Below are 144,179 nucleotides of genomic sequence, written 5' to 3' on the forward strand. Positions count from 1 at the left end.
AGGCCTAGCAGCTCTATTCCCTTTCAATGGTGCTTTGGAAATTTTCCTAATATATAATCAGACCAGCTCCACATACATCAATGCTATGCATGACTTTGGTCAAATTAACTTTCCTTTTCAGTTTATATGACATGGCCTAGAAGTTCTCTGCGATACCCTCTTCTGACCTCTTCCAGCACTGGGCACATGTGGTGCACACACACATGTACATGCAGGCAAAACAAGATAGGGTTTCTCTCTGTAACAGCTCTGACTGTCCTGTAATTCATTCTGTAGACCAGGCTGGCCTTGAACTCACAGCCACCTGCCTCTGCCTCTGAGTGCTGGGATTAAAGGTGAGTGCCACCACCACCCAGCTGAATAAATCTTTTTTAAAAAAATTAAAGAAGTCTGGATCTGGTAGTACACACCATTAATCCAAGCACTTGAGAGGCAGAAACAGGCAAATACCTGAGTTCCAGGTCAGCCTGGTATACAGAACGAGTTCCAGGACAGCCAGGGCTATACAAAGAAACTCTTGTCTTTAAAAAACACGACAAAAGCCGGGCGTTGTAGCGCACGCCTTTAATCCCAGCACTCGGGAGGCAGAGGCAGGCAGATCTCTGTGAGTTCCAGGCCAGCCTGGTGTCCAGAGTGATTGCCAGGATAGGCTCCAAAGCTACACAGAGAAACCCTGTCTCGAAAAACAAAAACAACAACAACAAAAAAAAACACAACAAAAAAACTATATGAAGAAATCCTGTCTCAGCCAGGCAGTGGTGGCTCACGCATTTAATCCCAGTACTCAGGAGACAGAGGCAGGTGTATCTCTGTGAGTTCAAGGCTATCCTAGTCTACAAAGTGAGTTCTAGTGCAGCCAGGGCTGTTACACAGAGAAACCTTGTTTTAAAAAATGCTGTCTCAAAAAATAAATAAATAAAATAAATAAATAAATAAATAAATAAATAAATAAATAAATAAAAGAAACCTGGCAGTGATGGCGCACACCTTTAATCCCAGCACTTGGGAGGCAGAGGCAGGCAAATCTATGTGCGTTTGGGGCCAGCCTGGTCTACAGAGTGAGTTCTAGGACAGCCAGAACTGTTACACAGAGAAACCCTGTTATGAAAAACCAAAAAAGAAAGAAAGAAGGAAGAGAAAGAGAGAGAGAAAGAAAGAAAAGAAAAGACCATGATGTGTAATATACTAGTGGTATGCTCTCGTTAACTAAGTTCTCAACTGACTGCTGGTGTGTTCCATGGGCCTGCATAGGCTTGACTTTGCATGAACGCCATATTACTTTTACTCACTAGGTGGCGGCAACACTCAGCTTTACCGACAGAGCAGCACCAGGATTTGCAGGATTTGCAGTTGCCATTTGCCATTTGCCATTTGCCGTTTGCATGAAGACCCCTATTGCACACCTTCATACTTTAATTCCCTATCTTTCTTTTCCAAACATGTTTAATTACAATGTAAAGTAGTTACAAATAAGTGTACAGATTTCATAAAGGGGCATCGAGTATAAATCTGGGAAATAATGTAATTGTTGGGTGTGATCCTTTCGTGAATTTACAGAGGTGGAAGAGAGCTGGAATGACTCGCCTGATGTTGCACAGGTCATTAGTTAATGGTGCAAGTCTCTTTATTCTCAACACCAATCTCTTGCCCTTTTCTTCTTTGGAATGTGAGAGCACCTACTTGTTTTGTTTGGTAGATGCATCCAGGTACAAATGAGTTAATCCCTCTGGGCCTTCAATTCATCAGTAATATCAGGATAATAATAGTATCTGTTTGGAGGGTCCCATCAGAATGAAATGAAATAGTGTGGCACATCTTATTGAAGAACTTACACAGCAGGCATCTCACACACGAGGAAGGACAGTACACACAGGGAACATGCCAGGATGCTTGGTGACATTTCAGACCTTCATTTCCTGTGATACTCCATATATCCTTCTCCCCAGTATTGGACATGGTATGCAGTTTCAACAACAAAAAAAAAACCAGATGATTTAAGAAATGAGAAATGGATTCTATTCAGTGTCTGATGCATATATGTGAAATAAACCCTGTTGAATGGGAAAAAAGAAAGTATCTTGATCACTGAAAAAATAAAAGAAATGAGAAATGGAGAGGGAGGGTGTCCAAGGAAAGGTTACCTAACTTCTCCCAGTGGGAAGGGTATCTGATTGAGTATGAAGATTCCATGTGTCTGACTCTGGCTTTCTCCCTTAGGAGAGGAATTGACAGCGGATAGGGTCCTACTTCCTCAAGTGCTGTCCAATTTCACCAATCACTCACAAGACCTGAGGCACAAGAGACTCCCCCTGGTATTCTCTGGGAGCAACATCTACAACATCTAATCCCTTTGAAGATATGGAGAAGATTTCCGTGATTCCAAATGAGAACACCAATACTGGTAAGTTCTATCCAGATGAGTATCACAGCGGAAAATCACATCTTCTAGCAGTCACCAGGGTCACACTCCTCAAAATACATATTTTTAGGACAGAAACTACCAAGCCCCTCCAGCCAAGTGACTATTAGACCAGGTTATGTGTCTAATAGCAGCCTATAGAATCACTATAGCTGGGCTGGAGAGATGGCTCAGAGGTCAAGAGCACTGACTGCTCTTCCAGAGGTCTTGAGTTCAATTCCCAGCAACCACATGGTGGCTCACAACCATCCGTTATGACATCTGGTGCCCTCTTCTGGTGTGCAGATATACATGGAAGTAGAATACTGTATACATAATACATAAATAAAATCTAAAAACTAAACCATTACTAAAATAAAATATATAAAAAAAAGAATCACTATAGCTAAACTAGGGGCTAGAGAGAAGGCTCAGAAGTTGAGAACACTGGCTACTCTTTGAAAAGAACAAGGATTTGGGTCCCAGCACTGGGTATGTGTGTGGCACGCATATATACAAGCACTCACACATACACATAAAATAAAATTCTTTTTTAAAGTTTGGGCCAGGTGTCATGGCACATGCCTTTAATCCCAGAAGTTGGGAGAGAGACACAGGTAGATCTCTGTAAGTCTAAGCTAGCGTGGCTCCAGGCCAGCCAAGGTGACATAGTAAGACCCACTCTGAAAAAGAATACCTAATCATTTTAGCTAAATTAAAACCAAGTGATGGCAGTACCTTACCTTTACAAAATGCTTACACATTTATATGCAAGGTTTTCTTGATACTTTACAAGGGACTTTGGTGTTTGTTTTTTTTTTTTTTCTCATTTGATAGTTAACACTACGTAGTCAGTATGATGAGTCATCAATCATAAGGGAGGGCAGTATGCAGGGCAGGACAAGATCAAGGACAAAATGGAGCTGGGTACAATGGCACCATGTCTGTAATCCCAGCTGTCAGGGGCCTGAGACAGGAAGATCATGTGATCCCAAGAGTTTGGAGTCAAACTGAGCGACACAGGGCTACTGTGTCTCAAAAACAAAAGATCAAAAACGGGCAGGAGGACAAAGGCCCTAAAATCAAAAAACTGATTTATATTATAGATCTGACACAGCTGAGCTATATGACTCTGGCCAAGTTAATTTCCTCCCCCCCCTTTCTCTCTCTCTTTGATTTTTTGAGACAGGGTTTCTCTGTGGCTTTGGAGGCTGTCCTGGAACTTGCTCTTGTAGACCAGGCTGGCCTCGAACTCACAGAGATCCACATGCCTCTGCCTCCTGAGTGCTGGGATTAAAGGTGTATGCCACCAACGTCCGGCCCCCTTCCTTTCTCTTTTAATTCTTATTTTATTTAGTAGTGTCACTGGTGTGTGTGTGTGTGTGTGTGTGTGTGTGTGTGTGTGTGTGTGCACGCACGTGCTTGCACACAGGTGGGTGAATGGCATGGCTTCAGCTTGGAGGTCAGAAAACAATGGTCAGGAGTCCATTCTCTCCTTTCACTGCCGATTCTGCAGACAGTGTTATGTTTCAGGCTAGCATTCTAAGCACTTTTTCCAGTTAAGATGGTTGAAGTGAAATATCTTTCTAAGCCTCAGTTTCTTCTTCCATAAAATAGATAAAAAACATTCATCCCCAAAATTGTGATGAGGACCAAGAAGTCATGGACTAGACACCCAAACATTACTAAAACATCTTACTTGTTACTAGATGACTAATTTGTAAGTGATCAAAGAATATACCCAAGTCCAAGTGTACATATATCCAGTCAATCATTTTAAAGAGGATGGGGGAGTATGCAGTGCATGGGCATGGGCATGATTTCATATCTGCAATCCCAGAACTGAGGATTACCTTACACACATAAACATTACATTTATGTACAGCTAAAATATATGGGCATTAATATGAAGAGAAAACTTTGTAGTAGCTAGAACATTTTTCACACTGATTTTGGTTTAGCTACAGTGCATGTCAGCTAGTCTCCTTTATACCTCAGGATAGCATGCCGTTTGATAGTTTCTACACCTCCAAATCTTGCTTGAACTATAATTTGTGTTGTATATTGTAACTGTGGCATTTTGAAAAGATAATTTCAAATGAATGGCTCTGTCATTTACTAACTGTTATATCTTGGACAAATCTCTACATCTCACTTGCTTCTTTTGTAAAATGAGGGAGAAGTTGGTTGGATGATAAATCTTAGTATCTTTGAGTTATCAGGAGAATCATGCTTAGTTATCCCATCTTTAGTACTCCTGGGAATTGCGCTCAGTCTACTGACCACAAAAGTGTCCATTACTGCACTTTGAAAAGTACAGTGAAGCCACTCTTAGTGGCGCACACCTTTAATCCCAGCACTCAGGAGGCAGAGGCATTCGGATCTCTGTGAGATCGAGGCCAGCCTGGTCTCCAGAGCGAGTGCCAGGATAGGCTCCAAAGCTACAAAGAGAAACCCTGTCTTGGAAAACAAACAAAAAAGAAGAAGAAGAAGAAGAAGAAGAAGAAGAAGAAGAAGAAGAAGAAGAAGAAGAAGAAGAAGAAGAAGAAGAGGCAGTTGGATCTCTGAGAGTTCAAGGCCAGTCTGGCCTATAGGTGAGTCCTAGGACATCCAGTGCTATAGAGAGAGACTGTGTCTCAAAATGAGAGAGAGAGAGAGAGAGAGAGAGAGAGAGAGAGAGAGAGAGAGAGAGAGAGAAAGACAAAAAAGGGAGGGAGGGAGGAGGAGAAAAAGGGAGGGAGAGAGAGAGAGAGAAAGAAAGAAAGAAAGAAAGAAAGAAAGAAAGAAAGAAAGAAAGAAAGAAAGAAAGGAGAAAGGAAGGAAGGAATGAAGAGAGAGAGAGAGAGAAAGAAAGAAAGAAAGAAAGAAAGAAAGAAAGAAAGAAAGAGAGAGAGAGAGAAGAGAGAAGGAAGGAAGGAAAGAAAGAAAGAAAGAACATTGAAAAATGCCACTGGAGAACAGTGTAACTGACCTTTCTACTATGAAGCAACAACAACATGAAATCTTCTATGACAATTATTCATATTTTTCCATGAATTTTGGAGACCATACCCATAGGGCTCTCTTTCTACCACATTCACAGAATTGGCAGTGACTGGTGTGGAGGGTGAGGAATGTAACCCAGAAAGAATTTGTTTCTAGATAGCTGAAGTGAACTTTTGACACTATACTGTGGTTATCTCCAAGGCTGAACGAAAATTTGAGCCCACATTGTTTTCAGATAGCATTCGAGTAACATTGCCACAAACAAGCAACCCTGAGGGGGGGTGGAGGAATGTGTTTGGTTGCATGATTGGCTTTAACCCGTCTCACTGATCTGACCTTCAGCCAAGCCTGTATGTGTCCCTGTCTGCCAGAAACTGCCAAGGCTGTGGACCTCTGGCTCACATTCTGAACTGCATGCTCTCTCTTGAGAGAGCCTTTCTCTCTTCCTGTAAGATCTAGTTTCCAGTAAGGCTGCCTCAGTGTGTAAGGCCGCCTCAGTAAGTAAGGAAGGTCACCTCAGTGTGTAAGGAAGTCTGTCTCAGTGTGTAAGGCTGCCTCAGTGTGTAAAGGCTTCTGTCTCAGTGTGTAAGGAAGGCCACCTCAGTATGTAAGGAAGGCCACCTCAGTGTGTAAGGAAGGCTGCCTCAGTGTGTAAGGCCGCCTCAGTGTGTAAGGAAGGCCACCTCAGTGTGTAAGGAAGGCTGCCTCAGTGTGTAAGGCTGCCTCAGTGTGTAAAGGCTTCTGTCTCAGTGTGTAAGGAAGGCCACCTCAGTATGTAAGGAAGGCCACCTCAGTGTGTAAGGAAGGCTGCCTCAGTGTGTAAGGCCGCCTCAGTATGTAAGGAAGGCCACCTCAGTGTGTAAGGAAGGCTGCCTCAGTGTGTAAGGCTGCCTCAGTGTGTAAAGGCTTCTGTCTCAGTGTGTAAGGAAGGCCACCTCAGTATGTAAGGAAGGCCACCTCAGTGTGTAAGGAAGGCTGCCTCAGTGTGTAAGGCCGCCTCAGTGTGTAAGGAAGGCCACCTCAGTGTGTAAGGAAGGCTGCCTCAGTGTGTAAGGCTGCCTCAGTGTGTAAAGGCTTCTGTCTCAGTGTGTAAAGGCTTCTGTCTCAGTGTGTAAGGAAGGCCTCCTCAGTCAGTGTGTAAGAGTGAGGGAAGGCTCACATGCCTCGTTGGCGGTGGTGCTGGCGGAGATCCATCTGTTTAGAGTCTGTTTGCTCTGATTTCTGGCTTCTACACAAGAAGACAAGCCTGGGGCAGGAGCCGGCTGTGAGAAGGCCCACAGTGCTTTGCCACCGCCCCTTGTGAACAGACTCTACCTTGTCTTGTTTCTGAAGGAGGCTTTCTCTTCCCCAGGAGCTGAGGGAGGTGCTGGCTCTCTGGGAAGTTCCAGCATTTTTTTCTTTAAGAAAGATTATAGCATGTGAATGACTCTTATTTGCAATCTCCCTAAAAACAAGCCTGTTTGTTAGAGAGTTCCCAACAATTATTATTCTTAGCCTGAAAAACTTGACCTCCTGTCTCCCACTGCAAAAGCTCTGAGCCACCATTTGCATTATAAATGCTTGCTCTCTAGGCCTCCCGTCTTTCCTAGCAGATGTCCAGGTGAAACATCCCCAGCACTCAAGCCCCACAGTAAGATTTTTAAGGCAGTGGGGGTGAGGGAACCATAGGAGATGTTTTCTAGAAACTCCTATGGGGTAGGATTAGGAGGTAGAATTACATAGTTCAAGCTGAGCGATGTGTTATATCAGTATTAATAATAATATTTGTTTGGGGCATAGTGCCCCATGCCTCTGTGAGTTCAAGACCAACCTGGCCTGCATAGAGGTTAGTCAGGGAGCCATAATGAGACCCTGACTCAAATAATAGTGATAGGGGATGTTTCTCCTGACTTCGTATTATTATTGTCAAAAAGAAGCAAAGCTATGTAAATGAAGTGTGGAATTTGGTGCCTAGCACACACTGTCTTCTAATATGTAGTCTTATTATCACTACTGGCCACTTTACATGGATCCTGATCTTTTACATCAATTGCTTAGAATTCCTGTGAAACACTTACAAGCAACCGTCATTGCTCTCACATTACAGATGAAGAAACCTAGACTGAGGGCCACATTGTCCTTGGGTGGTTCCACTGGTCCTGGACCCAGAACTGTTAGGTTCTAAAGCCTACACTCTTTTCATCACCCTGCAATGGATGAAAGACACCTTTGGGACTTTCACAAGTCAGCCAATGTTACTCCCTTTGCTAGTCTGTTGCTAAAATTTGAATGCTTATATAATGACAGCATTTCTCCCTGAACCAATTTCCTCCAAATGTCATTTCCTCCTTCTATAAACAGAACACATCCCTGACTCACATTTGAACAAAGCCATTTCACATTTCAGAGTTTCTTTCCCCTGTTGTCAGCCCTATGGCAATTCCACAGGTTCAGGGCCAAATTCCAGCTCACAGTGGAGGATGTGTGAATACTGCAGGCTAAGAAAATAGCAGGAGAGCAACTGAGAGGTTCCCCAAGTACTGCCTTATCCAACTATTTCCCAGCAGGCCATGGATTGAGACAGAAATGAAACATATGGACATGGGCAAGAGCATATGTCAGGCATGCTGGGGCCCATGTTCCTATTAACTAGCACCCTGGGTCACTTTAAATCATGAAAACACCACAAAGCCAGCTACCCAAGTATATCTACAGAACCAAGATGGAAGTCAGTGCTTTCATTTCTCACGCCTTTCTTCTTGAAGGGACCCCATCAACAGGATGCTAGCACACACTTATCCAGAAGAAATCAAAACTGGGTCTGCCCATCCCCACCTCCACAGCAGGCAAAGAAAAGAGAAATGACTGTTAGTTCCAAAAGACTGAATGGTTTCCACTGACTTAATTATAATAGCAAATTTCATCATCATCCACAAAGCTTTACTGAACATAAACCACACAGAAAGCACTGTGCTAGCCACTAAGGAAAATTCATACAAGAACTTGCCCTCCAGGCCTGAAAAACTCAGTCAGGAGCACTGTTTCTTTATGAAGTCTCACTCAGGTACACCAGTGTTGGCCATATCCCCCTTCCACCATGGGTTTATAGGTTTAGTCGTTCAGGTAGCCTTTGGTTTAGGCTGCCAGCACTGTTTTTAATGCCTCCCTTCCTCAGGTTCCTCAATCTGCTGGAAAAATCCCGAGTTTAGGAATTGAATTATCCTGACTTTGAATACTGACTGAGAGGTGGGGGAAGGGAAAGGTTGGAGATGCAAAAGCTTTCAGGGCAGGGTGAGTGCCTAGGAGAAAGCAGAGAGAAATGAGTTAGAGTAGCAAGTAAGGGCCATCCCTCGGGAACCTTTACAGAAAGGCCTGATGGGCAGCCAGAAGCAGGTCTTTGATACCATTGCAGCATCTCCTGGCATTTATTTCCCTCTTAACTATTTCTCAGTTTCATCAGGTGAGTATTAGTCAAATTCCAGCTGGGTTGCCTGGTTGTTCCTCGCCAGTATTACTGCAAGCGGTAATGCTCATTTTATATTTCTTTCAAAAGATGATTTCAACAGCCCTTCACATGTAGATAGAAGACAGCATTAGAAAGGGTATCAGGAGAGCTGGGTTTCAACAATAGGAACTTGAGGCAAGTCGTGTCCCTAAGCCTCAAATGAAAATGTGAGGACTAAAATGGTAGCCCTAGCTGTGGCATTCTGGGATCAGTCTTTACCAGTAACAGCAACAAGTGAAAGTAAAGCAACCAGTTTCCGGAGAGCAGAGAAATACGTTTAGTTTACCCACTAATTCAAAGAAAACCTTCGCCTTCCCCCTTTTCCTTCCTCCTCTGCCCTGGTATTCTACAAACTCTTCTTGCAGTCTTGGAAGGGTTGGCTGTGGGGCCAACTTGAGCCTTAGAAATGTTTCTCCATTTTGTTGTTGAGTCCTTTACCCCAGCGGCACATGGAGACCAAGGGAAGCTATCAATGAAACAGTCTTAGCTGCTCAGGAGTGCGTGGCAACAGACCCCCCAAGCCCTGGAGAGTGTGGACACAGTTGGGTTATAGTCCTGAGCCTGTTTGTCTACCCAATTACATGTTCTCAAAATAGATCCTCAAACTGACCCTGTAAAAACAACTCATTTTCCAGTGAAGCCGTTCAGCTGCAGAATTGTATCAGACCTTTGGCAATTCAGTTCTGCAAATGGAAATTATCAAAAGCTACATGTGTAACACAGAAACCAGTTTCAGCTTGAATCTCAAAGTTTCTTTAATGATGACTTTCTAGAACAACAGGACTCAATTTATGAAGTAGAATATATAAATATGGATGGGATTCCTTTCATCCACATAGCTTCTAAACATGCATTCCCTTTGCTGTGAAGGCATCACAGGGCTGAGCTGAGTTCTGAGGGTGATGAGGTGTAATCGACCTTCAACTTGACCCAAGGCTTCTCCAGGGAGTCCTATCCCTGGAATCGCAGGAACGAGTTTTTCTGATTTTTAACTTCCTTATGTTCATTTAGATATCTCACTTGAAAATGTACATAGCACCGGACAGCGGTAGCTCACGCCTTTAATCCCAGCACTTGGGAGGCAGAGGCAGGCGGATCTCTGTGAGTTCGAGACCAGCCTGGTCTACAAGAGCTAGTTCCAGGACAGCCTCCAAAGCCACAGAGAAACCCTGTCTCGAAACAACAACAACAAAATGTACATAGCATGGAATAGCACATGCGATGGGCAAAAATAAGGAAGCCTGTGTGTTGTGTGTGTTGTATCATCAGACTCTTCCACAGTGATACTGGAGCACAAGATGCCACCTCAGACATCTTGTATATGAGGCACCTCTCATCTGTCTACTTTGTGATGTGCTTCCTTGCTTTGTGGTGCTCACGGTAGTGATGTTACAGTGACAACTTGAATTTTGATGCACTCCAGGGTGAAGCTTCTGCCAGCTATTAGGAAAACACAAATTATTCAGGACATATAAAGCATTAGATATGTATTCACTTCACGTTTTTAGTATTTTGCCATGCCAAAGTGTAATGGGACTATGATGTAACTGACACAACACTAAACATTATTCAGTACCCTTCTTTAGGAATCTATGTTATATAAACGATAACATTTACAACACCAGCACCTATAAGCATGGAGCCCAGCAATGTGTATCTTAACAAAGTATCCCGATTCTTCCTTTTCTTCCAACTGTAGTTTACCAAGTTTTAAATCTATTAAAAATTCCAACATGCCTTTTAAGGACATTCCTTGATACTTTATTCTTGTTGGCATCCTATGAACCTTCCTTTATATTTCAGAATTGCTTTTAGAATAAGGTTGTTTATTCTACTTTATTTGAAGTCAAGGGAAAAATGGGAGAAAAAAACATCTTGCCCCTTAATAATTTTAAGTCTAGACCTTTTCAACACCCCAAGAGGCCATCACAAATATTTTCATTTCTGCCACTTTGGTATCCAAGGAGGTTTTTAGTACTCTCTTTCATTTATTCAGCAAATATTCCTTGAAGGATAAACAGTGTGATAAATGTGCTAATTTTCCTTCATGCACATATTTTGAAATGAGGCCCAATATTAGAGCTAAGCCTTTCCAGAAGAGAGCTCCTTAAGAAGAGTCAAATCCATTGGCATTGCCTATGTATGCTAAACTCTCACTTTTAATCATTTCTTATTCAGTAGTTTGAGTTAATTCCATCAGTTGTGATTATAACCAGTGTTTGGAGAGGCAGTTATACTAAGACCTCTGCATTAGAAATGGCAACTTTCAATAAGCTCAGGACCCAGTGTGAGGACTGAATCAAGACAAAAGTGGAAGGCATGGGTTAGGAAGCAAATGTACCCTAGGACTTACCAACTGAGAAATTAGGAGGCTTGATACAAGGAATGCTAGCCCTAGACACAGATAAATAGATTTGAATCTTGACCCTGCCACTGCAGTGCTAATTTGGGCAAGTTAGTTATCCTCCTGTGCCTGCTGCCTTGTGTGTAAGATAGGGATGGTGATGGAAGCTAGCTCCTAAAGGAGTTGTAAGGATTATGAGAAATAATGCGTAGCAGACGTGTACCACTGTGCCTGCCATTAAGTACTCCACAAATGGCAGCGTTTGCCAGCTCCTGGCAAGACTTACCTATAGCTCAAGCAGATCTTCCCTGCTGCCACATCCTTCCTCTCTGAGCTTTTCATTTCCATTTGTCCTTGATGGTACTAATGACCAATTCTTCCCCTTCTCCTGACTTCCCTTTTCTCGCCTTGATGAGCTCAGGTGATGAACAGCAGCCCCTCATTTCACGAAAGATCGGGCACTTTCTAAAATGCATTAGCACAGGAGGAGAGGCGGCTGCAAATGGAAGGCAAAGCCCCTCTGGCAATCCATGTAAGGAGGACAGGGATCTGAACAGTCCGTGGAGATAGGGGTTACAGTTAGTGTTAGAATTCCGGAGCTGAGAAGACTGCCATCAACCAAGTGGAAAATTCCCACATCCAGAAGTAGGTATGTAACACAAATATCAAGGTAGTATAGATAGATTTGGGCAGAGGCAAGAGCCTGGGAACAGGTGGGGCAAACAAGGCCAGAATGAAGTATCACTTCCTATGCATCTGATTTAGGGCGAGAGTCAGAGATGAAAGACGAAAGAACAACAAAGCTGAGCCTGGTCCCAACTGTAGATGTGATAGATGAAGCTAACAGGTAATCAGGATGGCTAGAAGATGCCACCACATCTCTGGTAAAGCTTACCAGTCATGGGACAAGGCTGAGCTTGTGGCAGCTTCAACACAAATGTGTCATATTCAGTAAGTTCTGGATATTTATTCAATGTGAAGTCAATTTTTTAAAACTTCACCTTTAATTGAGGGAAAAACCTAACAATTCTGAGGCGTATCATGGCTGTGGTTTTCTGAATGTATTTCCTGCTAATGCAAGATTACAGAGGAAGAAATAGCCAAGTAAGAGACAAAAAATTAGAAGGATTCCAGTTCTCTTCTGCTCACAAGGGAATATACACTTTCCAAATTCAGGAAAGAAAGGAGAGGCCCTGCCAGGGTTCTTTGCCAGTTCTGAGTCTGTTTTGGCTCCTAAATAAACTTTGCTCTCCTCAAGCTGGCAGCCTTCAGTTCCAATCTTTTTCTGAGAAATGTACAGCATAGTTGGGGCTCCGTTGGGAACCGTTCTAGCCTCAAGGAATGAATCATTAGCTGGAGTCAGTTTGAGATTTGTAGACCCTAGAGGGAAGGGCTTCCTTCCTTGTCTCTAGATCTCCTTTATAGGCAGAGTAGGTGGTCAGTAAAAGTATAATTGAATGACTTACCTCACTGCATGGAAGTTCAGTTTCACAGCAGTCTATCAAAGATGTTACAGCAAAAGGTTAGCTAGACATTTAAAGAAAATGCATATCAGTGGCATGAATGGTGGCACACAAATATAATCCCAATACTAAAGAGATGGAAGCAGGACGATCACAAATTCAGTTGCCGCCTGGGCTGCAAAGTGAGATCCTGTCTCAAGAAATAAAAAAAAAAGGTAAGGGCATATCAATTCAGGAAACATAAAGACCTTGTTTGAATTTCTAGTCAAACATTCAATAATGAGATAATTGGAAATTGTGAACACCAGTTACAACATTGGATAACTTTATGTACCCTGTCATGTTTTGAAAAACGGTAAATGTCATCATTTGAAAATAAGAGATTCAGGGCCTGGAGAGCTCTGGCTGCTCTTCCAGAGGACCGAGTTCAATTCCCAGCACCCATGTGACAACTCACCGAGTGTCTGTAACTCCAGTCCCAGGACCAAATACCCTTTTTCTGGCCTTTGCAAGCACTGCATATATGTGGGAAACAGACATACATGCAGGTAAGATCCTTATACACATAAAATAAACACATACTTAAAAAAATAAGAGTTCTTACATTAAAATCAAGATTCCAGGCAGAACAGTGGTGGCACACACCTTGAATTCCAACACTTGGGAGGCAGAGGCAGGTGGATCTCTGTGAGTTCAAGGCCAGCCTTGTCTACAAAGTGAGTTCCAACACAGGCTCCAAAACTACAGAGAAACCTTGTCTCAAAAACAAACAAACAAACAAACAAAAAGCAAACCTATAGAGGAGTTGAAAGAATAGGCATAGATCTATCTAGACATTCTTTGTCATTTTCTAGTATTTGTCTTGGGGATTTTCCCCTAATACTTGCCAGTATGTTTCTGACTTTGCATCATCACCCCTAAATTCTTTAGCATTTCTTTTTGTAAGAAAAGGGGGCTTTTCTATAAGGCTACAACATTATTTTCACAACCAAGAAATTTGATCTTGTTAGTGTTATTTATTACTCAGTTCATAGTCAAGGACTCCCAATTGTCTCAATTATGAATGCCTTTTTGTGTTCAGTACTGAGGAGTGAACATTCATGCATGTCAGACGACAAGAACTACCACAAAGCTGTATCTCCAGCTCCAGGATGAGTATACCTGGAAAGGTATTCTTGAATCCAGGTCTTCAGCAATGTTCAGACCTTGTATTTGTTCTCTTTAGTCTCGTGTTCCAGAATAACTCCCTATTTTTGCAGTCCTTCATCATATCTTATGTTAGCCTAGATTTGTATGAATGGTCCTTCATTGCTAGATTTGAGGTTGACCTTTTAACCATAAGAAATGACAAGAATACTTTCATGTTTTGCCAGATTGTCTGTCTGTGTATTTGTGTGTGCGTGTGCTTTACTGATGTTCTCAACATAGATGTGCCATACTAATAACCATGGCTAGCATCATGGATCTAGTGCAAAATACTGTACTTGTTGAGAGGCAGGTCTTTGATGCTAGAATTGATTTCATTCCCCTCAATACTTAGTATCTATCATGTGTGTGTATTTGTGTTATTTGTGTGTGTGTGTGTGTGTGTGTGTGTGTGTGTGTGTGTGCCATGTTCATAGGGGCAGCATGTTGTTTTGTGGTAACTGTCATTTGTGTTGAGTGTTGGAGAGGTTGAACTGTTGTTTTAAATGCTTAGCCATTTGTGTTTTCTGTCCTTTGAAGAGGCCTATTTATGCCTTTTGTTGTTGTTGTTGTTTGCTTTGTTTTTCCAAATAGGGTTTCTCTGTGTAACAGCCCTGGCTGTCCTGGAACTCACTTTGTAGACCAGGCTGGCCTTGAACTCACAGAGACCCACCTGCCTCTGCCTCCCGAGTACTGGGATTAAAGTGTGCCACCACTGCCCTGCTCTATTTCTCTTTCTTCACTCTCATGAAACTATCTCATGTAAGAATAAAAGCACATGGCTACTCTAGTGACATATTTAGGGCCCAAATTCCAATACTGTCACTTCCTGTGTAACATTAGGCAAATGATTTTAATTTCCTCTTTAGTTTCCTCATCTGTATGATGGGGACAGCAGTGGCACATACTTCATAGGATAGTAGGGGGACTAATAAATTTATGTATTGCTACAACTGATAAGTGTCATGTTACACAGTATAATATGGGTAGCCACTATTAGATTCTTCAGTTTCTAGCTCGCATACCATTTGAAGACTCAGTGAGCTCATCAAACTGCTTATCCTATAGAGGCTCTTGCACCCTACCTGTTACCTCAACCATAGACTACAACCATGTGTCAGGTGGCTCACATCCTCTCTTCCCAAAACTGGGCTTTTCATGCAGTGTTCAAAGGTAGTAAACTCATAGTACAGGAAGATGCTTGGCAAATGACCCAAATGGACTTAAGAATGGGGAAATACAGCCGGGCAGTGGTGGCACACGCCTTTAATCCCAGCATTTAGCAGGCAGAGGCTTTGAGTTCAACACCAGCCTGGTCTACAAGAGCTAGTTCCAGGACAGCCTCCAAAGCCACAGAGAAACCCTGTCTCGAACAACAGAAACAAAAGGGGGTGGGGAGATATGTCCCCAGGTAGAGGTGATAAGAGGAAAAGAACGTTCAATGGCCAAGTAGGCAGCTGATTGGCTGGGGTCCAGAACACATCACGATAGAGTCTCGAATATAAGAAACCGTTTCTTCAGACAAAGTTAGTCGCTGTCCAGCTGGTGTAGCGACATAGCATGTGAGAGCTAATGCTACCTAAATTGAGGGTCTCGGGGCAGAGCGGGATGTCCCCGAGCCCCTCCCCGCCCCGCCCCCCGGGGTCCCAGCCAGGGCCCCAGCGGAGGCAGAGGCGGCGCCTGCGCCCTGCCGCCCAAGAACCACCAGTGGTTCTCAACTCTGCTCCGAAGATGGCCGACCATGCTTTTGCGGGTACCAGTGGCAATACATCTTTGCGGGGTCTACGAGAACGCTTGGGTGAGTGGGCTTGGAATCCCCCAGGGGGATAGGGACCCTCGGGGGCAGTGAGCTTACTGTACTCCCAAGGATCAGCAGAATGGCATGGCTGGGCAACTTTTCTGTGGGGAGTCCCCCTCGTTCTATCTGGTTTGTGATCCCCTCATTTCTCTGAACACCCTGGGATGGGACAATAAAAATCGGATGACCCGGACGTGGAGGAAAAATGGTTGGTCTGTGCTGTCAACGGCTCAACGGCCATTGCGGGCGGGTGCCATCGAACCCTGGCTCCAGCCCCGCCTGTCGTCAGGGACCAGTGACACCCGTGAACTGCAAGAAAACGCAGGCATGAGTGGGTGCTGGCGCGTGCTGGGAATAGCTGCAGTCCGGGTGGTCCCGCCAGGATCAGGAATTTTGGGGTTTCCCTGCATCCCAAGATGTTTGTACTTTTCAGGTCAAAGTCAAGAGACGAGGGAACTGGGGCTTAGGGCTTAGAAAGTTGGGAAGAGACTTGATTCTCCGCAAAGTTGTCCTGCAGTAGCACGTGACTTTGTCCCTAGGCTGGACTGAATGAGCATCTGCACCTAGCAATGCTTTGTCTTCAACAGGTCCTATAACCAAAACTTTTTCCGTCGGGGAGGGGGAAAGCTGGCGGGGTGTGTTAATCTTAACAATTTTGGCAACACCTGCTTGATTCAGGAAACTGTGTGAGGAGGTAATATTTCTTGCTGGTTGCTTTCGGCTTGCTAACAGTCTGGTTTCCCCAGATACGCCTGTGAATAAAATGAGTTTGATTGCTATTGAAATCCTTAGGGAATTTCAAATTGTAATTAAAAGGTTAATTTAGATTGGCTGAGATTCAAAGACCATATGTTACTGAAGAATATTTTGGATCAACTCTCCAAAAAGTGTCAGAAGCAAGTAAATTTTTTACCATTCCATAGGGGCAAAATAATACTCCTTGAGCCTCTAGCTTATTGTAGACTCTAGAAAGTTTGCAACCAATTATTATACTGTTTATTGACATTTATAGCTCCCTGGTATGAGTTTAAAGTAATTGAAATTAGCTAGCATGTCTTCCAATATATTGAAGGATACCCACTAACATTACTTGCTTATTGAATGTTGGAAAATAGTTAAAATTATGAGGCAGTTGTTTGTATTTACAGCAATTCAAATAAACAAAAAAAACCCCACGTTTAAGCCATGCAAAAAAGGGGGGATTTAATCCTGATCCGTTGTTTACATCCTAGCTGCCTCTGGTACTTTAGGTTGAAAACACCACATTGAATTTGCACAAAGCACCAGTTTAGCTGCCCTCCTGTTCCCAGCATTTTCTGTAGAAGTAAAGGAAATACAGTGAAATGCTTTTGCTAAAAGGTCAATTTTATCTCCTGCTGGAATCCTAACTGCATGAGTTTAAAAAAAAAAAAAAGGTGTCCTGAACAAATAACCTCTTGTGGGTGAACAGTACAATTTACATGCATGTATTTTATAAAAGTATACATGTATGAACAAACAGCAGATATACATACATGCGCTTAGTGGGTTTTCTACACATTGCAGTACGCTAATACTACAGAACTGTACTTATTGAAACAGAACGTGTGTCATATACAACTCTACACAATTGTTTTGAATTAAAACTGTTAAGTCAGCTGAACATGAAAACCTTTGGAACTAACTTGACACTTTTTGTTTGTTTAAATTCACACATGGTTTCTCAGTTGAGTACAGCATACTAAGACTGGGTCCTAGAAATGCAGGCAAAGCTACTGAGGCTGAGAGCCAGATTATCAGCGTCTTGGAGCTGGAGAAACCTTCAAGTTAGTCTAGCAGCCAGAATCCCAAACTCAGAAATCTTGGACAGCTTCTACAGCTTGAATGCGTGCTGTATTGGACAGCCTGGTATTTGTGTTAATATTTAAGATTGTACAGTCTGCTTGGAAATGTGCTCTTAACCATTGTGCTACCGGGCACAAAGATTGCAGCCGTTTCTTACCAGCCTTTATCTGTAAGCTTTCAGTTGCCATTTGTTCTCCTGGAACCAATCGTTGCAAACCAAAGAAAGTTTTTAAAACATTTCCTTTTTTACAGAACAGATTTAAAAGAATGTGTGGTAGTATGCTATTTAGAAATAATGTGTTCACAAAAATACCAGTAGTTGAATTCTGAGTAAGGCGGAGAAAAATCTAATCTTTAAGTTTAACTAGGTCATAGTTTATCTGAGCTGGGCCTTACAACCAAATACTTTTTCTTTTCCGAACTGATGACCCCTGTGGTTGCAGTCGCAGGGTCACTTTCAAGGTTACGCTTTAAAATGAATCCCAGATAACTTTTCTCCAATGCAGCCAATATCACAGAACACATTCACCCTGTGACCACTAGGGAAATCTCTCTAGCATCTTAGTTATTTTAGGTGTCTGTTTTGAAATGTTCTAACTCTCTTAATAGTTATTAACCAGACCTGTGAGGTATGACCTGGATCATATTTGCAGGGCTTTTCCTACCTAACCGGGCAATGGTTGTGCACACCTTGAATCGCATAACTTGGGAGGCAGAGACAGGTGGATCTCTGTGAGTTCAAGGCCATCCTGGTCTACAGAGCAAGTTCCAGGACAGCATAAGAGAAACCCTGCCTTGAAAGTCTAAATTAAATAAATAAAATAAAATAAAATAAAAATAAACCACCCAGTTTTCAGTCTTCTCCAGGCCATTTATCAGGATTGTGGGGAATTTTAGATGCAGCTATCTATGGAATTCGAGGTTCAGGAATCCTCAAGAATCCATCTTACTGTATATTATCGTATAGTTTTTCTCTTTTCCACAGTTTACTAAATATCACCTTATTAATGCTTACTTGCACGCTTTTCTGCATGTTGAAAGAAAGCACATATATTTGGTACAATTTGTATGTATTTGCCTTACATGTTTTCATGACTGTCCTTGTATCTTCATAATGCATTTGAATAGAGCCTTAGGGGTGCTGAGGGCATGGGGGTGTGGCTCTTTGGGGGAAGGGTACATTGTTTAGCATATTAGAGGCCCTGTGTTCAATCCTAATCACCACAGAGGAAAGAAAAGAAAGGAAGGAAGGAAGGAAGGAAGGAAGGAAGGAAGGAAGGAAGGAAGGAAGGAAGAAAATGAGCTACTTTGTAAACAGTTTCAAGTGCTTGAGTCTCACTCCCATAGGGGAGGTTCAGGTTTGTTAAATACTTAGAGAATACCTGATGTGAGTAATTTATAAATGTCTTATAATATTTGACTCAATCTCCAAGTATCTGTACTTGGAGTACATCACTTCTAGATTTGGGTCTATAAATTCTTAATTTTTAAAAGATTTTGATTTTATATGTGTGCATGATTTGCCCCATTAGCATGCAGTGCCTGTAAAGGCCAGACGAGGGCATCAGGGCTTCTGGAACTGTAAGTTTAAGACATGTCTTGATGCCAAGTTAAGGGCTAAAAACTGAACTGAGTCCTCTGCAAAAGCAGCGAATGCTCACAACCAGAGTCACCTCTCCAGCTCAGTCTTTTTTTTTTTTTGCTTTTTTTTCCAGATTTATTTTAATTTAAATTAGAAGCAAGCTTGTTTTACATGTCAATCCCGCTCTCTCCCCTCCTCCTCTGCCCCCCAACCCTCTATCCCATCCCCTCTCTGCTCCCCAGGGAGGGTGAGGCCTTCCATGGGGGATCTTCAGAGTCTGTCATATCCTTTGGAGCAGGGTCTAGACCCTCCTCCGTGTGTCTAGGCTGAGAGAGTATCCCTCTATGAGGAGTGGGCTCCGAAAATCCATTCGTGTACTAGACATAAATACTGATCCACTTCCAGAGGTCCCATAGATTGTCCAGAACTCCTAACTGACATCCACATTCAGGAGGTCTGGACCGGTCCTATGCTGGTTTCCTAGCTATCAGCCTGGGGTCCATGAGCAACCCCTTGTTCAGGTCAGCTGTTTCTGTGGGTTTCTCCAGCCTGGTCTTTAGCCCAAAATCTTAATTTCTTATTTTGACAAAAAAAAATTCCCTCTCAATTTCTTGCAAACTCTTTAAAAAAAAAGTATTATTTAGTCTGGCACATTTTTAAGTCATTCATCACTGACTTGTTACTTCCCTGCAAGCTCTTGTGCTGCCACTGCCATCCACCTCTGGAATTGTCTTTATGTCCACAAATACCTTGCACATTAATATCTAAGGCCTTTTCCTTACCTTCCTATGTTTTAGTTGCTGTGGCTCAAGAACTAGCCGAAGAACGGCGACGTAAACGTGGTATTGATTCTTCTGCAGTTACTCCTAAGAGAGCGTCATGTACACCTGGTATACTTTCAATGATGTGTTGATATAGCAGTGCTGTAGCTTTAAAATTTGAAGCCATAAGCCGGGTGGTGGTGCATTGTTTTAATCCCAGCACTTGGGAGGCAGAGAGGCAGGCAGATCTCTGTGAGTTTCAGGCCAGCCTGGTCTACAGAGTGAGTTCCAGGACAGCCAAGGCTCCACAAAGAAACCCTGTCTCAGAAAACCTAAATAAAGAATGAAAGAAATTATATGCTAATGGGTAAATTTTTTTTGTAGTTTTAGATGGCTCTGTCCTTAAAAATGACATCAAGCAGAAATTAGCCAAAGAACGAAGAGAAGAGCGGAAACGTCAGCAAGAAGGTCTGCATGTTAGACATTTCCCTTTATATATAGGTTATATGTTTCTGACTGGGGTTTAATCACTTTGTTTAATCTGTCTATATGATAAATTGTCATTTGTATTATGTAAAATATATTAAATTAGGTTCATTTACTAACCCATACCAAGAAGGCCCATGAAGAACCTGTGACCAAATTATTTAATTTTTGAAGAAGTAGCTTCAATTATCTGATAACTGAGGCCTGGAACTTTCTTCAATAATTGTGGAAACAAGCAGGATGAGATTTCAGTGAAAATGGGAGTTGGTATAAATTAAGACTTTTTAAAACTTGGGAGCATGTTTTCTACTCTATGTATTTCTTCTTTGATCTAAATCAACTGACAAAATAAATGCTCACATTTATGCAAGTGGAATGCTCTAAGTGATCTCCACTGTAACAGCAGAGATAGACAGTGATGTTAGGGGGAGTATTTTATAACTGCAGAGATACAAATTCTCCAGTCGCAGTCAGAGAAAACCCAAACACAGTAAAGCATGCCCATCCATAGTGGGCAGACGTCTAAGTCTATTCATGTAGCACCTGCTTGTTTAATAGTGTCTGGAGACATGAGGACTTTGAAGGAAGTTTTAGAGTAAAATGAGGCAAAACATAGATCTTAGCCATATGTGCTTTAACTTCTATTTAAAAACACAGCATGTTTTTCTGATAGTTTGATTTTAGCTCAAACTAGCAAAAATACGGCATGAAAGAAAACATTTCTTCCTACTTTGGAATTTTAATTTGGATAGGCCAAGAGTCATCTGGCTTAGAAATGCCAGTTCTTCACAGTTCAGTGAACACCTTGTGAAAAGTGGTTCTTTAGTGGCCACATATATTTACATACATGAGCCGTACGTGTTACTTACTTACTGGACCAGGTTATGTTGTATTAAGAATGATAATGACATAGATTAACATTCTTTTCCTTTGTGTTTAATTTGGAAAACTTGACTTGGCTTTAATACTCTGAAAATGTACTTGGGATATTTCAGCCAACAAGGAAAAACAACTGCTTGAGAAAGAACAAAAGGCTAAGCTGCAATACGAAAAACAGTTGGAAGAAAAACACCGAAAACTCAAGGAACAAAAGGAAAAGGACGAGCGACGCCGAGTATCTGCAGAAGAAAAAAGAAAACAGAAACTGGCGGAAGACAAAGTATGAACTTCAGAATCCATTCATTTAGTGTTGGCATTGTGTGTATCTGAAATATTGTTTAGCCCTTTTCTGTATTTACTGGCCCTGTAGAAAGGAAGGGAATAACCTCATGTTTTCCTATGTTTTTTTCTATTTTCCTTACCCTCAGTCCAAGTGCTTAAACATTTAATTTCACGGAGAAAAGAGGAGGCATGAAACTGAACTCTGTTGGCTTTTAGAATGCAATTCACATTGTACCTTAGTTTGGGGTTAGCTCAAAGTTATTCTCTACGACCTGCATGAAAGACCCCAAACCTACCACCCCTCTTCTATGACAGGTCCCATCTGGAAGGCTAGATCCCTGACAGAGAAACCATTAAAGATGTTTTGAGAATCAACAAACAAAATGGGAAACAACACAGAGTGAGGGAGGGTCCCTAGTGGTCAGAAATAGCTCAAGACAGTGCCATCTTAGGCCAAAGAGAAGCTGAGAGGAAACAAAATGGAACAGAAGCAAGTGTTAGTATGGACAGATAGGGAATCAGAAACATGGCAGGAGAAAAGAAGGCAAAAGGACACCGACTCCGAAGAGCTAGTGGAGGTGAGGCCCAGCCACAGCCTAGTGGACATTGTAAATAGGCTAACACATTTCTCTTTGGCCTAAGATGCTATTGCTAGGAAATAACAGAAAACCTCTGGCCCTGAAGTTGCTCTGCTTGCTGCAGCATAGTCCATGGTATATTATAGTTCAGGAATGCAAAAGCCCGGAGCAAAAAACTCATTTCTAAACTTGTACTTATTCTTCCACAATATGGCATGCGATTGCGTGGCTGTTATCCTGACCAGTGCAGATTGCAGCTGCAGTCAAGATAAACACACTGCTTGCCTTAACAAAAGTTCTTACTTAGCATCAGGATTTAGCTATAGAGACATGAGCATAAGAGATAAATAACTTTGGCATAGATTTGACATGGCCGTGTCACTCACTTTTTCCTGTTTCTTCACACACACACCCACGCACACCCCCCCCACACACACACACACGAAGGTGATTACAAAATAGACTATACCATGTAGTAAAATAAATGACTAAGGGATGAAGCAGAAGTGAAAATTGAAGTAGGCAAATATAGTGAAGTACAGGTATGATCAGCATGCTTAAAAGTCCACCACTCAGTCTGTACGTTTGCTGCAGAACTTTGACTCTTGAGTTTCCTAATGATGAAAGTGAAAAGGGAAGCATAGTATATGTCTTCATGTAGTATCCACAAAATAAGAAATGAGTAATTCAGGGACAGCACTGGTATTCTTTGATGAAAATCAAACATGTCTCCAATTCTTTTCAATTTTCACCTACTTGAAAAAAGAAATGCAGTGGTGAGATTAGTTTTAGAAACAATATTTTAAAATTGTGGCAATATAATAACCATATAAAATGGTCTGGCAATTTCTTTTAAATAGGAAAAATTTAAGGCTGTTGTGTCTCGTACAATGGAACGCTGCAACCGCGTTGATCAACGCCAGAAGAGGTGGTCGTGGGAGGTCGGTGCGATCAACACTGACAAATCTGGTAATAAAGGTGTTAATGGGGGTGGGTTTTAAGACAGGGCTTCTCTGTGTATCCCTGGCTGTCCCATAGACTAGACTGTCCTCACACTCAGATCCGCCTGCCTCTGTCTCCTGAGTGCTAGGATTAAAGGCGTGCGCCACCACCACCCAGCAACAGTTGTTACATTTAAGTTCATTAATGTCCATTTTTAACTGGCAGTTATTGGTAGAAGTCTGTATCTGCAACACAATCTAGTCTTTACATCCTAAATGGAAACATACGGAGTAAATTCCTACCACCTGCCAAAGCTGAATGATGAGATTTTATAATAGATTATAACTCAGAATACACTAAACTTTATTTAAATTTATAACCAGCACCAAAATGACAAATACAAAGTCAGCTAAGCCGATGCTTGTTTTTGTTTTTGTTATTGTTGTTACGCTGGAGAATTAGGTCAGTCGGGATAGCACTTGCCCTGCAAGCTATAAGCCCCTAATTTGCTCCTCAGAACACACTTAAAAACACTCCAGCTGTGGTAGTATATACTTAATTCTAGCACTGGCAAGGGAGAGGCTGATTCATAATAGCTATTGACACTACTTTTATTATTTCTTGAAGTATGTCAATGAAAAAGCACATGACTTAGTCACATGACTGACTAACTTACTCATCACATTATCAATTCAAGGAATTTTCACGTGGCACAAAAGTGTTAATGTGTACTTGATTTTACATATCTTTTTTTTTTTTTTGGTTTTTTGAGACAGGGTTTCTCTGTGTAACAGCCCTGGCTGTTCTGGAATTCACTCTGTAGACAAGGCTGGCCTTGAACTCACAGAGCTCTGCCTGCCTCTGCCTCCCGAGTGCTGGGATTAACACCTTGAGCCACCACTACCCAGCTTTGATTTTACAAGTCTTAAAGAGAAGGAATTCTTGTTTAACTGAGCTAGAATATTTCAGATAAAATGGGAAGTATTTACACAAAGCCAATTGTTTTCTCTTATAGTTTTAAGAACCTTGTGACAACTATACCAATTATAAATGGGTTTGGGTTTAAAATCGTTATTAAATTATCCATTATACTTAGACACCATCATGGATTGTGTCTACAATTAAATCTGCCTGCCTCTGCCTCCAGAGTGCTGGGATTAAAGTTGTGTGCCACCTCACCTGGCTAATGATTTTCATCATTTTCTAAGTAACTTGATTTTCACCTCAAATAAGATAATGAGTACATTTTTAGCTTTGGGGTTGTAAACTATACATAATATCTGCATTTAAAAAAATCTTACAAGCAAGAGTTGGAAGGTATTTGAAAGTGATTAATAAAATGAGTGAGTCCCTCCTGAAATCTTAAACAGTTCCTAGGATAATAATAGTGCTTTGTACTTGCTGTTTAGGAAAAACAGAAAGTAAACGAAGTTCCTCTCTGAATAGAAAAGATAACCAATTACATCCCAGTGCTGAGGTGGAACACGTAGACAACACGCCTGGTGAGTAGTTGTTTCTAAGTATAGATCTTCAGTGCTGGTTTAAAGAAATGTGTTTAGCTCAGTTTTATGTTGCTTCAAAAGTTGCTTAAGAAAACACACATGCGAGTATTATTATACGAACTGAACAGATTATGTTTAGGAACATTGTATATGTGCATGTTCCAACAATTAATGAAAAGAGAGGTCCTGGATCTGAACGAGCAAGAAGGGGAGGGGTAGATGGCAAGGTTTGGAGGGAGGAAAGGGAAGGAGAAAATGATGCAATTATCCTATAGTCTCAAAATAAAAGAAACCTTTAAAAAGACATTAAAGAAACTACAAGCCACAAACTGTCTGAAAATCCCGTTTTAGAGGGTCCTACTTCCTCTTCTGGCCTCTGAGGGCACCAGCCATGCAGGCAAACACTCATGCACATACAATAAAAAGAAATCTTTTAAAAATGTGGTTGAGATTTTGAAATACAATGTGATTCAAATAGAAATGTTTCACTACGAGTATCCACTTTCTAGGGCCAGCTTATTTTCATTTGTAGCAAACCACTATGATTACAGGAACTCTGTTCTGGGTATTACTTCTGTAATACTAAATTTGTGATGGTTCTACTCTGTCAAGGATACTGAACACTGAAGTGTATTGTGTAAAATTCCTATAATTTCCTATTAAACAGCACTTCTTTATCCTCATACTGTGTACACGGAGTGTTTTTATCTAGTCAAATTGCTACCTTTATATGGATATTTTCTCTGTCCTCATTCACTTACAGGCATGACCAAATATGTTTTCCGCTATGTGACTGTACCAATGTTTACTAGTGATGAGCTAAAATCTTCTGCAATGTTCGGTAAGTCATCAGTAAAAGTGCCAGTTCCAAGAAAATCAGAAGTAACACCAACAAAGAAAATAGGAACACCCCTCCAGGAATATGTGGAAAGAGCAATAGACATTCCTGCAGAAACACCACCCCAGATGAGCATGGAAACATTCTCTCAGGAAACACCTTCTCAGGCAAATGTGGATGAGCGATCTCATGTAGAAACAGCTAACCTGGAAATGGCATTCCAGAACGTGGAGGACATCTCTGAAGATAACGTGGTCACTTACCCCAAGATGAATATCGAAGTCTTCAACTCAACAAAGCACCCTGAGTCAAATGCTGAAGAATTCCCCACAGTGAGTATGGATGCCTCTTCAAGTGTTGGACCATCCCCCATTGTAAGCAAGGATTCATCACCTGCTCTGAGCACAGGATCATCCTCCTTTGCGAGTGTGGAAATATCTCCTGTTGTTAGCATGGATGCCTCACCTGAAGAGAGTATAGATACCTCACCAGAATTAAGTATGGACTCAGCAAGTGCTGTGGCCTCAGAAGCAAATATAGAAACATATCTTCAGATCAGTGGGGAATTAAACCTTGAGGCAAGTGTGGAAGCACAACCTGACAAAAATGTTGAAGCATCACCTGAAGCATCACCCAAGGTGAGTGTGGGAGCTCAGTCTAGACAAGGTGAGTGTGGGAAGGTGAGTGTGGGAGCTCAGTCTAGGCAAGGTGAGTGTGGAAGCTTAGTCTAGGCAAGGTGAGTGTGGGAGCTCAGTCTAGACAAGGTGAGTGTGGGAGCTCAGTCTAGACAAGGTGAGTGTGGGAGCTCAGTCTAGACAAGGTGAGTGTGGGAGCTCAGTCTAGACAAGGTGAGTATGGGAAGGTGAGTGTGGGAGCTCAGTCTAGACAAGGTGAGTGTGGACGCTTAGTCTAGACAAGGTGAGTATGGGAAGGTGAGTGTGGGAGCTCAGTGTAGACAGATGTTGAAGCATCTCCCAAGATAAGGGTGTAAGCACAGTGAGCATTAGCACAGACTAGGCAAGACGAGTAAGCACAGTCTAGACGAATGTTGAAACATCACCCAAGTTGAGTGTGTCAGCACTTCTTGAGGTGATGGTGAAAGTTTCACCTCAGGCAAGTGGAGAAATGCCACTCATGGAATGAAAACACCTCCCAAGGCTGAAGGGAGAGATGCCAGAGATTTGGTAAGCAGTTAATGTGAAATACTTTGAGGAAAACAGTTTGTGAGGAATGTTCTGAACCATTCAGTGAGGTTTATAAATGGAATTAGATTTTGAAGTAGAAGATTTTAAAAATGTATTTCTCTGATATACTTGCATTGTGTAACTTCTTAGCCTAGAAAAGTGTATTCAATATTCATGAATTAAAAGAAAATTGGAGGTTTCAGGGACTATGACTATCTTATTCAGAATATTTTCTTATGAAAAGATAGGTATAGTATAATAGTTGCTAGTAATTTTTTTATCTTATTGAATTGGTATGTTCAGAACCCAGAAGTGGACAGAAGAAACGTAAATCTTACCACCAAGAAACAACTACCATCCCAGATACCATGTTACAAATGGCCATCATCTCCTGCACTTGGGTGGCGCCCACCTTCTCCCATGAAGGCTGTGTAAGTAACCTATTTGCGGTTATTTCTGATAGACATTTTACTGGAACAAATGCCATATCAGTGTTCCCTACATGAAATAATATAGCATGCAAGGTAAACAACTGCAAATGGGAAAAGTGAAGTAGCTTTACTTTCTCCGTTATAAAACTTTCAGTTTGTAATTACAGTATCAATGCATTGCATTGCTTCTAATTATATACTGAAAAGTTATTGTCACATGTTTATTGCATTTTCTCAGCAGGCAGAATCAAAAGATCCGAACTCCATCCCCTCTACCAGTCTCACCAAGACTATCAACGAAGACTTCTCTATCATATAAAGTAACCCCAGTTCAGAATATCCTATATGTGCCAAATGCATTAGGTGTGATAGCAAAGAAAAAAGAAACCATCCCAAAGCGTATGATCAACACAGGTAAATTCTTTTCCTAAGAAATTTATTTTAACAACACAGAAAATCTTGAAGTACTTGAGAATCATAATTTTATCCCCTAATTAAAGGAACTTCAGGGAGTGAACCTTCTTTTAGATAAAGAGAATTAACCAAGCACTGGTCCATTGGAATGCTTCTCGGCTTGCATATCCACCCCTCTGTCTGGAAATTTCATTTTTGGAACCATTGTTTGAAGCATTAGTTGGATGAGAGGGTTGGTCTATGATTCTTGTGGACCCTTCCAGCTCAGATATTGGCTTGTTCTTATAGTTTATCCAGCTACATATGGTTGAATAAGTTTTCATCAGCTGTAGGCCAGTTTCCGTGCACATACATGACATGTGGTATGTCCTAATTTGTACTGTAGCCATGTACACACTGTTATTTTGCCTGCAACATGCATTTTTACATGTCAATGCTACTTGGTCTCAAATGTACTGGGAATTTTGTTTTTATAAGAAATTCCAATGAATTTTCTGAATCAAATGTTCTTTTTTTACAAATTATTTTTCTTGGTGTCTAGAGATTTTCATTTCTACATAGTTTATCAAAAACAACAAAATTATCTATATAAACTTATTATTATAATATGCCTCCATGTTGAACCAGGCATGATAGCACAAGTCTTTAATCCCAGCACTCAGGAGGCAGAAGCAGGTGAGGTCATGGCCAGCATGGTCTACATAGTGAGTTCCAGGACAGCAAATAATGAGAATATATATACATATATGTATATGTATGTGTGTGTGCATTATTGTGTTGTGTAACTTCTTAGACCAAGTAGCTCTCTTGGTCTAAGAGAGAGAAACAAAGAGAGAAAGAAATCCATGTAAAATATACCTTATTTTAATGACAGTCATGGCTTCTTTTGTTACCTACATCTACCACTATATGATAACCACATGTATATAGAGATATCAAAGTTTAGGTAAACAGCAATAAAAATGATGCACAAATTCCACATATATACCAGATATCATTTGATTGGTTGAGTGTTCAAGACTTCTACTCTTCATTTGAATCAGGCATAAACTTGGCTTCAGCATATTTTAATCTTTCCTCATGGAGTCCTTGATTTACCTGTTTCTAAATAGTTAAGCCAAAGTAGAAATACATCATTGTATTTTGAATATTTGACTATTCATTTGTTTGAAAGAGAGAATATGCTAATTAGGGAGGAGTTGGCATTTTGAACAATTTCCCTAAGTAGCATGTGATTAATTTTGGTTTGTGATCATGTTTTAATGTTGAGAGTGACTCATTTATTTCTTTGTGGGGTTTAAAGGAAATAGTTTCCCTAATCAATTATTTTACATGCTTCTTTAAACTAGAATCTGGTAATAAAAGTGTGCCAAGCAGTGAAGCAGCCATGAAAGTTTCATTAGAGATACACCATACTGCTTATGAACAAAAAGGCAAACAAGAGAAAGAAAGAATCCAGAAAGAGATAAAACAAAGGTGAGCACAAAATAATCTTTTCTATCCCTACACTTTGAGGGGAGTCCAAACTTTGAAATTTTGTACTCAAATTCTAAGTTTCATAATAGTAATTATTTTTTTCTCTGGTGAGAAGTCAATCATTGCTTTCTAGTCAAGTAAAGGAAGGAAGAAAGAAAAATCCAGTTGTGGTGGTACACACCTTGAATCCCAGCACTCGGGAGGCAGAGGCAGGCGCATCTCTGAGTTCGAGACCATCCTGGTTTACAAGAGCTAGTTCCAGGACAGCCTCCAAAACCACAGAGAAACCCTGTCTCAATGCCCCCCTAAAAAAGAGAAGAAAATAGAAAACACTTAGAAAGGTATTATAACTGGCTGAGCAGAGTGGTAACATCTCTACACATCCTTTTCGGGATCCATACATCCAGCACCATTAAAGTATGCAAAGACAATGTAGAAAGAAACCAAGGATTCCATCGCAGCAGCAGCAGCACCTAGACAATCACATGATATATCTGTTTGAACATCACTGGAAAGACAGAGGGACAGGGTTGGGGGGGAGCAGACAAACAAACACAGATACTGAGATTCATCTCTATGTCACCAGGATCTCATTTAGACAATGAATTAGTCTTAGAAGGTGTCCCTGACAACAAATTTCAGGTCCAGCATGTTGACTTGAAGTTGAAATATTCTTGCTCTTTCATCTTGAAACCTATTTTGTGTTGTACCTTATAATGTAAACCCTTGTCCACTGTAGTCAAGGAATACTGTAGTACTGACTTTATTTCCAAGTATCAAGTGTTTAAAATACAGTTGCCTGGTAAAAAGGAAAGGAGATACTTTAAAAAGCAAGAGATTTATAACTTGGAAATTTTTGTTCCTTGTCTTCTGCAAACCAAGTTAGTTTAGCATTTGAAAGCACTGAATACTGGCACACCAGTAGACCCTGTCATCCCTAGGTAAAATTGGGTTTGTTCACATTTCAAAAAGACCTTATAGGGTCTGTCTCTAACATAAGGGCTGACTATTTCTCTCATGCATATGTGCACATATGTAAAGTAGTCGGGTACTTGTGAGACATCCTTTTGTATACCCAAAGGCCTCATTTAGAAACGGTGACATGTGCCAGGCAGTGGTTGCTCCTGCCTTTAATCCCAGCACTTGGGAGGCAGAGAAAGGTGGATTTATGTGAGTTCGAGGCCAGCCTTGTCTGTAGAGTGAGTTCTAGGACAGGCTCCAAAGCTACAGAGAAACCCTGTTTGGAAAAACCAAGTAAGGGGTGGAGGGTACCATATAACTCTTGAATAGTAGGAACCCCAGAAAATACAGTAAATCTTCCATAAATGCAGTTGTATTAATATACCCAAGCAATTTCACCATAAATGCTCCCATACGCCTAAAAACTATGTGCGCTAGCAGCTAAGAAAAATACTAAATTTATTTAAATATCCTCAGTGTTGCTAGAAAATCTGAATGTATGGCAGAGAGAATGGTTGAAGTCCCAGCAGAAGTGTTCTCACCACACAAAGATGAGCAGCAAGAAGATCTGACAAAGAGACGTTTTGAGCCACCAGAAGATCAGAAAGAACAACTACAGGTTTGTAGCCTTGCCACTTCTGCTGTGCAAGAGAATCTGCTTAGAAAGTGCAGTTGCAACGCAAGGTAGCCAGCCATCTGGGCCACTGAATAGACACAGCATTCTCCAGCCGCACTTTGACATTACAGTTTCCAGAGCCCACATCGCCTCAACCCAATTGATACTCCCAGCCTTAGAATATCATTCATCAGAACTGGTTACATGTAATCTCCGTAAATGATTGTGTATTCCTTGGAAGGGAACCTTTACAAATTTTTCCCATAGCTCTTAAGGAAGGTAAGAAAGTTGACTCCTTTCGGTGTTAATAACTCAAAAGCGCATGCTTTTAAAGCAGTGGCTCTCAACCTGTGGGTCACAACCCATTTGGGAGTGGAAGGACGCTTTCACGGGGTTCACCTAAGATCATCAGAAAACACAGATGTTTGCGTTATGATTCATAATGGTTGCAAAATTACAGTTATGAAGTAGCAATGAAATAATTTTATGGTGGGGGGGTCACCACAACATGAGAAACTGTATTAAAGGGTCACAGCATTAGGAAGGGTGGGAACCACTGTCTAGACCATCCACATGAGGAACTGTATTAAAGGGTCACAGCATTGGGAAGGGTGAGAACCACTGTCTAGACCATCCACATGAGGAACTGTATGAAAGGGTCACAGCATTGGGAAGGGTGAGAACCACTGTGTAGACCATCAACATGAGGAACTGTATTAAAGGGTCACAGCATTAGGAAGGGTGAGAAGACTACTGATTTAAATTAAGGTAGGCACTGTTCAGAAGGGAACCCTTGGTGTCTGAAACATTTCAAATAGCATTAGCCTCAATCTGCTTTTATTTTCCAGATTTTTTTCATTTGAATTAGAAACAAGATTATTTTACATGTCAATCCCAGTTCTCTCTCCCTCCCCTCCTTCCCTACCATCCCCCCAACTAAAATCCTTTCCTTTCTGCTCTCCACGGGGGGTGGGAGAATTCCTCTATGTGGAATGGGATCCCAAAGTCCACACCTATGCTAGGGATAAGTACTGATCTACTACAGGAGGTCCCATAGGTTTCCGAGGTCTCCTCACTGAAACCCATGTTCCTGGGGTCTGGATCAGTCCCATGCTGGTATCCCAGCTATCAGTCTGGGGACCAAGAGCTCTCCCTTGTTCAGGTCAGCTGTTTCTGTGGGTGAATAGGATGGCATACAAGTCAGTCATCAATCTCATTATTGGGGCAGGGTATTTAAGGTCGCCTCTCCTCTGTTGCTTAGATTGTTAGATGGTGTCATCTTTGTAATTCTCCAGACATTTCCCTAGTGCCTGATTTCTCTGTAAACCTAAAATGTCTCCCTCTATTATGGTATCTCCATTTTTGTTATCTTCTATTCTTCCCCTGACTCAACCTTTCTGCTCCCTCATGTTCTCTGCACCCCTCCTCTTCTCCCCTTCAATCTGCTTTTTAACAAGGCTTTGAAAATGGCCACCAAGTTGCAACTGTTTATTTTTTGAGCTAAAATTTCTTGTCATCCAGATATTTTGAAAATAATGACATTTTTTGCACCAATTTTCTAGAAAGGGAACAATGACATGATGAAATCTCAGGACAGTGCTGAAAAGAGAAAGAAGGAACAGGAAAGAATTATGCTACAAAATTTGCAAGAAAGATTAGAAAGGAAAAAGGTAATTCTCTGTTTCATGTGCTTTGTGTTAACGTTGGATGAAAGTTATCAACATATTCTTCTGAAAATCCTCAATCAGGTATGTGTTAGACCCCAGCTGTCTGCCCATTGTGGTTGCTTATCCAAAGTGCTGACTGCTATTACAGCACTATCCTCTTTTTGGTGGTATTTGTACCTCATGGTAGACATTATAGCCATGCTCAGTATCTGAAACCTTTAGGATCAGCGTTCCTTTTAGCAGGGTGAGTCCAGGATAACAAAGGTTAGTGGAAGTTAGAGTTTCATCTAAACTGGGCTGGAGTTGGCACTACATGTGGTGGGAAAAAGTGGAGGCCTCTTGAGAAGGCCAGTGTTTGGATTGTTTGTAAGGTAGGACCTCATTTTATGCAACTCCATATGCTTCATCTAGGAATCCCTGTCTGGCCAGGTCTCTGTCACTCTGAGGCAGCCAGCTGTTCTCCTCACCTTATGCAGTGGAGAGAATTCTCATGCCTCCCTAGAGTGCATCGTTCCACAGCCTTCTGTTGGTGTAGGAACAAGATCTCTTAGAACCATAGCATCATTGAAGTGCATTGTTTTCATTTATGTTTGCCTCGGACATAGTCTAAGAGTTCTAATTAGTTAGCAATGCCATGTGTTTAGTCTAACTGATAAAAATAGTCTAACTGTGAAAGTTGGAACATGGGATTGCCGTTTGGGTGTGTGTGTTGTGATAGGAAGAACCATTGCTGCCATTCACAGAGCTTTATAACTGAAACCAGGGACAGAAGAGACACCCAACTGCTGCCCTGACACTTTTGTTAACTCTGGGGACAGTCCCAGGCATTGCCTGATGTCAAATGGAGTAATCATCTGCTTCAGGGACACTATTTTTGAAATCTCTTTTCCATTTTCCTTTTTATTTCCCTTTGACTAGAGGGTTGAGGAAATAATGAAGCGGACAAGGAAGACAGATGTGAAAACCTCAAAGGTAGCCCTACTCCTCTCCGACTGCATATAACTTCCTCTTGCTTCCTGCTCCTGGCATCTCTTCACTTTTCGCTTTTACCAGATTGCTGCTAATGCAGTATGCTGTCACATTTGTGTTTTCCTGGTCCTTAAAAGCCCGGAGCTTGTTTCCCTATCTCTAGTTTGCCTTCATGTTCTCCTGTGTGAACTGCTTGCTTAGGTCTTCTTGCCTAAAACATTGGGGTTGACTTAACTTTTTCCTAATTTTTTAGATAGCTTCTTGGATATTCTCGACCCTGCTTTCTCGTTGTTTTTGTTGTTGTTGTTATATTTGTAGCTCTCTCCTCTTCCAGTCTGTGCCTAGTTTTATTGTCATTTTCTGCTGGAGAAAAGATCCTGATGTTATTGTTGAATTTATCAACATCTTCCAATAACCTTAGCACTTTTTATGCACTTACTGAACACTTGGACATCCACTTTTCTCATCACGTGCCTATCTGCCTGTTTCACCACCTGCCTTTTCTTGCTGATTTACAGGAGTTTTACCTACAAGTAAGAGTCTTTTAGAGGTATGCCTTCCTATCTTTTAATATCTTTTGGTGAACCAGAGTTCTTCAGTTCAGCAAATGAATTTAGACCTTCCCCCTGCAGTGACTGCTTTTTGCATCTGTTTCTATTTGCTTCTCCTGGCATGTCTTCTGAATACAGCACATGCATGCAAGGCTTGTTTTTCTCTATACATTCTGAGCCATTTACATTCGGTTAGAAACTGCTCTTTTTACTGGTCATAGTTATCCCCAGCCACCATCAACGAGCAGGACAATATCTTGATAGAAATTTCATTTCCAAAAAGTCACTTGAGTCACCGCTTCAAAGCTCGTTCAGCTCATTGGCTCAAGGCCTTTTACATCAGCAGCTGCGCCAAGGTCCTGTAGCTCTTTGCTGACTTTTCCCACACTGGTTTCACTAGCATTCTGAGCAGGGCGTGAATGTGACTTGAGGGCTTTAGGCTCTGCACTCTTGTTCAAGGAAACAGTTCATTCTCTGAACGACAGAATTAAGGCCACCTGCCCATCATGAGGTCAGTTAAAGAGATTGCTTTTTCCTACCTTTTACTCAATGCCAAAAATTTGTTGTCACTTTAGTCTTTTCTTACTTCTTTGGATTCTAAAATAGGACGATTAAATACATATAGCCGTGACTTTCTCTCCTAACTATAGGGTTCAGAAATGGTTGATAAATCTGAAGAGGATGAAGCTGATGATGAAGGTGAAACAGAAAGTGATGAGGGCTCCCTTGAGACACTTTCATCAGGTTTGTGTATTCCATTCCTCATGGTTAGACACAGAAGCAAACAATGCTACTACCAAAATGATTATTGGATTTAAGTGGTCTTGTGAAAATGTAGTCAGAACAAGTGACTAGAGCCCCTGGGTATGCTTTTGAGTCAGAGGAGGGCAATAAGGACATTTGAAGTAAACCAGCCTCCAAAGAAGAACAAGCACAAGGGCAGGAAGCAAGGGATAATCCTGACCTTTGACCCATCAGCCTGTATTAGCAAAGAAGTTCCTTTAAGATGTGTTCCCCATCACATCACCACCAAATTAATGTACATGTTGGACAGCCACTCAGCTGGCCTGTCACATGGAGGCTGCTTAGATTTGACTGGGCCCCAGAGCATTGCCTGCTTGGCTTTTCTTGCCTTAGGCAGGGACACCCCCCCCCACACACACACACACACCCATCCTATCACACCAGGATCAGAGGTTTTGATTTCTCTTGTCTTTGTTGTTGAAGATCCAGCTTTAATTATCTTCTCCTCCCTCCAGGAATGAAAACGCCATTTAGCAAACTCAAAAAGTTTTACAAAAATTCCAAGAGAAGGCCTCAAAAGCTAGTGTTTCTGCAAGCAGAATCTGGTGAGGTTGATACACAGAAGAAAATATTTTTTAACGGGAACATGAAAGCTGCCAAACAAAACGAGCCAAAAGAATCTACAACTCAAGTGAAGGCCTCCAAGTTAGTCCACTTAGCACCTTACTTATCCAAATAAATGTGGGAGACATATGAACCCTCAGCAATATGTTACTGCTTGACCACTTAGTTTGTATACCAAACATTATGTCAAGCGCCCTGCTTAATGGAAACAAACCAGTGCCCACAGCAGTCTCACTGGTTCAGGATCATCTCCTCATCTTTTTTTTTGTTGTTGTTCTGATTTGTTTTGAGACAGGGTTTCTCTATGTAGCCTTGGCTGTCCTTGAACTCACTATGTAGACCAGGCTGCCTCAGCCTTCTGAGTATTGGGATTAAAGGCATGTGTCACCACCGCCCAGCAACCCCATCTCCTACAGATTAACAAACTGAGACACACAGAGGCTTTAGGGTTTATTTGCCGAATCCAAATGCAGATTCAGCTGACATCAAATTGCTTGTGTTTGCATGGTGAATGAATGTGGTTCCATGTCTTGAGTGAATACTCAATATTCAAAAAAGGGAAAATACTACCTCTTTTCATTTTCACTGTTACTCAGAGATTGATAGTCAAATTCTCATTTCACATATGGGTAAACAGGCTTAGGGGTTAAGTCTGGAGAGTAGAATTATTTGTTGAAAAGGAACACTAAGCCTAAATAATTCTAAAGCTCTGAGGTCCACTGGAGTAGTTGTCTACTAAGAGACTAGGTTCTGATTCAGGCTGAAAAGAGCACCACACTCAACTCTTGCACCAGTTCTCTAGTTGCTCCTTACCATCTGTATCCTTAACTGACTTTAAGAAAGGCAACAGGGATTTGCAGAGATGGATCAGTGGATAAGAGCACTTGTTGTGCAAGCATGAGGACTAGAGTTCAAATCCCAGCATCACACAAGAAAACCAGGTTTGGCCATGTGCCCGCCTGTAACCTCAGTGATGATGGGATTGGGGGCTAGAGACAGGACAAACTCTAAGACTTGCAGGCTGCCAGTTTAGCTCTGGGTTCAGGTAGAAAGTGGTAGAACAGATTATCAACTATCCTCCTTTGGCATCTTCAGCTCTCACACACATACGAGCATGCATGCGCGCGCACACACACACACACACACACACACACACACACACACACACACACACACACACACACTCCTGTAGTTCCTGGGTTTAGGTATGCGCAGATGCTCTTGTGCCCTGGTATTTCCAAGGTACCTTAGCACTGTCTAGGATATAATTTAAATGCCAGCGTGTTCCGTGATCTATATGGTCCCTTCCAGCCTTCTCATTCAAGGACGTGGAAAGTTGTATTATTATATCCAAGACACTCCTCAGAAGTTAGATGATAAAGCTCCTTTCATGGGTTTTTGAATAGCCAAGGTTCTCACTACAATATTTCATTCCAGGATACCTACCAAGAAACCACCTACCCGGACAGTGAGAAGCAGAAAAACAAAGGAAGCCAACTCTACCATCCGATCTTCTCTAAGTGTCGCCACCAATCAGGAGTGGATTTGTGACAAAATTATAGACCTTAGTCACACCACTGAATCACCTGTTATAAAGACCGCTGCTGGTAGCAACAAACAAAATTTAAAGGATTATGTGACAACTTGCCAAGGTCCTCAGGCACCTTTGGACCACAAAAACCGAGGCAAACCTGTTTCTGCTCCTTTGACGAAGGTTTTGTCTCACCTTCACATAGCTGGAAAAGCAACCGATCTTGCAAATCCCTTTGCCTCTGGCTGTCCCAGGATGGCGTTTGGAGGACAGGAAGAAGATAGTGGTGAGTCCGTAGGAATGATCTAGAAGAATTTTCCATTAAGTTATATTTGAGAGAATACTTAACTTGATAATGGTTTCTCCGCCCTGCATCTCCTGCCACATATAAAATATAAGTTCTTTTAAAAAATCTGGCTTCCTCTGAGCACCCGCTCCTCTGGCTGCCAGACAAGTACAGAGGAGAGCAGAGAGCAGGTCTTTACAATCTGTCTTTCATCCTGTGTTTCCCAAACCAAAGGGCTATTGTTTGTCTCTTTAAGAAGTTAATCAAGGTTGGGAAAATGGTTTTGGGGCCACCTTTAGGATTTTTTGAGCCCCCACCCATGTCAAAAGGCAGGTGTAATCTCAGCACTGGGGAGGCAGAGACAGAAGGACCCGTGAGGTTTGATGGACAGCCAGTGTAAGCTGAGTCAGTTCCTGATTCAGTGAGGTCCTGTATTTTAAAAAAATAAGCCAAGGAACCAATAGAAGACACTGGACAGCTAACCCTGGCTTCCACACTCACCAGGACAAAAGCATGCACACAGGCACACATGCAGTACACACACACACACACACACACACACACACACACACACACACACACACACACACCAAATCCAGCTCCCCTGGCCAAAAACAGTATGAGGTCTTCAGGTGTTGATGTGGGGAGCATTTAGAGAAGAGCACCAAGGTGTCAGAATGTTTCCAGGGCTTGCTCAGGGAGTCACCCCAGAAGAAAGCTGGGGTGAGTTATCATGACACTATAAGCATCCACTCTGCTAATCTTTTCTTTTCTCCCTGCCTAGATGTATAAAGCCTATGGAGCCTGGGGGATTGATCATCTTCTTCCACTCTGTATTAAAACTCCCAAGGGCAAGACTCAAAATTGTCTCCTTGATACTTGAAACTGGCAAAGAAATTTACCATCAAGAAAGGAAGAAAAGGAAAACGAAAACCCCGATCCAATAGTCACCTCATCACCTACTTAAGAAAATGTTACTATCAACTTGGTCTCTAGTGAGAGTTTTAAGTAAAGAGGTTTCTGTTTTCCTCGGGAAAAAAATCTCTATTGTCTCTTTCTTGGCTTTCCATCAATTGGTGTACGTCAAGGAATTCCTCAAGGATCTTTTCATTAAATAATCATCTTCAGTCCCTCACAAAAATCCTATTAAAGGAGTGTCACTATTCCAGGATCTATTTGAGCTAAAATAGTTGATTCTGGCTCAAAGTGACACTGCTTCAACAACTAGAAACAATCTGATCTTGTAGAGAGCATAACATTGTGTGTGGAACTCGAGTGCTCATTACAGTTGTGTCTGATTGTTCCTAATAGACACCAAAGGTTTCGGAAACAGGACAGCTTTATTGCCTATATGTATGGACATTTTGAAAATTCAGCTCTCATCCCTGTCCAGTGCTGATACCTCCAAAGGCCAGAACCAGAAAGGCCCATCAATATCTTTCATGCTCTCCTCATTGTTTTGTATTGAAGTACCTAGAGCAGTTTATACACAAAATGTCCAGTATTCTGTTGTCTCACAGAGTATGATGAATTCCTTTAAATATTGTGTGGTTAGAGCTTTTTTTGCCTTGCCTTCCAGGCCTGCCCTTCAGTATAAACTCAGGCTTGGAACATATATGCAAAATGTGCTTGCTTTTTTTCTCGGCGCTTGCAACAAATGAACATGGACATAAACACGTGTGCATTCACACATGTATCTACACACAGAGGTAATGTGATTCCATAAAACTAGAACACACATTCCTTGCCCTAACACCAACAAGCCTCATTGTTGAATCACAAATGGTTTAAGATAGGTCAATGTTTCTTTAGCCACCAATCTTGGATTCCCAAAAAGAATAATTACATTTCCTGATGCTTGGTCCCTTCGCTACCTTTGTTATGTATTCGAGCAGGATGCCTCAGGTTTAAAATCTATTTTTAGATACTGGTTCTTAAATGTAGACAGCAAAAGGCAATCATTCTAAAAGATGAGCTTCTGGTATTTTTCTATACAAATGTCATGTGCTGAAATACTTTGTTAAGTATGTGCCATATGAAATAAATGTCGCAGATAAAACAAGATTTGTTTTTGTTATAATAGAAACTGAAGTTCCAAGTATGAGTCTAGTACATCCCAAGGTTTTAGGTGGGAGCTGGGGACCAAATTCAGGTCTTAAGCTTAAGAGGGTAACACTTTGCCAACTGAGATATCTCCCCAACATTTAACTTGTCCCCCCCTTTACTTTCTTTATAAATCTGAAGCAGTTTGCATGCTCTTACGTATACATTTCTTCATTGCATTGCTTTGACTACCTATGTCCTGATATGCCTGAATAATTTTTGGCTTCCATCATCATCATTATTTGAGCATGGGAACACTGTGTTTATGGAGTCAGTTCTCTCCTTCTAACTTTACATTGTGTTTCAAGGACAAATGTCATATTATCAGGTTTGCTTAGCAAGCACTTTACCCAAGGAACCATCTCACTGGCCCAAGGTTCTAATTTTTCTTTTCCTTTGGTTTTTTTGAGACAGGGTTTCTCTGTAGCCCTGGCTGTCCTGGAACTCACTCTGCAGACCAGGCTGGCCTCAAACTCAAAGAGATTCACCTGCCTCCACTCCACCTCCCAAGTGCTGGGATTAAAGATGCATACCACCACCACCTGGCTCCAAGGTTCTAACCTTAAAATATGGTTTGTGCAAGCATTGTAGCACAATGCCTATAATGCTAGCACTCTGGGAGACTCAAGTTAGAAGACAGAAATGTCCACTGACCAAATCTATCAATTTATTAATCTATTAGTCATGCTTTTACCTCACTATTTTTGCTTTTAATAGGCCTAGGGCTTTATTTATCCCTAGTCTTTGTGATCTGGTACTTATAAGGCTGTGACAGTCATTCCCTGCTTAATATTCTAGAGCTTTGATTTTTTTGCATTTATTTATAGTGTGGTTGGGGGTAGGTGTCTCATAGCACACATGTGGAGGCGGATCGAGGACAAATTATAGGAGTGAGTTCTTCCACTATGTGGGGTCTGGGAATGAAAACCAGGCCATCTGGCTTGGTGGCAAATGTCTTTATCCACCTGAGCTATCTCTTGCTAACATTATGGCATTTTATGTATATTTAAATCAACATAATCTAGACATATTTCATTCCTGTTGGCACCAGGTCATATCAATGCATCTGTTGGAACCACTGTGTTCTGTTCACAGCTTCGAGGAGATAGACTTTGTAAGATCACTTTCCATGTGTTAGTCTCTTCCTATTATTATGTCTTGTCCCCTAAGGGACACAGATTCGTCAGTGCAGCACACTTCATATGCCCTTGTTACCATGTCCACATCATGTAGAATGATGCTTTTAACAGTCTCACTGCCCAGAATCCGCCAAAGTAAAGCATGGGTACTGCAAAGACTGGAACCCCAGCTGAGGAGGCTGCCAGTTTGCTGTGTTGCCTCCCCTCTGGCCTTCTTCCTTATCAATTGGCTGAAGGGACTGTTAGTGCAATCCCTGGGCATTTTTATCCCCAAATGCCACTTACTCTGGATTCTGGGGCCAGAGCTAGGGTGTTGAGACATAAGATTAGCTAGTGACAAAGGTCACTGCTGTGTCACTTTCAGTGACCTTCCCAATTAGTCACAGCAGTCGCTAGGTCCCCTTTCCCGGCACTCCCCTCTTTCCACTTCCCCAGCTGCATAGCAGCCAGTGAAGTCTGGCATCCAGGTACAAAGTGCCAGCTTCTAGGGAGGCAGCACTTGCAGTCTCACGGCATCTCTGTGAGGTGTATGTGGGTGGAAAGTGATGGCGCTAATCTCCAACCCCAAGTCTGTGTGGCTTGGATCAACCCTCCACATGCTTCATACATTTATAGTGTGACTTGTAGAGTAGGTCCAAGACACCAAAGCAGTATCTGGTACTAACACTGACTTCATATTTGTGTGGTACCAATCACCCCACTAAGTTCTCCTGTGATCATCATATGCATGCAATTTTGAAATGGGCCATTCTATCTACTTTTAAGTAAGAAACCAGCTTAGTTGTCACTTGCCCAGAATTTAAACCCAGGCAACCTGGCTTTAGGTGTCACCCTGTTAGCAATAGGTTGCTATGTTCTTATTCTGACAATGCCTCTCAGATGACAGAATAGTAACCAGATATATAACCCCTGAACTCTGTCATGCAATAAGCAGGTGCCATTCTAAAGTAGTGGACAGCCTGATGCATTTCCTTATTGATATGTCCATTTCTGTGATAGTGCAGTGTTGTCATTGACATAGTAGTATTATGCCCAGAATGGCCTCTCTCCAATGAGCTGTGTAGCTTTAGGCAAGCCTAATCTCTCTGAACTTGCATTTTTTTTCTCACCTGGAAAACATGCCCAGCATTGGTTGAGGGGGTTAGACCTGGTGTGGCAGATGTGTTTGCTTCTGAAGATCAGTGTTAAGGGTAAACAGTTCCAGGGACACATGCCTGGTGGGCCTGTTTCTTGGATAAGGTAGGCAGTTTTTTTTTTTTTTTTTTGTGGAGAGTGGCCATGGTTGCAGACTGTGGAGCAAGTGGCAGACATGGTTCTACCTACGGCTTTTCTTTAGCACAGCTCTGGAGACCAGCTAAGGGTTTTCAGGTCAAGTGCAGCAGAAGCACAGAAGGGGTAATAGAGCTGGAGCCAGGAAAGAACGGCTGAAGCGCGTTCAACGAAGATTCAAGGAATGTAAAGTTAGGATGGGACAGGGCTGGAAAAATGGCTTAGCGGTTAAGAGCACTGACTGTTCTTTCAGAAGACCCAGGTTCAATTCCCAGCACCCACATGGCCCCTCACACCTGTCTATAAGCCTAAGATCTGACACCCTCACACATACATGCCGGAAAAATGCCAATGCCAATGCAAATGAAATAATTATTTTAAAATAAAAAAAGTTAGGGACTGAGAAAGTGCGAGTGGCCACTGGACTGCAAGCCACATAACTCATGGTGGGGAAGGGGTTTGGGATTCTATGGCTGAGAGCAGAACAAGCACAGCTTGCAGACGTAGAGGATGCTGGCATGGTGCAGAGGCAGGGCCTCAGAAACCTAGAGAGGTTCTCTTCAGTGGTTTAAAGGTGTTTCTACAGGCAATCTCTGTAAAAAGAGACGCGCCCAGAGGGGACATTCCCCATTCTTAAGTCATATGAGGCCTGAGTTCAGTCCGCAGCACAATGGGAAAAAAAAGGCTTGCAGTGGATTCTTACAGGTGTCAAGCCCTTCTCAGATGGCAAATGCTTCCACTGGAGAAGAGGGACCACTATGACCCCAGGATTTCTCAAGATTCTGACAGCCAGCCAAAAGGACAATTGTTTGCTAGGGCGGGGCTCGTGAAAGTCTAACACTGCCACCCCTCCCAACCTACTGTTAGCTGAAATGTAGCTTATCAAAGTTCCCCAAAACCTTTAGAGCATCCTCTGTGAGGAAGGACTGGGCACAGAAGCAATCACAGTGGCACCCATTGCCACTGCTATTGCCGTTGGCCCCTCGGGCCCTCTTAGAATAAGCTCTAGGGAATGGGAAGGGTGGATAGGTAAGGTTATGAGCTTCAGGTGTTCCAACTACACAGAGGCACGGTATACCAGGCCAGTCTCTGAACAGGAGACATAGGCCCAAAGCACAAGGAGGATGCGGGTAGGAAGGGCAGGTGGTGGAGCTACAACGGCACGTGGGCTCCAGGCATTAGAGGGCCAAAGGGAAAGGAATGAAGTGAGGCAAAAGCATGATTCCTTCGCAAGTGGCCTCCTCATCTGGGATTCCCTCAATGCCTGTGCTATTCTTCCCAAGGAAGAATCACCAGTTATTGTCTTTTGGGGAATGTGGAAATCCGGGGAACATTTCCAGGCTGTTTTCTGTTTAAACTGGACCAGAGTGGTGCTACAGGTTTGTACATTGCATTGAACTGAGTATATTCTCGAGTTTCTGGGGTAGCAGCATATTACAGTCGAGTGCTTCTTTTGGGCAGAAGAAAGACAGGAGACGTGCTCTTTCTATGCAGCTTTATTTTTGTAAGGATACACTGAAACGTTAGATGGAAACAGCTAATGACAAAATGTGGAAATGAGGTGTTGGCATCTACAACCACTGCTACAGTAATATATGAGTATGTATTTTCATTACATGTTTACTTTGATATTGTCTCGTTATATATGTAATATCATAATGGAGAATACAGTTACACAGGTATCCTGCATTTCAGAGGAGCAGGAGGTGGAAAACCAGCCCTGCCTGTGAAGGATGCTGGCCACCCCCAAAAGCCCCGAGACCCAGCTAAACTCTTGAGGGAAATTCTAAGAATCACAAGGAAAGAGACATTGCAGTCTTCTTGAACACAGACAAAGAGCAGACAACTATGTTACAAGGGATTCCACTTGTCACAGATTTGAAATGTCACATTCTTGTTGATGACAGCCCTGTGCCTGCTCAGTTGCCTCTCTAGAGTTTTTGTCTCTTCTATAGGATGAATCTCAAAACTGCAGGAACGTCTGAGGAGGCTCAAATATTGTCATGCAAGTTTCCAAACCCATAAACTATTTTTACTATTAATTAAAACAAAATTTTTTTAAAAATTAAAAAGGACAGGAGGGTTAGTTTTGTTAAGCTTCCAGAAGTAATCACTGTGACGATGCTGCTCTGAAACAGGCTCGTTTTCTCAGATGTGCTTGCACTTTCCAAATCACCTGTGTGTTCCATGCTTTAAAGTAGGAACGCTCAGAGAACATGCCATGTGGGGGAGTCAAACGTTAGTATGGGGGTAAAGTCAGTGGATAGTTACAGCTAAGTTCACAACGTTAATTCTTGGGAAATTTGTGTTAGTCGTGTGAAAGCACAAAAGAACAGAAGGAAGATTAGAGCTCTGATGAAGTTAAACCATGCATTCTGGCAAGTTCTTTTACTGCTCACAGAAGATGGTGAGCAGTGAGTTGGAGCAGCCGCTACAACTCTTGCACATCAGTCACTTGACTGCACAATGGGTCTCAGATGAGCCCTGAATGGCATCTCAGTGGGAGCCTTATCGCCTATGCTTCTTGTTTACATCATGAAGTGGCTACATGGTTAGCACTTTTCTGCTCTATGAGAAACATGCAGAAGAGTCAATCTAAGTTTTTGTTTATTTCCATTGCAGCAAGAGAGAAATTATTTTTGCTGCAAGGTTGTTCTTTGCTAAATCTTAATATGATCACTGCGTGCCCTTGGTTGATTAATACTGTAAAATGGGAGAAAAGAGAGAAAGAGCAACTTTAGAGGTGAAAACCCACTCTTCCCCTATGGATGGTACAGAGGGAGTGAGCAAAGGACACAAAAGCATGGTTCAAACACCATTTTACAGGACAGGAGCCCCTGTCACGTTACAGCTTTTTGGCACAGTCGGGGCAGTACACCTGCTCATTATGAAACACAAAGCGCTTGTTGGCCAGATTCACGGAGCATTTTTTGCAGTGGAAGCAGTAGTCGTGCCAGGATTGTCCTTCATAGGCCACCACACTGGAGCCTTTACCAAACCCTGTGGAAAAACACAAGAAAACAGAGAGACAGCTGAATGAAGACCGATGAGGAATCCAGGAGTCAGAGATAAAATGACAACTTGCCCGATCATAGAGCCGACAGGCACACAGTCAGTGTCTGCCCGGCTCTCTGCTCCCCTCTACTCGACCGCGCATTGTCTCCCACCGCGCATTGTCCCCCGCGCCGCCACTGTCCCCCGCGCCGCCGCAACCCTTCTATGGCTGTCAAGAACCTGAAAAGATGCCAGAGCTCAGCCAATGGCTTCCCTCATTTAAAGATCCCCTGTTCCCATGCCACCACCACTATAGCTCTGTGACATAACCAGTGTCTTTTAAAGTCAGGGCCATGGCATCAAAGTGGCCACCAGGAGGCAAACTTGGGCTGTTTGTGGGGTGTACACTTACCGGGCCTCGAGGAGCTGCTAAGCTTCGATTTTTTCTATAAAGAACCACCACCCACGAGGGACAAGTCCTCTCTCCACCCGGATGCCTGCCCCGGAGGTTGGCGCTGGGAAACAGGGTGAGAGGCAAGCGTTTCCCGTGGCACACTGGGGGCTTCCTAGCTTTAGAGACTGGGTGGCTCACTCTTGACACAGTCCTTTTCCCTGAGGATGGCAAAAGTCTTCTCAAATGTACATTTCAAGGCTCCCCGGGGAGATGGGAAAATTGGAGGCAAGGGAAAGGGCTCAGGGCACGTGGATCGCGGCCGCAAGATGAGGAATGAAGTGATTAGCTTTGCTTCTGATCACAAAAAGATTAAAAATAAATAAAAATGACCCTGCTAGCAGGCCCCTGTGTACTAGCCTTCCACTATGGGGTGGTATAATGCCAGGTTTTAGCTTTTCAGCCTCCCTAACCCTCCCCATTCCCTCTTTTCGCCCCTTCCCTCTCCCCACTCTCCCACCATTAGCCCCTCCCACCCCTCGCCCCCTCCCAATTTCCCCCCTGTGCAGCGCCTTGCTCTTAGGCTTGTGAACTGGCATGGTTAGTTAGTCAACAGTAGTCAGGAAGTGTTCTGCATGGCAAGGGTTAACCTGGCCTGGGAGATGATACACACTATTTTGGGGGGCCTTTGGGGCCACAATGGTAGGGGCAGAAGGGCACTGTCTGGGGGCCTTTGTGGATGAAACCGACGCCAGGAAATGAGAGATGGTCACCATGCGAAAAACCTAGCCTGGCAGACTTAGCAAGGACTCTTCAGCCTACCAGTGATGGGGTTCTTGCATCCAGCACACTTCTTGGCCACAAAGTTCTTGTAGCAATCCACGCAGTAATACTGGTCCTCCACAGCGGTGAAACGCTGCCCAGCCAGCTTCTTAGAGCAGGTAACACACACAAAGCACTCGGCATGCCAGGGCTGATCCTGGTAAGTGATTCCTCCAGATGTGATGGCCTAGACCAGGGAGTGTAGCACCGGGATTCAGATTCAACAACCAGGCACTGTGCTGGGTGCTTTGGTATACAGTATCTCATTTCATCAACATTACAGCCATGGGAGGCAGGTGCTATTATTATCCCCAATTTACAGATGAAGACACCAAGGCCTAGAGAAGGTGAGCCTCTTCAGAAACCAGTGAAGCAGAGGAGGCAGGCCTCCAGAGCCAGGGCTGCCAGGCTCAGAATGGAGGGGCACACGCACTGACGACCAGAATCAGCTGTGGCACTGCTTTCTAACCCCAGGCTCCTCGACTGTAAAATGGGCACAATAATTCCTACGTCACAGGGCTATGATGAGGATGGAATGAGATAGTGTGTGTGCAAGCGCTCTGCAAACTGTCAGACACCAGGGAACAACACTCAATGCAGAATCGCCACAACATACCTTGTTGCATTTCACGCAATGCTTGGCAAACTTGGTCTCATGGCAAGTCACACAGTAGAAGTCCTCCCCTTTAGGGAAGAAGCTTCCGGTCCCAATGACTTGCTTGCAGTTGCTGCAGGTGAAGCAATCTTTATGCCAGATGGTGCCCTTGTACTCCACGTTCTGGTCTCCTGCAGAGGGAAGCAATCGGATAGCCCCACTGACAGGCTCTGCAGGGGGCTGCATCCACTCAGCTCCCCAGCCCCTCCCCCCACCAGAGGTAAGGGGATGCAGGCCCTGCAGTCAGTGGCCTCCCTCAACTTATCCCTGTGTGCTACTTGCAGTCATGCCAACCCAGGGTTCTATCACAGGTAAGGGATCCTGGCAGTATCACTTAGGATGAGGTACCTGAATCCCCACTCCCCCACCTCCACCCTTGCAATGACTTAGCATTTCACTAGGGGGACTACCTAACCCAAAGATGCCTGAGGAAGAAGCATGCATCAGTCACTTACTACACCCAAAGGAGAAAGCGCTACATACTTTTCACTTCATTCTCTTGCCACAGGCTGTTCTCGCCAGTGTTCTTTAGTCTCCGAGTGTGTGCGTGTGTGTGTGAGCATATATATGTACGCATATATACATGTACGCACATGTGTACATATATATGCTAAAAATCTCAAAGCAGCTCACAGCAATGTTAGCCCCACCATGACAAGCAAGCACACATCATGTCTGCCCTCAGGGTAGGAAGGGGCCAGTACCTGCCACAATGGCCTTGAAGCACCCTTTGCACCTGGGGGAGTCCTCCCGAGTGGCACACTTGTTGCAGAGGATCTTGCCATCCTTGGACACAAAGGTCTCGCTGGCCAAGGGGTGAAGGCACTTGGCACAACGGAAGCAGGTGTCATGCCAGTAGCGATTCTTATAGTGCACCTCCTGGACATCAAGCAGAGCAGGGAGGCCACTGTGAGGGTACTGGGCGCAGTGCCAGTAGCCTTACCATCACATACCAGGTTCTCCAGGGTCGGGTAACTACTCACTCAGATGTCAGCCCCTTCCATGTGGGGGTGCCCTGTGGTAAGTGCTTTTAGGAGTAACAGGAAGAATACTGTAGTGTAGATGCAAGCCTCACAGTTCCCAAAGGGCATAAGAGTAGAAGTAGGAGAGCCCTTATCACAAATCTGAAATCCAAAACGCTCCAAAATCTGAAGCTTTTGAGGGTTAACAGATCTCACAAGAAAAGTACATCTGGTCTCATGTGCTGGCTCACAGTCACAATGCTGAAGCACAACACACAGTTTATCCTGCGTCCCTAGGAAAGCAAGACCCTTCCGGACCTTCAGCTACAGCACATCAATGTCATTCCATACACAATTACTTAAGAAAGGAACAACAATAAAAGAAAAGGAGACCAAAGGCCATGAATTTGAGAGAAAGCGTGCAGGGGCTGGGGGAATGACCAAAGGGGGCTGGAAGGAGGAAAGGGCAAGGGGGAAATGAAAAAAATTATATTGAACTAAAAATAAAAACATTGTATGAAATCACTTTCAGGCTATGTACCTTTCATTAAATATGTGGAAGAATTATAAAATAAGAAAATCCAAACTCAAATACTTCTGTTACTGGGCACTTGAGGTAAAAGCCATTCAACCTGTATAAGGCAAGATCTGGCAAAGGCCTTAGTGGGCCATCTAGTCCAAAGCCCCATATTACTATTATCATTCTTTTAAGGTAAAGACTTCAGAAGTGGCCTGGGAAGCTGAGAGCCTGCCTCAAGTACTTAAAGCTGCTGTGATGAAAACACAAACACGGCGGCATTGCTGGTAAGGCTGCAAGAGAACACACGAGGCCCAGCCTGTCCTGTTCCCCCTCAGGGACAGCAGTTACCTTGGCATCAGCACTGATGGGCTTGCGGCATTCCACGCAGGTGTTGGCACAGAACTTGTCAAAGCACTTCAGGCAGCAGTGGTGGCCATCCTTCTGCACGTACTTCTTCCCCTGCAAGGGGTCCCTGCAGTAGTGACAGTCGAACTTCTCGGACATGGTGCCCACCTTGTAGCTGGAGGGACCTGTAGGGGCAAACGAGCACAACAAATGCACAAGGGAAAATACAAGGGTGCTCGGCCACAAAAGGCCCTGGAGGTCCCATGCATTGCTGCCACGCAGCTAAGAAAACCTTCTCAGTCCTCGGGGCCCAGCTTCCACTTAAGCCTGGCTAGTTACCAAGTGCCAAGGCAACCGATACTTCACTATGGCTCCCAGGAAGAAAATGTTTCTGAGTTGAACACTAAGTGCCACATGTCAAGGGCCAGTGACTCCCTGAGGACATGTCGGAAATCACTATGCTGACTCACAGAGGACACTGAAGAGGACAAGTGGACCTGAGCCTATGCTAAGGTCACCACACAGAGGGATTCTGGGAGATACAACCATTGTTGAACAGTGACCAGGAACAGAAAGGGGAATGGAAAGGTGAGGCGACACAGGAAAAGACAAAGATGACTACATAAGGCAGGTGTGCCCTGTGCAGCCCAGCACTGGAACACAAGCTGCCTACTGACTAGCACAGACACTTCAGGATGAGGAAGCTCAGCAGGGGCCGGGCTGCCACTGCTCCTGGCTGCCTACCACCTGCCAAGTCAGTAGCTTCCCTGCTAGCTTTTACCTCATACCATGGCACCTGTTGTGGGGGTGGGTATTTTCTGGTGGCCCCCACTTCCCTCCCATCTGCACAATTCTATTAATCAGAACAGAAGTTTAACACCTAAGTCGCTAACCACCAGACACACCTGCAACCCTCATGCACTTGTTTCAAATGTTTAACTGGACTTGAAACCCAGCAAAAGCAATTTCAGTCCTTGAAGAGACCCCCCCCCAAAAAAAGTTTTGTCCCAGATACTTTACTGATAGCCGGGGCCTGGGCAACAGGGCTACAGAAGTGGTATTCTAGCCTGGCAGGGGCACATTTTACAATTATGAATTATTTGTCACAGTAAGGTGCAGTTTTGTGAGGCATCAAAGTCAAATCTTTCTCAGGTCAAGCTAGTGAGGACTGACCTATTCATTCAAGTATTCCTTTTGGCATATTTGCTGTTCTAAACAGCCAAAATCTCCAGTATAATCTGGGAGACTGACTTTGCAAAGGGTTAAACTAATCATTTCAATCACTCCATCCCTTTCACAAGAACAAAGTCCCTCTGCTCCCCACCTGCCCCCACCCCAGCTCTGGCCCCAGATAACCATATAGAACAGTCCCGCCAAGTCCCAGAACCCTGGGAAGGCCTTCCGTAGCCCTACCCCTTTGCCAAGTCATTTTCTAGAGAATCCTGCCACTAGGAAGGCAGCAAATTTAAGTTTCTATTAGTTCCCAATTTCTTTACACATGTACTAATGTCTCCTCTCCCACTTAAAAAGGGAATTCACATGAGTAAATAGAAAGCAATTATTGAATTTGAGTTAGAAGTACAAGAACTAAAACTATCTGAACCCAAACTATTCATCCACTGTGTAATTTACAGAAAGAATGGGGGAAAAGAAACGAGCAGTTGCCTGCTACTCACCACGGCTCTTCCACCAACTGAATGGCCCCAAACTCCTGCTTTGGGTTCCATTCCCAGGTTTTTTTTTTAAATACAACCACATGTCCAAGTTGTTTGGATCCTGTTGCCATAGGCAACCAAATAGCAGAGAGTGAGCTAAGGAAACCACACCCTTTGTCTGGGAACCCGTTTGGGCAGCTTGCGCACAGACTGATGAACTCTCACTCAGACCCCTGTCAGTCAGTCTCTGTAGCCTGCCACTCAACAAGGCAAAGCAGGCCATGGAACACACACAGTGCCCACTGCTTTACACTTCCACCACCCAGGCCCCTCATCTCAGAGAGCTGACACAGGAAGGAAATGAGTGACATTTGTAGTTCTCTCTATCTCTGTCAATAGGGAAGAATACCAGGGAGGTTCCCTTATTTACCTAGGTTAGATACAAAGTGCACACACACAAGGAAGCCAGCCAGGCCTATTTTCTTGAGTTCCACAGTTACTGTCAGGTATCTGGTCAACTTCCTGTAGCCTATAGACAGGAGTATCTGTGGCCACTACGGCCCGTGGAGAATCACTCTCCATTTGTTCTAGCTGGTCTCTTCCATCTCACATGAGACTATTGTTTTCTTTTGCCATGTGGAAACTGCAACAAAGCTTTCTTGCTAAAGGATGATTTGAGAAACCAAGTAATTCTTTAGTAAGGGAATACGCCAGGTCAGCCTTATAGTACAGACCTGCAACTCCTGCTACACAGGAGACTGATACAGAAGGACATCAGGTTCAAGGCCTGTTTGTGCTCCAGAGTGAGTTCAAAGTTAGCCTATGCAATTTAATGAAACTGTCATCTCATTTTTTTTAAGTTTTAAAAGGCCAAGTATACAGCTTAGGGGCAAGATCCTTGTCTAACACACATGAGTCCCTGGTTTTAATCCTTGGTATCACAAAATAAATAAAATGAAAGAGTAACTACAAGAAACTCAAATGATTGGTAGCTCCTAGGTACCAATGGCAAGGAAATAGAATTTGTACAGCACAACAACCACGATGGAATTAGCCTTTCAGACCCTATCATCTTAGGCCACATCTGAAAAGCAATCATTCTCCCTTACTAGGTTGTTTCCTTCTTTTTACTATCACTCTTTTAATGTCTAGAAAAGCAGTAGTGGACTCTAAATACTTCTCTATTCAAGAACTGTTCTCAATCGTACCTAAAAGGAGCCCTACCTTTGGTATTGCTAACTTTATGGTTAAAACAGAGGTGCTGGTGTCATACAAAAGAAAAAAATGCTAGAAAACACAGCAAAGTCCCTTTCTAGGTATCCATGGGGTTTTGTATCGGCTTTTTTTTTTTTTTTTTTAAGACAAAGGCTAATTTGTAGCTCAGGGATGGTCTTGAACTTGTGGTGAACCTTCTTCTACTTTGACCTCCTAAATGTTGCCATTTTTATAGGCATGAGCCCCCATGGCTAGCTGGTATCTAGGGGTTTTCAAGAGAAGGATAGCTACCGTATGGTTTATAGGAGAGGAGAAGATGCAATGCCAAGCGCCCCTCACTTTAAAGCATGTGTTTTCAGAGCCAACCTCACGGTCTTCACTGCTTAGTCCCATAGCTATAGGACACGAACTGCTCAGCTTCTAGGCATGCAAATGATAAAAAATCTACAGTTCACAGATGAACACATAAGCATCCAGGAGTGGGGTTCCAACCCTTTGACACTGTGACATGATGCTGTAATCTCAAAATGTGTTAGGCCACATTTGTAGCTATTCTGGGATGCATATAATCTATGGGTTGCAGGCTGGACGTGCCTGTACCAAAGTGTATTGAAAATCCCCATCAATGAAAGCACATACCTCCATATCATTCCTTTAACACAGGGTCCTAAAGCATACCAAGGAGACATTAGATGATGTCTAAGTTAATGGTACCAACAAGAAAGGCCTTGGGTCTCAGTGCTTTTAAGTTTTCACTTTTGGCAGTATAATTATTGTATTTTAAAAGCAGAAGAAATCAGTACCACCTCAGATTCCCCACAACAGTATACTTAAACCCAGACTCTGTCCACATCTGGAGAAAACAGGTTTCAATGGACTATTTTAGGACTGATTTTTAGCAGTTGACTTAAGTCATTTCTCTGTGTGGAAACACCTATTAATCAAGATAAAATAGCACATCTAGGAATGTTGGCTTTATTGCCTAATGCACAAACAAGCTGGAATACTTAAAGTATGTTAGTAATGTCAAATTCATGAACTTTAATAATTTTTGCAAGAAATTGAAGAGAAACTTTGGGCAGCCTGAATTATCCAACCTCATCTGTCCAAAGCCTTACAGCATGTGCCTCACTACAAAGCTGGACTAATACTCCTACTAGTGAGACAGTCACATATAAAATATCGACAGTATGCTAAAGACTAGAACATTCACTGGAATTAACAATGCCAAGAACACATCTGACAAACGGCAATGCCCCCACAGAGGTCCTTAAAGGAGAATAAATGGCCTAAGTGGGGCACACCATGAAAGTTGGAGCTACACTTCAGAATTCATGGGAGGAGAAAGGCTTGCAGCCCCTTGCCCCGCCTTCATTAGAAATCACCAGATGAGAAAGAAAAATGAACCTCTCTGGTGGAGCTCTCTCTCTCCTCTTGCTGATCTCATACTCTTCAGCATTTATCACTTAAGACATAATTTTATCTGTTTAGCAATTAGTAAGTACACGAAATGATCAACCTTTTATACCCTTCAAACCTCCAGACACTTCTGCCTTGACCTCCGGTGGTTTTAACTTGGGAAGGTCACACATCATTAAATGAAAATTCTGCTCTGTGATTACAATGCCGCCCCCCCCCAGTGCTTCTTTTGTGGAGGACACTGTGTCCTAGGGTCGCTTCTCTGATGAATTTTAATCTCAGTGTGACCTTCATTTGTACATGGTAGAGAGGTTTCTGTCACAGAAAATTCTGCCGCTATAACAGAAGCTCAAGGACCTAGTCTAGGACCTTACGTATCAAAATCTTTCAGTGTGTCCTGCTGGCAGACAGGTGGAGAAAGCTCACCACTGTTAACCTTTTAAACCTTCAGTGTGTGGACAGGCATTCACAATGGATTCTGATCCAATGATCTCAGCATTTATTTCTAGGCAATATTGATTTTCCTTCTAACAAAAAATTTCTTTCATGAATCAAATTCTCTTTTGTTTTCACAGATGAAGGAACCTTGTACAATGCAAAGTACTATGTTCCGATTTTAAATCTCACCTCCCATCATCGTAAGATCCTGAAATCTAAATTATACCCCCTAGTCATGTGAATTTGTCATGCTTTTTCTATATTTGGTATAAATGCATTTAAGGAAAGCAACTCTGGATGGTTAGCTTAATACAGGGAGAAATGTGGCTGAATGATCAAATGTTACCTATCTAGCCTAAGGTTGGGCAGCCTGACTTGCTTTCTATGCCTGCTTCAAAAGCTATAGCATTCTTCACTTCATAAGGAAGCTTCCTCTTTCAGAAAAAAAAATCTTGATTTATACCCAACATGCTAAGAGGTGCCTACAGAAACTTCAATGTCTCAATAAAAGGTCTGCAGAGCCTAGGGGTGGCTCAATCGGTAAAATGCTCATTGTGAGATCACGAGGACCGGCTTTGGATCCCTAGCACCCACATAAAAAGACAGCTGCAGTGGTGAGTGCCTGAGGAAGGAGTGACAGGACAATCCTGGAAGTTTGTACTGACCAGCCAGTCTAGCTCAATTGGGTAGCTCCGGGTTCAGTGAGAGACACTGTCTCCAAAACTGAGGTGGAGAGTGACTGAAAAACCCAACAATGACCACTGACCTCTACAAGCAAGTGCGCGCACGCGCGCACACACACACACACACACACACACACACACACACACGTTTAAGCACTCTCACACAGATGTATACTCACACAAAAGAAAAATGACCTAGCTTCAAATGTAATCATACACCTATCCAACTAACACCGAGAAACAAAGTAGGAACTTGCTAATGGCCATTTGTCCTTCAAAGCAAGTGATTCAAATGAACATTTGAGGAGAAAGTGGGTGCTCTCTCTATCTAGGCAGCTTTCTTCTGTGTGCTTTGTCTGCCTGTTCTAACAACGAGACACTGAGCACCACCCAGATGGAAAACAAAAGGCAGCTTCTCCCTAGTCTGCTCATTGCTCAGTGCAGTGCATTGGTGCCATAGCAATAAATGTTGACTTGCAAATAAAAGGACATATTGCACTCCTGAGGACAGTCAGCAAATGAAAGGAAGCCTCAGCTGATGGATAGGACACCTGTGTCACAGACATGCTAATACACCTGGATGTGTCATCAGACATTTGGGAATAAACACCTAAATAGCCTCAGGGAGATGGAGCGTATGAGTCATAGCTGAAAAGCAGTCTATCAAATATCACAGAAAATTTAGCAAGTGGTTTTTCTTGGCTTAAAAATAGAACATGAGCACAATGATTCAATGTTACTAGCAACTTCCCTAGAATGCCACATTTGGTAAAAAATTAAAAGCTCTTTTGGGTCACTGATATGCAGATAAGAGCATTTTAGTTTGTCTGGTGTCAGAAGGGCTGGATACAGTACTGTTAAATAAAAACAAAGTTACATCCTACTACTACTCTGTCCACCTGTGGAATTTTATCTTAATGTCAGGCACGCTGCATGCAGCATGTTCTGTCTCTCATATAGGAAGAAAGTTCATGACCAGTGGCCATGGAACATGTCTTTTTAATTTCTCCAGCTGTGGAAAAGTGGTAGGCAGCCGTTTAGTAGTCATTAAGAATACAAAATGTTCCCGTGGCTTCGCCTAGTGTTTGGCTGTGGGTCACTGCATCTGCTCCCATCAGTTGCTGGATGAAGCCTCTCTGATGACAGTTGGGCTGGGCACCAATCTATGAGTATAGCAGAATATCATTAGGAATCATTTAGTTGACTTTTTGCCAGTCATATTTGGTTCTATGAAGCCAGGGGAACCACATAGAACATGGGGAGGAAGGATTCTAGGAGCCAGAGAGGCTGGGAACATCACAAGAACATGAACCACAGAATCAACCAAGCAGAGATCATACTGGCTCACAGAGACTGAAGGGACGGACGATCATGGAGCCTGTATGGGTCTGAGCTGGGTCCTCAGCATCCATGTTATGGTTGTGTACACTTTAGTGTTCTTGTAGGACTCCTAATAGTGCCAGTGGGGGTTACCTGATTCTCTTACAAGTTTTTGGGACCCTTTTCCTCCTACTGGGTTGCCTCCTCCAGCCTTGATATGAGGGTTTGTGCCTAGCCTTACTGTCACTTGTTATGGCAGCATATTGGGTGGATATCCCTGGGAGGAGGGCCTATGAGCAGTGGAGAGAGGGGAAACTGTGCTTGGAATTTAACCTATATAAAGAATAAAAATTGGAACATAAAAGTATGGAACATCTGGTCTTACCCTCAGCCTAATCTTTTTGACTCCCATTCGGTGACTTAAGAAGGCAATCCATTTTGACTCCTCTCCTCTTCCTCTAACTCTCTTATATTTTTGGTTGTGAGCCTAGCCTTTAACGGCTAAGCCATCTCTCCGGCCCATTCCCCATCTCTCAATTCCCATTTCTGGCATTTAAAAAGGCCTGGCATGGAGGAGGGCTACTGAGCAGTTGACTGGTGAAAAGAACCAGTAATTGTAGGATATAAAAATGATCTTAACTCCTGTACATCCTCATCCTGGGCCGTGACTTGAAAAGCAAAAGAGTAGAAGGAACTGAACTGATACTTTTGCAGACATAAATGTTCAATGCTGGATGTATACACTTTTGTCCTTAAAATGTTCTCTGATTGTGTGGATGGCCATTAAAACTGAATCCAAATCCAAAGATCTGAACCTTTTTTGCTCAACCAAAGTCCATATCAAAGCAACATTGATTTTCCTTCTATGAGGGCTTCTTTCTCCTCTATGGAACTGGTTATTCTCTGCTTCTATAGACCACTGAACTTTACACAATGTAACTGTTATTTCTTGATTGAAAAATCATGTAACAAGTGTAATCCATTGTTCTAACAATTTAGGAATTATTTATTTTTATTATTATTTTATTACATTATTGTTATTTATTATTCTATTATTACCTAACAGCTTAAGTAACATTTTTAGGTATACCATAAACACCAACTATTAAACCATTTGTTTTGACCCTTAATTAGTAAATCATTCTACCAGTGGATTTGTAGTCAAGGTCCATTAGGACAACTGGTACAGCTGACCATTTGGCAGATAATCACAATCTCAGGCATGTGGCAACCATGTTTTTAAAACTGTTACTGTGGGTGACAGAAAGAAAGGTTACAGAAAAAATCATCAAACAGCCTTTGAACATTTAGAAACAAAGCAAGAATTACATACCAATGAATTAAAGTGGGGACTCCACTGCAACATATGGACTTTAAAATATCAAAAAGGAAATTTCTTCAAAAAAATTCCCATTGTCAAAATATAAACAGGCAATCCCAAGTTTCAAAAAAAATAAAACTTCCAAATATAACCATTAGTAGGAACTTTGTCCCCTAACCTGCAAGTTGGGAGACAGGACCAAGTGTTTGGTTCCAGCCCGTCTATCTTACTTCGTCAGCTCCAAGAAAAGGAACTGTTACTTGGGCAGAGGGCAACAGAGCAACAGCCACATTCTCAGCTTTGGGGAGTGACACAGACAGCAGGCTAACTTCACAGAACTGGGTGTTCGTCCTTCAGCCCCTAGTTTACAGGCATCTTTGTTTTAGGGCCAAAAGGCTCTCCTAATGGGCCGGAGAGATGGCTTAGAGGCAGGCTCTAAGACATGTGGAAACCCCTCACTCCTGGTCTTTATCTGGGGGATAGGAAGCTTTTTCAGTTGAGAACATAACAAATACCGTATTTCCTATAATAGAGACCTATGACTGTTTGTTCAGAAGAAATACAGATGTGCTAAGTCCTTCATGGATGTTTTAGTTACAGATCATGCTTTTTCCCTCTCCTTACTCACTTCACCTTTCCCAAACACCTTCCGTTAGGTTTCAAGCACTGGACAGCTGAGGAGCAACCTTAGAAATGACCAAAAATCCCCAATAACCCTCCCCCAAAAAACCCAACAAAATCAAACTTCTTTTCTGGCATCATCTCTTAAAGTTTCATACAACAACCTGAAAATGTAAAACAAAACAATGTTCAAAAAAATCAAATGTCTAAGCTAGAGTCCTTGAGGAAGAACACTTTCATCTTTGAAACAGCATGAGAACAAACAGACACCAGCTAGGATTTACTTACCATTTACCAACACTAAAATCATTCAATCCAAAATTATCTTTAGACAAATGACAGATTCATTGGCTTGAAACAATTGTCCTTATGATAAGAGAAAGAACAGGGAGTTTTTACCTGAGTGTCTTTGAGAAGCCATGGCTCAGAGGCCAAGTTCAGGAGCAGCACCTAGACCCGTCTTCTCTCAACCCCAGATGATAACACTGTGGCTCATTTGTGAACATACATTTAAGGGGAAGCAGCTCACACAAAAATAACCAAGAGCAGATGTCCCACCCCTCCCCTGAGATCACAACCTTAATCCCACTAGAAAATTCTTAACCATTTTAGGTGATCCAAGGGAGAAGAATAGGACCCAGTAAAAATACCAAACGCTACATATAAATACCTGTGGGGCTACTCAGCATCCAAATTAGCTTCAGAGCCAGAGAGGCCACATAGAAAGTCATCCCTGTACCGGAATAAAATTTGGACTCAGCTCTGACATAGCTTAATGCTGAGCCAACCTTATTAATTTACTTTATATGCCACAGGAGCTTGCCTCTGGTCCTATAAATAATGCATTTTGTCCTGCTAATGCTAAAAGTAACTATAGGAGATGGACTTTCACTACCAGTGTAATTAAAGGAGGTTAGATACTACAATGAGAAAGCTTAAGTACATTAAAGACATTTAATGTCTTCCTGGCTATGTACCAGCAAACAGCAGATCACTGAAATGTGGAGCAATTCTAGCCACTCTAACCCCAGCATCAGACAGAATGGAATGGTATAGGTCCCACACATGCACAACCCTGATACATCTACAGTAGAGATGGTCTGTCTTACGCTTTTTGCTGCCAGGAACAATGATAAAACATGAATACAGATATCAACCGTCATACATTATAGTAGTTCCACGGGCCAGCATTGGTTGGCGACTGTGAGCAGGTTCTAAGAAAAGCCTCAAAGTCTATATAGAACCTTTCCTTTTCCCTGGCTCCCACCTCACAGGCTTCCCTGCTGTCCCCTGTACCCCTTTAGCACCAAGCCTCTCTCTCAGTTGTTTCTCTCCCCACCTCACGTCTTCACCCAAGCCATTCCAAGAGTGAAGTCTCTGACCACCCACACAGTTCCAACTGGACCCATCTTGTTCCCATCCTTTCCCTGCTACTCTTCCCCAATCTGATGTCCCTTCAGTTCTAAAACCCTTGTAACAATAGGCATCAACATAACTACTCTTTTTTTTCCCTCATTCTTCCCTTTGCTCTATGTTGGTGGCCTGATCTAGAATATAACCCAGCCCCTGGGAAGTGTTCAAAACCTATGTGTTAGAGTAATATATTAAGACAAGCCAAAAGTGTAATTAATCCTAAAAACCACAGGCCCATCTGGATTCTAAAAGGTGGCTTTGGTGCTGGGCAGTGGTAGACTATGCTTTTAATCCCAGCACTCAGAAGGCAGAGGCAGCTGGTTCTCCCAAGTTTGAGGCCAGCCTCGTCTACACAGCAAGTTCCAGAACAGACAAAGCTACACAGAGAAAACATGATTGAAAAAAGGAAGAAACAAGAGTGGCTTTGGCTTTAGTTATTACCTCCAAGAGAGGGAGAAAACTTGTACTCTGGGACAGGCCTTGGGCTACCTACTTAACAACCACTAGTTTGTCCAATCATGTATGCTCCAGGCTGGGTGCTAGGGCAGTGCTTTGCTTGTCCTCATGTTCCTGCAGCATAGATTATGCGAATGTGATGTGGATAGATGGGTAAATGAGTTTCCAGTTCTTTTGACCTTTAAGTTTTCAAGGAAAAGTTACTCAAAAAGATAACTGAAATTTTGCCTAATCTTGGTCATCTGGAGACTGGCATAAGAATAAGATTCAGGATGTTTAGATAAAAAAATAAGTCTAGGAAAATTGGCATTGTGCTCTCCACACCCTCCTAGACATTTCCTTGTTCAGGATGATTAAATTATAACAGACTGACTAGTTACAACAATACCATACCCCTAAAATCAACATACACTTTTCACTTAGTAAGAATGTTCTTACTTTATTAGGTGATTAACCTTTACAAATCCTAAACTTTATAATTTAGTGAGGCATTCCTTTCAGTAGGGTCAGTTTATTTTAAAATGCCCCTCTTAACAGTGCTGTTAACAAGCTTTGTGTACCTAATGCAGTCTTATAGAACATCAATTCTAGTTCCAAACTTGACACTGTGATGAAGATTTTATAGCAACTCGGCAGTTCATTTAGGTGTTGGTTCATTTTGAAAAGCAAATAGAGACTATGGACATATGGCTTCATGAAGGTGGCAAATATACTTGGGTCTATTTGCTTCAAATATAAGAGAATATACAAAGACAAGAGAACTACTTTGTAATCACTAGTTAGTCAATAATGACAAACCAGTATGATCTGGGTGTTCAACCTACTACTGTATTATTCTACTTGCAACATACACCAACTATATAACTCAGCTTTCCTAAAAGACTTTGTAAGACATGATTACTATCTGTTTGGACACTGGCCCCCAATGTTAATGTCAACACTCACAAAATTAGACCTTTCAACAAACTAAAAGCATTATGATCTATTTATTATCAATGTTCCTGGGTACCTTACAGAGCTTGATGGTAAGACCCTATTGTAGAAGATACCTCATACCTGAGTCATAGAAAGAATGTTGAGAAACCAAACTAGTACTCATCTGAAAGCTTTATCCCTAATGGCTAGCTTTAATAGTGCTGGGAAGTACTAGGGCACACTACCAGAGAACAGTAGCCATCGGTCCTATCCAGCTATGAACCCTGCAAGCTACAGTAACAACTGGCCTGGTAAGATATGCCCACTGGGGCAATAGCGGCATGAATGTTATGGGAGTCCCAACCATTTTATGATCACATTTAAGTCCCACTCCACAAGATCAAATCCACATTTGGTACCATTATGAGGGCTAAGAATCTGTGACTAGACAGGTCATAAACCACAGGAGAGAACGTAATACTATTACTCTGCTATATGGAATAGTATTAAACTGACTTCTGATGAATTATAATTACAACCATGAATTAGTACATTTTTCAACCCTCATTGGAGAATCTTTTTTGCAGGAGATGACGATTAACATAGAAACCCCACAAATGATCAAAGTACAGAGACTAAGACTAAAGAATGCTCAGCCCTAAATGAGACATCTCACACCACATCCTTGTAGTGGGTATTCGCTCTGCCCATGACCTTGAGCTGTCTGGCCTGATAGAGGTGGTGCTTCTCGACTTCTGACATGACCTCTTAAAAAAAGGAGGGAGGGGTCACACTCTCTTGGGTGGTGAATACCAGGTCAGACAACATGAAGCAGTGTGTGATGGGTCCACAGCTTTCCAAGGACTCTGCAACTGGATTTACCATATCCTGTATTCATGAGTGTATGTCCCCCTTTCATATCTTAATAAATCCTTGTTACCCCTTAAACAGATGCATGTGGATTTCTCACTACATATCCCCTTTTCCCAAGGTACATAGATGATTGTGGAAGAGGGGGGTAGAAATATTATAAGAGCCAGGGGCCATGGATGACCACAAGAAAAATGGTGTTTTGACACAAACAGCAGGGAAGTTGCACATACAAATTCACATTAGTCTAGACAGCATGCACAAAACCTTCACAGGATCTAGCCAGATAAAATCCCAGCACAGAGAGGGAAGGGTGAATAGCAAATCCAACCACCAGCTTAATACCTATTAGCAACTGATGGCTGCTGGGAGAGGAAAAGTCATTTTCCTTAATGATGTGGCCCCGGAAGGCTGACTACGCTTCAGTAGAAGACCACACATCTAGGAGTATATAAGCAACACAAACTACTTGATGGGTTTAAAAGACAACACAGAATGAAGGGGGCTGGATTTGGAAGGGGTTCAGAGAGGGAGGTAAATATAATCAAGACACATTGTATGAAATTCTCAAAGAACTAAAAATGAGGATAAAAAGAAATAAAATGAAATTTAAAACATGTCCTTTTCCCATGAGAAACAAACTTCTCAGTAAGAACAGGTAAATAAATCGTCCCATCTTGGCTCAATTGTTCAGACACTTCGGTGGTTACTTAGCAGATACCGAAACAATCACTAACTTCATTGGCATTTGAGCTAATCTTGTTATATATTAACTGCATGGTATTTAACAATCTCTTCAATAATCACTCTACTGTTTACAAAGTTGGGGGAGCTGGCTGGCAGATAGTGAACAATTCTCTTTGGCACCTATCCTGTGCTAGCCAGACCAGGATGAATTTGTATTGAGTGCTAGGCATCAAATTCCTCCAGTCCCCTCTACCATGTGATCCCCTCAAGACCATTTACATGAGAATTTATCATCTACTCATCCTGGTCTTCCAACAATCCATGGATGCATTCTATTTTCTCACTGGGATCCATCCTTGATTATGCTACCCCATCCATTCATTTCTCTTATATGACCAACACCTGGACAGATGTCCTACTACAATGTACTACAAAGTGATTTGCTAGACAGGACAAATAAAATATGGTCCTTTCTGTAAAGTGTTACCTGGATAGATATACTAGTTGTTTCTATGCAAGGCAGAGCATGATGTTACAGGAAAGATATACAATGTTAGCACTATTTATGATTGACAGAAATCCTATCAAGATGGGGATCAGAAGACACTCGATAGACATCATAGCATCTAAGTCGTGACTGATTCCTGAATAGTGAAGACTGTACTGTCCAGAGAATGGGGAGGGGTCGTTCAAGAAAAATGTAGAATGTGGGTCAAGTTACGAGAGGAATATGAAGCATGCTCAAGAAACAGGATGAAGTCTGCTTGGGAAAAGGCTGTTGTTAGAAGCAGAGTGATAAGGAAGTGATGAAACCAAAGCGAGAGGCAGGAAAGCCAGAAAACACGGGCCTTTTTTTTTTTCAATTGGTGTAAAGGAAGTGTAAGATCTGAGTGACATAAGCAGTGATAAGGGTAGATATCAAAGGAAGAGTCTAAAGGCTGGGAAGTGCATCTGACCACATAATATACATGGCAGGGCTAAATGAATATGAGGTACTAGCAATGGGGACAGAAAGAAAAAAACTGGGTATAAGAGATATTATAGGACAGAATAGAGGGAGTCACTAGTTGCAAAGGAAGGGATAGAGTAAAGAACTGCCTGAAGTTGAAATTCTGGGTGTCCAGTAAAATAGGGGAGAATGTGTGAGGTGGAGCCAGGGTGAAAGAATGGTACTTCATCCAGCCCTTTACAGTGAGGTTCTTCTGAGATGTCAATAGAAAACATACTTTAATGGTATCTAGCATTTTAAGGCAAGAAAGACCAAATGAAAGATCATAATGGAATCCCATTTGTGAGAAATCTCATGCTTTCAATATAATCCTAGACTCTACATCTGAACTGCCACTGGGAGGATCACACTTCAAAGTTCAAATGGGTGAAACCCAAGAGTCAAACTTCAAATGTGGTGAGCCACTTGGCCCATATATATCTCAAGAGCTCCTCCTCCTTCACATTGGAACTCGTGGTCCGCCTTCTGTCTTACTCTATTTTCTTTTTACTTAAGACATTTTCCAAATTACTGAAAACTTAGTAAAACAATTAAAGGCACTAGTCATGGTCAAAAGCTAGAGCCTGACTACAACCTGGAATAGAGTCTTGGTGGTTTCATCTTAAAACTTTTATACATTATTTTCTTCTTTCCTACTACCAACAAATTAATGCACTAAGTTTCTCCAAGTATACTTTTGTCAGGCTACAATTCCCTCCACCGTTTCTCCTGAGTTAGTCTAAACACAAGATTAAAGCATCTCGTCATGTACTATGATATGATGTGATTCAATGGTGAACTGTCCAGAGTATTTTTTGCCCTGTGTACTCTTGCCAGAAATAAGTCCAGAGCAGCTTCAGCCATCTCGGGTTCCTGGCAATCTTTAAGGTTAAAAGAGCCCTTTGCCAACTGACATGTCCAATTTTGCAATGTCACTTCTTAAATGTCACAATTCCCAGCATACCCATGAAAGAGCAAAATGAAGGAACACTCTGGGACCACACAAGTGCCACTTCATAACTTTAAGAGCCAAATGAAAACCCAGAATTCTGCTCGCCCAAAGGGTCTCTGAGTCTCAGTGAAAAGACAAGAGCAGCTATTGAAAGGGAAGACCCATTACAAATGTTATAAGATATACAAAAAGAAGACTATAAATAGCAAGACAACTAGAAAATGCCAAGTAAGTGTATTGAAGGTAATTTATTTTGCAATTCACCATGGCCTAGGATTTCTTTATAATACTCACTCAGAGATTATGAATAGAAGTATATGCCATGGTCTGTTATTTGATTTTTGGAAATGTCATTTTATGACTACTACTACTTTTACAGTTTCTTGTCCCTAAAGTCTGTCCTTTTCCATGTTTTTAAAGACCCTCCTCACAAAGCTACAGAAACTATCAAAACCACATCCCATCGATATTTTTGGTGAGTCTCTCACCAGAAGTTACCATTAGAATAACACTGAACATACGGCTATCAAAGAAAGTCTATATCAGACTTTTGAACAAACCATCAGAGCTTGCATTTAGAGTGGAACAAGGAAATAAGAATCCAGAAAATTTTTAGAAGAAAATATATAATATAAATATAGACTCTCAGATCAAGGGAAAATAAATGTCTTATGAATCTGAGATACTGCTGGTAGGGATAAATCTTTGTCATATTTTAGGTGTTAAAATTCTCTCCTAGTCTATTTCTAACAGCCACTTGGGATATATCTGTTTTATTTCCATGTTACCATGTGCCATAATTCAAAGCACCCTTTCAATCATCCCAAGCCCTGGCATTCACCAAGTCCACCTGTTATAGACCTTTCAAGCTTCTGAGAGACATCAGAGGGCTAAGCATCCTGTACCCTGTCTACCATTTGCCCAGCTGATTAATACACTAAAGAAAGAATAACAAGCCAAATAAAGTACCCATGCCTTTATTCTTTCTTTGGTAGTGGGGCTGGAATCCAGGGCCTTGAACATGCTGGGCAAGCACTCTACCACTGAACTACAACCCTATTCCCTCATACCTTTATTCTTAGTGCTGACAACTGTGCTTGACTACCTTGATTAGAAAGAGCCCATAGTGCTTCATGAGCCTTCTTTCTTGGTATGGAATATTCAGACTAGTGACATATAATCTACCTTCTTTTTATTAAAAGGCTATGGTGAATATTTTACAATATTATACGATCCTCTATTCACACTGCAAACAGAGCATAGCTATTGAACTGAATGTTGAAATTGAAGAAACTCATGCATGGTTAAGTAGGGCTTCCTCAAAAGAGAATCTGAACTTAATGTCGTAGAGTGTGAGGATGATAGGAAGAAAGACCAAGAAGACATCTGGATGTCACTCAGGAAGTCCCTATTTTGTTAGGTGCTGGAGTTAACTATTTTGATAATGGAGCCACTCTGGGTTTGTGGCAAACTGAAAAATCAGAGAGCTAAAGCTCACTTGGCTTCTATTTGCTTTGCTTGCCCTACAAGTGTCTCAATCTAGACTCCACCCAAGAGTACTTACAGGCACATCCAAGAGAGTGGCAGCCCACAGTGACTCATGTTGAGAGCAAACAAGAATAGCTTTCTGTGAGAAGAGCTATTCTGCCATGCCAGGCACTACTTTGTGAAAACTAACCTAGTGATCTTGCTGTGTGGTCTACCAACAGATTACTGCCCCAATGGGTAGCTTGTCTTCGAAGACAGCCAGTCTATATATGATGAGATCAGAGATTTTTGAAGGATTGGAATATATCATGGGCCAAGTCTGGGGGTGTTTTCATCTGCATAGACTGTTTCATGATCATGTTGGAAATTATTTCCAATGCAAGGCACTGTTCCTCATACCCTATCAACAGAATTCCAACAAGGGATCTTGCTCATTTTAGCATAAAACCTAGGGATAAAGTTTATAGTAAATGATGATCCTGGTCCCTTATCTTTCCATTATCAATGGAGATGAATGGATCTGGAAACATGGTGGGTTCTCTAATGTGACAGCAAGAGTCTAGTTGACAAGACCATAAACTCTGGCTAACTTCAAAGTGGTAGTTGACACAAGATAAAAAGACTATGTTGAAGGGAGAAACAGGGGGTCAACCAAAATTGCTGATACTTAAGAACAAGATTAAGTAGTTTCAAATCTTCCAGATTCAAGCAATGTGTTCTCTATGGCAGTTTGCAAGTACACTGAAGAGAATGATGTGAGCACAGGGGTCAGCAAACAGGCCTCACAGAAATGTGGGCAGTAGAGCTGGAGATGGAACTCAGTAGTAGAGCACAGGCCTACACATAGTCAAGGCCCTGGGTACAGTCCATTAGAACACCCCAAAAGGTTCTGAACTAGGTCTAATGTAGCAGAAGCTAGTGAAGGACATATGTCCTTAATTTTCAGCCCATCTTGTTTTCTGAACTTTTATTATATGTATATGAATGCTTTTCTTGCATGTATGTTATGTCTACCATGTCCTTGCTTGGTGTCTATGGAGATCAGAACATGCCATCAGAATGTCTAAAACTGGAGTTGCAGACAGTTGAGAACCACCATGTGGGTGTTAGGAATGAAACCAAGGTCTTCTGTAAAAGCAGCAAATACTCTCAAATCATGAATCACCTCTCCAGACCCACTTCATGTTTATTTTCAAGCAGTGCAAGAATCAAAAAGAATAAATATGTGAAATGTGTACCTAACGTACATAAATCCAGGTTGCTTAAGGTATGAAAAATGAGACAAAGAGTAGTTAATAGTAATTATTCTATGCATTCATGAATTCAAATAGTGATATGAAGTACACATAATTTTTCAAATCCCTCCATAAAGGAAATTCAAGACTTAATTTTACATGAGATTGGCTCAACAATTAACATCATCTTGAAGATAAATAATTGTGATTTTCTCCAAATTTAATATGGGCATATTGATTTTATAAAGTTGAGGTGAACATAGTGCAGTGGCTAATAGAATGGACTCGAGCCACAATTTCTAGAGGCAAACTCTACTTTTATCACTTTCTAGTTTTATGACATGGGAAAGATTTTATCTACCTTCTCCGTAATTCAACTTATTCATCTGCAAAATGGAAATAATAATAGTGCCCATGTGACATAATTCTGATGAAGACCTATGTGATATCATTCTTATGAAAAATAACGCATATTTGTAACTCAGGAGAGTGACTGACACACAGCAATCACTATAAATTACTTATTTAATGGCATTGCAAAAATGTAGCTGTCCCAAACATCAGCTTCCTGCAAGTAGAATTTATTAAGTTCACTAGTTCACAGGAGGTATGTGGAAAGGAGATAAGAGCTCAGGATCTTGGCCAAGAGCCCAGTTTGAAAGACCATGGGCCTGCAAATAACCAGAGAACCTGGAGCAAAGTTGAAAGTCCTCAGGTCTCAGAGGAATGGGGGCTGGAACCAAAACAGCCCAAAGGAGAGGGCTGCATATCCAAACATGAGTAAGAATGGTTTCTGAACAAATAAGAAAGACCACATGAGAACAAAGCTTTTTGGGTTCTCAAGGGAATGGCTAGGTAGATCAAGGGCACCTACCTAGTCTAGGAGTGAGTAAGGGTCTTTCCTATATCCTTCCTACAAAAAAGAACCCAGTTAACAAAGTGGATGAGGAGGCCTTTCCTGACTAGAGTTAACAGATTTCCCAACACAACTTCTGAGTATGAATGAATAAGGCAAGCTAAATTTGCATCACACACATCTCAGAATTTAAGTTGATTTCTCAGAAGTAACATCAAAAAGAGACTACTCCATAGCCAGGAACCATCTCCAGGATGCAAACAACAACTGCATTCTGTAAGATAATTTTCAATGAATGCTCGGGATGTCGATATGAAAGACCTATTTTATTAAACCATGTATAGCACAGGTTCAGAAGGTCAGATGAAATAGTTGCCTTGGATCACAGCTTGGGTAAATACAGCAAGGCCTAAGGCCTCAAGTGTTAGAAATATGCACCATTTACCCTAAACATGATCAAATATGCACTGAAGTCAATCTCGTATGTCTATGCCAAGATGAATTCTGGGCTAAAAGGCAAGAAGATTTTTTTTATTTGAATTAGAAACAAGATTGTTTTACATGTCAATCCCAGTTCCCTCTCCCTCCCCTCCTCCCCTACAACCCCCCAACTAAAATCCTACCTATCATATATCCTTGGCAAGAAGAATTTTCTAACCAACCTGTGGACAGAACAGATGAAATGGTAGCAACTGGCCTTCCAGCCAGCAAATCACAATGATCTAGTACCTAGAAAAGAAGGTTGATTATAAGAAGAAAAGCTATATTGTCAGACCTATAGAGATCACCCAAAAGACTCCTAAAGCTAACCCTTCCCTTCCATAAACCCTATGACTCAGCTCAACCCAAGAGAACACAAGGAAAGGGATAGGAACAATGTACAGCCCCTGAGAAGTAGTAAGACAGAGGCAGAGGACAGCTGTGGGATCAGCTTGGAGGAAAGGGCAGACTGCTCTCAATGTCGTCCCTAGACTACTCAGCAAATGCCCATGACCTCTCTAGTAGCAGAGTTTAGGGAAGGTCCACAGTTATAATAACTCAACCCTGTGTCATTAAGAATGCCTTATTTATTTTACCTATACTTCCACCAACTGGGGATCTGTTGGGTTAACAATATTCTTCTACAAAATGAAGAGGTCATCATCAACGGTAGTAAAGGTAGCTAAAAGACATCAAGTCTTGTGGAGTTCAGTAATAATATACAGAAATATTTCAGAATACTGTTTCTTGGGTGGAAACTCAAGCACGCTGTACATGGTTTTACATGTTCACAGTATTTGTTAAAGCTTCCAAGTTCTAGACTTTGCCACGTTGGTCTTTATCTACTCAAATAAAATACACCACAAAAATAACACAGCACAAGAACCCACCCTTTTAATGTACATACTTCAACGTGTCTAGCATACTCACACAGTTACACAGCCATCCACACTATCTAACTCCAGAGCATGTTCACCACTCCCAAAGAAGTCTGGCCTTCTAAACAGTCACTCTTCTTTCTCCCCACCACCAACACCCTCCCCACACCCAGGCCAGCCCCTCACAAGTACAAGCCTACTTCCTGTCTCTGTGCAGTTGCTCGTTCAGGACATTTTATATAAATAGGTGATCGGAGATGTCCTTCTGTATATATGTTTCCCTTATTGGTTAATTAATAAAACACTGTTTGGCCAATAGAGGCAGGAAGATAGGCAGGACTAGGAAACGAGGAGAATTCTGGTAAAGGTAGGCTGAGAGGTGCCTCGAGAGATACCATGTAGGAAAGGAAGGAGTATCAGGTCCAGACCCTTCTCCGGTAAGATAAGACCATGTGGAAATACTTAGATTTATAGAAATGGGTTAATAATTAAGACAGGGCTAGCCAATAAGAAGCCCTAGCCATCGGCCAACAATTCAATAATTAATATAGTCTCTGTGTGCTTATTTGGGACTAAAGTGGCAGAGAGACCTGGTGGGAAAGAAATACCAGCAACAAATAGGATCATATAATATGTGGTGTCCTGGCTAGTTTTATGACAACTTGACACAAGCTAAAGTCATCTGACAGGAGGGAATCTCAATTGAGAAAATGCCTCCATAAGATCTAATTAAAGCATTTTCTTAATTAGTGACTGATGTGGGAGGGTCTAGCCCATTGTGGATGGTGTCATCCCTGGACTGGAAGTCCTGTGTTCACTAACAAAGCAGGCTGAGCAAGTCACAGGGAACAAGTCAGTAAGCAGCACTCCTCCACAGCCTCTGCGTTAGCTCATGCTTCCAGGTTCCTGCCCTGCTTGAGTTCCTGTTCTCAATGCCTTTGATGATGAGCTGCTATATGGAACCATGAGCAAAATAAATGCTTTTCTACACAAGTTGCTTTTGTTCAGGGTGTTTCATCACAGCAGTTGTAACTCTAAGACTGGTATCTTTCACTATTTTTATTCTATTAGATATTTTCAAGGATGTTATAACATCAATTAATAGTGTTTCATGGCTGAATGAAGTCATCTCTACTTTTTGGCAACTATTAGTAATGCTACTTGAGTATCTTCTTGTATGAGAATTCTTTACATATGTGCCTTTAAAATTTCTTCCTTTTATTTCTTTTGTTACTACTATGTTCACATGTAGAGATCATAGGACAACTTGAGGAAGTTGGTTCTCTCCATGTGTGTGCTAGGAATTGAACTCAGGTGGTCAGGCTTGGCATCAAGCACCTTTACCTGCTAAGCCATTCCACTAGCCTATAGACAAGAGTCAAGCATGGTGGCACACATCTTTAATCCTAGCACTCAGGAAGCAGAGGCAGGCAGATCTGTGAGTTTAAGACCAGCCTGGCCTGCATAGCAAGTTCCAGAACAACCAGAGATACATAGTGAGAGCTTGTCTCAAAAAAGCAAACAAAGTACGAGAATATATAATCAAATGTCTCCCTACCATTGCCCGTCACCAGATAGCTACTTGCCCCTGTGACTTCACAACCACTGGAACCATTGGTTTTTGGTTCTTTCTCTTCCTCCTTGGGAGGGTTATGTTTGAAACATAGTCACATCATGTAGCCTATAGCCTTAAATTCATGTTCCTTCTACCTCAGCCTCCAGAGTGATGAAATTACAGGCATGTATTCCCATTCCGATGCTTTGAGACAGACTAGGCATATAAGAAGCAAGTAGCTAAGTATTTGCTATCTTTTCACTCTTTTTATAATAGTACTAATTTTAAAAAGAGGCTATGAATTTGAGAGGGAGTTTAAAGGTGTCAACATGCAAGGGGTTACAGTGAGGAGAGGGAGGTATATATTTTCATAAATTTTTTAAAAGGCGAAGGGTAGCTTATTATATTTTCTACTCTTTACCGTGGCTTTTCTATTTATTCTGTTGGAATCTCTATTTATGTTTAGAGAAATGTCTATGTCAGTCCATAATAAGATTCCCCATTTTTAATATGTATATAGTATGCAACCACATGGATATACCACAACTTAGTAGGTAAGTCTAATGTTTACAGATATTTATTTCTAGTGTTTTTGTAAAACAAACACTGTTATAAGAAATATATGTTCTTAAAAGATGGGGTGTACTAACTAAAAATGTAATGAATCAGAAAGTTGGCTGCACTAAGGGGATGGGAGTTTTGATTGTAAGGAAAGGAAGAGAGGAGCCAAACAGTGGTTACACATATCTTTAATCTCAGCACTTGGGAGGCAGAGGCAGGTGGATCTCTGTGAGTTCAAGGCCAGCCTGGTCTACAAGAGCTAGTTCCAGGACAACTAGGGCTACACAGAAAAACCCTGTTTCAAAAAACCAAGAAAGAGAGAGGGGGAGAAAGAAAGGGGAGGGAGAGGGAGAGAGAGAGAGGGAGGGAGGGAGGAGACAGAGGAAGAGGGAAAGGAGGAGAGGGGGAGGGAATGAGGGAAGCAAATGGAGATGTCAAATGGATCAGGTAACTCCCAAGGCCTAGTGACATGGCAGATTATTTCTGTCATAAAGAGAAGATACTTTGTAGAAATCTTACGGCAACTATGCTAAGATCACCTTTAGCTAATAAGTCACCCAGAGAGGAAGTGGCTTTTGCTTCCAAGGCTTCATTCTTTACAGTAAATCAGAGGTCCTTGCCTTTGATTTTAAATTAATTTAAAACATCCAAATTAGTAAAACACTTGACCATGTGCATATCACATGTTCATGCAAAGCCATATCAGGAGAGATTACTGGCAATGCAGGATATACTTCTCAATCAAGAGGTTGTCTTGGTGTTCATTAAGTCTTAAGGCTGAAAAACTCTATAAAGTACTTAGCTTCCAAATGTTCATATTGTTTTCTTTATCTATTTTTTTAAAAAAGGAAAGATGTCCTCCCAGCCGGGGATTCAACAGGAGCAACCTGAGCTGGGCACAAGCCCTTCTGGGATGAGCCTGGAGACATATCACTGATGCATACTACCAAGAAAGTGCACAACTCTGAGTCACAAGTCTGACCTTAAAACTGCATGCTGGGAAAACAAAGTAACAGCCCTGTTCATTATGTAAGTCTGTCATGGAATCTTCAACTCTATCTACATCAGAAAGTTTTCAATTCAGCCTGCCATTGTTCTTGCTTCAAAGACAAAGAGTACCTTGAGCCCTAGAGACTCAAAGTTCAGTCCTTTCTGAAATAGGCACTTGCTTTTTAAAAGGTCACATAAGTAACTAAAAGAAGAGATGGAAGGCCCTTGACTATTTGTGACTGATTAACCAATTTCTACACACACACAAGGAAAGGAAATGTCACCATCCTCTTTACTCCAATTTCACACCAAACATTACAAAAAATTAACTGTGGGTTGTAAGAGAAGAACTGATGTTTATAAGTCAGCATAACCTAAATGATCAAACACCTCCCCTTCAAGGCTCAGAGATGTATGAGAAGAGGAGGTAGAAAGGTTGTAAGAGCCAGACGTGGTGGGTGACACAGGCTACCTATTTTTGCTAGATGTTAATGTGGAGTGTTGCAGCAAACCAGGACTGTGGAAGTACAGGAAAATCTAATTACTCTTATTTCCCCCAAAGTATCTCCCTATTTAATGCCACAAATAGATACTTACACTTACATAAATTATCATTTCAAATCAGGAAATGTACAGAGAAGACATGAATTCAGGAATATAAAATAAGATACTTAGTTTTCAATCTTTTTGAACAAGTTCACAAATCATTTAATCAAGGGTTGATGGTACACACCTATAATGCTAGCACTTGGAAGCTGGAGGCAGGGCTGTTACCACAATTTCAAGGACAGGTCAGTATAGACAGAAAGTAATGGGCAACCTCAGACAACCTCCTGAGGCTGTCTCAAAAATCAAATGAAAAAATCAATTTAAATTTTAGTACAATTAGATTGAAATAACAAGATTGAACTTAAATTCATTTAAAGATTTTATTTAACAAAATTAAAAGTAATGAGCATTTTTTCCTGGCTTTTAGTGTGTTGTACCTAGAGGAGAGACACCAGTCTTGAAATCAATCTCTCCACAAATGTAATCGTTGAACTACCGAGTTGTTTACCAGAAAACTAATTTTCTTTCATCGATAAAATGGGGATATTAATAACTGTCCTGCTTTCCCTATAGGATCATTTTAGTGAATGGCATGTGTTAAGTATTGTGGATCTAATATCAATACATAAGTTAATCAGGCTTTGTTCTAAGTAGATATTCTCATTTTTCACATGACTCATGTATCACATGGCACAAAACCTTGAGGTAGACCATAAAGAAAAGACCAAGCATCTCTGTGATAAGAATCCTCTCCCTCATGTTGGCCCAAACTTTCGAGTTCATTGGATTTAGAAAATAGTAATATAGGTTTTTCAGTTTCACACAGAGTTGAACTATTCCAATCCTCTAGGTTAGACAATATCTGAGTCTTTGAAAAGGCACAAGTAGCTGGGAACAAATGTATAAAAGGCAAGCTCACATAATTTTGGTTCTTGGCTTTGATGTACAAATCAAAGCACTCTCCTCTACATACTTGTATAAGGTATTTTTAGCTGCTTTAATTAATTGACATGGTCCATCCTTCATTCTTTATAGATAAAATAACTTGAAAAGACTTAAATCCGTGACTAGGTATAACTAAAGTTAGTTGTATGGCTTTTATTTGGGGGAAGAGGCAATAAAAGAAGGAATACTTCTGTTCTCTGTAGTTTAAAAGGGCTAGAGCTTTACCAACCAACCACTTGAAGAAGTGATTAATCCCTCTGTAACACAGCCAGGACTGGGTTTATTTTCCTACTGTTATGATGGTAACTTAGAACACACGGAACAACAATATCAAATATCAATTCCCTCCAGAGCTGTAACTTTCTAAATGTAGTAATTAGTAATTTGTCAAGATTGTCAGTAGTCACACAAACAGATACTCACTACCCAGCAATCTGAACTTCTGTGCCACCTTCTATGTTAAGTCCTCAGATGCTAGCAAATGTAAACCAGGTCCTCTTTTAATGCAACAGCACTGCAGGTGTTGCAGATGGATGAACCAAGACACTAGATTAAGTACCTTGCCTTAAGAGAAGGGGGTGAGGTCAAACTAAGAATAGAAGCCCAAGTACTGTCACCTGTGGTAAGCATAAATCCAGAACGCTTTCCACCTTCCTACGGGCCAGTATCACATAGTGTAATCAAGTTTGAAATACTTTAAACATTTGTCTTATAGTTAATATCATTAATCAGCTCAACTCGTTTATGGAAATATCACTGGATTAGGGTGGTACTGTACATATGAACTACAGAATATGAAGTATTTCTATACAAATGAACTTTTATTGGTAAAAATAAATCTGATTTGAAAGCTTAATGTGCGTACCTAAATTCTAATGAAATCTTTCTTACATTTGACCTATAAGAGAAACCAGATAGAGCTTAAAACTTAAGTCTTACACTATATATAGTAAATCAGTTTTATTATGGGTGATTATGAAGCCATCACAGGACAAGTCAGTCACATTCTGAGATCAAAGGGCAATTCAGTGGTAGATGAATCAAAGTGCTGCAACCTAATAGTGTCTTTTAAGACTCAAGTGCACATTATCCCACCATGCCAATGAGTTTTCACAGGCAGTGAAGGGTCATGTGTCTGTCTGAAGCAGTTGGTCAAGTTTATAGAACTCTTTATATATAATTCTTTTAAATTCATGCTCTCCTGACACAACAGAAGTCTGTTTTTCAACCCAAGCAACAGCAGCTGAAACCTAAGTGGAAAGTAGAGGATTAGCCCTTGTAGGAGTGGGGGAAACTGCTTAGAGATGCTTTTAAGGGTCTCCCTGCCAGCTACCTCAAGAGTGCTAGTGAAGACTTCCAGAAGGAAGCATGCCCAGTCAGCCCCATGGGCTGATTTGGGGGACAGGATGAAGGGACCTACACAGCTTTGGGAGGATAGAGGGAGAGCTCTCTACATAACCAGGTAGAACAAGCCATGCACTGGAAGCTTTCGCGCCCACCCCACACTCTCTGCTCCAACCAGACCAAGTGCTGCTTTAATTATTTGCACTTAACACTTGCATTTTAAGACCAGGGTTTGGGACTGAATCCAGCACACACCAATTCAGCTGCTTTCCTGCCTTCCAAATGTAACAGAGAGGGTGAAAAGGACCAATCTTTAATGACAACAACTCTTTTTAAGGATGGCCCACCTTGCTATGAGAGGTGATTTGGCTTCTAAGTGGTGAAAATAAAAACTGCAGGTATATCTGTCTTTAACCAGAAGTCAGCCGAGCCTGGCTCACGAAAAGAGTTTAAGTTTTAAAATGAGCCAGTGTTTTTTCCCAACTCTATGCCAGAATTCCAGAAAACTATTACTTTTAAAAGTAAAGTTGAGGAATTTATTTTTACATCTTTCAGGGCATGTTATGCCAATTTAGGCACATTAGTGTGGTGTTCAAAAAGCTAGACTTTGAGTGTATAAAATATATGAAGTTAACTGCTGAAGAAATCCACTAGCTTTGCATTGAAATACATCCCCAAGTAAAACAGATTGGACTATACACATTACAAGCAGAACAACTTACTGCTGGACTATATACGAGATGCATAGAAGTGTTCCCTGAAAAAACTTCAACTTTGTTCATAATCAAATGTTGGTAGAGTTTTATGGGTGTATAGTTCTCGGCATGCAGCTGGGAGAGTACTTGCCTCCCATGCACAAGTTCCTGGATCCAATCCTCAGCATGGCATAAAACTAAGCATTAGCTGTGTCCTTTGCCTTACAGAAGCTTCTCACTTTCAGGAGGTCCCATTTATTAATTGTCAAACTCAGTGTCTGTGCTACAGGTGTAATGTTCGGGAAGCGGTCTCCTGTATCAATTCGTTCAAGGGTATTTCCCACTTTCTCTTCTAAGAGGTTCAGTGTGGCTGGATTTATGTTGAGGCCTTTGATCCATTTTGACTTAAGGACTCTAAGAGAGACACACATGGTCCACCAGAGACGGGGAAAGGGACAAGATCCCCTGAGCAAATTGGGAGCAAGGGGGGAGGGGAGAGGGAGCTAGGAGAATGAGAAGGGGAGAAGAGGAGGGGTGAGGAGGACATGATGGGGCAGGAAGGTTGTGTAGGGGGAAGAATAGAGGAGAGCAAGATAAGAAGATACTATTAGAGCCAGTATAGGTTTAAAGAGAAATCAGACACTAGGGAAATGTCCAGAGGTCTACAAGGATGACACCAACTAACCATCTAAGCAACAGTGGAGGGGCTACCTTAAATGCCCTCCCCTGATAATAAGATTGGCAACTAACTTTTATGCCATCCTAGAGTCTTCATCCAGCAGCTAATGGAAGTAGAGGCAGACACCCACGGCTAAACACTGAACTGAACTGAAATCCAGTTGCAGAGAAGGAGAAGTGATGAGCAAAGGGATCAAGACCAGACTGGTCAAACCCACAGAAACAGCTGACCTGAACAAGGGGGAGCTCATGGTCCCCAGACTGATAGTTGGGAAACCAGCATAGGACTGATCCAGAACCCATGAATGTGTCAGTGAGGAGGCCTAGGAAATCTATGAGGCCTCTTGTAGATCAGTACTTATCCCTAGCATGAGAATGGACTTTGGGATCCCATTTCACAAAGAGGGATACTCCCTCAGCCCAGACACACGGGGGAGGGCCTAGGCCCTATCCCAAAGGAAATGGCAGACTGTGAAGAACTCCCCATGGAAGGCCTCACCCTCCCTGGGGAGCAGAAAGGGGATAGGCAGGGTGTTAGTTGGGGGCAGGGGAGGAGGGGAGGGAGAGGGAACTGGGATTGACATGTAAAACAATCTTGTTTCTAATTTAAATAAAATGGATAAATAAAATAAGTGTTAGCACACACTTGTAAGCCCAGCACTAGGCAGGTAAAGGCAGGGAGAACATAAGTTCAAGGTCATCCTTAACGCTTAACTCCACAGTAACATGAAAGCAAGACTGTGCTACGAGACCTGTCTTTAAAAAAAGAACGATGAAGTAAAATATGGATATAGAAAAATGTGAAAACTTGGTTGCATATCTACACAAGCCGACAATGGCTTCCAGAAGGCATTTAAGACTAAGGGCAAGTAATATCATTTGGAAGGAAGGTAGCAGAGTGAGTACCACTGCTTCCAAAGGAAAGGACTCTGCCAAACTCATTTGAAAACTTTACTGGCACATCCTCCCATCATCCCTAAAAACCTCAAGGTGAACAGCAATGTTGCACACATGCATTTTTAGACTTTTAATAAAGTTTCCTAATCCATTCATAGCCCCATCTAAGGGATGATGCTGGAGCCAGACTCCAACGTCTTAGCTGTATATCCCCCTTTATGGCTGTTTCAAATTTAAAGTGTATACTCATCTATTCCTAGATTCCTGAAGGCACTAGAAAAAAACTAAATATAACAGATGGGTAAGTGCTCACTGTAACTGGAAACCCAAATGTAACATCAGCTCTCACAGGCCAATACCTTAACACCAATGGCTTTAGTGTAATGGCCTTTCTGAAGACCTTTTGTCTTTAGTCTCCCAACAGAAATGCTACACTGACATTGATGGATGACCGATATGTGCTAGTCAATTTTTTTTAGGTTGACATTAATAACCTTTACTTATTTTATTATTTTAAAGTCTATCAGTAAGTGTTCCTTCAGAATGCTAAAATGTACTATAAACACAGTCAGATATGCTGTTGGTTTAAGTTTTAAAAAATAATAATTTTTTTAAAATTTAAGTCAACTATTGGTCCAACCTCTAAAGCACTTATGTAAATTCCAGAGTTCTGTGGACTATAATGTAAAAAAAAGAGACTAAAATGACTTTTCTGTACCCTTAGTACTTAATAAATCCATGGAGTTTAGATAGCATAAACCCTAAGCACATTGTAAACATCATAGAAAAAGTGATGCCTCAGTGGCAAATCACTTTCTGAATTGACATTTCCACTCAATAACTAACTACCTCCCTCTATCTTCCCCACCCCACCCTCCCACACACACTCACACACCGATACCTAAGACATTTTGTGCTACTCTCCTGCTGTGGAATATTAATTTAACATGTGCTACATTCTTTTATCCTGTGGAATGTTTGTTTTATTGATGTAAAAGATGTGTTGCATTCTTTTATGTTGCATTTGTTTAACTCTGCAAAGCTGTGTTACTTTGCCTGTCTAAAACACCTGATTGGTCCTAATAAAAAGCTGAACAGCCAACAGTGAGGCAGGAGAGGAATAGAAATAGGTGGGGCCAGCAGGCAGAGAGAATAAACAGGAGGAGAGGAGAGGACAGAGGAGCAAGAACAGGAGGGTAGAGGACATCATGGGCCAGCCAACCAGCCACACAGCCAGACACAGAGTAAGAAACAAAGACATACAGAAATAGATACAGGTAAAAGCCCAGAGGCAAAAGATGGATGGAATAATTTAAATTAAAAAAAAAAGCTGGCCAGAAATAAGCCAAGTTAAGGCCAGGCATTTTATAAGTAAGAAAAAGCCTCCATGTATTTATTTGGGAGCTGAGTGGTGGGCTCCCAAAAGAGCCAAAGAGCCAAAAGAGCTAAAGAGTAAAAAGCAACCAAGAACACTCCTTCATCCCAACTGTCTGGTTTCATTAATATGAAAAACACCTCTAACTACTTCCGAGGCTGACCTTCCAAGACTCAATAGTACAAAAAAACTGTGATTGTGAAATGTGGTGGGAAAAAGAACAGTGTATGTGTCTGTATACTTGCTGGTAGAAATAAAATCTCTAGAACCTGAACATTGTGTTTATTTCACACTCAATTTAGTACCTCTTCTTAGCCACCACCAAAATAAATGCCAAAATTTTAGTCAAGTCTGATAACAGCATTAACATGTCAAAATTGAATCCATGGACTATATGCCACACTAAACTACCCATGCAACATATCTTTTCTCTTTGGTAAAGAACAATTTAAGAAGCTACTTATCCACCAATATCCTCAGTGAGAGAATGTCTATGGTGTATGAAGATTATCTTGCTAACAGGACAAGAAAATGTGGCTACTCTTCTAAATGAATTCTATATACTTCATTCACTTCTCCTGAAATTAGCTTCAATCCTAGTGCTGTTTTAAGCAAAGCTGAAATATCACCAATGAAAGAATAATGAAACTCACAAATATAACAATTATCAGCACATATGACATAAAGCTGATAGGATAATGACAATGAAGATGGCATTTTTAGTGTTACTGAGGGCTGCTGGCCTCGGTTATTTTCCTAAAAGCTTTCACCTCAGATAAGTTTCTCATGATGGCTAGAATGACATTTATAAGATGTACCTATGAACTTGACCTAATACATTTTCAGAGATCATAGTGAGTCAAGGTTTCAAATCCAGAAACTGAGGAGTATCCAACAGTCATCTCACAAGTGGGAATCTTTCCCAAGTATGCATCTGTTGCTGCTTCTCAAGGCTTTGACCTATTAATAGAAGAGTTGATGATAGACAAGATCTTAAAGCAGCCTCCATGTCTATGGAGACTTTATGATATCTCAGATGAAGTTTTTGTTTTTACCAGTTTGTACTGGGCCTGAGTTGAACTTGACGATAGATCTGAACTCTACTATAATTTTATGCACGCAGAGTAAAGTTAGAAGAACATAGGCTGTTTCCTTTGTCACAGCCTTTGTTGAAAACCTTTCTGGTTGCTATGTTTGGGTCTTAAGAAAAATTTACATGTGAGTTTGTCCTTAAAGAAGTTGAAGGGACTTAAAAGTAGACATTTTCGTGAGTAGACTAACACACTATACAGCAGACTTAAATACAGTAATATATTCTGACTTTATTTTGGATAAATCATTGCATGTCATGAAATTGGAATGCCTCTGAAATGTCCTACAACCATACAAGACAGACTGAAAAGTGCTATATGACGTTTAAACCAACTGAGGTCCACCATGGCTTGGCTCCGGCTTCCTCAGACAGACACTCTGTATTCACATAAGCCAGGTGCAGAAGAAATGATGGATTCGAATATCAGTATCCAAAGAAAAGAAAATTACTCTTTGGACACCAGCAGTACTGAACACATGTGCGTGCTATAAAGTATGATGTGTACTCTGAAGACTGTAAAAATCCAAGATTTGGGGGTTGAAGAGATGACTCAGCAGTTGAAAGCATTGGGTGATTTTGAGGACCTGAGTTTAGTTACCAGCATTCACACAGCAACTCACAGTCTATAACTCCACTACCCAGGGCTGATTTCGTCTTCTGGTCTCTGAGGACACCAAGCAAACACATAGTATGTATACATGTGTACACACACACACACACACACACACACACACACACACACACACGGAGAGAGAGACAGAGACAGAGACAGAGAGACAGAGACAGAGAGAGACAGAGACAGAGAGACAGAGACAGAGAGACAGAGACAGAGACAGAGGATGAGTAAACACTTAGCCACATGAACATAAAAATTATAAAAATATAATTTTTAAATTGCAAAAAAAAAACAAAGACTCTAGAGAGACCACCTTTAAGAGTCTGGTTAAAACTTTTTCTGTAAGTAAAGTGTATTTCTTTCCTCAAGTGAAAATAAATTCCTTTTCAGTAAAAGGCTGGGAAAAGTTAGGAGATGTTACAGAAGGTCAAAATTAAGTCCATTAAATCCCAGACTCAGATTTAGTCACCATAGAGACAGGGGAGATAAATAAACCAGTAACCTTAACAAACATGCTGCACCTTTGCCAGACGTATCTCTGACTTACCATTATTTTTACTTAAGTATCTTTTAGTCCAAACATATCCAACTGTGAAGACTCCAAAACCAAACAGAACTAGACCCAAAAGAAATATGAATTGCTCATTCAAGCAAAGGGCAAGCAAGACAGTCAAGAGTTACTCCCCCCCACACACACCAGCAATGTGCTCTCCATTCCCCTTGAAAAATGTTGCAACATGAAGCTCTAGAGGCAATGACATATGGGGAAAATATGTGGTGCCAAAGCCAGAGGAAACCATGTCAAAAAAGAAAAACAGCCATGAAGTAACTGACCTAATTAAAAGGAAAACAAGCACATCTGAATCGGAGAGCACAGCTGAAGGAAAAAGACCATTAACCTTAAAGTGAATTCTGCAGGCTTCTGCAAAGGAATGGAGATGATGGGCTAGACACTGCCCTCTGGTTAGAACACAAGTAAGATTCTTCTCCAGGGTATACTGGACCTTTAGACATGAAGACTCATCCCCTGCCTGGTACTGGCCCACATCAAGATAACTCTAAAAGAAAGTATGTGTTCTTTGTTATGGATGTCGCCAAGAACACAGAAGAAAGAGAAACAGGAATCTGAGCTAATGGGACAAAATGCACAAGAAAGACCTGTATCACTGGAACTCCATGTTTAAGCTCTAGCCAAGACCAAAAGGACATTATGTTTCCTGGTTATTTACTTACTGTATGATAAACAGGAATATTCTACCTATGATTATTTGTTTCAATTAGTTACCTACTGTGTGACAAACAGGAATATTCTGTGATTCTCATCCTTGGAGTACAAGCTTATGTTAAAATGAACAAGCTTCATGGAACCACAAATAAAATGATACTTACATTCATCCAAGTGCCCTCCAGTTCTTGTCCAGACATCCATACCACCTTGCACAGTTATAACTACAATATGTGTGTATACATACATATATACACACAATTTTTGCAGCCTGTATCTTAAATAAGTTTTGCTAGCTATATTCTTTCATATTAATAAGCAAACATCAAAATTCAAATTTTTAACAAATTTATGGCATTCCACAACAGATCCATCAAAATTTACTTAACCAGAAGTTATTTGTTGAGCCTCAGGCCTGCAATCACAGCTATTTGAGAGAATAAGGCACGAGGATGATAAGTTCAAGGCCTGCCTGGGCTGTAGAGTGAGTTCCAAGTCCAGTGTGGACAATTTGTTGCGACTATCTCAAAATAAAAAAGTAAAAGGAAGGCTGTAGAGCACCTGTCTAGCATGCACAGGGCCCTAGGTTCAATTACTAATATTGAACAAAACTGTACCTGTTGATTGAATGAACCATTTTTCTAATGCTGGGCACTTAAATTTGTTCTAGTTGTTTATTTTTACAAGTAACACTGTGATAGTTACCTAAAACATAGGTCATTTTTTTTCTCCTTTTCTTGGGACAATCTGTTTCTTAGAACACATTTCCCCAAACAGGATTACAAAATTCAAAAGTACTAATATTTGACTTCTGCCATATACTGCCACCATTTGCAAGTTAATTTATGTCACTCAAAGAAGGTAGCTACCTTAGCATCAGATTTCCATTTTGTTATTCTTGTTTTATGAGTGAACATATACTTGGTTAATGTTTCAATTGTTTGTCTTTAAATATCACTAAGGCTAGATGTGTTTTCATGGATCTACTCACTTTGTGATGTAATGTGAATGGCTTTTACCCATCTACCTCCTGAAGAATTTGTTCAGCCCATAGTTCTGGAACATCTACCTCATGCCAGGCCTATGCAGACTGTCTCACTACCTGCACAATTTCTGTACATAAAATAGAAATTACCTTTTCCTACATGCAGCCAGTTTTCTGGGCATGATCTCCTTTATGTTAAAATTACGTTTTTCTGCAGTAGACTTGGAGATACAGAAATCTGTTGGTCTGTCTTTTCTGACTTTTCTACCTTGTTACAACTTCTACGATTCTTTCACATCTAGGGATTTGATAATTAGCCTATTTCCTGTGGTCTTTGTTCAAAATATTCTAAGGGCCACATAATTATGTTCTCTGATAAATTTCTTATCCATACTTTGCAATTCTTCTGCCCTAACATAAATAACGTTTTTTACTAGAAGCATATAATTTAGAATAAAAACTCATGCAAGTTTTCTTTATCCTCTACATGCAGCATGTTGTATTAAAACTAGTTGTGTTTTTAAGCTACCTTGTTGCAATCAGAAGGGACCCCGGTTGTATGTGAGAAAGACTGACCCCAAGAAAGCCTTTGTAAGAGGATACTGCTCTCTCTCAAGCCAAAGAAAGAAAACAATGGATCTGCATGAGGCTTTTCATCTTTGGGCTGCTTTAGAGTAAAGCCCTTTTGTGACTCAGAGCAGCAGTGTGACAAGCAGGATCTCCAGCCCGGTGTCACAATGTGCACATTCAAGTTTGAGAAGCACCGAGGGAGACCATAGGAATCTTCCAGAATAAGATGGGGTTTTTTGTTTTGTTTTGTTTTGTTTTAAAGCACTCATATGTGTTGATGCTCCTCTCTTAAGCATGAACCACCATAAAGTATCCCTCCTCTCTTAGGGTTCACATTCCAACCTTTTAAAGCACCCCCTTAAAATGGCTCAGGCCAGAAAAGTAAGCAAAGTGATGTCATGCAAGAAAGGACAATCTGAACTTTGCAACCACAATGTTATCTTGAACTGAAGTTGAAAAGCCTTGTGACTGTGTGGGTACAGTGTCCTAGCAAGGCAACAGGGTCCTATCCAACAGGGTCCTATCCAACAGGGTCCTATCCAACAGGGTCCTATCCAACAGGGTCCTATCCAACAGGGTCCTATCCAACAGGGTCCTATCCAACAGGGTCCTATCCAACAGGGTCCTATCCAACAGGGTCCTATCCAACAGGGTCCTAGCCAACAGGGTCCTAGCCAACAGGGTCCTAGCCTTTGTGTCAAGAAGACTAGAGAGAGAGCTGGGGGCTGTGGCAAGTCTATCACCCTGTGCTCTCCCCAAAGGAACAGCAGCAATTTGGCTGCAACTGATTGTAGCCAAATGGGAACATAGGCTTTGTGGTGCCAAAAACTTCTGATATTTCAAGAGATGGAAGTGTGGATGTTTAAGGGTGTGAAATCTCTCAATTTTTCAAGGCTGGCAATTCACTTGCATTTTAAAAGAACACCTCTGTGTGCCAGATCCAATCTATCTGTTTGAGACCCTGGCTCTATACTGAAGACTTCTGAACTCTCTAAGCCTGTGTAATCCATCCATGCTGGTTTGCATGCTGACTATCTGGGCTCCAAAAAGAGTGATCACATCAAAATCAATGGCACACATCAAATCACTATGACTACTGTCTTTGAAAATTTAGTTTGGTGAATAATAAAAAAAACTGCCAAATCAATAATGAAAATAACCATATGGCAGCTATACAAATCACTTAAATGTGAAATGTATCCAATTCATTAACAATATTATCATCATTTCTACAGTACAAATTAGAGTACTCATATTTAGCTCCGCTCATGTGTCTGCTAATAACTACATTGTAAGAGCTGGAGAGATGGCTCAGTGGCTAAGGGTACTAGCTACTTTTCTAGAGGACCCAGGTTTGATTAGCACCCACATGGCAGCTCACAAAGGATTGTAAACCCAGTTACAGGGAATCCAGCAACCCCTTCTGGTCTCCACAGGGACTGCACAGACAAATAAGCAGGCAAAACACCCATACACATAAAATAAAAATGTCTTTAGATTTCTTTATAAAAGAAGTATGCTGTGTTCAACGGTACTCCAAATAATTTTGTATACTGAAGGCAGCCAAATGGAATAATGTCAAGTCCTAGAATTGTAAACTTTGTGGAAGACAAATGGTGTATAAAGCTTTAAAATGGACACATTTTAAAAATTAAACTATCCTCCTGTGGACATTGCAAACTCCATTTTCTTGAATGGTTTAATTTGCCCCCAAAATGCTAAAAAAAAAAAGTAGGCTGTGAAATGCATCGTTTCCATTTGTGTTCATTAGGGGCATTTGGTCCTAGGTATAGCTGCATTTGCAACCAGTATCACCACGTCCTTGATCAGACCTGCTTATTGTGCAAGTAGTTGAATTTGCAGGCATCAAGGATCAGAGCAGAAGCAGGGCCTAGACAGCCTTCTCAATATTATTAGCAAGGTGATAATTTATAAAAACAATTTTCAACCTCCTTACCTGGAAAAGGGAAAATAATCTAGGTTTGCCCTACACCTGAGGATATTGGATCCCAAGTGTTTGACCTTTGTCATAACACTCCTGCCTTGGCACACAGTGGGGCTCTGCAGATTAAAGGAAGGATGAACATCAGATTCAGCAATATAACCCTGTGTATTTCTGTAATGATTATGAATAATTTACGGGGGAAAGGCAGTTAGCAGGTTTACCTAGATAGAGAAGGTACCAACACGACAACCTTTTCATGTATGACACTGGCAATCTCAACTGGCACAGTGCTTGCAAATATCATGTCTCTCTTATAAACACAGAGACTGGGGACAAGAGGAAGCAGTCATTTCTGCACTGGACCTGGAGTGGGACATCTCGTAGATGCCCCTCCTGTTATTTTCAACGATGGATGTTCCTTCTCTCAAGGGAAGAAATAAGTAAGCCTGGATTACCACAAAGCATAAATAAGCCAGCTTAAGGAATCATAGGATAGCTAGCTAACGTGCGTGCGTGCGTGTGTGTGTGTGTGTGTGTGTGCAAGCGCGTGCGCGAACGCTAAATGAAAGGTCCACACAGCATGGCTACACACACCAGCATAGCATGGTCGCTGCTTAACTTGAGGGCAAACTAGAAAAAGCATGTTGGCTCATGTTATAGTGACCCAGTAGGCACACTCTTTGGTGTTCTTACCACCAGGTTTTTACAGTAGCGTGACTCCTTCCACCCAGGACACACAGCTTCCTGGGACTTGAAGTACTTGGCTTGCACAAACTTTTCCAATCACCATCAGGAGTTCCCTTTCACTCCTCTCCCAGTGCTTGCTCCACGAAGCTGCTCTGCTCCCTACTGTTCACACTGCAGCATGAGCTGCTCTTTCTTTTCAAGCAAACCTTCCCATGTTCTGTGGTCCCTACCACATTCACTTTTATGTGCTCAAATTCAAAACAAATGAGGATTTTGCTTGAAAAGGCATTCCCCCAGAGAGCTAATATTTAGGGTAAGCAGTGATATTGGTTGGGCCAATTAAAATAAACCTTCTTAAACTTCTCAAACAAATAAAGCTCGGTGTATAATGCCACAAATTGGAAAGTTAGAGATCAGCATAAGAATCTGTAGCAATTAGGAGCTCTTACCTCACACAGGATGTGTTCTGGAAGGGGTGGACACAGTTAAGAACAGCTACCGGTTGCCTAAATTGAAAAAAAATAGCAGAATTACCTTTTTAGAAGAAAAGTCAGTAATAAAATACATCATCTTCCTTTGAAAAGACTCACGGAAACACAGTCTCTTTTGTATTTATAACCTGAAGAGTTAGCGGAAAATAGTCAAGATGGTCTGCATATTTCTCCAAATGTCTGTTTATCATATAATGTTAGCCCTGGCAGTGGATCCGGCTTCCTCATTATCAAGCTGTATTAGCTCAAACTCTCAGCATTGTTAGGGGGGTGAGCTCATGGCCTATTTCAGTTTTAAATTAACATTTGGCAATCACCCGGGTAATCAAAACAAATGATTCAGTCATTTAGAATAGATTTATTAGTTGAGCCTTTTTTTTCTTTCTCTTTTAACATCTTTAGAATATTTTGCCACAGGAGGGCTCCGATCCAGCCAGAATATAGAGCACAAGTTACCAGAGGAATATTTAGGTGTTGCCATGGAGAGGAGGTACCCTGTGACCACTGAAGTTATCTCCCATCAACAGGATTAGGATGCAAACTAGTTTGCAGGCTCTTCCCAATGTGAATGGTGCTGTGGTACTAGGAAACAGGTGTCCACTCGCTGCTGCCACCCATGACATAAATGCAGAACACAATGGCCTCCTGGCATACACGTCCCCACCTTGTACCTTTATAGCACTTGTAAAAAGAACATGGTAAATAACAGCTCCCTAAGCAGGATCCTGTTTGGGTTTTGTTTATTTGAGAACGGTTCTCATTGTGTGACCCACACTAGCCTCAAATTCAGGATCCCCCTGCTTTCACCTCCCCCACTGCTGCCATCACAGGTATGTGTCACCACAATCGGCTGCCAACTGTTTTGTTCCCACACCCAGAACAAGGTCTCAGGAAGTTTTAATGGGACAAACATAAACCAAGGATTGTAATCAGGCTTAAAATCCCTCCTGTGTTCCTGCAACCATTTCCAGGCTGATTATCAAACAGGCAGTGACTTCAGATTTAAATTTTTTGTGTGTGCCAGACAAGACCTGGTGCAGTTACTTCTATATGCTATCTATTATCTGTTTATGAGAGCTTAATGATGACTGTCACAGTTAAGGACAACTATTCTGAAGTCCAAATGGACACACTGTCCGTGGTAAAGAGCTAATATTCAAAGATAATCATTTAGAAGTGAACTCAGGCCAGGCGGCAGTGGCACACGCCTTTAATCCCAGCCCAGAACTCAGGAGGCAGAGGCAGGCAGATCTCTGTGAATTCAAGGCCAGCCTGGTCTACAGAGTGAGTTCCAGGACAGTCAGGGCTGTTACATACAAAAACCATGTGTCTTCCCCAAAAAAGAAAGAAAGAAAGAAAAGAAATCACAAGACTACCTTTTACTCCTCTTCCCACCTACACAAGAGAAAATATTGTGTTATTTATTTCATATTACATTTGTGTTTGTGCTAGAGGACATTAATGTTTCATGGTGGTAGCCACAAAAACCTTTCTTTCCTATTTCTAGGTAGGTTGCATGGCATGTATATACACAAATCTCATCTTTCACCCACGCTCCACTCATGAAACCTGTTGTTTCTAGAAGGTGCCACACCCTTTCATGCAGCTGTGAAAGAATACAGCATGCCACAGCTGTTTACAGACAGGCTGAGGTGAAACACTGGCTCTATCTTCCATTAGCTGCCTCTGTGAACTTCCTACTAGTAAGCAAGCTCACAAAGATACACAGTCAAATGAGTTTGACACACACACCTGTTACTCATAGACCTTTAGCTACACAGCCATCACTTCTTCCAGCAGACCAGCACTTAAAATGCTATCATCTTAGAGAACAATGTATTATGCTCCCACAAATACTTGATACCAAATGTACTCTTCTTTTAGACTCAACCCAACTTTAAATTCAAACTTGAATTCCTCATTCTAGTTTCAATATCCTATTTCATCTTACCTTCCAGAACTGATTGTCCCTGGAGTCAGATGCAAATTATACTGGGTGCTACTCAAAAGGAATCTGGTTCTCTGCTTAAAGAGTCAGGTAGCTTCCTCCTGAGATCTTGGCCCTACAAATGCCTTCTTGCTACCTATACAATTTCTTGGTGGGTAGGGAGGGGCTACCAGTCAGATGATGCTGAAAATCTCCCATTAGGATACAGGCTATCCATTTCAGAAGTCCTTGCATCTCATCTTCCCTGACAGCCTCCAGAGGGCAGGAGAGAGAAAGACTCATACTGAGGAGGCAAAGCTCATACACTGGAATTCAACTGAGCTGGATGGAGCTGTCTTCTCTTCTATAATTCAGTTTTTCCATCAGTAATAAGGAGAAATATTACAGTGAAACTTGAACTGCATTTGCATCATTTCAATTTCTTCTCTGTTCAAGTTCCACTTAACATTAGTTGGGGGCATGAGGATAAAGATATAGTAGACGTTATCTGTGCATACTTTGCAGTATGTAGAATATAACCATGGCTTTGATAGGATATAATGCAAATGGTATCAACAATATTGTGCAAAACAAAGACTAAAAACAGAACGACAGCCAAACCCTGGGTAAATTTGATGACAGCAAAGTAATCAAAACCAAAACTGAAATACTTTAGGGTCAGTTACACTTTCAAATAAATCATGCTAATCTTACCTATTCTGACAAATTAGTAAGTCAGTTTAGAAATGTCATTTTGTTATTCTGAAATAAGCCACACATTTCATCCTTGAGATGTTTAACACACTTCAGGTTTAATGAAAGTATTCTGGCCATAGACACTGATGACCTATCATTAATTTCAGCCAAGCTTAAAGGATCCCCAAGTTGCTAATCAATTGAGTGAATTATGTGAAAAATTAAAATGCAGAGACAACAGCTGTTTAAATGAACTTAAATGACCAGTTGAATCAATCAAAATGGACGGTCTCCATGGATTCATTGTTTCCTTTCAGATGCTTTGGAGGTGACTGTCATGGCAACCACCCCTTAATCACGTTCTTCAGGATACTCACTCTCTTCCACCTAAGAAATCAAAGAGGGGTGAACTCTAAGAATCCCCTTAATTAAAAACATTTGTGATGGTAACCAATAGGCTCAGACTTCCCATTCCCCCTACTGTTACTTATTCCCCTACTTGTACTAATCTGTGAGTCTGAGACACTAGCAAATGTGCCGCTCAAAACATGTTTTCAATGGTACCATAAAATGAAATAATAAATATAGATGAAATGTCTTCTGGCTCCTTTTCTCTAGAAGAACAGAAATAATTTACTCAGATAAATGGTTCAGATAAAAGATTCCTTATTTTAATAATTTCAACATTAGACTTGCAATGTAACTAGTTATTTAGTGATACATTAATTTAATAAGCAAAGAAAAATTTAAAGCGTATTTTTAGTTATATTAATGTAACACTAAGTTTTGTTATTTAAATAAGATCAGATCTACAGCATATCTGATAATATACTCTTGTACTCTATAAAATCATTTCTTACAAGTTTCTACACTTCTTTATGTTTTTAGAACTACGAAGACTTCACAAATTTGCATTCCATCATCATGGATGGCTATGCTACCTCTGTACTGTCTAATTTGAGCATTTGTTTTAGTTTGGAGGTGTGAGGAGGTGCAGTCACTTGTGAGTATGCACACTGAAGTTAATACTTGGTGCCTTCCCTAGTCACTCTCTGCTTTAATCTTTGGGACAGAGTCTCTCACTGAACTCAGAGCTCATCAATGGGCTGGACTGGCTAGTTAGCAAGTCCCAGGAATCCTCTTGTCTCCATTTTCCATAGCACTGGGAATACAGACATGAAGTCTTGCATAGATATTTTTACATAGGTTCTAGAGATCTGAACTCGGGCCATTATGCTAGTGTGGCAAGAACTTTATCCACTGACTCGTCTCATCAATCCTTCTTTACATTTAAGTACTTATAGGCTTCCTCACAATTTAGAGATAAGCAGCATCATTATACAGTTTGGGGAAAGATCCCTTCTCTTCTTTAAAGGCATCTGCTCTATGTGCTACATTTAAAGTTGCAATCAGTGCAGATTTTTCTGCAGATTTCATTTCATTCAAAAACTAAAAAGTGCACAGATTTTTCAAAGTTAGAGCAATGAGCCATTTAAAAACTCTGCATTGGAATAGATGTGAACCTGTTTTGATAGGTTTTCAAACCAGTTAATAATCTGTGTCTTTCCTCTAAACCAGCAAGGGTGTGAAAAGCATGCCTTGCCATTCCTAATTCCAAGGCTAAAGACCGAGGAGCTCTTTCCATGGCCATGGCTTGATACAAGGTCCAAAAGGAAGAAGAAGAAGAAAACAGATTTGCTCACTTTTTACTGAAATGTTAAAATATTAATAATATTTACAAATTTCAAGAGCCCTTTAAAGTAGATGTGAAACTAGACCTATTAGGCACTCAGAAAAAAAAAACACACATGCAAAAGCATGAGTCAAATAGTGAAATCTAGTCAAATAGTCAAAGTGGAGCAACAAATATGTGCTCCAGTCAAAAGGTAAGCCTTTAACATTCTTGTCCTTTGCCCTAATGTTCAATGATATTTTTGTTGTGTTTTAAAAATAAGAAGACTGATGTTCTTTCAATGACCATCACAGTGGCTCCCAAATAAAACAAATGATAAAATAAAAATGCACTTAATTGACTGAGAGGCTTGAATTAGTCATTGCCAAGTTTGTAACTTTCCCACAACTCCAAGCATTCTTTCATATTAAAAAAAACAGCATTTTTCCCCTCTGACATGACAACTATGGGTAGTTCTTCAGGCAAGTATAATTTCTATTTTTATATAAATCTCTGTAGAACACTCCCCAAACTCAAGCTAAATGAAAGGTGTGAAGGACAGAGGACTGTATAGAACCCATGTGACAATTCTGACAACTGTGCTAGAGCATTAGCCTTCCTAGAAGCCGGAGAGCAACTCCTGCACCAAAGTTACTCTAGGACTGTCAGCCCCAGGATCAACACTAAACCCTGCCCGCTCTTCATGAAACATTCAGACTTCTTATCATGTCCGCAGACCTAGTTTTCTCTCTTAACTGCTGCTTGATTACACTGTCAGATTTTTTACATTTACTTTATGTATCTGGCTGCATGTGTGCCTCTGAACCACCTGTGTACCTGGTGCCAAGGAGGCTAAAAAGGGTTGTCATAGCCCCTGGAACTGGAGTTCCAGGTGGTTGTGAACCCCCATGTAGGTGCTGGGAATCTAACTGACATTCTGCAAGAGTACCCAGTGCTCTTAACCACTGAATTATTTCTCCAGCCCCCTATTGGCCCTTTTAATGCTGGGCATAATCTCTTCTTCATGTAGCTGCCAAATTAATCTTTCCAATATATTACCTCCAATGTTTCTATTAGCTGGGCATGGCAGCACACACTTTTCATCCCAACACGTGGGTGGCAGAAGCAGGAGGATATTTGTGAGTTTGAGGCCAGCCTGCTACACAGAGAGACCCTGTATCAAAATCAAAAAAGTTTTACATCCTTTCTCTAAATAAACCTCCTTCTTTGTATGACCTAAGAGCCATGAAACACAAGTCCTTTCACTGGGATTCTGGCCTACTTTCCACAGCCCAGGCTTTGGCTGCCTCATTACCTTGAGAGTTCTAGGCCACCAGGAACCACACAGCTGATACTCCCCTCTAAAACAATGCCTCTCAAAAATGGCTGCACGTGGGTAGGCAGAGACTAGTGATATATGGGTATAGCCAGTGTGACATTTATTAGTAGGTAGACCCTTTAAAGCAGTGGGGTTCCCACCCTTCCTAATGCTGTGACCCTTTAACACAGTTCCTCATGTGGATGGTCTAGACAGTGGTTCTCACCCTTCCTAATGTTGTGACCCTTTAATACAGTTCCTCATGTTGATGGTCTACACAGTGGTTCTCACCCTTCCTAATGCTGTGTCCCTTTAATACAGTTCCTCATGTTGATGGTCTAGACAGTGGTTCTCATCCTTCCTAATGTTGTGACCCTTTAATACAGTTCCTCATGTTGATGGTCTACACAGTGGTTCTCACCCTTCCTAATGCTGTGACCCTTTAATACAGTTCCTCATGTTGATAGTCTAGACAGTGGTTCTCACCCTCCCTAATGCTGTGACCCTTTAATACAGATCCTCATGCTGATGATCTAGACAGTGGTTCTCACCCTTCCTAATGCTGTGACCCTTTAATACAGTTCCTCATGTTGATGGTCTAGACAGTGGTTCTCACCCTTCCTAATGCTGTGACCCTTTAGCACAGTTCCTCATGTGGATGGTCTACACAGTGGCTCTCACCCTTCCTAATGTTGTGTTCCTTTAACCACAGTTCCTCATGCTGTGGTGACCCCCAATCACGAAAATATTTAGTTGCTACTTCATAACTGTAATTCACTGCTGTTATGAATTGTAATGTAAATTTCTGATATGCAAGATATCTGACATGTGACCCCCAAAGGGGTCTCAACCTCAGGTTGAAAACCACTGCTTTAAGGGAGTAGAGCATGGAGGATCTTCCCTCCTGAAAGAAATTAAAATTAAGGCCCTTACAAAAAAAAGTTCCACTTCGGTGTTAAGCCCTCTGGCCTTTCTGCCTTTCCCCCTACATAGTACTTTTCCACTGAGTCCACCTTTCAAGTGTCCCACATGTGCCTGGCCATGCTTCCCGATGGTGATTCTTATTTAGCAGCTGCAGTGCCACATTGCCAAAGCAGGACTACGACTGGAGGCTTGATGACCTCTTCAGACTGCACAATAGTTAAGGACACCCCTATGACCTTCCCTTCCTCTCTTTCCTCTCTCAGCTCCTACATTCCTTGGTGCAAGAATCTTTCCATATTCTCTGCAATCCATTTCTAAGTGTAAGTAACAAGACATTAAGAGGTAAGGTCCTTAGATTACTTAAGCAAGGAGGAATCTAACCCTGGCGAGTTAGATTCGTTCCCTTACAAAATGGCTGACAGAGTTCATCTCTAGGCCTTTCACCATCCTTATGTGAAAATACATCACCCCTTCATTCCAGAGAATGCAGCATAAAGATGTCATGCTGTAAATGGTAAGCAGTATTCAGACAATGGATGTACTGGTACCTTCATTATGGACTATTCAGCCTCCATAAAACCGAGAAATAAGTTTGTTCTTTTTAAGTCTCCCCAAGTCTTGGGTAGTCTGTTATAGCAATACAGAATAATACAGTGTCCTATCCCCAACAAAAATTCACTAGATGAATCTTATACAAAGCCAAAGTTGAGAGTCACTGCCCCAAGTTCGTATTGCTCATAGCTGTCAAGACTTCGGTAGATAGCAGAATTACCTGACTGGGTTCCTTGTTCTAACACAGGTGGTGAGGTTCCATCCCTGGCTCTTGTGATTTAGTCAGCTTGGGTAGATCTCATGAACCTGAATTACTAACAAGTATTTAGGACCTAGAGTCTAGGTGATGCTCTGTGCTTGGGGTCCAAAGACTTCACATGGATAAACACTGATGTGTAGTCATGATGAGTGCAATTATATGATATAAATAAACATATAAACATAAATAAAACAAATAATAAATATACCTATAGGTTGAGCATCCCTTCCCTGAAATCTGTTTTGTTTTGTTTTTTGAGACAGGATTCTGTCAGTGTAGCAGCTTTGGCTGTCCTGGAACTCAGTATGTAGACGAGAGGTACATCTACCAACCACTGCCCCGGAGTGCTGGGATGAAAAGGTGTGCACCACCACACTAAACCCCTTCCCCGAAAACTTTTTTTTTGGGGGGGGATTTGAGACAGGGTTTCTCTGTGGCTTTGGAGGCTGTCCTGGCACTCGCTCTTGTAGACCAGACTGGTCTCAAACTCACAGAGATCAGCCTGTCTCTGCCTCCTTCCCTGACATCTTAAAACTACTGGCATTTCAGCCGGGCATTGGTAGCGCACGCCTTTAATACTAGCACTCGGGAGGCAGAGGCAGGTGGATCTCTGTGAGTTCGAGACCAGCCTGGTCTACAGAGCGAGTGCCAGGATAGGCTCCAAAAGCTACATAGCAAAACTGTCTTGACAAAAACAAACAAACAAACAAACAAACTACTGGCATTTCAAATGGAGGTTTCTTGCCAAGATTTTGGAGTATTTGTTTAGACGTCACCACCCTAGAAGCCCTAATGTGAAATGTGAAGTGTCCTGATACCAGAGCATTTAAGGATGTTTAAACTTGTACATCTCATTTAGACAAAAGAAAATGTAGCATCTTCTGAAATATCCACAAATGTCTTAGGACGATTCAGTGAAACTGTCTTTGTATAAACTGAAGCCTAAGTGGAGGGATTATTTTCTCAGAGAATCAAATGGTCCTCTGGGTAGGATTCAAAATTCCTGACTCTCCCCACTCCCTGCCCTGCCCAGTTCAATACTCTTCTAACACATCTTTGCTATATCACTAACAGCATCTCCAATTGTAATGAACATTCCTTGCTTGGAGTGATTGATTTTACTATTCTCCATAATAAGTTACACGTCTATGTGTATGTGTTTTAGAGTCAGCACTGAATAAGCATCTGTTAATTTGGCTTTATGATGTACTCAGCCTCATACTTGTCAGAAGCTGGGGTCTGGCAAGTTGCATACTGGCAAACAAGCAGCTCCACTGCAATCAATTAGCCACAGAGTAAATCATATCCACATGTGTGTTGCCATTATCTGTTATAGGAATAATGACAAACACATAAAGAAAATGTATGGGGGTCGGAAACATGGCAGGAATAATAACTAAGTTTACAAGGTGACACAATTCTGCCTTTAAATTCCATGTCAGAAAATGTTTACAATGCGCCTTCCATTTTATTCTGAAGAAGCTACTACAGCAACAAAGTTCTGAGTGTTAGAAAATTATACAGTGCAATACACTGGTAGTTTTGGTATGTTTCTTGCAGGCAGGGGCCCTCCTTGTTCTTAAACAATCCCCAAATAACCACACTAAGGATAAGGAGGAAATAAAGGGAAGTAGAAACCAAGAGCTGCCAAAAGATAGCAAGCAGCAAACAAGTAAACATCAAGGGAACAAGAAGATGCTGTCACATACCTGCCCTGTAGCCATTGTCATTATCCTCCCCAGTCCTTCCAGACAAAGCTGACCCTCCCTATCCACAGGTTCAACCAATTTTGCATGGGAAATGTTTGGAATAGAATATTATGTGTGTGAGGAGTATGCAGATTTTTCTATTTTAATTATTCCAAACAATGTTACAATAGATACAGATGGTTTAAAATGTAGACAAGGATAGGCATAGGCCACATGCATGGATATACTCCACTTTATATAAGGGACTTGGGTACTGTAGATTCTTGCATTGTAGGGATGGGACCCTGAAACTGAACTTTCAACATCTTGTGTTAGTGTGGTATATTTGCCACACTGATGGGACAATATTAATACATTATTATGAACTAAAATCTATCTTATTGACTATAATTTACACTAGGGTCTATGTTTTGGGATGTGCATTTTATAATCTTTGACAAATGTTGAAAGGGGGAATAATATCTTTTCAGTACACCCTGAAGAACAACAAATACCTATACCTCAAGAGCACTGAACTAGGCCTGGGGTAGTGGCGCATGCCTTTAATGCCAGCACTCGGGAGACAGAGGCAGGTGGATCTCTGTGAGTTCGAGACCAGCCTGGTCTACAAGAGCTAGTTCCAGGACAGCCTCCAAAGCCACAGGGAAACCCTGTCTCCAAAAAAAAAAAACAAACAAAAAAAGCACTGAACTGATTAAACACTGTTAAAGGTTGCATCACAGGAATACTATAAACCCCTTTCTTTAGTTTTATTATTCATTGTTCTAAATCTTTGTAATGTAGCACAGGAAATATACTGCTTTGGTTTTCTGAATACCAACCTTTCACGACTCTACAAGCTCCAGTGTGGCCCCAAACTTGAAAGCATTCTGAAAGTTTTATTGGATGTGCAAAGGAAAAGTCGGAAACACAGCCCCAAAGATGCTGGAATTGCTGTAGGGTTCCCACTCAGTCTGGAGACATTTATGAGAATGGCTTTTTTTAAGGGGCAGTACAGAAGAAGTAGCATGAGGAAACAGGAAAGACAATAAAGAGAACACCAGGAAGGAAGACAGAGAGGGCAGCCACAGGGCAAAGCAGGAGTGCTAGGGGAGTGGGCACAAACCAGGGTCACAGCTATCAACAGTGGCAGCAAAAACACTTCCTTACTTTTGAAGTTTTCTGACAATAAAAAAGGTACAAATTGCACTTGACTACAGGAGCCCCCAACTTCTTCCAATAATTAATTAATTCAACAGTTGAGAAATATGACTGAATATGCCAAAAAGCCCGTTCTACAGATAAATGTGGAAACAGGGTATGGAGGCTATGCTCACAAAGTCCCAAATCTATTAGAAGGGTCATAGGTTATTCCTATAAAATGACTGTATGTGTGTCCATCTGTATGTGTGTACCTGAAGATGCAGATGTACTATCGTGCGCCACTTAACATGTCAGTCAATGCCATGCTATACGGATTCCAATCCTGATCACACCTGACCTGAAAAAAATCCTGAGACTGGGATTTTTTTTCTGTTCTTTGTGTGTGTCCATTAGTGTGCACACATGTAGAGGCCAGAGAACCTGCAGCTCACTGATTCAGACTACATGGCCAGTAAACCCTAGGGACCTGCCTGTCTCCCCTCCTCCTCTGGCCCCAATGCTGGAATTGCAAGCCATGTGACACTACACTCAGCTCTTTTAATAAAAAATACATGTTGCTGATCCAAACTCACATATTCAGGGTTATAGAGCAAGTACGTCACAAACTAAGCCATCTATCTCTCTAGGCCCTTTCGGTACCTTTTCTTTTTAGACAGACAAGTACCTACCATTCTGTTTCAATTGCCTTCAATATTCAGTATAAGATGCTCTATAGTTATCTGCCACTACAGTTATTAGTTATTAACAACAGGTCATACTATACACTGTAGATGTTTCAGAGGCCATACCATCTAGGTCTGTACAAGTGTATTTTGATATTTGTATAGTAGTAAAGTTTCCTGACAAGTTTCTCAGAAAATAAAGTCATCATTTAGTAGTATAACCATATATAAGTATCTTTTATTCTCTTTCTAACTTTTTTGTTTCATGAATAAGTTTGAGGCAAATTTTCAATGCTTTCATTTCCTGGATTTTGTTTGTTATGTTTGTTTGGCAGTGCTCAGAATTGAACTGGTAGCTTGTGAACCTAAGACAAGTGCTCTCCCACTGAACCAACAGCCCCAGTCCACTTTTCCTGTTCTTGAACATTTTACTTTCCAAGAAAACTATGTAAGAATATACACATACAGCTCTTCTATTAAACACAATTACTTCTCTCTTGGCTGCAGTTTGCCTTCCATCTAAATATGCAATAAAACTATTTATTAAATACTTTGTTTGGAAGTAATCAGGAAAGTGTTTCAGAAAAGACACACCCAGGGTTCCTCTGTAATATTACTTTGTTTTAAATACAGAGAATAAGATTGTGTCTTGGGTTAATCTGGTTTTTGTATACAGGAAGATACATAAACTGCTAAAGCCATTTTGGAAAGGGGTTTTCACACAAAAGCACATCAGTAGGTGCTTTGAGGGGTGAGAAATGCATATCCCAATTATCAGAGTAGTTTCATGGGTGTATGCATTTGCCACAGCTCATCAAATTAGAGCTCTTAAATGGTATCATTTCTCATATAGAAATGATGCTCCAGAAAGCAGGCTTTATCTACACAAAACTTGCATCGCATCATTTTAATTTGGTGACTTGATTTCTTCTCATTTATAGCTTTGGTTTTCTTGAGACTGGGTCTTGCTGTGTACCCTAAGCTGGCCTCAAACCCATAATCCTCCTGCCTCCACGTCTCAAGTGCTGGGATTACAGGTATGTACTAACACATCCATCATAGCTTTTTTCCTTAGTGGGATGTATTTGCTACATTGGAAATCCCTTCTCAGTTCTTCCTCTCAAAGGCTCTGAATCTCTTGTGACACAGAAGGGACCAGTTAGCATCTAAAAGTTGTCTGAACCCTACAATCATTTACAGGGTATGTTTTTGTTGTGTTGTTTTTGTTTATAAATTATTGACAAGCATGCATTTTGTTCATTCAAAATTAGCAACTTTATAATTTACCCCTCTCTCCCTATTTTCCTCCCTATCCAACCCCTCACCCCAGTACTTAGTTCCTGGCAAGCCTAGAGAGAAATTCACATGAAAGTGAAGATAACTGATTACAGGAAGATGCTAAAACTCTGCTTCACAAACATGGATGGTGCAGAAAACTAGACCTAGCATAGTTCACTGAAAAGCCAACCCTAAAAGTTTTCCTAACAAATCATACATTTCAAACCGAACAGGAGCCAACAGCCTAAATAAGCCATACTCTAAAACTGAAGTGAATGACAAGCTTTCCCAACTATTCAAATACAGAGTTAGTTTTATTCTGCCTCATCAAAGCAATGCTGTCAATAACACTTCTGTATTCCCAGCTATCATTTTTTTAGTAAGAAAAAATCAATTAAAAACCACATGGCTCCCGGTGTAGCTTATGGACAAATTCCCAACAACAGGGAAGTTGAGGCAGGAGGAATCTAATGCCAGCCTGGACTTCATGGTGAGACCCTGTCTCAAAAAATAAAAATAAAAAAAGGATACTACAAATTCCTTTTATTAGAATGTCCCTGGAACATTTGTATCTTAAGAGTACATATGTATATGTACTTATTTTGATTGCTCCTGTTGAAAAGCTTTACTGCATATTTAAAAACTCTACGTGACTCTTCTGTGTAGTTTTTATCTATCATACTTCAAAAGACTTATGTCTCGCTCAGTAGCTTAAGTTGGGAGGGAAATCCACTCTCAGATGCCAGTCACTGTACTTTTGAAACCTACAAGGAGCTAGTCACTTGCTGGTGATATACCATATCCACTGCCAGGCATAGTGATGAACAGGAGCAAAGGCGAAGTGAAAATACACCCCTAGTCAAAGGGACAATTTTCTCCTTTGTTCCACTCATATGCCTCAGCACTAAGTATCTGTAGCATCACTACATACTCCTTTCCATGTGCTGGTATCTACCTATAGAGAAAAAGCACTTTGCATTTACAACGTGATGTGTACAGAGCCCACGCAATCTCTCCATATTTGGTTCAGTCTGTTCTGTCAATGATATCTCTGTACTGAGTAACACCACATCTCTATTCTGGAAATCATCTATAGTGGAAAAATAGATCTAGCCCATTTGAGCTAGTGTAACTACAAAAGTGGCAAATATGGGTAAGAGAAAGGCGGATGTAGTGGCTGGAAAATGTGCTGCAAGGATGATCCTGAGGAAAGGGAAGTGGGCACAGTTATCCCGGCTGACAAACGATAATCTGATGGTAAAAAGACATGCAGTGGTCATCCGGAGAGAGGGGCATCCACATCGCTGCAGAAAGAAGTGTCTTAAAAGTCTTAATCCAGGGGCAAAGAGAGGAACCCGACAAAAGCTTAAAAAATAAAAAGATTCACTGTGTGTGTGTGTGTGTGTGTGTGTGTGTGTGTGTGTGAGAGAGAGAGAGAGAGAGAGAGAGAGAGAGAGAGAGAGAGAGAGAGAGACAGAGAGAGAGAGACAGAGAGAGGGGGGAGGGGGGAGAGAGAGAGTGTTGTTCTTACCTTCTTCACATAACAGACAGGAGCAGGTCAGAGGACAACTCCAACTCACAGCAGCTTTCCCCCTCACTGCAATGGGACTGACTGGCCAGCTATGCAGCAGTAACTCAGATGGTCTTTTGAGGGCTTAGAAAACCTGACAGTATTTTTAAGTTAGCAACTTTGCAACTGACTTGAGTCTTCCATAAAATTTGACTGCATTATGACAAGACGCACAAAACACTGTCACTAACTTCTAAATGGTGATCATATGTGCTTTTTGTTTTCTGTGTTTTCTATATTTTCCTACAATGGAGAAGTACTAATCTTATCATTGAAAACTGATTTACACAAAGGATTGTGCATTCTTCCCAGTTTCCCCAGATCTGCCGTCTATCTGAAATTAGTGGGGTAAGTCTGGGGAATGCAGGTCACTGGCAGTTCACTAAACTCACATGCACAAGGCCAGTTTCCATACCCCACGCAGCAAAGACTAAAATAAAGCAAAACTGGGCATTATCACCATGCATGCCTGCACGCAGTGGGTGATTAGCACTTGGCTGATTGCTGTGGTCAGAATTAGGACTTTATTATCATAATCATGATCTATGGCTGACAGTCCTATGTGGAACTCAAAACAAGCATTTTTTCTAAATAACAGTTCTTTTTCTCCAGAACCCTGGCCCTGGAGAATCATGGTTAAAATTCTTTTCCAACTTAAAGTAAATGAAGTGAAATGGGAGGACACTTTTCGGCCTATGCTTGAGTGTGCACACGTTGTGTGTACATGCGTGAGCACATGCACACAGGCACGCACACACACACTGCTTTCCAGAAAAAATATGATTATTATTGGGCTTCTAAAAATTTCTCCACTTTTTATGTTTTAGGGCAAAAGATAAATATTTAGCTGTCAAAGCAAAATACCCCCAAATGGAAAACACAAGTATGAATATGATGTTTATTATTAAAACAACTTCCATAGCAAGCATAAATGTTCAAATTGTAGAAAAAGAGAAAAGCAGATGCTGTCACTAGTGAGTTCTATAAGGCAGTTCTAAGGAAGGGCAAGGCAAGTTGCTGGATGGATGCCAATGTAGACAATGCTCAAGTTTGTGGCTATCAAAAAAGCATTGCCTTGTAATTTCAGGTAAGCAAAAGAATAAAGTTCTCCAAAATAAACACTGCAGTCTTTTGCAGTAGATGTCTAAAATAAATTCCATGTTGAATTCAATTCTCATCAGCTGAAGAGAAAGCACTGCCTCTAAAATTCCTTTTTACCCAACACCCATTTCGTTTCCTCTCTCTACCATGCACTTCAGCTCACCACCACGCTTTATGACAGGGACAGTGGCTCAAATTCCAACTCTGTCACTTATCAGGTGTGCAGTCTTGGACTTGTTTTTGTTGTTTTGTTTTCAAGACAGGGTTTCTCTGTGTAGCCCCAACAGGCTAGTCTGGAACTCTCTCTGTAGACCAGGCTGGCCTGGAACTCAGAGATGCACCTGCCTCTGCCTCCTTAGTGCTGGGATTAAAAAAGTGCACCACCATGTCTGGACCTACTCTGACTCTTTTCTAGGAAATGTACATCTTTATGTTCTGTAGGATCTGGAGGAGCAAGTCAGACCATGAGTGTCAATACAACTAGCATAATTCCTGAAATTCAGCTAAAAATAATTAATGTTGGTTCCCTGTTCCCCTCTTTCCTCTTTCCTTGCTACTTACTCCAAGCCTGGCCAAATTTATCACTCCTTGTTTTAATTAATCTCAAGCAAGCTCAATGGTACTTACAACATACAGTAACTTTCAATTTTCTCAATACCATATGCTACTTTTATTATAAAATCTTGCAAATGAGAAATTCTGTATGTACTAAAGAACTTGAATAGCATTTAAAACTTCGTTACTTAAGATTTTTGAATAGTGCCCACAACAAGGGAGACCATGAACGTCAGAAGATTTTCATCTTTACTTCCAAGGCAACTTATTTTACCTCTCTGAACCTTGTTCCTCATTTACCAAAAAGAGAGAGAGAGAGGGATGTAATGTATGCAAGTACCTGGAACAGAGCACCGAAAACACAAGCTGTTACTCTAATTATTCAGTTTGATGGGCAGGAACTAGCCACTCTGAAGTCTAATCAAATGAGCTCAGCCGAGTACTCTACAGGGTCACATGAACACACGGCTATTGTCCTTTCCTCTCCTGAAATTATGTGTTCCTGTGTTTGTAAAGGAAATTACATCAACCTCGGCATTACTGAGACTTCAGGCTGAACACATTTATGGTGGGGTTGCTGCCCTATGAGTTCTAGGATATTTAAGCAACATCACTGGCCTCTGGTGACTAGATTCCAGGAAGTGCATCTGGAAAAAAAAAATCTCCTGGGCATTGTCCAGTGACCCCTGTGTGGCAAAGTCCCTGGGGATAAAAACCATTAGTCCAGCACATACCACAAACAGAAGGATTCTCCAAGATCTCAGATGGTACCCTGAAGAAGGATCAAAGGTTTATCAAGCTACTATTAAATACTATTCACTCTTTTGGGCTCCATCACCCATGACCAACCATAATTCAAACCTGACCACAGAGAAATAACTTGGGGTCTCAATTTGCCATTAGAAAATGTTTTAAATCGCAGGAAGGAAGGCTGGTCACTCACTTCTCACTCCTCTACAATAATGGAAAGATAAATTTAACCATGCCTTTAATCCCAGCACTCAAGAGGCAGAAGCTGGTAGAATTCTATGTGTTCAAGGTCAGCCTGGTCTACATAGTGAGCTCCAGGACAGCTTTAAGAAAGGTGAATTTAAGCATCAGTAAATCTGATATGTTCCATTTAATTTATAGAAAATATCTTTACAGATTATATCTATGTATCAACTTATCACACTGTACCTCATAAATACTTAAAACTATATTGACTAAAAAAGAGAAAGATGGGCATGGTGGCGTGCCAGCAATCAGGAGGCAGAGGCAGGAGGATTAAGAGTTGAAGGTCAGCCTCCAAAATAATAATAATAACAAAAACTTTTAAAGAGAAAATCCATAGACTATAAGACAGTCTCTCAATATCCATGGGTGAATGGCTCCAGAACCTATAGATAGCAAAATCCATAGATGACCAAGTTTTTCATATAAAATTACATTGTATTTGCACATCAGTTATACCATTTTCTAATATACATTAAATCATCTTAAATTACTTATGATATTCAATACCATATGAATGCTATGCAGTTTTCATACAACAAAGAAAAGTCTATAAATGTTTAATAAAGATTGACATTTTGTAAATATTTTCAACAGCTGATTGCTGAAATCCAAAGCTAATTATATTACCCAAAATGAAAACTATGTCTCAGACTAAGTCACTAGAAAGAAATGATTTCATTGTTTGCAGGACTGAAGAATGTTTATCGTATACACAGCTACTAGGGGGATAGTCAAAAGACTCCAGATATAACTTAATTATTCACAATAGATTAACTGTCTATACTTTACCTTTCTATAATCACACCAGAAAGGCAGGAAGTATTTCTTATATATTTGGTATCTGGGCACCAGGTACAAGAGCCTCCATGTGAGGAGCTGACTATGTAAATGTCTGTTGAAGAATGGAATGGTCATATATTCTACTTAATTAGGCACTGTGCTGGCAGAGAGAGACAGAGGCAGAGAGAGGAACAGAGGGAGGGAGGGAAAGAGAGAGGGAGGGAAGGAGAGAGGGAGGGGAGGAGGGAAACTTTTTGCTATGTTCAACAGGGGCTGATAGAAAAAAATCTCTTAAGGAAAAAAATAACAATATACTCCCTTTTATCCCAAATCCAAACAACTGGGTAGTTCAGTTAACAACAACAACAACAACAAGTAATGTGTAGACAAAAGCTAAGGAAAGCAGCCAACGAGATAAGGACTAAAGTTCAAGCAAGCAGGAACATTTGTTCAACTCCCACAAGGTTATAAAAGCCAATGTTGCTGGCACCAGAGGGGGGGGGAGGGGAAGGGGGATGGTAAGGGGGAAAAGAAGAACCAGGAGGAAGAGATTAGGAAAACAGGGTACAGCCTCAGGAGATTAGCTGCCATGCCTTCAACAAATTATTTGTTTTTAATGTCTAAACTTGGGCTAGGGAAGTTGTTCCATGACAATGGCGCCTGCTCTGCATGTGTGAGGCCCTGGGTTCCATCCCCAGTACTACAACAAATGAATAAATAAAGAAATATTCAAACTGAAGGCCTGGTGCTGAGTTTCTCACACAAAGGCTTGATTTACAAGTTATTTTTCCAATAGATAACTAGCCAAATCTTTAAGATTATTTAGAACAACTATTTCACTAGACTGTTAATTTCTGAAAGTTCTTCCATCTTTTTTCCTCCCATCTTACAACAGGTTCTCAAAAAGCCAAGTAAAGACTCCCTTTGCTCCTTTTGTTTAGAGAGAAACTTAAGGTCCATTTTCCCACCAACATACTGCTCCTTTTAAGAGATTTTTTTTTTTTTTTTACCATTTTCATCATTCTTATTCCTCAGGGAAAAAACACCAGGCTTAAATTATATTGTGAACACAATGCTCTTTCTCACTACTGCATTGATGCGGAACACACATCACATAAATGTTAGAATGGTACACAATAGCATAAGTAAATGCATTTTTGTTAATCATGCAGACCCATGCTCTACTTCCACTTAAACATGTAGTTTTAACATTTGCAATAAATAAAGTCAATATCTTATTCAAGTGATCAATTCATTTAACCATATTATCTCCAAAGAACTCATAAAAGAAGAAATTTTACCAATTTGCATGTTACATTTTTTTATCCCCAAATCTAGACTTGCTTAAAAAAATATTTTCCTTCTCTAAAAAAATTAAATATTGGAATGGAAGCCTAGAATTTCAAAAGCCATGAATAGTTACAGAATCTATATGGTACTATTAGAATGTGTACTTACTTGTGTGGTGGTTTCTACAAATCATGGCCTATCTAACAAATTTCCTGTTGCATAAAGATCATATTTGCCCTTAAAAATGTTAAATACATGTTTTTAAAGACCGAAGGTAGACTAGATTGGAACCTTATGTAACCAAGATGGGAAAACATTATAGTCCTAGCACATTTAAGGCCCACAGTTTTTAAATGCACATTTTTCTTAAGCAAATATGGGCATGAATTTCCAAAGACAAAACTACCAACCTCAGTCCCTTGATGTTTTTTCAAGTGTATGGAATGGGGAGCGGCCTGTTACTGGGGATGGACGAGGATGGAAACTCTTTACCCAATTCCACGTGACCCAGAATTTAAACTTGTGCTATTCTGTAAATGTTCTCATTTCCAAGGGCCATTACATTTATACTAAACAGCCTTAATCAAGATAACAAAAATATTCCCAGTATTTTATAAACTCGAAATACATTTGATAACATGGAGAATTACAAGCAATTACCAAATGATAGCTCCAATTAGGAAAACTGGATCTATTCCAAATTCAAATCAAAGGAGGCTCAGATAGTCCCTATGGCATAATTTAAATGAAGAGTACAGAGGACTTCCAGCAAATACATTTGTCCCACTCTTGCCCTTCAGGAAATTCAAAAACCAAATCTGAAATCACATTCATACACTTTCTTGTCTCCTGTTCCCAATGTGCCTCCCTAGTCGTTGGGGTCCTTGTAATCAGAATGAGACCGAGAAACTCAAAAGGCCCAAATGCAGAAAATAATACACAGCATTATCAGTGGCTAAGCAATGGGAACTTCAGAAGCAGAAACCTCTTCCCTATAGCCCAGGACAGCATGTAGTGGGAATTTCAGGCTTTTCTGAAATAGAAAGGTCACACCCAGCAGTTTTCCTAACCTACCTTGTCAAGGCTCAACCAAGACTGAACCTAAGTGCTAGAACCTTCCTTTTGCTTCCACGCTAGAGCTGAAATCCAGTCCCCTCTCCCCACCCCCATTCCCCACACCACTGCCATTCCCCTTGGAGAGCAGAAGCGCTGCAAGCAGCCCTCTCCCTGCCTCACTATTCTCCCTGCGCTCCCTTCCTGCCACCCCCAGCATCCCCAAAGGCAAATCCACCACGCAGCTCCCTTAACATCTCCGTGGAAGGAGCCAAGGCAGGTTCCCACCTTCCTCTCCAGCCCAACAGGCGCCATCCTTAATGGAAACCCAGTGAAGCACCCCCCCCCATCGTCATCATCATCCCCTGCTACTCTCAACTGCTGCTATCCTTTAAAAAAAAATCTAAAGGTGTCCCCACCTCGCCCCACCCCCACTGCCCGCCATCCTGGGGGAGAAAACCAAAAGCCCCCTCTTTTTTACTCCCACCGTCCATCCTTGCAGAGGAGAGACCCAGAGCCACCCCCCTCCGAATCCCGCTCCCCACCCGGGGAGCGAAAGCCTTGGGGGGGAGCCGAAGCACGCACCCTAAGGGACCTTGGAGCCCCGGGTTCCGCAGCCCCCCAGCGTGGGCGAGGCCACCGAGGCCGGAGGCCGCAGGTACCCGAGCCCTGCAGGTCGGCGCAGCCCCGGAGTGGCGGCCGCGGAGCACTGAGCTGCGGCTCCCCAGGGACGCGGGAGGCGCACACCCACGCACACGCGGAGGGAAAGCGGGCTTACTCTCTGGGGATGCTCACCCGTGCAGCTGTCTAGGCGGCACCGGTGGCCGCTGCCAGCTCCGTGGCCAAAGCTCGGCGGCGACAGTGGCGACTGCGGACTGAGCCCCCTCGGCCGGGCGGTGGATGTAGGGCGCGCGGGGAGGGGCGCACGAGAGTGGGAGGGAAGGAGGGAGCACGCGCGGGGGCGGGAGGGGGCGGGCGCGGCCACTCGGGGCGGGGCGGGGCAGGGCGGAGCGCGCGTCCGCCTGGGCTCTGCCCGTGGCGCGGGGCTGCGGTGCGGGGAAACTCGCGGGGGGCGGGAGCCGGTCGGGCAAGCGCGGGAAGGGGGCGCGGGCTGCGTGGGCGCCTCGGGAGAGGCCCGCTGCTGCCTGCGAGGCGTGCACGGGTGCGCGCGGGAAGTGGCCGCGAGCCCGCCGTGGCGCCGCTTCCCTGAGCAGCCGCCAGCGTCCAAAGGGCACGCGGAGGGAGGGCTGGGGGCGACTGCTGCCTCCTCCCTCGCGGGCGCAGGCCTCGGCGGGCTGCTGGGGAGTCACGAGTCACTGCAGGCAGCCGCGGCCAGAGCCCGGGAGGTGGGAGCAACAAAGAGAGGCAGCCAAGGTGGCCTCTGGCCTCTCTGGGGCCTCGCTGACCTGCACACCCCATCACAGCCCGCGATTGCGGATCTCTTGGTTTTCATCATGCTGAGAGACCCACTGATCACCTCTGCCATTGACTAGCATGCAGGACAGAAGGCAAAGAGCCTGTATCCAGAGGGTTTTCCGTCGTTCCTAAAGCACTTACGACAGGCAGAGCTTCACGTAGTGACTAGTTCTTTCACTCCTTCCGTTCAGCGAGCCCTCACCATGTGCCAAGTACCGTGCCAAATGTTGTAGATACAGTGCAGTTGTGCACACACTCTGCCTTACTAGCGGAGCAAGAAAACATGAGTAGGCGAGAAAATAATCACACTTGGATAAACTGCAGGATAAGACGGGGTTGCAAGTAATGTGGGTAAGAAGGTGACATTTAATCTAGGCTTTGGATGCTATAAAAGCAGCGCCATATAAAGAACCAAGGAAAACTTTCCAGACAGAAGGAGCAGAGACAAAAAAAAAAAATGCAGGAGAAAACTATCATGCCAGTGGACTTAAGTGGAAGGAGTTGATAGAAGAATATTGAGAGAATTGCAGGTGAACTAAAGAAAACTGCTTTGCAATCTTTCCTTGTAAAGAGGGATGGAAAGGAAAATGACCCAAGAGGATGAGTAGGGTGGAGGCAAACTTTCATTTTCTGCTGTGACTTGGAAAGGTGGGGCTAGCCTGTAGGGGATATCTGGTGAGGCAGGAGAAAGGTTCATTGAAGGAGTCCAAAGTCTTGCTACAAAATGAAGGCTGGATTGAAGGAGAGAATTGGTCCTTTATGCAGAAGCAGATGTTGCTGAGAGGTGGAGCAGCTGTGTGTTTAAGCCAAGCAAACAGTCTCAACATTGCTGTTTTCCCCATGCTTCATAAACCAGGTGCTGCTAGGGAGATTTCCAGAGATCTACAAGGATGACACGAACTGACAATCTAGGCAATGGTGGAGAGGATAACCTAAATGCCCTTCCCCTAAAATGAGACTAATGACTACTTTTATGCCATCCTAGAGCCCTCATCCAGTGGCTGACGGAAGCAGAGGCAGACACCCACAGATACACACTGAACTGAACTCTGGAACCTAGTTGCAGAGAGGGAGGAATGAAGATCAAAGGGGTCGGTACCAGGCTGGTGAAACCCACGGAATCAGCTGGCCTGAACAAGGGGGAGCACATGGATCCCAGACTGCTGTCGGGGAGGCCAGTACAGGACTGATCCAGACCCCTGAACAGGGATGTCAATGAGGAGGCCTTCACACTCTAGGGGGCCACTGGTAGTGGATTACTATTTTTCCCTGGTGTAAGAAGGGACTTTGAGAGCCCATCCCACGTCTCGGCCTGGACACATGGGGGAGGCCTAGGCCCGGCCCAGGATGATGTGGTAGACTTTGGGGATCCCCTGTCGAGGGCCCTACCCAGCCTGGGGAGTGGAGGCTGGATGGGGTGGGGGGCGGGTGAGAGGTTGGGGGGTTAGGGAGAAGGGGAGGGAGAGGGAGGAGGGATTGCCATGTGAAGCAAGCTTGTTCCTAATTTGAACTAATAAAAAATTACAAAAAAATTAAATAAACCAGGTGCTGGCCTCTTTTCCCAGAGAGCCAAGAGATAGTTGCAAAATGCTTTCCCCCCCCCTTGCTACCCAGAGCTGAGTCTTCTTTTCTCATTCTGAGCCCTTAGAATCACTGGGGTTTGCTATTTCTGGATTAGCAAAGTAAGACTTGCTGCACATTGCTTAGGAAAAGAAGCAGATCTGCCCCAGGCCCTCATGGGAAAGCACTGAACAATTAGCTCCACTTGAAGCAGCTCCCAGCATACCAGCCCTGGGCTCAACCAGAAAGAAATGGCCAAGAGCACTCACAATGGAAAGCTCTGGACGGCTCCGGACAGAGAGCCTGTTACTGGAGATTTTAGGATCAAAGCCTGGGCTCTGGCGGTCCTAACAAGATCGGCTCCACCACCTGTCTCTGCTTATGCCAATTAAAGACACAAGAAATAGTGAAAAGCAGAGAAAGGAAGGAGATTTACTCTATGTAGCCACGTTGAGAGGAGGAACAAATAAAGAGGCCGAGTGACCCTCAAGTCCATCTAGCATGAGGATTAGGATTGAATAGAGAGCAAGAAGTGTGTGTAGCTAAGCTGGTTGTGTGTGATCTGGCCTATCACTGACACACCACTAAGCTCCAATATGTCCTGCAAGGCAGTCTGACCTTAAGTTGTCAAGAAACAGTGTGAAATCTCTTCTTGGAAAACAGGTTCCTCCTTCAACCTTTCCCTTCAGCCAGCATGAGATTCCTGGGAAGATTGTGACTATTTCATTATCCTGCTAGCCAAATGGGAGGGGCACAAGTGCCTGCCTTTAGAATATGTCTTCTGACAGAAGTTAGTATTCCTTTCCTTCCCTTCCCTTTCCTTCCTTCCTTCTTTCTTTTTCCAGACAGGGTTTCTCTGTGTAGCTATGGCTGTCCTGGAACTCGCTCTGTAGACCAGGCTGGCCTCGAGCTCACGGAGATCCAACAGAGCCTTTCTTCGGGAACCTCCCATTGCTCAATTGGTAGTAATTGTCGCTTTCTTCCCTTTCATTTCTTCACCCTTCCTTCTTTCCTGACCTCCTTCGACCCTCACCAGCTCTCTGCCCCACAGCAGCCTGCTTCTTTCTTTCCTAATCTCCTCATTCTTGTAGACATTCATCAATCTCCCTGGAGGTCTCAGGCATCTGGCCCCACCTCTCACATCACCCCAGCTAAATCTGCACCCAAAGCCAACCCTGCCGCCTTCTTAACACTTCATCTTCTTGCATTGGAATTCAATTTCTGGAGATCACAGAAACACATTGTTTCACTTAAAGAACTGTGGTAGTGTTGCTGAATAAGCAAGATAGAAGGAAAAGAGTTGTCCAAGTGGAGTGTTTGTGTTAGAACATTTTTGTAATGTTCAAATGTGAAGATTAAAAAAATAGAATAGGCTAGATTCAGATAGTATAAATCCCAGAACTGAGTAAGCTTGGCTTTGTTTTGGTTTGGTTTTGAGTAATGTAATAGACATAAGGAAAGGAGTTGATGTGGGATAGTGCTCTTGTTCACTGTAAAGATTTGTCACTCATATTGGATTAATAAAATGCTGATTGGCCAGTGGCCAGTGAGGTAGTATAAGCAGGGCTACCAAACAAGGAGAATTCTGGGAAGAGGAAAGGGAGTCACCGGCCAGAAGCAGAGGAAGCAATATGAGAATGTCATACTGAGGAAAGGTACCAACTCCCGAGATTAAACAAAGATAAGAATGATGGGTTAATTTAAGTTGTAAGAGTTTGTGAGTAATGACCCTAAGCAATAGAGCAAACAGTTTATAATTACTATAAGCCTCTGTGTGTGCATTTGGGACTGAATGGCTGCAGGACCTGCAGGACCAGGTGGGACAGAAGCTTCCATCTACAGGAGGCATTCAATTTCAGTAGAACTTAAAGCCTGTTGGAAGGAAATATGGAGCGTTTAATACACAAAGCTATCAAGTACTTTGCCTTCTCTTCAAAAAGTACTGATAGAGAGAGGGCTAAGAAAATAGCTCCATGGTAGAGTACCTGCCTAGCATGAGGCTTGCACTGTGAGAGTGAAGGAGGGAGGGAGGGAGAGAGAGAAAAGTTATATTCACCATCTGATTTATTCTCATATTTGATGCTATGATTCCTACCTTACAGAGAATAATTACCTTTGAAGTCAAGATTTAAAAATAAAACACAGCGGCTATAGAGCTCACAATCCAATAAACTGTAATTCCAAAACAACAAAAGAAGAAAGACTGCTGATCACTTTTTACCAATCCCAGTTGGTTACTTATTTCAGGTAAGTGATTGGTTTTCTGAAAGTGTCATACCTGAGTATCATGATCCCTTTCCACAAGAGAGCTTAAGAATTAAAACACTTGATCCATTTCAGGTTCATCAAGCCCCATGGCAATGATGGAGACCAACATGACGTCAATGAGTGCATCTACCTCTCCAACCAACCATACTATGCATTCAAAGACTTTGCTGCACCAAACTGGAGACTAGGGGGACTGTGAAATGTAGTCTGTGCATTTTACTCACCATATTTTTATCACTGAAGTGCATTCTGGCTAGAACTGTTTCCGTGAATTCCTCACCATTTCTACATTTTCAGAATAGCTCAGCCTCTGGAACTCCAGAGTTGAACTCTGTGCCAATCCCCTTCACAATCTATTTCTCCTATATATTCTGTCTCCATTGTGGGCATGCCACCCCCAGCATTCAAAATCAAACATACCATTACTTTTGAGTCCATATCAAATTACAAAGTCTGCTAAATCCTCCCTCTCAAATAGTAAAGCCTCATTCCCTCTTCCAAACTGCCCCTGAGCATCTCAGACAGAATCCACTGATCCCATGGCATTTGGATCATGCCATTAGCACAGCAGACAATGGTGACATACCAGGTAATTTCATGTGTCTATTTCCATCATAAAATGATGAACAACGTAACATGTCTTTTTTGCTTATATCTCCCTCTAGTTTCTTGGAACCTGGAAGTTCTTTTAAAGATATTTCCTAGAGGCGAAATAGAGAAAATAGTATAATAAACTTCCACGCATCAAACATTTTCTTTTCTTTTCTTTTGAGACAGGATTTCTCCTTGCAGCCTCGGCTGCCCTGAAACTCACTCTGTAGACCAGGCTGGCCTTGAACTCACAGAGATCCGCCTGGCTCTTCCTCCCAAGTGCTGGGATTAAAGATGTGACCACTACCACGTGGCTTCAAACATTTTCCTTAACAGTTATCTACATATGATTCATTTTATTTTATTTAGACTCCTTCCACCCATTGCTTCCAAAACACAAAGTCTGGACTATTTAAAACGAAATGCATAGTATCATCCCATAAAAATTACTCCATAACACATTGCTAAAATATAAAGTCTTTCTTCCTTTTTAACAAAAGCACACCTAAAATACCGTCACATCTAAGAGGAATTAACTAAAAAATCCTTACTGTCAACAAATAGCTAGGTTTCTGAATTCCCTAGATGTCTCACGAATGTTTTTATGCAGTTTATTTCTTCTAAACATAGTATGTTTAAAGGCCCATTTAATGACAAGTCCTACCCTGTTTTTAGCTAATGTTTCCTTGATGAATGAATGGATAGGTGTATGGACAAATAAATTCTCATTACCATCTCTCTTTTCTCCAGTCCAAATTCTACCAATTTTACAAAGAACCTGCTCAAACTCTTACATGATGACCCAGTCCAAAACAATCTCTCCCTTTTCCCACAGAAGTTATCATCAAGACTTCTTGCCCTTATTACATGGATTTTATATTAAGATTGTAAAGACAGTTTATCTCCCTATAACGTTCCAGCTCCTACAAAGTAACACATTTTACTCCTCTGTGTTCTCCTCTTGGCACCAAGAACAAGGCCTTACTAATACTGAGCAACAAAATAATTTATCCCTAAACTGAATAGAATTTATAATCAAAATTAACATCCATAGATTTATGTGTCCTGCAAGGATAGTACAAAAACTACTGTAAACACGGGCTCAAGTGTGATTATGGCCTCCTGTTTGTTATGTGGTCCAGGGAAATTTATAAACTCATGTATCTTCAAACATTTTTGCTGGCATGCATTCTACAATAAATTCAGCAATCTGTATACCCTTCCCTATATATTATAAATTGATATACAGAAAAGAAGGAGGAGTGATGAGCAAAGGGGTCAAGACCACGCTGGTGAAACCCACAGAAACAGCTGACCTGAACAAGAGGGAGCTCTTGGCCCCCAGACTGATCACTGGGAAACCAGCATGGAACTGATCCAGACCCCATAAATGTGGGTGTCAGTGAGGAGGCCTCGTAAATACATGGGGCCTCTTCTCCCAAGAGGAGGGGTGAGGAAGACATGAGCAGAAAGGTTGAATCAGGGGAAGAAGTGAAGAAAACAAGAATGGAGATACCATAATAGAGGGAGACATTTTAGGGTTACAGAGAAATCAGACACTAGGGAAATGTCTGTAGATCTACAAAGATGACACCAGCTAACAATCTAAGCAACAGAGGAGAGGCTACCTTAAATGCCCTCCCCTGATGAGATTGATGACTAATTCATATGCCATCCTATAGCCTTCATTCAACAGATGGTGGAAGTAGAAGCAGACACCCACAACTACTCACTTAACTGGAATCCAGTTGCAGAGAAGGACGAGTGATGAGCAAAGGGGTCCAGACCAGGCTGGTGAAACCCACAGAAACAGCTGACCTGAACATCAGGGAGCTCTTGGTCCCTAGACTGATATCCGGGAAACCAGCATGGGACTGATCCAGACCCCAGGAACATGGGTTTCAGTGAGGAAACCTCGGAAATCTACGGGACCTCCTGTAGTAGTTCAGTACTTACCCCTAGCATAGGTGTAGACTATGGAAGCCCATTCCACATAGAGGGATACTCCCCGAGCCAAGACACACGGGGGTGGGCCTAGGCCCTATCCCAAAGGATATGATAGACTCTGATGACACCCTATGGGAGGTCTCACCATCTAGGGGAGCAGAAAGGATATGTGATAAGTAGGGTTTTAGTTGGGAGGGGGTGTAGGGGAGGAGGGGAGGGAGAGGGAACTGGGATTGACATGTAAAACAATGTTGTTTCTAATTCAAATAAAATAAATGGGGCCTCTTGTTATCAGTAGTTATCCCTAACATAGGAATGGACTTTGGGAGCACATTCCACATAGAGGGATACTCCCTCAGCCTAGACACATGGGGGAGGTCCTAGGCCCTATCCCAAAGGATATGACAGACACTGAAGACCCCCGTGGAGGGCCACACTCTCCCTGGGGAGCAGAAAGGGGATGGGATAGGTAGGGTGTTGGTGGGGGACAGGGGAGGAGGGGAAGGAGAGGGAACAGGATTTGACATGTAAAACAATCTTGTTTCTAATTTAAATAAAATATTAAAAAACGGAAACATTTCACTCAATTTTCAAATAGCAACAAACAAGAATTTATTTTTGATCTATTGTAAATATTTACATTCTATGGTAAAAATGGCTACATCACTTTATTGTATCTACCCAGGCAAATCTATATGCTACAGCTCATACCCAGAAGCAGGCACTTAAATATAGGCCATTAGCGTTTTTAACAGTTGAACATTTTACATTGTTCTCCTTAATTTCTCCTTAAAGTCGCATCTCCATTCCCTTCTGTAACAGAGGTTTGTCCTAATGTAACATATTTTATGCATATGAGTTTGGATTTGATTATCCGACATAGACCATTTTTAAGCAGGGAGAGCATTATCACAGTCTCTCACTATCATAAATGATTTAGTCATTTTCCATATTAGGAGAAATTACAACAATAATAAGCACACCCACAGTGCAATGGGGAAACTTGCCCTGGGAAAACCACCTCCTTTTTCTTTTCTTTTGTTTTTTGGTTTTTTTTTTTTTGTTTTTTTGAGACAGGGTTTCTCTGTGTGGCTTTGGAGGCTGTCCTGGAACTCGCTCTGTAGACCAGGCTGGCCTCGAACTCACAGAGATCCGCCTGCCTCGGCCTCCCGAGTGCTGGGATTAAAGGCGTGTGCCACCAACGCCTGGCTGTAAACCACCTTCTTATTCCTGGTATCTCCCCTGCCAGGTAATATGTACCTTTTTTTGAGACAGGGTCTTATATAGCTCAGGTGGGCTTCTAACTCACTTAAGTAAATGAGGGTAACATTAAACTTCTAATCATTCTACCTTCACTTCTCAAGTGCTGAGAAAATAGGAATATGGCATCATACCTGGTTTATTGATATATTTCTTTGCAAAAATTAAAATTAAACTTTTTTTAGCATAAGGGTATATATGTTTTTTGTTATGGGAGATTCTAGGGTCAAAGCCTGGGGTTTGTCATTCCCAAGAAGTGAGGCTCAAACCTATCTCTTATATGCCAGTTCAAGAGACAAGTAATAGTAAAAGCAGAAAAGGAAGATTGATTCGATGTAGCCACAAATAAAGAGGTCCAGTGACCCCACATTTGTCTTTGGGGTACTATAATGAGATTATGGTTTAAATAGAAGGCAATAAATATGTGTAACTAAGCAGTTCTGGCCAACATGTAGTCCTGTCCATCAATGACTCCTGATTTTCTAGGCTCCAGTCTGTCCTTTCAGGTGGCCTGATAAGTTCCTAGAGCCATATGAAATCCTTTCCTAGGAGGCAAGTTGTGCTCTGGCTGGCTGGAGGCTTCAGCATTTCCCTTCTCCCAACATGAGAATCCTGGGGAAAGTTGAATTCTTTAGGGTTCTTTGTTTCAATAGTCAGCTAGCTTAAGTGTATCTCCTTAAACTATCTTCATTGCCAATATCATTACAGATAGAGTATCTTCAGTTAAAACAGTTTATAAGTTGCTAAAAATAGTTTCAATATACTATTAAAAAAATTTTGAGATATAGTCCCTAGAGACTGAAGTATTTTTTATCTAGTTCATATATTTGTGTATAAATATTGTTTATTATTATATAAGACAAGTATCGATTTTGATTTTTCTTTGCTAACTTTAGAAAATGTAAGTGGTAAGTTTTGTTCAGATAACTAAATAGAAGAGATGTACATTTTTCTCACAGCATTTGTCACACAATATGTTGTTTCTTTTTTGTTTTGTTTTTTGTTGTTTTTAGATTTTTATTTTTTATTTTATGTTTATTATTTTGGTGCTTTGTCTTCATGTATGTCTTTGGTGGAGGAGTCAGGTCCCCTGGAACTGGAGCTACAGACAGTTGTGAGACTCCATGTGGGTGCTGAGATTGAACTCTGGTCCTCTAGTAGAGCAGTCAGACCTCTTAATCGCTGAGCCATCTCTCCAGTCCCAGTTTCTTTTAGTTATATATTATGACAATCTACCATCAAAAATCATTTTAATGTTGTATTGGCTCACCATTCCATTAGATCACTCAACAACTTTGTTGAAAGCAAAGAATTTGAAGCCATCAGTGATGCAAAAGGTCTTGTTATGCAGTGATGAGGATTCAGGATTGGCCATCAACACCGTTAATTTGCCTTGCCTCTTTGCCACCAGGAAGTTTCTATGCCCTGGGAAATGCACCAAAGTCAGAGTGGCTGCAGAAGGGATTTTCTTTATTTTTAAAATGGGAGAAGGACTGTGGGGAGAGACAAAGCAGAAAAGGAATTCCACTTGCTTGAGCCAATGTTTTCAGGCCCATCAGTTGTAGGAAGTACAGTGACTGTCTCATTGTTCCTCACTAGTAAATGGAACTGCGGAGTCTTGGCAATCCTTTGTGGCAACTATTGTGATATTCATTTATCCCAATTGCCACATGAGCAAAATGATGGTACTTTTTTCCTTTTTTTTTTGTTTTTTAGAGACAGAGTTTCCCTGTGTAGCTTTGGAGCCTGTCCTGGAACTAGCTCTTGTAGATGAGGCTGGTCTTGAACAGTCCCATGTGCGGGGATTAAAAGCATGCACCACCACTGTCCGGCACAACTGAGGGTACTTATGTCACAAGATTGTCTGATGATGGCATTGTGTATCATGTGTAAAGGCCCCTAGAACATTAGACATATAGATGAGTAGAAAATGTGAGAGTCTGTCCCCAACTTGCCATTTTCACACTCCTGCTTTTACACAAATGCAGTTTTTTTTTTTCTTATTTATCTGGCTCAGTGTAAACAGCATACTTTAAAAAGGGTATGTGAGTTGGATAAGATTACTCAATAAAAATCAATAAAAGTGAGTTGAAAATCCAATCAGAACATTTCCCCACACGTTTGAAAGCCTTCAGAAATCTAGAAAATACAAATACAAATCATGTTTACATATGTGTATATGTTCAAATAATTATATGTCAGACACTGATACAAAGGAATTAATGTAGATAGTACCTTTTCAAAAATTAAAAATAAGCCAGTGGTACACACCTTTAATCCCAGCACACTGTAGGCAGACATAGACAGATTTCTATGCATTTGAGGCCAGCCCAGTCTACCAAGCAAGTTCTAGGCCAACCAAGGCTACAGAGTGAGAACCTGCCTCAAAAAACAAAGCAAACAAAAACCCCACATAAATAATAGAAAGGATAAATGAACAGGCACTCATTATCGCATCAACCAGAACTTGTAACTACTAACAGTTTATTTCAACCTCAGTCCCTCTTTTAGGAAATGAATTGAATATCACAGATAGATATTTGATATTGGGCACTAATACTACCTTTGCTTTCCAGAGTCCACCCATACTGTCAGGTGCTTTTTTCCTATGATGTTATGCTATTATGCACATTAGGGGTACTATCAGCAGGTGGAAAACACAGCTCTACACTGCCTCCCACAGCAGCCTGAGGAGTCCCTTTATAGTTTTCTGGACCTCTACTAATATAACCTGGAAATTTCAGGACATGCCAATATGAAGTAGAGCTGGAATTTACCAAAAGACATTTTAAACATTGATGCTAGCTGGGTGGTGGTGGCTCAAACCTTTCATCTCAGCACTCAGGAGACAGAGGCAGGCAGATCTCTCTGAGTTTCAGGCCAGCCTGGACTACAGAGTGAGTTCCATGACATCCAGGGCTACACAGAGAAACCCTGTCTCATAAACCATACACACACACACACACACACACACACACACAGAGAGAGAGAGAGAGAGAGAGAAAGAGAGAGAGAGAGAGAGAGAGAGAGAGAGAGAGAGAGAGAGAGAGAGAGAGAGAGAGGAGAGAGAGAGAGAGATGCTAAGTGTTGAATAAAGGTTAAAAGAAATGCACTCAGGAAGATCTTGAAACTATCCTGAGAAAGCATGCTGAAAAATAGCACATCCACACAGCCTCAGCATATTTTACCACTGATCATTTATTATTTCTAAGGATAGAATATTTCACAATGGGGAAATCAGGTGAAACCACATGAATCTAGTAAACAAAGCTCACCTAAAGTTGGATTGAGCCAACATCATCTGCCTTCCTATGTGATGCACAAAGAACACACTGGCCATTCTATTGCATTACTGCCAAGAATGAGAAGAGTCAGACAAGTTCAAATTAAGTGTACTATGGGGAAATGGAACTTGGCCTAGATTTTTTTTAAGTTGGGAAATTATTCTAGATAACATGAGGATGGGCTGGCCATGGCACAGACCTGTAACCTTAGCACTTGGAAGGTGGAGGCCAGAGGGAAAAATAAAGAAAACTTAACATTCTAAACTGAGAAATAAGAGATGCATTATTATTGGCCTTACAGAATTGGAAAAGAATTACACATGAACACTATGAACAAATGTATGCCAACACACTAGATAACTTAGATGTAATGAAACATTTTCTGGAATCAGTAAAAATGATCCAAGGAGAACTAGGAAACCTGAGCAGAGCTACAACAAATAAAGTGCCAACAAATAAATGATGAGACTGAATAAGTAATTTGGAAATTTCCCACAAAGACGTAATACCAATTCTTCACAAACTCTTCCAAAAGTGAAAGAAGAAATATGTGGTGGTTTGAAAGAAAATGGCCCCCAAAGGGAGTGGCACTATTAGGAGGTGTGGCCTATTGAAGTAGGTGTGGCTTTATAGACAGATTTGTGTCACTGTGGGAGTGGACTTCGAGGTCTCCTTTGCCCAAGCTACCCTCAGTGTGATACACAGTTCACTTCCTGTTGTCTACAGATCAAGATGTAGAAATTTCAGCTCCTTCTCCAGCACCATGTCTACCTGCTTACATGCCATCATGTCCTGTCATGATGATAATGGACTAAACCTCTGAACTGTAAGCCAGCCCCAATTAAATGTTTTCCTATATAAGAGTTGCTGTGGTCATGATATCTCTTCATAGCAATTGAAACCCTAACTAAGAAAAAACTTTTCTTAACTTTTTTTTACACCCTGAATACCAAAGTCAAACAATCTAAAGCCATATCATCTCAAATGTACCCAGTCTTGTCCAAAGCTAAGGAAATTTTTAAAAAAGAAAATATATAACATCTTTTATGCATACAGTTATAAAAATCTAAGCAAATCACATCATATCAAATCTAATAACATAATTAAGCACATAAAATATCATATACCGCTTCCAAGTAATATTTATCCCAGGAATAAAAGAATTTAACAGGTAGTAGTGTTATGAAAAGATCAATAAGTAGTGTTATCATAAGATCAATATGAAAAAATCATTTGTAATTCAGCACTATATCTGCAATTCAATAGTTTCATTCATAATAGAATAAATTACTTTGAAAGAAATTTAACAATAGCATAAAATTTATACTCACAAAGAGTTCAAAGAAATTAAAGAAGGTCTGGTCTAGCTAAATCATGAAAAACCATGTTCATGGATTAAAAGATACAATATTATGAAAATAAAAATACTTCCCAAATTTATCAAGAAATCAATACAATTACTATCAAGATCCTAGCTGTGTTTTCCTCCAAAAACTAATACATGATTCTTCAGTTAACCCAGAACAGTCAAGCAACCTTGAAAAGAAAGAACAAAGCTAGAAGACTTATATTTTTTAATTGCAAAATAAATGCAATGCTCTAGTAATCAAAACTTTATTCTGTTGGCATATGAATACATATAAATCCATGCATAGAATTAAAATGGAGTTTTCAAAGCAACCCTTACACTGACAAATTGCTTTTAACAAGAATGCTAAGAGCCGGGCGTTGGTGGCACACGCCTTTAATCCCAGCACTCAGGAGGCAGAGGCAGGAGGATCTCTGTGAGTTCGAGGCCAGCATGGACTCCAGACCGAGAGCCAGGATAGCCTCCAAAGCTACATAGAGAAACCCTGTCTCGAACCCTCCCCCCCCAAAAAAAAAGAGTGCTAAGACAGGGTAGAGTAGAAGGGGAGCTGAAGAGATGGCTCAGAGATTAAGAGCACTGGCTATTCTGTAGTGGACCCAAGTTCAGTTTCTAGTACCCACATGACAACTCACAACCATCTCTAACTCCAAGTCCACAGAACCCAAAGCCCTCCTCTGGCTTCTGCAGGCACAAGACACACAGGTAGTTTGTTTTTTTGTTTTTTTGTTTTGTTTTTTTTGTTTTTTGTTTTTTGTTTTGTTTTTTTGAGATAAGGTTTCTCTGTGTAGCTTTGGAGCCTATCATGGCGCTCGCTCTGTAGTCCAGGCTGACCTCAAACTCACAGAGATCTGCCTGCCTCTGCCTTCTGAGTGCTGGGATTAAAGTTGTGTGCCACCAACATCGGCTCACATGTAGTATAATATATGTAGAAAACATATATATGGGTGTGTATATATATTATATAAAATCACAAATATATAAAAATGTTTGGGATAGTTTTATATTATTTTTCTTTTAAATTTATTTTAAATTGTGTTATAAGAATATTGCAAATTAAAAAAAAAAATTACACACCAAAATTAAGCAGCCCAACTCAATGAACGTCTATACAGTCAGCATAACAATCAAAATGGAGACTGTGGAGCTTCACGTTGGATTTTATATTTTTAGTATTGAATATACTTTTATGTACATATCTACAACCAGAACCATGTCTATGACAAAATTAGAAATAGAAAATCAATTAGCTTTATATCTTCTTCCTTATCCCCTAATATAAATCTTTGAGAAAGAGAGAGACAGAGAGAGAGGGAGAAAGAGAGAAAGAGAGAAAAAATGATAATGCATTTTAATAGTTGTGGTAGGATAATTGGATATGTATATACATAAAAACGAAATTGGACCCCTTCTTCTTAGCAAGCACATAAATTCATTCAAAAAGAAACAAGAGGCTGGATAGATGGCTAAATGGTTAAGGGCATAGAGCACTAGCTGTTCTTGCAAAGGATCTTGGTTCAATTCCCAGCATTTACATGGCAGTTCATAATGTCTCTAGCTCCATTCCAAGGGAATCCACCATCCCGCCATTCTGACTTCTATGGACACCACCAGGCTCACATGTGATGCACAGACATACATACAGGCAAATCACTCATCCATGGCAGATGTCCTTCTGTATGTTCTGAATATATGTCTCTCTCATTAGTTGACGAATAAAGCTGTTTCGGCCAATGGACATGCAGGATTTAGGCAGGTGGTGAACCAAAGAGAGATAGAGAAAGGTAGTAGGCAGAGTCAGCAAGGCACCATGTAGCTACCAGGAAGGTAGGAAGCCCAAGCATTCTTCAGTAAGCCACGACCACATAGAGATACACAGATAAATAGAAATGGGCTCATAATTAAAATAGAGCTAGCCAATAAGAAGCCTGAGCCATTGGCCAAACAGTTTATAATGAAGAGAAGCCTCTGTGTGTTTCTTTGGGACTCAACAACTGCAGGACCAGGTGGGACAGAAAATTCTGTCTACAACTCATATGCATAAAAGCTAAAACCAAACAAATTAACCACAATAACAAAAAGGACCAAGGATATAACAAATCCAAGAGGTGAAACAACACAATTCATAGAAAACCATAAAAGTTAGGCATGCATAGTAGTGCCTGCTTGTTTCAGTATACAGCAGAATGAAACATGAGGGTCTTGACTTTGAGACTAGCCTTGGATGGGCTACATAGTGAGGCTCTGTCTCAAAGTATCAAAAATAAACCAAGATATTATATGTTGCTGAATTGATTTATATGAAATATCAAGAATAGGAAACCTATGGAGACAGAAAGTAGATAAATGGTTGCCAAGATCTAGGGAGAGGATGGAATCTGGAGAATGAATAGCCACAGCATTCCTTTTAGGGCAATGAAAATGCCCTAGAATTAGATAATGGTGCTGTTTGTACCACTATGTCACTATACCAACTTCTATGAACTATACATTTCTACAGTAGATGGAGTATATCTCAACTAAAAACAAAGTAGTAAATAACAAAAATATGGGTGGAAAGAGATAGACTCCTTGTTTGACTCAGTTATTACTACGGTATTCTTCAATAAAGAACTAATTTTTGGAGCTTATCCATCTATATGTCTATCTGTCTATCATCTATATACATCTATCTATCTATCTATCTATCTATCTATCTATCTATCTATCTATCTATCTATTGGTTTTTCAAGACAGGGTTTCTCTGTGTAGTCCTGGCTGTCCCGGCACTCACTCTGTAGACCAGGATGGCTTCGAACTCACAGAGATCCGTCTGTCTCTGCCTCTTGAGTGTTGGTATTAAAGGTGTGTACTCTTAACCACTGAGCTGTCTCCCCAGTCCCCTTTCTTATTTCCTTGGCTCCAGTATTCCAGAGAAATCTAGTTCCTTTTATTGTGAAGCAGCTCGGTACACACAGAGAGAGGTGCCATCTGGATCAACTGTTGAGAATGGACTTATTTCCTAGCTATGGAAACTATGGTCATTTCCTTTTGTGTCTGCCTCAAATGTAAAACCCCTTCACCCAAGTGAAGGCCCTTCTTGGAACTACTCATATGCAGGCCTTGGGTGAGACCTGGCAGTTATGGTATTTCTCCAGAAACAGCATAGATAAGCCAGTAAGAAATGTTTGATAGTTTTAGGACATGTTTTTCTCTCTTAGAAGATAGGGATCTTCAAAAACAAAATTGGATGTGATAACACATACCTCTGATTTCAGCCTTCATGATCAGGAGGCTAAGTCTGGAGGATCATGAGTTTGAAGCAGCTTGGCGTATCTAGTGATATCCAGTAAAACAAAACAAAAAACAAAGATATGGGATTTAGCTATGTCATCCATAACAGCTTCAAACACTGGGCCTCAAAGGTTCATCATGCCTCGTCCTACCAAATACTTGGAACTATAGCTTTGAACCACGATGATTGGGGATTTTTTGTTGTTGTTGTTTTGTTTTGTTTCTGGTTCTTTGAGACAGGGTTTCTCTGCATATTGCTTGGCTGTCCTAGAACTCACTCTGTAGACCAGGCTGGTCTGGAACTCACAGAGATCCACCTGCCTCCCATGTGCTGGGATTAAAGGTGTGAGCCACCACTGCCCAATGTGATTGATTTCTTTGTAGTCTATATATGTCACTGAATATCCACAATGAAAGCACTGTGTAACAAGTTAGTGTGTTAGTTTTTAATTTGTTACAAAGCTGTATTTTTACTGTAATATATAATAAATAAATGTGTTTATGTGGAATTAAATTTTTATATTTAATTTTATTTTATATGTAAATGTTAATGTAATCATAAAACAAAACATGCAAAACAAACAGAATTATCCCTTTAATACCATTAGCATCTACTCCCTTTAGGCAAGCAATTTCCTTAATTTCTGGTTAATTTTATCTATAAAACATATTGGGCAGATATTAGCAGATACATAGCTATGTACTTTCCCCTTCTTCTCACCTAAATGGCAACATATTTGCCCTGGTTCGGTTTTTATGTTTACTTGACACAAGCTAGACTCATCTGAGAGAAGGGAACTTCAACTAAGAAATGCTTCCATAAGGTCAGGCTGCTGGGCATTTTCTTAATTAGTGATTGATGGAGGAGGGCCCAGATCATTCCTGTCCTGACTTCCTTCGTTGATGAACAGTAATGTCGATGTATAAGCCAAATAAACCATTTCCTCCTTCCTCCCCCACGTGCTTTTGGTCATGGTGTTTCTTCATAGAAGTATCCTAACTAAGGCAATATTGTGGATAGTATTTTCTATCATGCAAACACAAGATTTAAATTAAGATTTATTCAAACCATACTTTAAAACTTAACGAAAGTCAAGTACTCCTTAGATCATTCTGTTTGGTTCATTTCCTCAGATGCTGGGCTGTAGATCCCTCTTGATGCTACCCACCATGCTTGGAAACCGTCATTTTGTTAAGAACCAATTTTCTATGGAGATTTTCCTGTACATGACCATGTTCATGAAAGTGGGTTTTCAATGGCCTCAGTTCAGGCCCTCAACCTACCAATAGTTTGGATCATTGCTTCCTCCCACAAGATTTAGCGCATATATATATATATATATATATATATATATATATATATATATATATATGTATTTGTTTCGTAACAGCTAGAGTTTAAGCCTGAAATTCTGGCCAAATCCTAGTGTGCAGGTAGAATAGTGGGAAGTAATGCTGGGCCCTGGTTTCTCACTGTGAGGGAAATTCTCATGTACTTGTAACCCTACCACCAGCTGCTCCTGGCTTACTGTTGTCTCTGTTTGGATCTGTGAAATCCTTCCTCTATCATTTGATAATTACAAATTTTTAAATATATTTTGAAAGACCGTATTGATCACTGTGATAATATTAGAAGAGTCATGCATATGCTCATTTTACCGTGGTTTCACCATGAAACCATTTGTTTATTTCTTCGGCATTTTTTTTTCTTTTTGTTGCACTGGAGGTAAAACCCAGAGCTGATTGCTAGGCAAGGGCTCTACCACTGAGCTATGTTCCCCATAATCATTGAATACTTATTGAGGGCACTCTGTACCAATCCAGGTTCTTGAAATACTAAAATTTAAAAGTACATTATCACACCTGATCAAAGCTCAAGATTCTTTTTTATGCTCTGTTTAAGAATGGGAAATTTGCCTTCCTAATATGGTAGAAACCTTCCAAACATACCAGGAAGGCTAGATTCAAAGAGACCTGCATCTAGCCCACCTCCTCCTCCCTGCTACCTGGATGCATCAAGTAGTACCCTCTCAAAATAAAAAGACTCTCAAGGAAGTAAAAGCTCACCCTGGAAAGAAACCTTTTCATTTCTCTCATCCTTCCCTTCAATTGTATGGATGATGTTGTTAACTGCTTAAATCACTTCTGAAAAATATCCCTGCCACTTATTCAATGTTCAGGATTATTTCCCTGGGACCTGAAGCCTTGTTTTTGTTTGTTTTTTAATGGTAAGTTATTTTAAAGTGTTCACACATGATGATGAATCCTTGCTTCTGGGCAGACCTCTTCTGTTGCCACCCTGACAGCGTTTCTTCTCTGACGAATGTGTGCTTAGGCTGTGCATGACATTTCTCCTGATTATTGTGTTCACATCTTTTTATCCTGCTCTGGAGATGCTAAAATTAGATGCATTTTCAGTCTCTTGTTCAATGAGGAGACAAAAGGCGTCCTCTACTCTTTGCTATTTAACAGGCTGATGTGCTGACTAATTCTGCAGCAGCTTTCGCCATTAGTTCAGTTGCTAAATAGAGCTGTTGACATGGAGTCTGATAAAAGCTGCTTAATTAAACAGTATTTTTCATCCATTAATATTTCCATTGTTGACCATTTAAACCCAAACACAATACTGTAGTAAAAAGCAACTTAAAACAAGGACATACACACATTAGAATATGGCAGCGTTATTTTCAGTCAGTTTTTCCTGTTATTTCAGAAATGAAAGCAACTGAGAAATGTCAGCAATGGTTTTTTTCAAAATAAGGTCACAGACAGTACAGGCTGATATTACCTTTATAGAACTGTGGGAACTGAGAGAAGCCAGAGAGCCCTAACGAGCCAGAGCCAACTAGGGATTTAGAGGTTTTTCCTTTGTGGGGTTAAAACCTATGCTATGTCCAGATTGCTGCATGAACACCTCTGCCCTACATGCTTATGGTACAAATATGCCTAGTTCTTCTCAGCCTGGGGTGAAATTATACTTTATACTTAGAGGTGGCCGAACGTTAACAGCCTTTGAATTCTCAAGCTTTAGAGAATTTATGGCTCAGCCCACATAAACATAAACAGATGAAAATTAATTCTTCACTTCTAGAGTAGAAAGATTTAGGAGTGTGAATCATTTTTTTTGGTCAAGATTCGGCCTATATTTGGGAATTGCTCAACAGGTACTTCCCTGTTAAGTCATGATATGAAATGACCATCAGTTGAGGGAGTCTAGTTTTTTCCTGTTGTTGCTTCCCCATAAAACTCAACTCATATGGTTTTACTGTTAATTGCTATGAATGCAATAAAAATCTAAACTACCTTATTTCTGTGGCTTTCAAAAACAAAGCAGGAATGAAGATACAAACAACAGATATTCTTTGTTGATGCCTCTGACATTATTAAAAATGCTAGGGGTAAATGGTCTCATGTACTCCTTGCAGTAACCAAAGGTGCAGTGGAGTAAAGCTTGGATGAGACCACAGTGATTAAAGGGGTTACCGATATTTAGGCCCAGTGGTAGTCCACTACCCTTGAATGGATAGACCTTATATATGTGTTCCTGTCCATGGCACTGAAGTTTTTTTAGAGGTGTTGAATTGTACCTCTACTATTGGCTTACATGGCCATAGGGGTGGTACTTTTTAGTCACAGACAGACATGATTCCCTTTTTTCTTGCACTTTGAAAAGTCAGTGATGGGAGATATGACCCACATTGATTGCTTCCACCTCTGTTATGAAGTTTCTGCATTAACTGATGTACTATTCCAAAAGTTGGGCAGGTTCATGTGTTCACGTGTAAACTCACCCCTGTCACTCACAGTCCTTTCTGAGTCATGCAAACATCTTGCCCCCAGGCAAAAACTGATGTCCCATCAGATCCCACTCCCCTTCCTTCTATCTTATCTGCTCCAGAGAAGAGGCACTAATGACACTGGTGCCATCATTTTCCTATCTTTATTTTCTGTAGAGTGTCACATGACCCTACAGGTACATATAGACTGAAGAAGTTCCTTTATTATATAGAAACAGTCTCTTGTAAATGTGGCTTTCCTAAACCCTGCCATTCTAGGTCTTTCCAGTAATAGCCTATTTCCAGAGGATTGTCCAGGGCCTGGGAACTTGAAGAGCACAGATTGATTCACTACTGTCCTATCAAAATAACACCCCCAAGCCTAGGTCACACTCAGAGTAACCCATGTTTGCATCTTAATTCTGACCTCAACTGTCAGAATGGATCTCTTTGTCTTCTCCTCTCTCCTGCCAGCATATTGCCTTGTAAGGGATTTTTGTCTCTTTGGGGTGCTAGAATAGCACCTGCTATCTAATAAGTGCTCAAACATACTTCTTTTGCTATAATGGTTGCAGTGCTGGGTATGGGACCCAGGGTCTCCTGCCTGTTAGATACACATTCTACCACCTTGTTGTAGCCATAGTCCCATCACATAACTACAGACTAGACAGGGAATTGCCTCCTAGCTTACTAGTAACCTGAACATGCAAGGACATCATTGGTGTTTGAAAGAGGAGGGCAGACATGAAGAGAAAAACTTGAAGAAGCCAGATTAAAGCTGTAAATCCAGGTTAAAATAAGAACTCATTGTGTATAGACATGACCAATTGTGATTACCTGTGGCTTCTTTAGAACCTCTGTCAATGAATTACATAAAAAAACCTAAATACATCCATAAGGATGCCATCCAAACAAGACAATCCCTTGAAAATGTAGAATAATTAGCTAGCCCTTCCTTAACATGGTCTGTTATATAAATGACATTATTGGCATCAGAGTTCAAACAAATATTGAGAAACTGATAAGTAATTAGCTATTGACTAACTCTGAGCTAGTCAGGAATCAGAGTCTCAGTACCCTCCTGCAGCCACCATTTCAGGTCCTATATGTAATGAGACAGAGGAGGCCCTCAGCAAGCTGCAGCCTGGGACCTCAGAATGTCACACACTGAAATGAATGAAGGCTAGAGATAGTAAGAGAAATCACAAGTCCAAATTTTTATGTGAAACAATCTGATTTTTTTAAACATTGGCAACTGATTTGGCTATTTTTAAAAACAGCAGAATGGCCAAATAAAACATGTCTCTAGACTGATCTTGGATCACAGACCCTTGCCCTGGCTTCTAAGGTACCTCACAACTTCTCAAATGCCTCCAGCCTGTCAAATTTCTTTTTGTAAGTTGGCATAAAATGTGCATAAACATTTTAAACTCCTGATTAATATAGAACAAAAGAAAATATCGCTTCAAGTTAAACAAAATTTTATTTATGACATACTTGAATTTTGACCAGATACTAGATGTTTTAATAAAATTGTTTATCATTTAATTAAGCATAAAATAAGGGGAGCTGGAAATTTAAAGAGGAGAATACTAGCTGGGATGTTTTTAAGGCCAGGATGAAGAAAAGGGAGGAATAAACCCCTCTAATTGAGAGGTTGGTACAATTCATATCTACTTCTGAAACCCAAATTCACTCAGAACAGTTATAGCTGAGTCCTGATCTTGGTCCTTGAGAATATTTTCATCTCATTGGATTCAATTTTTCAGTCCATTAAAAAGAGGGAGAGGTTAATACCAGCACCCAGGAATTTTCCATGTTCTTTTAAAAAGGATTGGAATTTCAGCAAAACCCACTCACCCAAGGAGCATATTAAATATTTAAAGTACTAGCAGACAAGTTCCAGAGACAACCAAAGCCTCACATTCACCTTCCTCTAATAGGATGGGACTGGTTTGGAATTTTATGATGCTGCTAAGTTCATTAGTGAAGTTGATTGTTTCCACATTACTACACACACTAATGGGATAATCTCATTTTTAGGCTTTATTACTGTGTGGGCCATTGGAAAACATTGGAATCTCTGAAAACAACAACCTGAAAAGTCACAACTTTTGATTGTAAACTCAGAGGTTGATCACAGTGATTAATTTTTAAAAGTACTTATTCCAAATGATACAGTAACAATACAAAAATCACATAGAGAAAATGAAATCATTATCCTTTTTACAGGAAAGATGTAAAGCTTGTGCTCTAAAAGCACATTATGTATAAATTATATACAAATAGACATTAAGTATAAAGAGATTAAGAGTTCAAAGAGCAAAATATTTACTAGTGTTAAGGTGAGAACAACATCTGAACTGACCTACAATTCAATGCAACCTCCAGAAAATTTTCAATAACATTCTTCTGAAGGCATACAAAGCTAGTCCTCAAATATAGACCAAGAGAACCAAGAGCAGCCATATCCATAAAGAGCATACAATGATGGTTGTCAGGGGATAGAGGAGGGAGATTTATTTATTGAATAAATAAAGTGTCAGTTTGGTATGATGAAAGGAGTCCTGGAAATGAGTTCTGGTGGCTGCACGGTGATGTTAATGTACCAGTAAACTGTATCCTTGGAATGGTTATGACAACCTTTACTTTCTGTATATTTTACTCTGGAAATAGTTTGATTAACAGAGGAAGTGAATAGATAATTCTACAAAGATGATAAGCAAAAGGTCAATAAGCACACAAGAAGATGTCCAATATCACCAGTTACTGAGGAAAAACATTAAAAATATGAAACTGTTTGGCACCTACTAAAATAACACAGAACACAGGCAATGACACTTTGGGAGACTGTAGAAATTAGAATTGTGCTGTATTGATGAAAATGCAAGATGGCACAGCTGATGTGGAAAACTGTTTGGTGGGCCCTCAAAAGGTTGATTATGGGCCACAAGTGGTGGCCTATTTCTGGAATTTCAACTAAATAGTGAAAGCCTGTCTCAAAACAAAATGTTGCCCATAGAGTTACTATATGAAGAATCAATTCTTCTAACTACATAGACAAAAGAGAAGTGAGAAATACGTCTGATGAAGTAATGTTAACAGCAACATTATCGTTCATAATAGTTGCAAAGTGAAAACACCATCAGTGTCTCAAGTGGTAAATACTTAAAGTGTGGAATACTCACAGGATTAGAGTAGTGTTTGCTAGCACTGGGCCTGGTGCAGCCTTATAATCCCAACACTAGGAAGGTAGGAGCAAGAGGATAAATGGTGTACAGCCATCCTCAACTGCAAGGCCAGCCTGGGCTACATGAATGACAAGGAGGCTGGGGAAAGTCCCGGGCCATGGACACCTGTTTTTCACTTTATTTCTTAATTGTGTATGCATATGCATATTGGTGTACCTATGCAACCAGGGCACACGTGAAGGTCAAAGGGCAATGTGTTATAGGAATTAGATCTCTCTTTCCACCATATAGGTCCCTTGGATCAAATGGAAGATGCCAGGGTTGGTGGCAGGTGCTTTTACCGCCCCCCCTTACCTCATCAGCCCTACCTTAACATTTTCTTCAGGACAAATAGTATGAGGGCTAGTACATTAGTGGGGAGTGGAGAAGAAGATAAATATGGAAACAAATACTTTGGGGGACAACAAGCCTTTTGGGCCATTGCCAGTGGATTCTATATGCCACTGAAATGAATGATGAAAGCACCTTCTGGGTTGTGGATGAAAAAAAAAACGGTGCCTCCTGAAATGGCACTATTGGTTTCACTGCAGGACTGAAGACCTTCTAGTAGCACAAACACCTACTGCTCATAAATTCTTTTGGGCAAACCATAATTTCTGTGTGAGTGGCACATCTGCACCTTATTACATGACTAGAAAGAAGATGTAAGAATGGGTCCCACCTTCAACACCTTACAAGTAAAGGCAGTGATGATCAGTTTCAATGTGTAAAATCCAGGGCTTTGTATGGGATTGCAATTTTACTGCTGACCAGGAACTTGGTTAAAATGACTTGACCAAGCAGAAAATAAAAAATTAAAAAGGAATGGCATACTGATATATATTTCCACATAGATGGGATTTCTTTCCCATTGTGCTAAGTGAAAGAAATCAGGTAAAATGTCACGTACTAAGTAGTCTCCTGAAATAAGATACCCAGTAGAAGCAAATCCATAGAAAGGGAGAGCACAATAGTGTTTGCAAGGGAAGAGAGAAAAGGGAGAAGTGGAAAGTGTCTACTAATGACTTCAAGGCTTCTTTAAGAAGAGTGGTTCTTAAAAGTGTTTTGCAAATGAGCATGGTGATAAATGCACAACGTGAATGTACTAAAAACCGGTGAGTGGCACATTTGAAGTGGGATGATTGTCTGGTGTATGAATATCTCTAGGAATCTGTTCACATGGGATGGGATTCTTCCGGCCCTTGACAATTGGAAGATTTCTCTATTTCACAGACATTGATGCGGAGAAGAAGGAACACTCCTCCATTGCTGCTGGGAGTGCAAACTTGTAAGACCACTCTGGAAATCAGTATGGCGGTTGCTCAGAAAAATGGGAATCAGTCTACCTCAAGATCCAGCCATTCCTCTCTTGGGTATATACCCAAATAGTGCATGTTCATACAACAAGGACATATGTTCAACCATGTTCATAGCAGCATTGTTTGTAATAGCCAGAACCTGGAAGCAACCTAGATGCCCCTCAACTGAAGAATGGATTGAGAAAATGTGGTACATTTATACAATGGAGTACTACTCAGCAGAAAAAAGCAATGGAATCTTGAAATTTGCAGGCAAATGGATGGAACTAGAAGAAACCATCCTGAGTGAGGTAAACCAGTCACAAAAAGACAAACATGGTATGTACTCACTCATATATGAATTTTAGACATAGAGCAAAGGTTTACCAGCCTATAATCCTCTTCACCAAAGAAACTAGGAAACATGAAGGACTCTAAGGGATAAATAGACCCCAGGAATGGGAAGTGGCATGAACTCCTGAGCTAATTGGGAGCATGAGGGTAGGGGAGAGGGAGCTGCCACAATAAGAGCAAGAGAAGAGGAGTAGAGGAGAGGAAATGGAGGAGCAGAAATATTGAGTTGGGGGAAGAATAGAGGAGAGAGAGCAGGATGAGAGATACCATATTAGAGGGAGCCACTATAGGTCCGAGAAGAGATCTGGAACTAAGGAGATCTCCAGAGACCTACAAGGATGACACGATCTGACAATCCAGGCAATGGTGGAGAGGATAACCTAAAAGCCCTTCCCCTAAAATGAGATTGATGACTACTCTTTATGCCATCCTAGAGCCCTCATCCAGTGGCTGATGGAAGCAGAGACAGACATCCACAGATATACACTGAGCCGAAATCGGGAATTTAGTTGAAGAGAGGGAGGAATGAAAAGCGAAGGGGTCTGTACCAGGTTGGAAAAACCCACAGGAACAGTTGGCCTGAACAAGGGAGAGCGCATCGACCCCAGATGCTGTCGGGGAGGCCAGTACAGACTGATCCAGACCCCTGAACATGGATGTCAATAAGGAGGCCTCTGCACTCCAGGGAGCCTCTGGTGGTGGATTAGTATTTTTCCCTGGTGCAAGAAGGGACTTTGAGAGCCCATCCCATGTGAAGGGTTACACTCTGGCCCTGGACACATGGGGAAGGGCCCAGGACCAGCACAGGAAGATTTGGTGGACTTTGCAGAGCCCCTGTTGAGGGCCCTACCCTGCCTGGGGAGTGGTGGGTGGATGGGGTGGGGGTAGGTTGGGGTGGGGGAGGAGGGATGGGGGTGAGGGGAGGGAGAGGGAGAAGGGACTTACATGTGAAACAAGCCTGTTCCCTAACTTGAATTAATAAAAAAATGCAAAAAAAAGAAAAAGAAAAGGCATATGCATGCTGTGCACTGTGTACAGTGGTAGAAGGAAAGCCTGAATTCTGCAACTCGACCATCTCAAGGTTGTAGGATGGTCAGCACATGTTCACCAATGACTACTGTACATGGAGGAAAGTGAGCGCGAGTCAATGAATCACCAGCAGTGGATGGAGAAAAGCAACTGCTGCAAGTTGTTCTCTGATTTCCACTCATAAACCATGGCATGTGCATGCACATGCGCACACATATACAACACATGCGATAAAGACCATGTTTAAATGTGATGGAGGGCTGAAAACATGGATCCACAAGTAAAAGCACACACCACACAAGCCCGGTGATACAAGTTCAATCACCAAATAACACTTAAAGTTAGAGGGGAGAACCAACTCCATGAAGTTGTCCTTTGACTTCCACATATGTGCCGTGGCATGTGTGAGCTCACACACATACATCATATACTCACATGATAAATAAAAATAAACAAATCTTTAAAAACATACAGGCATATAATGTTCAATGCAGAATTCTATTTCCAGTTACAAGACTAACCGAATATGAGTGAAGACATCATTTTACAAATGCAAGAGACTCGGTGACTCCTAGAATCTTTATTACTAAACCAAACTATTTATATGGAGTATAGAAACAAAGAGAAAAATCGTTTTCCCAATAAGATGAGTCTGACTATCTATACAGTAGCAACACTGTCTGCTTGGTAAGCTAAGATGCTAGTGGCCTTGCTATGCTAGAAATCTGTGTACCATCCCACATGCAATTCCTAATAGTCCCATTGTTGTTCTTAGAGTTGTATCTGATGTCATTACAAATTGTCATTGAAATCTACTGGAATATGGGACAGTTTGGGTTTTGTAGCTTGGCTAGGAATTTCTCAATTCTTAAAAGTCTTGGGAGAAGACATGGTGAGGAATGTAAGACATGTATAGAATAATGATGAGCAAATAGCAGTGGGACTCAGGTCCCCTCCAGAGGCCACTGGAGGATATGTGCTGCAAAACAAGGCCTAACCTAAGAACACGGAAGAAATGTGACTCAAAAACTGGATCCAATATATTCACTGGAGCATGGTCAAACACCCAGTGGCCAGCCCCATAAAGACAATAGAGTCCTCCCCACTTGAGAGGGCTGGTCAGTGAGCACGATCTGGGTGCATTATGTAAATTTCCACATAATCAATAAAATACTATGTTGGATTAAAAAGAAGAAAGAAACTGGATCCCATCTGAGTGGCATGGGGAAGGTTGAAAGTAGCAACCGCACAGCTGGCTTGGAGAACAAGCAGGCAAGATTAGGATAAAACTGGCTGTCTCAGAGAAGGACGAGTGAAGAGCAAAGGGGTCCATACCAGGCTGGTGAAACCCACAGAAACAGCTGACCTGAACATCGGGGAGCTCTTGCTCCCCAGACTGATAGCTGGGAAACCAGCATGGGACTGAGCCAGACCCCATGAATGTGGGTTTCAGTGAGGAGGCCTCGGAAATCTATGGCACCTGCTGTAGTAGATCAGTACTTATCCCTAGCATAGGTGGACTTTGGGAGCCCATTCCACATAGAGGAATACTCCCACCTTCCCTGGGGAGCAGAAAGGAAAGGATTTTAGTTGGGGGGTAGGGGAGGATGGGAGGGAGAAGGGAACTGGGATTGTCATGTAAAACAATCTTGTTTCTAATTCAAATAAAAAATCTGAAAAAACCTGGCTGTCTCTAGAAAGGCGGTGCTTGAGAAAAAGAGGGCAGCTTGCTAGAATATCTAATAGTATAGAGAAGTTGTGAAGGAGTTCAGATGTGCAGGTGAGAGATAAGGGAAAGGAAAAAAAGATGAAAGATGATTAGTGAATGTGGGACAATATATCATAAGCCAAGAGAAATACTCATTATATGGCTTCACTCTACAATGCATGATATTCACTTAGTTGGAACAGTGCAAGTGTTTGTATTCTCTCATAGCACAGTAAAAAACAAGGCAATGCAACCAACTAGAATAAGACAGATTTTCATCTGCCTAATGCTTTTCTAGCATAACAAGAAACTGATAGATGATAGCTGAAATGGATGAGTGTTGAAATACCAAGAAAACCCCACTGTAAAAGAATGTGGGCTTAACTAAAAGAAACAGCTAAAACTATTTCTGTGGCTGCTTCTATGGGGCAGAACTAGGGTGTGGTAAGGATGGGCAGGAGGACTGAAGACTTTCATTATGTGAATTTTAATTCTGAATCATTTTGTGTTGATATATCCTATTGATACATAGTTTTGGTTATTAAAATTAACTCTAGACACACTGAAGACTGTGAATATGATAAGCTGGAGAGAGTTGAGATTTAATTAAAGGATGGTGTCATAATCTTGACCAGAAATAATGAGGGGCTACCTGAGTCTAACTTGGCAGATAAATTCAATAAGACTTATTCAGTTCATTCTTAATTTAAAAGAAATCATACTCTTTTTCCATGAAGGCCTTTTTCCATTAGGAGTCTCTACAATGTAATTACTGAGTAGGGACTTTGTTTTGTTCACTGCTCTATTACCAGCATCTATCTGGGTATCTGTTGAATGAACAAATGAATATATCTTAACAAACATTCACAAAGCCAAATTGCATTCTTTCTGGTTCCTAAGGTGATACATATTTATAAAACAGACTGCTTTCTGAGATGGCAAAAGAATAATAGTCACATCACTGTTGTCTCTCCTTCTGTCTTCATGAAAAAAAAAGGGCAGAATGGGGAGGCCTGTTATTCTTATGGAAATCAGGCTTTATATGCCTCCCAAAGCACAGATAAGATCTGTAGCACTGATATACATAATTGGTAGAGGCACAGTGGCTAGAGTTGAGTTTGCTTTGGCCTAAGAGTGCAGAGTTCCTATGATTCCATTTTATCTTCAGCAAAGAGACCAAATCAAATCCATAATTACAAAAGCTGGATCTGAATACTTTCATACAAGATGTTTTGATAGAATTCGGTGCAGAATCACAATTCTTAGTTGGAATTTGAGAAATCAACAATTCAAGAGGCAAAGTGCCCACAAAGGAAACTATTAAGTTATACAACTGTCGATAAGAGGTGCCAGAGGAATTCTGCTCAATATATTAGGAAATAAGAACAAAAACTTGGTTTTGTTCTAGCTGAAAAGCAGCAACCATATAACTTAGTCTGCATGCTCACTGCCTGATTCTTCTTGGAACGTTATAGGTCAAATTTTCTACACACTTTCAAGTGGTCAAGGGCATGAGCCAGGCTAAGTGTAAGTTTTTGTTTTGTTTTTGCAATGCTGAGGATGGAATCCAGGGCCTTGCACACCTAGACAAATGCTGTACCATTGAGCTACATCCTCATCCCATGGCTAAGCTTTTAAATAAACCCAATTATTAAAATTGTTGGTAGAGTTCTTACCTAGCACATGCATGAAGCTCTGTGTTTGATTCCCAGCACGGCACAGACAAGGTGGAGTGATGCATGCCTGTTATCATAGTACCGAGAACATGGAAGTAGGAGGAGCAGGAGTTCAAAGTCATGCTCAGGTATAAAAGAACTTTAAGGCAAACCTGCACTACCTAAGATCTTCTCCCTGCCCCCATAATACCCCCAATTAAGCAGTGTTCTCTCAGGAACAGGTGCAGGTGCCAAGCATTTAGGCCTAAATGTTAAAGCTAAGCTAGTGTCAAGACCTTTGCTGAATACTGGGGATATGGAAGTGCTCCAGACAGACCCACTCCTTGCATTTAAGACATTTGGTGTCTACTGAAGGAGACAATAAGTGCAAGCAGACAAATAGAAAACTTCTATTGTAGGATATTGTTTTAAAGAAAGAAAGAAAAGAAACAATGGGGGTAAGAGAGATGTCTCAGAAGTTAAGGACACTGGCTGCTATTGTAGAGGACCTGGGCTCAATCCCAGTACTCACATGGAAGCTCACAACCACCTATAACTCTAATCCCAAGAGAAGTGATGTCTTCTTCTGGCTTCCACGGGTGTTGCATGCATGTGGTACACATATATACACTCAGGCAAAACATTCAAACACAGAAAATATATTTAAAAGAGAAACAAATGAAGGTACATAGAGTGACCAGAAAAGGTCTTTTCTAAGAGGTGCTGTTGCAAGTGAGGCTTCATGAGTGAAGAGGGACTCTGCCTGGCCAGCGCTGAGCAAAGAATCTTCCAAGCAGTGGGAAGAAAAGGTTCTGAAATCTCCAAGATGGGAAAAGATAAGACATAAGGAGGCCAATGTGACCCATAGAGCAAGAGAGAAAATAGAAAGAAATGGGCTTGGAGAAACAAAGGCCAGCCTTTCTACCCACAGTGAGGAATTCAAGTCCTTTTCCAAGGGCATGAATCTTTTGTTCTTTGGCCTTGGTTCCTCAACACTCATTTCTGTCAACTTTCAATAGGTATGGGACATCAGGGAGAAATGAAAAATGGCTGAAGGAATTATATGTTAGCTTTTATTAATGTTTTACTTTAAACATTTGAAAGATACTCAAGTAGTTACATGAATCTGGTGGTTAAATGCAGACCTCTTGTAGATCCTCATAACCCAGTTTGTCCAGACTTGCAGGACATCAGCCTGGGGCAAGAGAGTCAGGGATAGGGAATGGGGACAAGAGACGCAGAAAGAACGACCACAAGACAGGATTCTGATCAAGTGGCAAACTTTACTTTTTTCTCAGGCTAGCTTATATAGTCAGGATAGGGGAGGAGCAAAATAGGTTGTTTGTGCACCAGGTGTTAGTGTAGGCAGGATATTAGGAAGCCACAATGAGGATGTTTAGCAGGATAAAGAGTTCATGAGTAAGAGGTCCAGGAAGGGTTGCCTAGGTGACTGAGCCTGTGGGTGGAGGACTGGGTTAAGTTGTTTCTTTTCTTGAGCTGGGGTTCTAAGGAGCTGCTATGTGAAGGTTAACTATGTGGCCTGCCAAGCATGGCCTAGAATCTCATGCCCAGCCCTGAGATTTGGCTCCCAACACCAGTTACCTAGTGTTCTAGTGTTGTTTCTGTTGCTATGACAAACACTCAGACCAACGTTATCTTAAGGGAGGAAGGATTACTTTCTCTTACATTGAGGGAAGTCAGGGCAGGAACTCAAGTGGGATTTTGAAACAGAAACAGTGGATTTTTCAAAGGCTCACTGGCTCACTCAAAAGCTTAGCTAGATTTCTGATTCATCCCAGGTCCACCTGCCCAGGGAATGGTGCTGCCAACAGTGGGCTGGGCCCTCCCACACCAGCAGATAGTCAGGCAATTCTCCACAGACATGCCCATAGGCTAGCCTGATGTGGGGTAGTCCCTCAATTGAGACATCTTTCTCAGATCATTCTAAGTTGTGTCAAGTTGACAGTTAAAACTAACTAGAACACACACCTAGTAGGCCAAGAGGAACCTAAGTTCATTTCCCTTTTACTCTCTAAAATGGCTTAGAGAGAGAGTACCTCCATCAATTGGGTTTGTACTGCCTTCCTTTTAGTTCCTGAGTAACTGAGGTGGTGGCTCAATCAGATATATCCTGCCTTTGTTCAAATAAGATGTGAGGTAGGTCACATCAAGCTAGGTAATACAATAGAATAAAGAGTTATGAATAGCCGGGCGGTGTTGGTGCATATCTTTAGTCCCAGCACTCGGGAGGCAGAGGCAGGCGGATCTCTGTGAGGTCGAGACCAGCCTACAAGAGCTAGTTCCAGGACAGCCTCCAAAGCCACAGAGAAACCCTGTCTCAAAAAAACAAAACAAAAAAAAGAGTTATAAATAGATTGAATTCACAACCAAGAGAAAACATGGATAGGAAAATAAAATGAAACTGAAAATAAAGTTAATACTCTATACTAAAATGCTACCACAAGAGGGTCACAAACCTATCTAGAGGCTTTCTGGTGGACCCAGAGAAAAAGGAAGCAAGACTAAATTTATCTTGTTGATAAGATAAACCATAGTTTCCCCAGGCTTAGGAACCTAAAAGAAATTTCTTCTGCTACATTAAGGACATTGCATTAGATTTAAATATTCTTTAGAAAGCATCTTGGCTAAGAAAGATCATATCTGACTCTTTTACCTGCTATTGGGACACTTTTCCTCGTACTGGGTTGCCTCATCCAGCATTAATACAAAGGGTGGTGCCTAGTCTTATTGCAGCTTAATATTCCAGTTTGGTTAATATTCCTAGGAGGCCTGGCCTTTTCTAAAGGGAAGGTAAGAGGCGAGGATGGGGATAGAGAACCGACTGGGAGGGGAGGTGATGGAGAAAACCTGTGGTTCAGATGTAATATATGAGACAATTTTTTAAAAAGAAAAAGATCATATTTATATACCATAAGATTCATGTGTTCTAAATGTTCAATTTAATTTATCTTCTGAAAACAGTTTACATAAAAACACCTGAGGAGGTTTTGTAATTGGAAGACAAAATTATTCTCTCTGTTTCAAACAAAGTGTTTCATGAGCTGGAGATGTAGGTCAGTGGAAAAATGTGTGAGGTGTAAAATTAAGTCTCCAGGATCAAAGTGGGGAGGGGACAAGTAGTGATTCATGGGATCCATGACATGGGCTCTTATAGGAAAGCTCTATATTTGTTAGCATATTTCATATATTTGGTTATCTTAACAGTCATATTAATTCCATTTTAGAAGCTGGAGAGCCCAAGAATCAGGGATGTTGAGTAATTTAGCTGGAGTCAGAAATTTAGCTAGAACTCGAGTTCAAAATTGGAATGTTATCTGACCCACATTCTACAATTGCTTAATATGGGTTGATTTTGCCTGTTTACAGATTGCTGCTTTGGTAATATATTCATCTCACTCAGTTGAAGTCCAGAAATGTGAAAGAAGTCCAGGAATCCAAACACTCTTATGGCCCTATTTCAGATTGCTAAACACAGATTAAGTGTAAGTAATACACTCCAGTGCTATAAATGAAGAAATGAGATGTTTGCTTTTTTGTTTTTAGAATAACATATGAAAAATTTTCTTCTCAAATCTTAAAAATGTCATCACATTGGTCCAAAGATCAGTTTCTCAGAACTTTGCTGATTATTGGTTAATGATATATGACCAAACAGGAATATTTAGATACTATCTCATTGGGAAAATGTGAAATATGTAGATATCATTGTAAAACATTGCTATTTCCTCTAAAGCATATTAACAGTCCAAAAGATTTGTAAACGCACCCACTTTGTTTATCCAAGAATTCTGAGCTCCTTGTAAAGTACCCTGCAGAGCCAAGCAAAGAGCTAACATTCTGGAGGCTGTAGTCCTAGTGCAGGACACTTTATGATCTCTCCAGACTATATATAGCATAGCGTGAGAATTGGAGGGGCTCTGGAGGCCAAAAGCTATCTATGTGAACAGTCCATGGATCTATCACAGTGCTGGGAAAATAGTCAGTATTCAGTAATTGGATTCTTAGCAATGGAGTGGGAAAAAGTTAAATAGATAAATAGATAAATAAATAAAGTAGGCGTGGTGGCACACACCTTTCATCTTAGCACTTGCGGGTGGGGGACAGGCAGATCTCTGAGTTCTAGACCAGCCTGGTCTACAAATCAAGTTCCACAACAAAGCTCTGTTTTGAAAAACCAAAAGGGAAAAAAGACTATGTAGGCAAGCAAATCAACAAATTTCTTAGAGAAGATACAGGAAATACTGACCATAAAATGAAAAAGTAATACATAAAACAACCAAAATAAAAAAAACTAGGCTGGGCATGGTGGCACATACCTTTTTTAATCACAGCATCATGAGGCAAAGGAAGTCAGACCTCTGTGAGTTCAATGCCAGCCAGAGCAACAAAGTGAATCCCTGTCTCAAAAAATTTAAGTATTTCTCATAAAATTACACCATTAAAAAATGAACACCGAAAGGCAAAGACTGATAAAAATTATTCACAGTATATAACTAACAAAATACCAAAGACAAAACCTCAGTAAAAATGGACAAGAGAATTGAATGGGCACTACACATGAAAACTGCACAAAGGACCACAAAACACACAAAAGGATGGCCCACATTATTAATCACCAGGGAAACACAAGCTAAAACTGAAATGAAATGGCATTTCACACCCTGTAGAATGTCTGGACTAAAAAAAGACTGTCGGTAGATAATAATAGAAAATAAAGAACAACAAAACTGTGAAGCAACAGGAACCTTCATGCAGTGTTTGTGAGACGGTAAAATGTTTAACGACTTTGGGAAACTGTTCAATATAGCTTTACAAAGTTCAGCATTTATCCACCTAACAATTCCATTCCTAGATACTTATCCAAGATAAATCTTCAGTGCATTTGTAGCTGTAAAGAAACTCATAGAAGAATACTAATTAGTCTTGCTCATATACTCAATAGTAAGAGGTGAGGGACTGGGACACACATCAACAGGAGAAAGGGCAAGTTGTGGTAAATTAATATGAAGTGTTACTACTCATCAGGCAAAGGAGGCAACTGCTGATACATACAACATCATGGATCGATCTCTGTAGCCCAGATAGGCCTCTGAGTCATGATCCTTCTGCCCCCAGTGTCCCATGTACTCAGTTTTGTGGGCATGTGTGACAAGGTAAAAGGTCACTGATGAATATCAAAAGAAATGTTGAACCGAGAAAAGCAGCCAGTATAAATACATGTTTCCATTTATATGAAGTTCAAGACTAGATAAAACTCACCTGTAGGATTAAAAAATCAAATGCCTTATTTGAAAGGAGTAATTGCCTGATAGAAAATATGAAAGAAGTTTTTGGAGTAATAGAAATGCTTTCTAGCTTGATTGTGGTGTTGTTTACACATGGTATATATGTGCCTAAATTCAATGAACTGCATAATAAATACATAATAAATACATAATAAATAATAAATAATAATATACAATAATTGTACAAAATTGTACAAAATAATTGTACAAAAATACATAATAAATACAATTTTATTATGTACAAAATTAAATTTAAGTAATTAAATATAATTTCTTTTTGCAGTGCTGAAACTTGACTCTGTATCTTGCACATGGCAGATAATTGTTCTACATCCCTGATTTCTAAACTCCCAATTAAAAAAAAAGTTTCCAAAGCCTGAAACAATGACAGAAAGAATTCTGGCTATTAGTCAGAAAAGCCCTAGAAACCCCCAAAACAACAAAGGCTGCTATCATTGCTCTTGGTTGCACCACACTAGACCCTATTACTGAATACACCACATGCTTTAGTGGTAAGACATAGAAAAATCAATCTGGAACTGACCAGAAAACTGTGTTCCTGCTGGCTAGCATTTTATGAGGAATGTCCTTGTGTGTATGTTTATCTTATTGGCTGTTGAATGAAGCACTGTTGGCCAATGAAGAAGCAAGTTAGGCAGGACTAGGAGTCAAGGAGGATTCTGGGAAATATAGTAAAAAGAAGTCTTTTGATACAGGCAGGAAGTGACATAGCAGACAGACTCATATATAAGCAGAGACAAACAGGAAGTCATCCCTTCTCTTCCTCTTCTTCCTGCTCTCTGTGGAGCTGCCATGTGATCAGATGGCAAGAGAGGGCGCTTACTGAGGGCGTCTTCCATAAGATAAGTCTTATGATTCTGGTTGATAATTAAGACTGAGCTAGCAGATAAGAAATCCTAGTCAATTGGCCAGCAGCATTGTAAACTAATATAAGACTTGGTGTGTTATTCTGGGTGCCCATGTGGCAGTGGGGATCGGGAGGATGGAGCAAAGACTTGCTACAGAATGGTGGCAGAAAGCACCCACGTGGCGGCAGGGCTCGGGTGGCTTTGGCAGAAAGATTTATCATAACAAAATGGTGTCAGTGCTAAAAGGTGCTATACAGACCACTGGAGGGGAGAAACCTCACCAATGGTCTTACCCAATGCTGGACCCTGCATACTACGAAACTGACTAGCCAGGCTGGGTGTACCTACTAGTGCAACATTGTCATTAACTGTATGGGGATAACCAATGATTGAATTTGAGGCCTGTTCCACTAGAAGGACATAATGCTCAAGCTATGCCCAGTGTGGCAGCCTCCTTCTGCTGCCTGTGGATCAAGATATAGGACTCTCAATTCCTTCTCCAGCACCATGTCTGCCTGCATGCTGCCATATCCCAATCTGATGATAATGGAGTAAACCTTTGAAACTGTAAGCTAGTCCCAATGAAATGTTTTCCTTTATAAGAGTTGCCATGGTCATGATGTCTCTTTACTGTAATAGAAACCCTAACACACACACACACACACACAGGTCAAGATATCCAACACTTTGTATAAATGTTGCTTCTTGAATGATTAATGAGTTGCAAGCCAAGTTGTAAGCTGTAGGAAGACTATTACACACAAGGGAAATGAAGACAAAGACCAAGATTGCCATGAGCTCACACATGACAATTTAGTGAGCAAGGGAAAAGTGGTGGGAGATGGAATAAAAGGCCATGGTAAGGAGTTTTGATTTTGAGGATAAAAAGAAGCCACTGGAGACAAACCTTTCCAACACAGAGAACGATTTGATTTCCATTATAAAAGGACACTGATTGCTCTGTGTAAATAAATTGGGCGATTGGAGGAGGGAAAGATAGGAAGAAGCAAGCTGGCCAGTGAGAAGGGCTTGGCTTTTCCCTTTAACTGCTTTCCCTCTTTGATTTGTAACATTCTCGGTGCTTCCTTGACCCTGAAGACTGACTCCTGCAGACAGCATCTCCAAAGCTCTTTGCTGGCTGGATTCTGGTCAAACCTACCTACCACAGAAACCATGAGGTGATTACAAGGCTGGGGAAGAAATGGGAGGGGCCTCATTACCACTAGTCCTGAGTCTATTGCCTTCCTTTATCAACCAAGTGCTGGCTACACTTGTGTTGTTTCATTTCCTGCTCCTGGTGTTTCTGGTCCCCTGGCTGTTTGGTTAGCCTTGTCAGTACCTTGGTTAATAGTTGAACCATTAAGCACTCTTTCCAGTGTGCTGCTAATACCCTGAATGACACAGGTGGTTGTTGCAGGTCAAAAAGTGATGATGGCTTGGACTACAGTGGGGGCATTGGAGGAAGTGAGAGGAGGGGACATTTGAGAGACATTAAACTTTGGAGATAGAAATGACAGGGAACCCTTCTAGTTTGGAGGTAGAAGAGGAAGGGGGAAAGAATGGAGGCCATTCCCTGGGATTTGGCTATAAGTGATCACTGGTGATGTTCACCTAGGCAAGAGAGCAAGGGAGATGTAGGTTTGTAGGGGTGATATGGGAGGAATCAAAACTTATTGGTGCTGGCGTTGGTGGTGCACACCTTTAATCCCAGCACTCGGGAGGCAGAGGCAGGTGGATCTCTGTGAGTTCGAGGCCAGCCTTGTCTACAGAGCGAGTTCCAGGACAGCCTCCAAAACAATACAGAGAAATCCTGTCTCAAAAAAACAAAACAAAAAAATGTATTGGCAAGGCACCTTTGTGTTATTGGTTAGACAGTTAAGTGAAGATGTCATATATACATGTGACATGGCAGCCTAGAGATCAGTAGAGAGGTGTGGCTAGAGATGGAAACTTGAAAGCCATCAGTGAATCCTAAAACTTAGAGCCATGGGACAGGATGAGATGTCATAGGCAGAAAGTGAGACGGTCCTGGAATGAAGATATTCTACAGAGAAACACTTGTGCACCTCCTATGGACCCTGATGAATTAGATTTCTGCAGGAATCTTCTGCTGAGGCCCTGGGGCAAGCCAAAGGAGGAACATGTCTCTTAGGAAGAGATTTCGCACATTTCTGACAACTTGTAAGACAGACTGTGAACCAGGAACAATGACACTGACAATGATGGGTCAGTCATAGACAGAACCACACCCTGGCCAGGATTACCTAGTTATACATAACTCTTACCCTCTCTTCAAGACAAAACCTCATGGTAGTAATTCAAAGATGGACTTTGGGTGTGACCAAATCTCTTTATTTGTTCCTCTTCCCAATGTGGTTATATTGGATAATGCAAATCTCCTTTCTCTGCTTTTCACTATTGTGTGTCCCTTTAATTGGCTCATTAAGGATAGTTGGCTGAGCCAAGCTTGTTAGGGATGCCAGGACCCATGCTTATACCCTAAAACTCTGCTACCAGTAGAATGTCAGGAGACAACAGACATGCCAAAGAGGAGGAGGAAAAGCCCACGAGGCTTCAACCTGTATCAATATCTACAGGCAACTAAAGAATGCTCACAACTGGGAGAAGTATCTTCCCCAGGGCAGAGCACACCAACTGGTTATCCAGCACCAAATGGTCAGCCCTGAAAACACACATACAAGTAACATTATGCAGAATGAGCAGGTTGTATTTAGAAATATATGCATATGGACATGTGTGCATATGACAACAATTAATGAAAAAAGAAAAAAAAGACAACTTTGAAAGAGCAAGGAGAGGTATATGGGAGGGTTTGGAGGGAAGAAAAGGAGGGGGAAATGATGTAAATTATAATCTCAAAAAAAGTATGTTGGGAAATCCCCACTGTGTGAGAGACAGGAGCTACCTCCCACTGATAAGGCTGAAATGATCAGAAATTCACTGTCCTTCACCTGCAGAGGCTGAACAAGGGCATGTGCCCTAGGCTCAGTCAACCTAAGACTCCTGTTAGGAAGTGAAATCAGGATTCAGTGTTGCAAAGAAGCAAGAACCAGTTCTGAATCCATCCTTTTCTTAGGTAGGTTTTTATTGCTCTGAAGAGACACCATGACCACAGCAACTCTTGTAATGAAAACATTTAATTGAAGGTGGCTTGCTTACAGTTTCAGATGTTCAGTCCATATCATCATGACAAGGAGCATGGCAGCGTGCAGGCCGACATGGTGCTGGAAGCGAGAGTGTTACATCTTGTAGGCAACAAGAGGTCAACTGACAGTCACAGTGAGAGAAGCATGAGCAAAAGAGACCTCAAAGCTCACACCCACAGTGACACACTTCCTCCAAGACCACGTCTCCTAGTAGTGCCCCTTTGGGGGCCATTTTCTTTCAAGCCATCACAGTCCTGAAGAC

At 41.4% G+C, this 144,179-nt stretch overlaps 2 protein-coding genes across 9 annotated transcripts; one reads left to right on the forward strand and one right to left on the reverse strand.

Annotated features, from left to right (window-relative positions):
* The first annotated feature begins 15,590 nt into the window (after nt 1-15,590).
* Map7d3 (MAP7 domain containing 3) lies at nt 15,591-36,807 on the forward strand. Its single transcript, XM_035450139.1, has 15 exons — nt 15,591-15,657; nt 19,861-19,953; nt 20,215-20,292; nt 21,306-21,469; nt 22,910-23,018; nt 24,401-24,493; nt 25,257-25,957; nt 26,819-26,946; nt 27,188-27,360; nt 28,710-28,836; nt 30,274-30,415; nt 31,975-32,082; nt 34,250-34,343; nt 34,859-35,048; nt 36,405-36,807. The coding sequence occupies exons 1-15, from the start codon at nt 15,591-15,593 to the stop codon at nt 36,805-36,807; spliced, it is 2,670 nt and encodes an 889-aa protein (XP_035306030.1).
* Nucleotides 36,808-42,776: 5,969 nt separating this feature from the next.
* On the reverse strand, nt 42,777-106,137 carry Fhl1 (four and a half LIM domains 1). Of its 8 annotated transcripts, XM_027433366.2 has the most exons (9): nt 105,356-105,485; nt 98,747-98,879; nt 85,034-85,090; nt 47,988-48,169; nt 46,862-47,036; nt 46,119-46,288; nt 45,503-45,689; nt 44,702-44,901; nt 42,777-44,295 (listed from the first exon to the last, which is right to left on the reverse strand). In XM_027433366.2, the coding sequence occupies exons 4-9, from the start codon at nt 48,141-48,143 to the stop codon at nt 44,212-44,214; spliced, it is 972 nt and encodes a 323-aa protein (XP_027289167.1). In that variant the 5' UTR covers nt 48,144-48,169; nt 85,034-85,090; nt 98,747-98,879; nt 105,356-105,485; the 3' UTR covers nt 42,777-44,211. The 8 variants fall into 8 exon arrangements, with proteins under 8 accessions (XP_027289167.1, XP_027289169.1, XP_027289166.1 ...); XM_027433368.2 differs by lacking the exons at nt 98,747-98,879; nt 105,356-105,485 and adding an exon at nt 106,118-106,137; XM_027433365.2 differs by lacking the exon at nt 98,747-98,879 and having other exon boundaries at nt 105,356-105,432.
* Nucleotides 106,138-144,179: the final 38,042 nt, after the last annotated feature.

Source organism: Cricetulus griseus, chromosome X (assembly GCF_003668045.3).
Source record: "Cricetulus griseus strain 17A/GY chromosome X, alternate assembly CriGri-PICRH-1.0, whole genome shotgun sequence".
In the NCBI taxonomy this organism is placed as follows: domain Eukaryota; kingdom Metazoa; phylum Chordata; class Mammalia; order Rodentia; family Cricetidae; genus Cricetulus; species Cricetulus griseus.

What these genes read in the sequence shown, in the direction of transcription:
- Map7d3 (XM_035450139.1), top strand. Translation starts at nt 15,591, where the DNA reads ATGGCCGACCATGCTTTTGCGGGTACCAGTGGCAATACATCTTTGCGG. An exon ending in GAGAGCGTCATGTACACCTG is followed by an intron (nt 19,954 to 20,214) that starts GTATACTTTCAA and finishes TTGTAGTTTTAG; the next exon opens with ATGGCTCTGTCCTTAAAAAT. An exon ending in CCTTGAGACACTTTCATCAG is followed by an intron (nt 34,344 to 34,858) that starts GTTTGTGTATTC and finishes TCCTCCCTCCAG; the next exon opens with GAATGAAAACGCCATTTAGC.
- Fhl1 (XM_027433368.2), bottom strand. Translation starts at nt 48,143, where the DNA reads ATGTCCGAGAAGTTCGACTGTCACTACTGCAGGGACCCCTTGCAGGGG. An exon ending in CTTCAAGGCCATTGTGGCAG is followed by an intron (nt 46,289 to 46,861) that starts GTACTGGCCCCT and finishes TTCCCTCTGCAG; the next exon opens with GAGACCAGAACGTGGAGTAC. An exon ending in TAGCAGCTCCTCGAGGCCCG is followed by an intron (nt 44,296 to 44,701) that starts GTAAGTGTACAC and finishes GTTTTTCCACAG; the next exon opens with GGTTTGGTAAAGGCTCCAGT.